Here is a 144,179-nt window from a genome sequence, read left to right as displayed (position 1 = left end):
TGGGTGACTGGAATTCATTGTACCCACCCCCAACCCCACATCCCAGCCACCTCCCATACTCCATCCCAAACCCTGAGGGCCAAGGGGGGGGGGGATGTGGGGTGGAATGGGGGCAAGGAGGAGGAGGATGGTGGCATGGCAATGAGAGAGAGAGAGAGCGCCCGTTTCAAAATAGCTCACAGAAAATCTACCCTCTTTCCAACCTCTCTCCCCCTTTCCCTCCTTCCCCTCCCTTCTTCCCCCAGCAGTAATGGAAACCACCACTTAACCAGGCCCTGGGACAAACTGGGGCGTTATTGTTGACGAGCAGAGCGACTGAACGGAAAAAAGGACACAAGAGGGGGGCCTGTATGGGGGGGGGGTGGAGCGCAGCCAGGAATAGAGGAACGCTAATGAAAAGTCCATATGTTCCCTGCCCGCCGCCGCGCTGTTGAACTGTTGACTCTGTCGGAAAAAAAACCCAGCAACACTGGAGAGGGAGAAGGAAGTTTCTTTAAGGTAACCTGAGGCGTGCGTTGGAGAACTGTGCACGTGCATCAATTTTTTTTCTACCACTCAAAACCTCAACTTTGATTTAGTGCACTGTTTATTCCCTGCTTGTTCACTTGGTAACAAGCATGATCTATTATCGTCACCCAGTATCATCCTTCAAAAATGCATGAAAGAGCATGAAAAGATAAAAACTTAAGCGCAATTCAAGAATATTGATAGTAGTTCATCAAACAACAAAAACAGAGGGGAAAACAGAGGGAGAAACCATGAACGCAAAAAAAGGCAGAAATAGGAGAGAGCAAAGGAGGGGGAGGAGAGGGAAAGAAAAACAAGGGGGTCTCCTGGGGGTCCTGCTCTGCTCCCGGAAAACATGCCACTGTTGATGAGCGGGAAGTGGATGACAGAGAGAGAGGAGGGAGAGAGAGAGAGAGAGGAGGGAGAGAGAGAGAGAGAGAGAGAGAGAGAGAGAGAAAGAAAGCGAGGGAAAGAGACACCGTACTGTTGACAAGCAGGAGGATGTGGGAGGACGTCTTCCCAAGAAACAACGACACGTAACTATGTCTGCCAAAGAAAAGAAAACAGCTAGAGACTGACAGACTGAGAGAGAGAAGGAGAGAGGGTGAGGACTGATAGAGATAGAGAGAGTATTTTCCCTACAAAAAGTCCCCAAGACCCTTGATATCCAAAGAGAGAGAGAAAGAGAGAACGAAAGAGTGGGGGGAGAGAGAGAGAGAGAACTTTTCCTCCAAATAGCCCCCAGGCCCTTTGACATCAAGGCCCCAACTCACAACGCTTGCATCATAAGAGGAGAAGAACAGAGAAGAAGAGAGAATGTAAGCCGGGTCAGTGAACTCCCAGGAGCAGACAGAGGAAAGAGACATTGGGAGGGGTTCAACAACTCAATGAATTAGCGTGTCATCCGCTTTCACTGTGAAAAACACAGACCGGTGTTCCTAGTGTGCCAGAGTTGACAAGGGAGGAAGGAAAAGAGCTCAGATGAACTGTTTGGACCTGGGTTCAAACACGATTTGACATACTTTCAAATATGTATTGGTGCTTGATTGAGCTTGCCTGGCATATAATGGACCAATGGAATAGCCACAAAACTGCAACCCTCTCTCATCTGGTACTCCAGACAGGCTAAAGCAAACGCTCAAAGTATTTGAAAGATTTTAAATAGTATTTAAACCCAGGACTGGAAGTGTTACTGCATTCTTGTGTGATGACTACAAAACAAAGTGAGTGAGTGAATAGAAGCGGAGGCCACTCTGCACACCTAATCATGGGCAAAGAATGTCTCGCATTGAGGGACAGTTTTCCTGTTTGAACAAAGCGTTTTATTTGACAGCTGCGATTTGTCAAGTTCAATTGTATTTTCTGAGCCCTCCCTAACAACTTAAACTCTTATCTGGGTGCAAGCGCGTGAATGTTTGCATTGTTATTGCAAATTCCTCAACAGATCTTCCCCTGAAAAAAGGGAAAGAAGACAGAATTATGTAAGATTAAACAAAACCGACGACGATCTGACTAGCTGTCGACAAACCTTGAGTATATGAACAGAAACGTTACATCCTCATATTCAAACAAACGTTTTTCAAAGCCTCATGTATTATCAGAGAGCATGAGAACAACTTGTAGCAGAGAGATATTTTTGACACAGCTGGCTCCCAGGGGCCGGGGAGCCGAGAGGTTGGTGGGGGGGGGGGGGGGATTGGGCTTTTCTATCTATATTCAGGAGGTGTAGCGTGAGATATGCGTTCGCATTCCAATCAGAACGAGGCCTTGCAAGCCAAGTAGCTGTCCTATCTAGCCGTCCGATTTTAATCTCCACGTCCTTGGCATATTGGCAGCCCACGCTGTGGGTGAGTGCAGGGTCACACGGCCCGGGAACGTCACTCATTTCAAAGGCCATCATCAAGTGCCCTCCCTCTCCAGACATCCTCCTCCAACAAGGCCCCTCATTCACATCGCCTATGGGGCTGGAGGTGATATGTGCCTTGAATTTCATTGGCAGGGCATTGCTTGTTAAGGCATAATAAGCAACACAGCGATTACATTTATGTTTGTTTTTTCGCACCTGCAGGCTAGTAGAGTTGAGTTGTTATGGAGTGTAAATGTGTGAAGTTACATGTGTAGAAAAGGTATTGATGTGTATGTCGGATTTGACAGGTGTCAGTTTCCGGAGCGCAGATATACAAACTGAATGCTTATGTGTGTGTGCGTGTGAGTGTGTGACACATTTCTATCTCCTAAAGTGCTTGGCCAGGCGCCAGGAGTGGAAACATACCACGGTTTTTATGGCCATCTGCCAATGTTATCCACTATCATTTTTTACTCACACCTCTAACTCTCACACCCACATAGTATGCAGTTCAGACACACACACAAACACGCACACACACACACACACACACATACATACACACACACACACACACACACACACACACAGAGGGTGCAGTTAAAGGTCACCATCTGATCCAACAAAGAAAGAAAAATATGTTGGGAGGAACACCAAAAAAAAATCACAATCAGTGTTTCATAACTTTATCAACAAAACCTCACAATAGTCAAAAGAGTGAAAAAACAAGGTCAGACAAAAACCAGAAAGAGGCGGGGAAGAAAACACTCTGACAGCATAATCGGTGGCCTTTGCTTGGTTAATTAAACATGTAAGAATCTCATTGGTCGCAGGACAATTTCTGAGAAAAGGGGGTGGAGCCAGTTAAGAGTTAAGATTGGCTCAATGCAAAGCATGCTTTGCTTTTAAACTATGGTGTAGAGGTGATGATGACAAAGCATATTCTCAGGAACCCTCTGGAATTGCAACATCAGGTTGAGTAACTTCTTTTGTTTCCTAACAACGAAATGCAGTTGAGTCAGTGCCTCGGGTCTCTAGCAGTTTCACTTGAATTATGTACACACTGTCTACTTGGCACAGAGACTGTGGGACTATATCAACACAAACACATTTTAAAAGTTGCAAGGCTACTGCGTCAAAAGTCAAAGTCATAATTCTTCTAGACAGACATTCCGTGTACAATTACAGATAACCATGTATTCACGAGTGGAGGCTCCTCAGAGAAGGAAGGGGAGGACCTTCCTCCTCAGTGAATTTCATAAAATAAAAATTGTGAAACATAAAAAAAATACAAATCTGTTTCAGATAAAACTTGACCAAATATATTCAAGTCACCAAATAATTGATTAAAACACATTGTTTTGCGATGAAGGTCTACAGAAGCACTCTGTAGGGTAACACCATGGTGTATCTGGAGGACAGCTAGCTTCCGTCCTCCTCTGGGTATATTGACTTCAATACAAAACCTAGGAGACTCATGGTTGTCACCCCCTTCCATAGACTTACACAGTAGTTATGACAATTTCCAGATGATGTCCCCCAACCTATGAGAGCTTTTGCAGCATTAACTGACATGTTGTCCACCCAATCAAAATATCGGAGAATGACTAGTACTGAACACATAAGCTACAGCTAGCTAGAACTGCATAAAATGTGGTGAGTAGTTGACTCACAGAGAGAGAAAAACAATAGCTGAACATGAAGGAGAATGAGAGGCAAGAGAGAGAGAGAGAAAGAGAGAGAGAGAGAGATATGCAGCTAGCTAATTTATGCTATTCAAACACTCAGCTCAAAAAGAGAAAGATGTTATGTTATGGCTATCCAAGGTAAACTTTTGGTTTTATTAACACGTTAGTTCTAGTAGCTATGTTGACTATGACATTACTAACATTGTTAGTTAATATGGTGACAACGATGTAGGCTGTGTGTAGTGGTTAGCGGTTATGATATAAAGGTTTAGCTTGGAAAGTTGTTTTTGCCTGGTCACTGACAACTGATGTGTTGTGCACTGAAGTCCACAAGCAAAGGGAAAAGGTGTGAGAATTAGCGAGCAAATTCGAGAAGGAATTATACAACGAGCAAAATGTTCATGCTGTTTGTATGTGGCTGCTATGTAAGTGAGCTGTTTTTGCATGTGATCAGGGGTGTATTCATTCCACCGATTCTGTTGAAAAATATTTCTTAAATGGAAGCAAACAGAACAAATCGAGGATAAACATACATAAACATAAACATTTGGACAATAGAAACTCTTGTTTGCAACTATTGGACTGATGATTACACCCTAGATCAGCAAGATGCAGGCAAGAGTGGCAAGGCGGTATTGAATGTGTCACTGTCTGTCACCTTGATTCCTTACATTTTTCTCTCAACCTGTGCACCTACGTTGTAAACCTTCATTCATAGGCTAGTTTTAGCAACCTCATAATGAGTATAGGGACAATTTGAGTATCATGTAGTAGCCTAAACCTATCAATGTCATTGAGCTGGTTGAATGGAATATGAATGACAGTCATCCAATATGCTGTAATAGAAATAAGGCCATGCTCATAAAAACAATTATTGTCCTCCCTCATCTTAAACGTCACCGACCACAGCTGGTATTCAAATATGGCCTATTACGAAATGTTGTCTCAGCAAGAAAAACTAAATGTCCAAAACGATTTGCCTACTTGAAAGAATTTGACCTACAGGTGTGTCTGTGTTGGTTAATATGGTACATAGCCAAAATGTAATATCTGACAGTGCTAACATTTTGCTCATTGGCTTCAGGGCATGTTAGAGCATGTTAGCTGTTTCAAGCTTTTGGGTATAGTTTTACAAGCAGTTCATTCCCCATTTCATCAAAGCAAGGCATCTACTCAAAATAGTAGCCTTTCAGAAAAGCACAAAAAGGTTGTTAGCCAAGGCCATAGTCGGTTACAGTTGCTCAAGCTCAGCTAGCTCAAGCTAGGTTACCAAGATGTAGCACATTAGCATATGGGAAGCACATGTCCTTAGCGTGTTCTCGTCCACTCACTAAGCATTGAGACAGAAGTGTCTGTTCACACCAGTAAATGTAGGCTAGGCTACACAGGAAAGAAGACAGAGACAAAAAAAAGGGTTTGTTGTCAATCCTCACTCCAACCCCCCCCTCTCTTGCCTGTGATTCCACTCACTCCAACCCCCCCCCCCCCCCTCTCTAGCCTGTCCTTTCGTTTTACTAGCAGGTGAATCCTCCTACCCCTACTCTCCACCCAATGACCTTCATGCACCCACGCACATAACCCAGCTGTTACCTGGCAACCCAGCTCCTGCATGGAACACCTCGTTGCCATGTCAACAGAACGCAATACACATGGAAGTGGGGTGTTTTGTGCTGGCAGTCATTGTCAAGGGGCGAGAAACAAACCTCCAACTGCGTTTTTGAACACTAGACGATCACCAGACAATCAGAGTGAACACCAGAAAATCACCCAGATGGCTAATATTTCCTAGGTCTCAGTGGAACAATCAGTGTTGATGACTAACAATTTGTCTAGGTCCATTTCTGACATTCATTGTCTTTTGTGTATTTTGTGTCTTGTGTATGTTAATGTAACAGGGTTGGTTATGTTTCCACTTGCCTCTAAAGAAATGTGTATTTAATGTTCAAGCATTCTTATTGGTTAGTTCAACTCTGATGACAATAAGGTGTGTTGTCATTGGCCCCGCTTGCAGATAGGGGGAGATCGCGAATGTCAGGTCTCCCCAGTATGAAAATGTGATGCAAGGGGTAGGTCACATTCTGAATACTGTTTTCTATTTTCTATTTTACAATGTGTACAATTTTGCTGTACATGACTGATTTATGCATGTGTGGGTATATGGTACCTGTTAGGGATTGAGGGGCTTTCCGGGATGTGCTTTGGCATATGATTGCTGTAAATAAGTGTGTTAGCTAGCATACACCAATGTAACAGTATCAATGTAACAGTATAACTTTAGACCGTCCCCTCGCCCATACCCGGGCGCGAACCAGGGACCATCTGCACACATCAACAACAGTCACCCACGAAGCATCGTTACCCATCGCCGTGGCCCTTGCAGAGCAAGTGAAGTCACCGATTGAAAGTGACGTCACCGATTGAAACGCTGTTTTAGCGCGCACCGCTAACTAAGCTAGCCGTTTCACATCCGTTACATTAGGACATTTTGGATTCTTGGTGTTTTACTTAAATTCCACATTTTGAGGATTAAAAACCACCTGTAGACATTAATTTGTGTGTAGTCTCATCTATTTCCCCTTTCCCTTCTACCTATGAAAGGCACTTGTTTCTCAATCCCTGCTGGGAAGAATTTCACTTCACTAAAACATGCCACAGAGCCTCTCGCTCAAAGGTCCTCAAAGGGTTGGTGGTTCTCTAACGGTTGTCCTGGTAACCTCCCTCCATTGGCTCTGTATTGGCATTACTCCCAGGGCACGTCTCAGAACTCTTTCCTACATAAATTAGCCCGTCTTCGTCAGAATGCAGGTCCACTTGGAGGATTGACCAAAAAAAACATCACCAACAGAAAACTAAACGGGACTAACTCTAGAAGGGTGAGGGTGAGGAGGTAACCTAGCACTCTCACGATCAAGCTATCAATGTTTATCCCTTCGCTAACTTCCAATGATAGTGTGATGGATGAGCAGGTAAACAAGGTATGCTATACTCCAAAAGTTTGCATTTGAAATCAAACAAAGACTATGGGGGTAGAGTGCAGACATTCAGCTTTAATTTGAGGGTATTTTCATTCATATTGGGTGAACCGTTTAGAAATTACAGCCCTTTTTGTGTATGGTATTAGGACAAATTCACTTACTGTGCATTTGGAAAGTATTCAGATCCCTTGACTTCATCCACATTTTGTTACGTTACAGCCTTGTTTTAAAAATGATTTAAACATGTTTTTTTCCCACTCAATCTATACACAATACCCCATAATGACAAAGCAAAAACAGGTTTCTAGACATTTTTGTTAATATATAAAAATTGTAAAAATGAAATATTACATTTACATAAGTATTCAGACCATTTACTCAGCACTTTGTTGAAGCACCTTTGGTAGTGATTACAGCATTGATTCTTCTTTGGTATGACGCTACAAACTTGGCACATCTGTATTTGGGGCGTTTCTCCCATTCTTCTCTGCAGATCCTCTCAAGCTCTATCATGTTGGATGGGGAGCGTTGCTGCACAGCTATTTTCAGGTCTCTCCAGAGATGTTCGATCAGGTTCAAGTCCGGGCTCTGGCTGGGCTACTCAAGGACATTCAGAGATTTGTCCCGAAGCCACTCCACTCTGCTCTTGGCTGTGTGCTTAGGGTCATTGTCCTGTTGGAAGGTGAACCTTCGTCCTGAGCGCTCTGGAGCAGGTTTTCATCAAGGATCTCTCTGTACTTTGCTCCTTCATTTTTGCCTCGATCCTCACTAGTCTCCCAGTCCATGCCGCTGAACAACATTCCCTCAGCATGATGCTGCCACCACCATGCTTCACCGTAGGGATGGTGCTAGGTTTCCTCCAGACGTGACGCTTGGCATGCAGGCCAAAGAGTTCAATCTTGGTTTCATCAGACCAGAGAATCTTGTTTCTGGTCTGAGAGTCTTTAGGTGCCCTTTAGCAAACTCCAAGCGGGCTGTCTTGTGCTTTTTACCGAAGAGTGGCTTCCGTCTGGCCACTCTACCATAAAGGCCTGATTGGTTGATTGCTGCGAAGATGGTTGTCATTCTGCAAGGTTGTCCCATCTTCACAGAGGAACTCTAGAGCTCTATCAAAGAGACCATTGGGTTCTTCTTCAACTCCCTGACCAAGGCCCATCTCCCCTGATTGCTTAGTTTGGCCGGGCGGACAGTTCTAGGAAGAGTCTTGATGGTTCCAAACTTCTTCAATTGAAGAATAATGGAAGCCACTGTGTTCTGAGCTCAATTTCGAGTCTCATAGCAAAGGGTCTGAATACTTATGTAAGTAAGATATTTCCGTTTTTTTATTTTTAATACATTTGCAAAATGCATTGTCACTATGGGGTATTGTGTGTAGATTGTGTGTATGTAATCCATTTTAGAATAAGGCTGTAACGTAACAAAATGTGGAAAAAGTCAAGGGGTGTGAATACTTTCCAAGGCATTGTATATTTATATAAAACTAATAAAAAGTTAAATATTTGGCCCCATATTCATAGCACACAACAACTACACCAAGCTTGTAACACATTTGTTGGATGCATTTGCTCTTTGTTTTGGTTGTGTTTCAGATGATTTTGTGCCCAATAGAAATGAATGGTAAATAATGTACTGTCATTTAGGAGTCACTTTTATTCTAAATAAGAATGGAATGTGTTTATAAACACTTCTACGTGAATGTGGATGCTTCCATGATTACAGATAATCCTGAAGAAACAGTGAATAATGATGAGTGATAAAGTTACAGACGCACAAATATCATACCCTGTGTTGTTATAATGGTGAGAGCATGTCTTGGGGGTATCATATTTGCGCACCTGTAAATTTCTCACTCATAATTATTCATGATTTATTCAGGAATTGGTTGTGGTGCTCTATGAAATTTCCCAAATGTGAGTCTGTCTTTAAGTGAGAGCCTACCTATTCTCCACAGCCAAATCAAGTCACAGAGTTTAATTGGGGATTGACCTTATAACTCTGAGGGATAACGCCATGGGGAAAAAAACTCTGAGGTAGCAGCTCACTGGCACATACTTTCCAAAGTTTTGTTTTTCCAGAGTGTTTACACAATTCAGTACCGAACAGGGAGATACTCACTGACAACTGATATTTGACAGCTAGGTTATAAAACAGGCCGAAATGGGGAGGCACTATCTGAAGTTGTCCAATAATGTTTTTGTTTTCTGTTGCACAACATTTTGAAACGTTTTGCTGCCCTAATGAATATGAGCCTGATACAGTAATCACTCCATCTTTGTACTGAATATATTGGACAACAGCCCACACAAACACAACTACAGTATCTGTCTGGTTATGTAGCTCGTAAATCAATGGGGTATGCTACATAACAAGGCTGTGGCCGACCCATGGCAACATCAGCTTGGGACAGCCTCACCATGCAACAGACAAACAAGACAGAGAGAGGGTGAAAGAGAGACAGAGTGAGAGTGAGAGAGAGAGAGAGAGAGAGAGTGAAAGAGAGAGGGTGAAAGAGAGAGAGAGAGAGAGAGAGAAGGAGGGCAGAGAGGGAAGCTCAAATAAGTCATTATCGAGACCCAAGTGTTGTTAAATAATTGATGTCATTCCGGGGACCTCTTGCCACTAGTCATTTCTCTGGGGTGTTACATCAGCCGCTATGCTGGGCCGGGGGGGGGAGATCAAACATCAATGCCAGGCTCGGGATAGAAAAAACAACAATGCATTAATTGATTTGTTAATCAGCTTTGTGTCAATTTAATTCAGGAGGGCTGCGAATTAGTGAAGACGGATTAGCTATGAGGAAGAGAGTGAGGGATGATGCACGAAGGAAAAGAGGGAGAGAGTGTGTCTTGCTTTTAATATTCGGCCCACTCGCGATTCGCTTCTGATCCCCACTTTCCTCATCCCATCTCCCCCGCCTCTCCCCCAACCATCACATTGGCAAAACAAACACGGTTACAGTCGGAAGCTTCAAAGCCCCCGCGCCTCAGATAAAGACATCAAAAGAGAGTTATTTTCTTTTCAGATGTAAATTGGGTCTTCGGTGGCGGGCGGAGGCGGCGCTTCTTTGCGCTTGTGTGCAAAAATAAACATGTTTCCACGGTGTCACAATTATTCATTGGCACACACACATCTCTCTACACCAGCTGAAGAGAGGATGTGAGGGGCTTTTTGTTTCCTTAGTTGGGGATGGGGTGAGGGGAGGTAGGTTGACAGACGGGGGTGGATTAGTCAAGCTTTCACAATGGGCTGATAGGATAATGGGGGGGTGCGTGGGGAAACAACACTTGTTTGCTGAAGTGGCAGTATCTAGTTCGTCTCATTTGTAACGGGAGCCAGGGGTGTGTGTGTGTGTGTGTGTGTGTGTGTGTGTGTATGTGTGTGTATGTGTGTGTATGTGTGTGTGTGTATGTGTGTGTATGTGAATGTGTGTGTGTGTGTGTGTGTGTGTGTGTGTGTGTGTGTGTGTGCAAATGCAAATGCAAAACCCACGTGCCCCAAAGAAGGCAGCGAGGGATTAGCCTGTAAACCAAAAGACATCCATAACCATCTGTGCTAGCATAGCATAACTGCTTTGATGGACTCAAAGGGTTTCCTAGCTTACTCTATTCAATTGTGTGCAAAAAAAAACTCCATAGGATGTTCATTTACACTATGCAATAATGTAGCACAGACTACTCCCAGTGAATAGTCGGAATAGTCACACCGAATTGTAATATAGGGTAGTCTCATAGAATAGTACGCCAGAATAGTGATGTATTGTCACATACTCATGCATCCTCACAACATAAGACAGTCAGGATAGTCACACAGAAGAGTAGTAAGCAATAGAGGATAATCATATAGAATTGTCGTTTAGAATAGTCAAAGTCGCAAATGTTAGTCCCACATAATAGTCTATAGTCATGTAGGCTTTCCGCGTGTAATAGTCAGACGGACTCAGGCCACAGCATCTGTCACTGCTCTTCTGTAACATGCTCTCCGCGGCCCTCTCTGATGACAATGTGGCGAGGCCATGGCAGGTCATGCTCCGATCCGTGTAACCCTGCCCACGTGAAAAGGGATATCAACTCATTTGTCCCCGCTGTCCCTCTTCCAGTGCATTCGCCCTCATTGGCAACAGAAACCCTGAAGAGGGTGGACTGTTGAACTATTTTTACATTGGGCTCATCTTTTTTTGGTGGGCAGCTTGGAGCCATTTTCAAAGGGCTGTTTGACAAACAGCGGCAGTGGACTGTGGGATCTGATACCAAGTCATGGAGGCTAGGAACATGGAGCCAATGAGAAGAGACAGCTGTGAGATACTCCATCAAAGGACTTGGACCTACTGTATAGTGTTACTGTTGATGCGCAACCAGTCCAATATCAAAATGTGCCAATTCCTCGGTTTCTCAGTATCACACACGCATACTTGCATGAAAATATATACATACGGTCTACCTCTAGGTTGGCTGCACCATCTGTGTTTGTGACACAACGAACCAGTCCTCAAATTAGCCTAATCTCACCAAGGAGATCAGGATATGGGTTAGTCTCAGGCTAACACTAATTGTGGTTCTCTACACAGCTGCGTATACCCCATTCTGGGAGAATATCCAAGACTGACTGGGACTCTAAGCACCGAAAACAATGAAAGAATTTCACATTTAGCTGAATATGAATGTTTAACTTTTGACTAAAGCGAGTAAGGCTGAATACCATGGCTCAAATTGTGGAGTCAGCGTTCTCAAAGAAGTATGTGGAAATGCAGCAACAGGGATATTGCTAAGTTGTTTTGAAAAGGAAAATAATGTTGCCACAAATGTTCACTCAGGAGAAGAAAGTTCAAATGCAACATTTGTATTGACTCACCCTTGGTCTTTTAGAGCAAGAAACTGCCTAGCAACAATCCATTTTAGGTTTATTTCTCAAAATCATTGCTCTAAATCTAGATAATTTGGTCAAAGTTAAATAGCCTAACTTGTCGAATACAAGGCAAGAAGAATGAATGTTTGAACAAATGTTGACCTTTGACCTCTTCTCACTACCTTACTTCTTCATCCTGTTACAATGCATTCAATTCAATGCACGGAACAGAAATGCAACCTATAGCATCGACACCAAATCCACACACTACACCACGCCATTAAAATCCCCATCAGATATGATTTTAACACACAAGTGGACCTTCTTACGCAATCTTCCATCCATTTTGGGAGAGAGGTGTGTGTGTGTTTGTGCGCGCGTGCACGTGTGTGTGTGTTCGAGGGGGGTGCAGTAGAGATGAACTCCGTAGAGATGAACTCCCGCAGATGTTTGAGCTTATTCAAGTCACAGAGAGAGAGTGGGTGGTGCTTTACACATGCCGAAAACTCAGTCAGCCGAGTCACACAACAAAGACAGAAGAACAAAAAAAGGGGAAGAGGAGGAAGAAAAACAGATTCCCCCCCCCCCCCCCCCCCCTTCTCTCGCTCTCTCTCTATTGGTGCTGTCGACATCAGACTAGGGAAGGAGGGAGGGAAAGGAGAAGAGGGCAGCGAGTGCAGATTGCATCATAAGAGGGCTCGTCTCTTTCATTCGGAGGTGCCGGCCCCCAGCCATGTAAACAGGAAACAGGAAAAGGGCTTGATGATGAATTTGAGAGGGATGGAGGGAGGGAAGAGAGGGAGAAAAAAAAGGAGAGTACCTTTCATCATCTCAGAACTTGGGAGGGAGGTATAGAGGGAAGGGAGGAGGAGGGAGTGAGGGTGGAGAGACAAAGTAGGTGCGGTTCAGAATGTTTCCAATACCTCCCGTTCCTGAGCATGCCCAGAAAACACCGCCCCGGGGCCCCATTACGAAGTATCCCTATCCTCCGTAACATGTAACAAAGACTTCAAAGCCTCCGAACACGATATCTACTTTACGTGCTCAGTTTTGTTTTAACACGATACTTGTGCATTTTATTGCCAAATACTGCATACATAATGTATCGGAAAGGAGTTTCACCCACCACCCAAGCCCTGTGTTTTCTGCCACACCTCAAGGCTATGAAATATGAGAATGCATTTTGATTTCAATTTGCCTCAATAGGGGGTTTGGTTACCTGAGGAAGTAAAGTGCGGTTAACATAGCAACAAGCCCTTAGCTTTGCCTTCACCCCCCCTCAAGGCTGTCTGTAACGATAGTTAGCATGTGTCTGGAGGATGAAAAGCCAGATGGGTTACATGGCAAGACAGCACAAACAGATTTCCGACCAGACTAGGATACATATGGATGTGGACACCAACAAGGCTGACCAATGCACTTGGTAGTGCTGTAGAAGACTACAGGGTTGCTTAAATAACATCAACATTTGTAGGAACATTTGATAAAAACTGATCTCAGATCATCATTTAGGGGCAACTTGTTTTTCCACCTCAGCTTCAGTTGCAAGAGTCTAGTGAAATTGGATATTGAGGATCTTAACTGTTGTTAAGGAGGAAGTGAAATGCTGGAGGAAACTTCTGATTTCCAGAGTGCACTTTTCAGCCTGGAGCAACACTGCCCCCTGGGCTGGTGTACGGTACTATCGTCTGACCTACAAGGGCCTCAAATCAAGTTTATAAGCAGCAATAATGAGTGAAACAATTTTGCGCCTAAAGATGGGTATACTTTCTGAACAATTACATGTTTATATAAATGTTTGCATGTGTATCTGTGTGCGCATGCAGGCAGAATTGGTGTGTGTGTGTGTGTGTGTGTGTGTGTGTGTGTGTGTGTGTGTGTGTGTGTGTGTGTGTGTGTGTGTGTGTGTGTGTGTGTGTGTGAGAGATTGAGGACTGGGATGGAGAGGGGTTCTTCATCTCTTCTTCCTCTCTTATTCCCTCTTCCCTTTGTTCTTCCAATCTATCAAGCCTCTCAGAAGACTATCCCTTACAAGGTCGTATTCATTAAGACACACCATGCAAAATGTGATATTCTCCTCAAATGACAAGATTGGAATCCTATGAAGGGCACAGCTGTGCAGTTTAGCACCCATAGGCATTCTCCACCCATATTATGAATGTATGGTGTCCCATATTAAGACAGCCTCAGACTGACATGTCCTGCTGAGACTGAGATTGTCCTTATATGGACATGCAAAGAAAATAGGAGTAAAGGACGTTGGTTAATGCGATTTTATGTCATTCCTGTATTTAACTTTTGTATTGTCCATGTTTTGTTTTAGCTGTGTTTTTGCCTCTTAGCTGTTATTGTTAATCAGCACTGGTTCTCGGGTGACTGGCCTGTTAAAGCAATGAATATAGTTCAATGTGACATACTGTATATATAACATTTCATAACTTTTGATTAGGAGGTAAAAAAAAAAAAAAAACTGCTTAATTTTCATGGTTTCTAGAGGTTAGAGTGTCAATATTTTACCAGGTAAGATGCTAATTATGTAATATCTTGACCATCCTTGGACTAACCCTTCACTGCCGCTGACACACTGTTGAAGTACAGGACTTCACGGTTACCATGATTGCATAAGATCCAGCTAATTGCACTATTTGCATTTGAGGCACGACATTATCAGTCGAAGACCTCCTTAAAGGAATATGAGGACCAGGTACGTGAGGTGTATCTTAATTTACAGTGCCTTCAGAAAGTATTCATACCCCTTGAATTATTCCACATTTTGTATTACAGCCTGCGTCTCACCCCATCTATACACAATACCCCATAATGACGAAGCGATGTTTAGATGTAGATTTGGTGTAGATTTGGCCTTGTGTTTTAGGTCATTGTCCTGCTGACAGGTGAGTTAATCTCCCGGTGTATGGTGGAATGTAGACTGAACCAGGTTTTCCTCTAGCATTTTGCCTGTGCTTAGCTCCATTATCTTTTTTTTATCCTGAAAAGCTCCCTTGTCTTTAATGATTACAAGCATACCCATAACATGACGCAGCCACCACTATGCTTGAAAATATAAAGTGGTACTCATTAATGTGCTGTATTGCATTTGCCACAAACATAACACTTTGTATTCAGGACAAAAGTGAATTGCTTTGCCACATTTTTTTCAGTATTACTTTAGTGCCTTGTTGCAAACAGGATGCATGTTTTGGAATATTTTTATTCTGTACAGGCTTTCTTCTTTTCACTCTGTCAATTAGGTTATGCGAGGGGTCAGCCAGATCAAGTGGTCCGACTGCGCCCTCTCCTGGAGGTGGGCTGCGGTACAGCCACTACTGATGAGCTCAACTGGGGCCAATTGACTGATTACTGTTTGTGCTCTCTTAAGGACCTGACTGAGTGGACAGAGGGGGGAGAGTGATTATGAGCTGGAGACTATGGTGAACTCCAGGACACACTGTTATAGGTTCGGCTCAAGCTGTTGGATTGGTGTTTGGTACCAACTGTTCGTTTTAATTTTTTGTATGGCCCCGGGGAGAGTTGAAGGAAGAACTCCCAATACAGTTTCCTTTTTGCTGAAGTCTTGTCTCCGCGTCTCATTTCGTGCTGTCTCACCTAGGATTTCATCAGTGAATAGGTACGGGCTTTCAAATTTAGTATTGTGGAGTAACTACAATGTTGTTGATCCATCTTCAGTTTTCTTCTATTCTATTTACAGCCATTGAACTCTGTAACTGTTTTAAATTCAGCGTTGGCCTCATGGTGAAATCCCTGAGCGGTTTCCTTCGTCTCTGGCAACTGAGTTAGGAAGGATGCCTGTGTCTTTGTAGTGACTGGGTGTATTGTTACACCATCCAAAGTGCAATAACGTCACCATCCTCAAAGGGATATTCAATGTCCGTTTTGTATTTTGTACCCATCTATCAATAGGTACCCTTCCTTGTAAGGCATTGGAAAACCTCCCTGGTCTTTCTGTGTTTGAAATGCACTGCTTGAATGAGGGATCTTACAGATAGTTGTATGTGTGGGGTACAGAGATCATTAAAAATCACGTTAAACACTATTATTGCACACAGAGTCCATGCAAGTTATGTGACTTGTTTAGCACATTTTTACTCCTGAATGTATTTATGCTTGCCATAACAAAGGGGTTGACTATTTATTGACCCAAGCTATTTCAGATTTTGCATTTTTAGTACATATAGAAAAGCACAATTCTATTTTGACATTATGGGGTATTTTATGTAGGCCAGAGACAAAATCTCTATTTAATCCATTTTAAATTCAGGCTGTAACACAACAAAATGTGGAACAAGTCAAGGGGTGTGAGTACTTTCTGAAGGCACTGTACATCCCTCTCCTCTGACACAAACATTGATATACTGTGTGTAAACACTCTTGCACGCACATGTGCAGGTACACACAAACACACACACACACACCACTTTAACATAGTGTTTTACAACCCAGGGGACACACCTGTCACTTTGGTTACAATAAAAATCTCTTCATTTACTTATCTTTCTTATATTGATCTCTTGGGACCCACAAATAATCGGAAACAACTGCACAAAACCTCAAGGGATAATTTGCTTACAGTGAGTGGCAGTGTAATGTGTTTTGTGTTGCGATGGGCTGATTTTCTGTTGTGCATTTGAAATATGTATTTGAATCACTTCTGAGTATTTTGTATTACACTGGGCAGAACTCTGTATTTTGTTACAAGATACTTTCGAGAGGTGTGATTTGTATTTACAAACTACTTTTCTATACCATTTGGTGTTTTTTTTTTATAGCGGTTCACATTTTGTGGACCCCTTTCACCCTGCATTGGAATCAGAAGTCTGATGGCACTATGGTGTGATAAGAGTGTCTGCTTAAATGAACTAAATATAAAGGTACACTGATTGTACAAAACACATTTGCCCTCAGAACAGCCTCAAATTGTCGGAGCATGAACTTCTACAGGTATGCTGGCCCATGTTGACTCTAATGCTTCCCATAGTTGTGTCAAGTTGGCTGGATGTCCTTTGGATGGTGGGCCATTCTTGATACACATGGGAAACTGTTGAGCGTTTAAAAACCCAGCAGCGTTGCAGTTCTTGACACAAACTGGTGTGCTTGGCACCTACTACCATACCCTGTTCAAAGGCATATTTTGTCTTGCCCATTCACCCTCAGAATGACACACATACACAATCCATGTCTCAAGGCTTAACAATCCTTCTTTAACATGTCTCCTCCCCTTCATCTACACTGATTGAAGTGGATTTAACAAATTACATCAGTGAGGGATCATCGCTTTCACCTGGTCAGTCTATATCTGGGGTGACAGGTAGCCTAGTGGTTAGAGCGTTGGACCAGTAACTGAAAGGTTGGTGCATCAAATCCCTGAGCTGAGATGGTCAAAATCTGTCGTTCTGCCCTAAACAAGGCAGTTAACCCACTGTTCCTAGGCCGTCATTGTAAATAAGAATTTGTTCTTAACTGACTTGCCTAGTTAAATAAAGGTTCAAATTAAAAAATATATAATGGAAAGAGCAGGTGTCCATAATGTTTTCTACGCTGCCCCGCCCCGAAACAAGGCCAACGATAATACCCAGTGTGCATTGCAGTTCATTTTGGTATGTTCATTTTGATACATTGTATCTGGTATATTTGTCATTTTTCCTGTCTGTGTGTGATGCCTCACTCTACCTTATTGCTATTCACCAAACATTTAGCCATGTGTCGATGAACCATTTATAGACAACAAAAACATTTGTTTAACCTGAGCTCTCATTACATTTTCATGTGTTCCTTTTACAGATCTCTGGGAATACATGGGTTGTGTCCCAAAATGGTACCCACACAAAAGTAGTAGTGCACTATATAGGGAATAGGGTGCGAATTGGGGTGCAGACACAGTTATGAAATATTTATCATGCTCTGAGAAAGATTCACACTAAAAAAAAATACAAATAAATGTAGATCTCCCTCTCTCGCTGCCCTTGTCTCTTTCCCTTGCTTCATTGCTCTCGCTCCTTTTCCCTCCCTCATTCACTATCTACTTACCTTTCTCCCTTGCTCTCTACTCCCATCTCCCTTTCTCTATCTCTCCCCTGTCTCTCATTCTCTCCCTCCTTCCTGAAGCCACAGCCACCACTCCCTCTGATGGGGGGCCAATAGCATTCTGGTAGAAGTGATGTCACAGTTAGCTGTCTAAGAGAGAGCGAGAGAGAGAGGTTGAAAAATGTATCACCCCGAAGCTCACCTCCATGGAGGCTTCAAGGCCCTCATCCTTTAAAAAAAAAAAAAAAGATGGCCACCCTCACACTGGGAATCATTAAGGGTCAAGGGTCAGGTGGTCAGGGTGAGATCAGATGGCAGTGTCTGTGGTTGATATTGAAGACACATATCGATAGGTGGAGTTTTATGAAGAGAGTTTAGGAAAGAATAGCCAAACTGATGCATTTGTATTCAGTGTCTGATGTTTCGGATATAAGAGAGAGGTATTGTATTGTTTTAAGTAATAATGTATGGCTAGAAGCAATGCAGCAGAGTTTAGGACTGCATCTCAACTGGCACCCTTTTCCTGAGATAGTGTATTACTTTTGACTAGGGCTCTGACCAAAAGTAGTGCACTATATAGGGAATAGGTTACTTAGGCTACTTAGTAGACAGTCTGTGGGAACATCTGGACTAAAATGGATGTCTACATAGCTTGGCTTTGGCAGAGACACTTATGATGAATGCACTCACTTTAGGACACCCCCGTGTGCACATTTATGCATAGACCCACACTCGCACGTACACACAATGTATAAATGTCAACAACTAAAGGCTGGGAATTCTACTGTGTACCACTGAGAATGCCAACCTGCCCTTGTTGACGTTCAAGTAGAGCAAATATTCCGATGCATATCATTTTAAAAAACTAAGCGTTTTGCAGAAAACACTCACAAACAGTCTCAATCAGTTCAAATGTTCACCGTTTGAAAAGGCAGAACATTAATAGTTCTAATAAGTTCATTTTGTGTCATTGAGTGAAGTCATAGAATTTTAATTAGTCTCAGCAAACAAATGTATTAACTAATAAATCTTATTCTGGGATTTGGACAGGTAATTTACACTTTTAGGGGGGGGGGGAATACTAACCTCACATTGATTTTGGAACTTTAATTTGGTGTTTTAGCAGTATTGCTCATACTTCATCATTGCCATATGGCCCTGTCGTCACTGAGTCAGTCTACATTGGGCCCCTATCCCCTCTTTGTAGCCCTAAGACTAAAACAACCACAAAAAATTAATTACGATGATGCATGGTCTATTTGGTCTTTGGCTTGATTACATTCATGAAGTGAAGTCAAGGCATTTCATGTTCCTGCCAATAAGTGGTCTAAGATCATACCTTGATGACACGTCAGGTTTTCCTGAAGCCAGATTATGATCGTGACAGCTTAGTAATTATTGAAGCACTTTGAGACCTTGTGAAACACTTTTTCATATAGCTAATTAAATTAGTATATTAATTAGCTTAGATTATATTGTGTTTGTGTTTTTTTTAAAGTGCTGGGTGCACTGTACATGAGTGATGCTATTTTAAAAAAATTATAGAATGACATTGGGCAAATATAAAGAAATGTTCCTGGAGTCCTCTCTCCCGAAGAACTGAATAGATTCCACTAGAGTATACAGTACATGGGTCTGGGTATAACCATATTTCTTACACCCACTGTTTCAAGGCTATTTAGATCTGTGATCAGACAAAAGAGGATAAAATGAAAATATTGACTGTTTTGTTACACCCTATAGATCTAGGATCTTAATCCTGCAGCAACAGAAAATTTGAATTATTATGTGGATTATAATTAATGGACATGTTTTTTCTAGGGGTTGATAAATTGTTTAACGGCAAATCAAGTCTGAAATGTTAAAGTGGAAATCACGAACTTAATACACTACAAGTTTGCATTTCCTGTTGTGCAGGACAATTCTTAGCAAAAAAAGAGTGATCAAATGAAGATCCTACATCTGTAAGTAATATGACACAATATGAGTTTGCACAACAACAGCCTAAAGAGGTAGAGGCAAAGCCCTGATCACAGTGTGCAAAATGTTTGCATGACTTTTCCGACCTTGAGAACCATTTTCTCTCCTCCAGATGCTACTTTGCCTACTTTCTCCACACACAGCAGGCTCCCTTTGTTCTGCTGGAGTGTCACTATTACTGCCATGGCAGCTTGTTAATTACAGTTTGGTATGTGTGTGTGTGTGTGTCAGGAGCTCCTGGTCAACCTGGCACTTAGGACAATTAAACACACACACACCAGCAGGATGCCTGTCACATTTCTCTCTATGACCTATCTGCTGTGCTAGATCATAACCAAACAGCTGTATAAAGGGTCTGAAGGACATGGGATAACTAATCCCAATATCCTGAAATCCTACCACGTTTCTAGATGATAAGACTAGTATTTTGTGCTGACATTACAGCCCTCTAACAACTCAAAAGATGACAGACAGACATACTGGGTGAGTGTATGTGGGCGCTCGTGCATGTGGCAATGTATGTAACGATCCTTTGACTGCTCTTAGTGAGGCACACTGCTTTTTATCTGATAAAACCGGAACACTTACGTTAAAACCTTTGCCAAAGCAATGGGCCTGGCCACTCCGACGAATGAGACTTTGTAAAGTTAGCATGGAACATTAAAGCTTTTCGGTTGAACAACAAGCCCCATGAACTTTCAGTATTGGCACTCCAAAGGCCTGTGGCTGCTTTCTTGCTGATTGCTATGGCACATTAAGCCGGGATCTTTATACCATTAAACAAATAGGTCTGAACGTCTCCCTCACCTCCGCCTTCAAAGTGGAAAAGGTTATACTCACTTCCCCAGTCACCGATAAAAAGGCATGCATTGGAGAAGGGGGTCTGTGACAGTGTGGGCGTGTGCGTGTGTGTGTTCATTGTCCACTAACGAACAAAGGTAATTTGATAATGTTAACAAAAGCACCACTTGAATCAACAATGAGAATTATAATATAGTGTGGTCCTGATTGCAGAGAATCAAGTGGTTCTCTCGCTTTCTCTCTCTATGCCCCCCTCCCTCTCTATCCGTCCACCATGGTTCTCTGACTCTCAAATATCTCACCCTGGTTCCTCGTTTCCTCTCTTCGACCTCAACACGCATTGGAGGAGAAGGCCTTAGGGAAGGAACCTTGGATCCTCTCTTCCAATGCGTTTTGAGAGGGAGGGCAGGAGAAAGGATATGAGGAAAGACAATTGAGAAAGTACAATTGTCTGTCTCTCCAACTACTGTATTTGTTTAATGCTCCACTTTTGAGTTATTTTAGATTATATTCCACAGAGCTTTGTCTCAATTTTTTTAATCACCGTCCTCTCAACACTTGGTAGCATCCATGGCTAAAAGTCACAAGATGTTTTTAATGTTGTAAAGAAAAGCCATTCAATACAGTCATGGACATGACTAGGCAAAATGAAAACAACCTGCTGTTTCCCAGTCAGGATGAGATGGTTGATATCTTTAGGACGTAATAAATCTGGTTAATCCCATTTCAGTTAATGGACCATAAAACTTTATGCCGCCGATCCAATGTACTGGACTTCGACAATGCAGCACTGGGAGGAGTGTTCTCCAGAGTCTTCAAAGGTGAAAGCAATAATGTAATGTAGTCTGACTCAAGTGTGAAAGCCAACAGGGCTGTACATTTAGAAAAATGTGAAAAACAATTCTTTACACATTTTGGGACTAAAATATCAGGTGTGCTGCAGTGCTGATGGATATTTTAGTTCTTCCACCATCACAACAGCTCAACATATTCTATGGATCTTGGGCTCCCCCTTGCGGCCAGTGATATAGTCACTAAATAAAAGTCTCCCCACAGAAGCACATCCGTTTCTGTATTGTCGAGCAGCCCCCGAATTGACTCTTATCAACTGTATGCAAGAATTTCCTCTGTGCTGTCATAGGAATTCAGCATTCTCAGTGTTGACGTCTCCAACCCCCATTGTCCAGAGTTTACATCACGTAGGTCTGATATCTGATCATGGGTTAACTTCAGTGATACTATTTTGAATCCAAACAACTCAGATGTTTATAAAAGGGGTCTTAAATTCATTGTTCTTTCTCTGTTCCTGAACTGCTGTGATGAGTTTTTCTACACCCCATGGACTTTTGGGGCATGGCTTTTCAGGGTATGATTTCTCACTGACCATGCCTAGGATAATGCCTTGTAACTTAAGCTTTATACCTTGTCATGTGAATCCATTCATTGTACAATGTTAATTAAATATCTGCCTTTTATAGACAATTCTCAGGCATTTTTTTTTTTATTGCCCATTACTGTACCAACTATGGTGTTCTTGCATATTGCTAACTAATCTTTTTGGAGTCAAACATTTCACAAATATCTACAGAACATTTTAATTGCTGCCTCTCAATCTTGAAACCAATATTCAGAAATATAAATGTACCTAAAATAAGCAGCTTTAAAAATAGCTTTATTCTTCAAGGAAATTTAACTTGTCACTGACCCTTTGACCATTTTGATGACCACTCTTGGATCACTTCACCCAAAATAAAAGTCAAACATTTTAGACTTACTGGACTTAAGGGCTGATTACAAATTCAGGAAGTGAGTCACATTTTTCTGGGTTAACCCATCTCCCTGCCCTGATAAGTAGTGTCCAGTCCCTTTCAGTGGAGACCTGTGACCACATGCAACAATTAGGCTGAGCTTAAGCTCAATAAGACCTGAGTCAGTGAAGGTGCTACTGGGTCCACACACAAAGAAAATCCTGTTTGAAATAGTCCAGTCAAATAGGCTAATTTACACTGCCAAAAGTTATGAGTTGGAATAGTTCTTGCTTCTATACATTTTGCAGCCTCTAAACTAAAAGAGCCTTCAAGTACTTCAGCCTTACAAGATCCAAAATATTCAGAGTCAAACCATTCTGTGCAGTCAGATTTTATGGTTGAACAATACTGCCACCTTCAGGAGGATTGTTCCTAGTCAGGAGTACCAATCAGCCCTCGGTTCAAATACTTTGTTGTATAGCCTGCCTGGAATGCCAGATAGAGGGTTGTGGTTTTGGGGCCATTATATTGGTTCATTAAGCCAAGCACACAGTTCAAGTAGTATTTAAACAGATCTGATCCCCAAAATGGCAAAAATGGACCCATATTGGATTGAATAGTTATGCATTGACACATGCAGCCATATTCTGATATTTTAACCAATCAGATATGTACAAGAACCTAGAGTATAGGAGTTGATTTGGAGGAATTGGGCAACAGGTCCTTCCTTGATAACTGATGCCTCAGAGTTCCTATTGAAGACAATGTCCAAGTCCACACATTTTGGGGAAATTAAATGAACGGGCACAAGTGACAAAAATAAGTGCAATAGCTGAAATTGCTGCACCATGTTTGCTAAAGTGCTAAGTTGTCAGACTGAAATTGGGCTCAAATATTGAATCAGTGTCCCGCTGGGAAATAACTCCTCAATAATTCAAATTTCTTAGCTGCTTTATGCTGGCATACAAACCCAAAAAGTTAAGACAACCTCTGAAATGACGCACAGAACAGATCTACGACTTCTTAAACATGTTTAACGAGAATGACAGACCGACACCTCCCATTTCTATGCAAATTTGTTTTTTTAGCCCAAAGGTACATATTGCCGCTTTAAGCAATCTAGCCAAAGTGACGTAATACAGAGCATGGTCCTCAAAAGTTTGAAACATTTATTACCTTAAAAACAATATACAAAAACATTGAGTAATATTAAATATCCATATATTGCATTTTATATCTATACACGAAGTTCAGTTATTGGGCCTGCCAAAAGCCGAGGCCTCACATTATCCAATCCTGTATTTATGTCTTCTCAAACATTTCCAGCAATTGGCAATGACTCTTCGTGGATTTCAACACAATTACCAAACATTTCTTGAGAAGCATAGGTCATGTAGAGAAAGCCATCGTCATCCTTGTGGTCCTTGTAGACTTGCGCCATGGTAAGAGACATGCTGGCCAGGCCACTATTATTGATAAGCAGGTAGAACGCTTGACTCTGCATCAGAGACATACGATTTCTGAAACGAGAACGTGCAGAGTATTGACAAGACGTACTCAAAATGTAGAAATTATCTTGCACAAAGTCAAGTAATTTAAAAGTAGTCACAGTCGCGCGCGGCACTCTAGGCTGATACATATCAGGTGATAACCAAGTTTGAAATTATGCACGAGTTCACAAACATTAAAATACATGATTTCAGTCATGTTAAGCCACGCTTGCCAAGTTAAATAAGCAATATTTCAGCTAAACGTTTCTCAAAGGAGACACACCTTATAATGGTGACAAACTGAGTCATGGAAAGTTCTTGGGGGACCAGGAATTTCGTTTTATCAAGAGGCGGCAAGTACTTCTCCCGTTGATACCTTTCAATGATAACCTGTGTGTGGGTGGAAAGGTCACTTTCAGAAGGTGCAAATTCAATGGAACGTAGAATACGGTTTTAGAAATAAGAAATAAGCGAACTTACCGGAATTTTTGTTGGAAACTTTGTTCGGATCCCCGCGACCTCCTGTTTTCTCGTGGCTGTTTGGGATGGAAAACGTGGATGAGATTATAAAGCAACGCATAGTCTACCACATGCGAAGCAACACATTCAATAATCACCAAAGCTTTTTCTCTGCTTGAAGGACTTGGGCTGCTGTGGTTTCTCAAATGGAGGCATCATGTGGGCAAGTGGCTCCTCTCTTCAATTGCTGCTGTCTGATCTAGGCTATAAAAAATGTAACCATGTGGATCAGCCAACAGAAATTAAATAGTGTGGTCGCAGTGACGTATCACCTCATTACCATGGGGTTGGGTCAGCACGCTTCATATGGCTAATGAATTGACCGTGCATAATGACTCGGCTGTGTGTAAAACCAATCCAAATGGTTAAGATCTAAATCTTGAAAATCTTAAATGTTTAATGTAATTGATGTTTGAAAAGAAGACTGTTTGAATTACCAAACATTATATAGAGGTAATTTAGTCATTAAAATATCTTACACACAAATCATACATAGAGGCCTTATAATATTCTCACACTAAAGTAGGCCCTACATCATGTGAGGGCAACATTTTGTTTAATGTATTTTCGTGGATTTCAAAGGACATGAAATTCAGTCGGGGTCGTGGATGATAGGCTTGGGTGTGTGTGCAATGTAAACAACTGGATTAATGGCTCAATGGAATGCATAGATACATTAATGGAATGTGCTATAATATATGAAATATGGCTACCACAGATACACTTCTGTAGCATACATTATGACATTTTCAATTTAAGTTACAAAAAAATCTACTCCGTAGGCCAATTAAAGAAAATGACAGTAAAAAAAGAGAGAACAAGCGAATTTTAGGTTGAAAATGCAGCTATATCTTCTTTGAACTTCAAATTCCATCATACGTAGGGTACAACAGTTGTCAACAGCGCATTTATATCCGATTGGCTTATTCCAGTGTGAATCGTGTAAATCGACCAATGGGTAAAGAAAACACTGGATGTGGGTGGGAGCTGAGTGTGAACGTCATCAATTGACAGCTGGCTGCTCCGACATGAATGTGCCTGCCCAGTAGAGAGAGCTGTAGGTAGCTATTTCCTTTCCATTTCATATCACAGGGGCGGTTAAAGGAAAACCCATCCGTCTGAGCACAGTCGTGCCAGCTTGTGCGAACTGAACCCACACACCTGGCCTGGGCATGGACGAACAGGCAGGGCCCGGCGTGTTCTTTAACAACAACAACAACTCGGGTTTGCCAGGCGCTGGCAAAGGACCGCAGCTGCCGGGCGACGTCGGTGGCGGAGAGGCGGCCAGGGCTCATTACAACATTCCGGGGATATTGCACTTTCTGCAACACGAATGGGCCCGCTTCGAGGTGGATAGAGCGCAATGGGAGGTGGAGCGAGCCGAATTGCAGGTAAACCACGTCAAAATGCCCTGCTTATTTTTGGTTGGGGGTTTACGGTGTTGAGTCCGCCCTAGGAAGATTGAAATTTGTGTCAGGAAGCTTACTCGCGCGCTACGGTCTTTGTGGCGAGAACTGCTCGAGCTACGTTGCTACTAGAGTAGTCTTGGTCGGATGACGTTAGGCACTATAGCCAACCTCGGTCCTGGGAAACCCTGTGCTAAGTCGGTTGAATAATATAAAATGATTCTGATGAACAGTGAAGTTGATTCATGCACTCAATAGGCATGAGTCTTTATTGTGCCTTATGACTTCTCTTAAATGCCATGTCGTAAATATATCAGGTAAGGCTATTAGCATAATGTGATGTGCAGGCCTTGTTTGAGTTGTAGCTCGCAGTGTAAAATTAAATATAAACGCAACAATTTCAAATAATTTACTGATTTACGGTTAATAAAAGGAAATCAGTCAATTGAAATACATTTATTAGCCACTAATCTTTGGATTTCACATGACTGGTAATACAGATATGCATATGTCGGTCACAGATACCTTAAAAACAACATACGGTCGTAGACGTCGATCCAGAGCATCCCACACATGCTCAATGGGTGACGTTTCTGGTGAGTGTGCAGGCCATGGAAGAACAGGGACATTTTATAGCTTCCAGGAATTGTGTACAGATCCTTTCGACATGGTCGTGCATTATCATGCTAAAACATGAGGTGATGGAGGCGGATAAATGGCATGACATTGGGCCTCAGGATCTTGTCACGGTATCTCTGTGCATTCCAATTGCCATTGATAAAATGCAGTTTGTCAGTAGCTTATGCCTGCCCATACCATAACCCCATCGCCACCATAGGACACTGTTCACAATGTTGACATCACCAAACCACTCGCCATCACGTTGTCTGCGGTTGTGAGGCCTGCCAAATTCTCTGAAATGACATTGGAGGAGGCTTATGGTAGATAAATGAACATTAAATTATCTGGCAACAGCTCTGGTGGATATTTCTGCAGTCAGCATGTCAATTGCATGCTCCCTCAACTTGAGACATCTGTGGCATTGTGTTGTGACAACTGCACATTTTAGAGTGGCCTTTTATTGTCCCCAGCACAAGGTGCACCTGTTTAATGATCATGCTGTTTAATCAGCTTCTTGATATGCCACTGTCAGGTGGATGGATTATATTGGCAAATGAGAAATGCTCACTAACAGGGAGGTAAACAATTTTGTGCACATTTTGAGAGAACATTTCTGGGATCTTTTATTTCAGCTCATGAAACATGGGACCAACACTTTTCGTGTTGCGTTTATATTTTTGTTCAGTGCACCTCCGAACATTGCTAACCAAGGCTAGTGCCAAGCTAAGTGCAAGCCTACGCAGCCAATCGTGCGTGGGCGCTAGATCTGCACAATTGTCTAGGCTTGATGTGCAGTCCCGATAATACACTTGTGTCCACTGTAGACCGGCTCGTACATAAGGCATCCTCTATTCAGGCCGCGAAGGCATAACTTTCCTATTTGACTAGCTTAAATGTAAAGAAGGTGGGGGGGAAATATGCATACTTTATTTATGAAACACAGTTTTCCACCAACATTTAGGATGTTGTGCACCGTGTTTAGCCAAGGGTGTGCAACATCCAAAATTGTCAAAAAATGGTGGTGGTAAATTTTTCATAAAGAAAGTATGCTTATTTTCCAGTTTTATTCTACCTTCTCGCCATTAAAGCTAGATGATAGTGCATTGGCGCTAGATCTGCACAATCGGCGGCCTAGGCTAGCTAATTGCGCTTTCTAGAAATGACTCAAGCTTTCTCTGCTGCTCTTATGAATTACATAATTTACAGCACAATTTATGGCTTTTATGACGGTGCATTCATACATTTCAATAGGCATTTTTTTCAATTTTAAAGGGCAATGCTTCATCAGATTCTAAATTATGTGTAACTGTACGTGGCATTTGTGCATCATTTACTTTGACAATGTTCTGCCTCAATCTAAGCAGGCTTTCATTTCTTTCCTTATTGTGCCTTAATGAAAAAGAGCGAATAGGCCATAGATGTCTAAGTTGTATTATCGGTATTGCAGATACCCTCCTGATTCCGGAGTAGGTTTTGAGAAAATTTCCTTCCCATTTACTTCAAGTGCTTATCAGTAGTAGAGGGAGCTCATTGGCAAGCGACAAATGTGTGTCAGAACTCCTCCACTGGCATTGAGCAGAAACCAATTTCCTATCTTAATGCATTTGTTCTGCTACCATGCCATTATATAGTGTAGTAGCAACCCTGCATTCCATTAGTCTTAGCTGAGCAAATGTAAAAATCTAATAGACAGGATATACAGTGCCTTTGGAAGGTATTCACACCCCTTGACCTTTTCTGCGTGTTGTTACAGCCTGAATTTAAAGTGGAATTTTGTTTTCAGACATTTTTACAAAAATGTCATTAATAAAAAATGAAACGCGGAATTGTCTTGAGTCAATAAGTATTCAACCCCTTTGTTATGGCAAGCCTAAATGCGTTCAGGTCAAAAGAAATGTGCTTAACAAGTACCCTAATAAGTTGCATGGACTCACTCTGCAATAATATACTGACCAAAAATGTAAACGTAACATGCAACCTTTACAAAGATTTTGCTGAGTTACAGCTCAGACAAGGAAATCAGTCATTTGAAATAAATTCATTAGGCCCTAATCTATGGATTTTACATGACTGGGTGGGCCTGGGAGGGCATAGGCCCACCCACTGGCTAAGCCTGGCTCCCCAATTAGAGTGAGTTTTCCCCCACAAAAGGGCTGAATTACAGACAGACTTCTCAGCACCAAATGCTCACTAACAGGAATGTAAACAAATGTGTGCACAACATTTGAGAGAAAAATGCTTTTAGTTCATATGGAACGTTTCTGGGATCTTTTATTTCCGCTCATGAACCATGGGACCAGCACTTTACATGTTTTTGTTCAGTGTAGTTCTTATTTGAATGATTATCCAATCTCTGGTTTTACCCAACACATACAATTATCTGCAAGGTCCCTCAGTTGAGTAGTGAATTTCAAGCACAGATTCAACCACAAAGACCAGGGAGCTTTTCCAATGCCTCGCAAAGAAGGGCACCTATTGGTAGATCAGTAACATAAAAAGCAGACACTGAATATCTCTTTCAGCATGGTGAAGATATACATTTGGATGGTGTCTCAATACACCCAGTCACTACAAAGATACAGGTGTACTTCCAGTTGCTGGAACCACTTAGGGATTTCACCATGAGGCCAATGGTGACTTTAAAACAGTTACAGAGTTTAATGGCTGTGATAGGAGAAAACTGAGAATGGATCAACAACATTGTAGTTACTGCACAATACTAACCTAAATGACAAAGTGAAAAGAAGGAAGTCGGTACAGAATAAAAAATATTCCAAAATATGTGTCCTTTTTGCAATAAAGCACTAAAGTAATACTGCAACAAATGTGGCAAAGAAACACTTTTTATTCCTGAATACAAAGCACTCGGTCATATTTTCAAGCATGGTGTTAGCTGCATCATGTTATGGATATACTCATCTGAAGGACTAGGGTGTTTATTTGGATAAAAAGAAACCCAATAGAGCTAAGCACAAAATCCTAGAGGAAAACCTGGTTCAGACTGCTTTCCTACAGACACTGGGTGACAAATTCACCTTTCAGCAGGATAATAACCTAAAACACAAGGCCAAATCTACACTGGAGTTACTTACAAAGAGGATATTGAATGTTCTTGAGTGGCCTAGTTACAGTTTTGATTTAAATCAGCTTGTAAATCTATGGCAAGTCTTGGTCAACAACCAATGACAGAGCAAGAGTTGACAAAAGAATAATTGGCAAATATTGTAAAATCCAGGTGTGTAAAGCTCATAGACCCAAAAAGACTCACCGCTGTAATCGCTGCCAAAAGGGATTCTACCATGTATTGACACAGTGTGGGGGAGGGGGGGGGGGGGGGGGGTTGAATACTTATCTAATCAAGATAATTAGTGTTCTATTTTTTTACTGGTCTTTAAATAATAAAAAAAAAAAGTTATTTCTCATTGACAGAGTATTTTGTGTAGACCGTAAATGTTTTATTTTTTATAATAAAAAAAGACAATGAAATTAGTCCCAATTTGTAACACAACTAAATATGGAAAAAGTTAAGGGGTGTGACGAAAGCGTTTTGCTTCTAGAAACTACTGGAGAAGCAGAGCAGATGGAGATGTTTCTGAACCTTCGTTAGGGCCCTACTCAACAAACTGACCTGGAAGTGCCAGCATTAAAACGTGGGCGGGGAATGCCCACCACAGAGCGCTCAACATTGACTGCACTGAGAGCTTTTAAAAAATGTTTTTCTAATGTTAGTTAGTCGCTAGTATGTGGACACCGGTGGTCACCCAACTCTCTGTTTCCATGTCCTTGTGCTGGAGTGTTGTGACACACCAACATTGTTCTATTATTCTGTAAGTAAATCCTAGACACAATATATATAGTATGATATGTTACGTTTGTATTATTTCGTTGATGTGAATCACCCATTTCATATGACACTACATGACCAAAAGTATATGTAAACACCTGCTTGCAGAACCCACCCCGCTCCTATAACAGCCGCTCTTCTGGGAAGGTTTTCCACTAGATGTTGGAACATTGCTGCGAGTACATGCTTCCATTCAGCCACAAGAGCATTAGTGAGGTCAGGCACTGGTGTTAGGAGATTAGGCCTGACTCACAGTAGGAGTTCCAATTCATCCCAAAGGTGTTCGATGGGGTTGAGGTCAGGGCTCTGTGCAGGCTATTCAAATTATTCTAGACAACCCAATTCTGTATGGACCTCAAGTTGTGCATGGCGGCATTGTCATGTTGAAACAGGAAAGGCTGTTCCCCAAACTGTTGCCACAAAGTTGGAAGCACAGAACAGACTAGAATGTCATTGTATGCTGTATCATTAAGATTTCCCTTCACTAAAACTAAGATGCCTAGCCCAAACCATGAAAAACAGCCCCAGACCATTATTCCTCCTCCACCAAACTTTACAGTTGGTACTATTCATTGAGGCAGGTAGCATTCTCCTGGCGTCCGCCAAAACCAGACTCGTCGTCAGTGTGCCAGATGGTGAAGCGTGATTCATCACTCCAGAGAACACGTTTCCACTGCTCCAGAGTCCAATGGTGGCGAGCTTTACACCACTCCAGCAAATGCTTGACATTGTGCATGCTGACTCCGTAGTGAGTGTTGTAACCTAGAACAGACCATTTTTACGTGCTTCAGCAATCGGTGGTCCCGTTCTGTGAGCTTGTGTGGCCTACCACTTCGGCTGAGCCGATGTTGCTCCTAGATGTTTCCACTTCACAATAACAGCATTTACAGTTGACCGGGGCAGCTCTAGCAGGGCAGAAATTTGACAAAATTACTTATTGGAAAGGTGCCATCCTATGACGGTGCCATTTTGAAAGTCACTGAGCTCTTCAGTAAGGCCATTCTACTGCTAATGTTTGTCTGTGGAGATTGCATGGCGGTGTGCTTGATTTGATATACCTGTCAGCAACGGGTGTTGCTGAAATAGCCAAAGCCACTCATTTGAAGGGGTGTCCACATACTTTTTCTTGCCACTGTATATATATATATATATATCACACACACAAAAGTATGTGAGCCCTTTGGAATTACATAGATTTCTGCATAAATTGATCATCAAATTTGATATGATCTTCATCTCAGTCACAACAATGGAAAAACATAGTGTGCTTAAACTAATAACTCACAAATTATTATATTTTTATTTTCTATATTGAATACATCATTTAAACATTCACAATGTAGGTTGGAAAAAGTGTGTGAACCCCTAGGCTAATGACTTCGCCAAAAGCTAATTGGAGTCAACTAACCTGGAGTCCAATCAATGAGACGAGATTGGAGATGTTGGTTAGAGCTGCCTTGCCCTATAAAAAACACTCACAAAATTAGAGTTTGCTATTCACAAGAAGCATTGCCTGATGTGAACCATGCCTTGAACAAAAGAGATCTCAGAAGACATAAGATTAAGAATAGTTTACTTGCATAAAGCTGGAAAGGGTTACGAAAGTATCTCTAAAAGCTTTGATGTTCATCAGTCCATGGTAAATCAAATCAAATGTATTTATATAGCCCTTCTTACATCAGCTGATATATCAAAGTGCTGTACAGAAACTCAGCCTAAAACCCCAAACAGCAAGCAATGCAGGTGTAGAAGCACGGTGGCTAGGAAAAACTCCCTAGAAAGGTCAAAACCTAGAGAGGAACCAGGCTATGAGGGGTGGCCAGTCCTCTTCTGGCTGTGCCGGGTGGAGATTAGAACAGAGCGTGGCCAAGATGTTCAAATGTTCATAAATGACGAGCATGGTCAAATAATAATCAAATTAGTTGTCGGGTGCAACAAGTCAGCACCTCAGGAGTAAATGTCAGTTGGCTTTTTATAACCATTGAGAGTATCTCTACCACTCCTTCTGTCTCTAGAGAGTTGAAAACAGCAGGTCTGAGACCGGTAGCACGTCCGGTGAACAGGTCAGGGTTCCATAGCCGCAGGCCAAACAGTTGAAACTGGAGCAGCAGTACGGCCAGGTGGACTGGGGACAGCAAGGAGTCATCATGCCAGGTAGTCCTGAGGCATGGTCCTAGGGCTCAGGTCCTCCGAAAGAGAGAATTCGAGAGGGCATACTTAAATTCACACAGCACACAGGACATCTGGAGAAATACTCCAGATATAACAGACAGACCCTAGCCCCTCGACACAAAAATACTGCAGCATAAATACTGGAGGCTGAGACAGGAGGGGTCAGGAGACACTGTGGCCACATCCGATGATACCCCCGGACAGGGCCAAACGGGCAGGATAGGGATATCTTCAACCATCAACTTACCATCTTGAGACCAGGCCGAGTATAGCCCACGAAAGAAGCCACTGCAGTCCAAAAAAAACATTGCTTGCACGTCTGAAGTTTTGCCAATGTGCACCTGGATGTTTTGCAGGAGAATGTAAGGCTATATGTCCGCCAATTGAAGCTCAACAGAAGTTGGGTGATGCAACAGGACAACGACTCAAAACACAGAAGTAAATCAACAACAGAATGGCTTCAACAGAAGAAAATACGGAGTTGCCAAGTCAGAGTCCTGACCTCAACCCGATTTGAGATGTTGTGGCATGACCTCGAGAGCAGTTCACACCAGACATCCCAAGAATATTGCTGAACTGAAACAGTTCCGCAACCACAGAAAACATTGAGTTTATTGCTGCAAAGGAGGATCAACCAGTTATTACATCTAAGGGTTCACATACTTTCCCCATCCTGCACTGTGAATGTTTACACAGTGTGTGTTCAATAAAGACATGAAAATGTATAATTGTTTGTGTGTTATTAGTTTAAGCAGACTGTGCTTGTCTATTGTTGTAAGCTAGATGGAGTAAGATAATTTTAGGACCAATTTATGCAGAAATCCTGGTATTTCCTAATGGTTCTTATATTTTTTATTGCCACTGTGTGTGTTTATCTCTGTCCTGGGTCCTATTCGAAATGGTTGCCTTTGTGACCTTTGTTGGAGTTGGACAATAGTATCCGACGATCACCGACAGGCGCTGGCCTAGCGTTTTGACCCTGAAGTACTGCTGTTGCACAACACTGGGAATCCATGACATCACATTGAGTGTGTGTGTGTATGAGTGGGTTAAAGAATCACGATGAGCTTCTCTCTGCCTCTGCTCCTCCTTTGCCCCAGAGGATGTCTGGCATCATCACCACTTTTCCTTCCCTATTCCCCACACTATAAAGACGTTGCAGAGAAGGTGAAGACGGGAGTTGGTGCAGAAAGAAACAACTAATGGGAGAAAGAACCGATCAATGCTCACCAGCTCCTGTTGGGAGATCACTGTGTTTTTTCTCTTTAAATATTTTTTCTTCTTCTACATAACCCACACTTAATGTAAGTGCTGGGTCTCTGAGGACGACTACATCGGCCTGTTCAGCCTATTTCTTTGACTTTGAGTGCACTAAGCAGCCCCCCACCCCCCCCCCCCCCCCCAATCTGAGATGCCTCAGCATTTGGTATTCAACTCCCTCAGATATAGTCCTTTTCCTCGTTCAGAGACGTTTGTTGCCGAGTGGGAGGCCCAGAGGCTGCCTGCGTTGTTGGGATCTTTCGGATGTCACAGCTTGTCGTCTTCCGCATGATCTTCTACGACCCATAACAACCAGTTTGAGTTTGTTTTTAAGTGACTCATGCCACAGAGCTGACACTACGAATGTCGTGGCTCCCTGCCCCATCGTTAAAACGGAGCCCTGTGTTTTTCACAGGAGCAAGCTCCCAACTGCCCAGGCTGAATCTCAGGCAGCTACTACCCAGTGCTGGTGAGGTGTGGGAGGAGAGGGGGTGCCATGCAGTCAGGCATTTCAAACACACAAATTCTTGAAATGCTGCCTCCCCAGCATTTTTTGTGTACGTACTCCACCACACTGACTGACTAGTATACTAATCGACGTGTTACGCCTTTTCTGGGTCATCACATTTTGTAATTTCCCCACAAGTGTTTATTCCAATGACTCCCTTCAACCGCCCTGGTACAGTATGTCCATTGAGAATGTGTGAGAAAGTCTTCTCTGGAGGAGCGTGTGCGTCTCCAATGGCACTCATTCACTATTTAGTGCACTACTTTTTACCAGATACCTATGGGTGCCGGTCAAAAGAATTGCACTTTAAAGGGAATAGGGTGCCATCTGGGATGTAGCCAAAGAGTGTTCTCTCAGGCAGTTGGGTTTACAGTAGCCCAGCACCTCCAGCCTATGAGTAATGATGTCTGGTATTCTAACGAGAGGCCCACCTACTAGCACTATGAACACCATCGGTGTGTTTTACAGGTGTTTATATTGGAAGGGTCTGTCTGGCACCGTGAACAGCTGCAGTATTCATACTTGTTTTGCTGTGTTATTTCTTTGCATTTTATTCCATAATGCATTGGCCTTCAGATGATTTAAAGATTGCACTTCATGAGTTGTTTCACAACATGAATAATTGTTTACTTTTTTTTACTTGGACATTCAGTTTTATATACTGTACACAACACAGTGCCAAAGCCAATGCTGGACCTCCCTCGGTGCAAATCGAGCCATTTATTCAAAATGGTAAGAGGTCACAGGCCAATAGTTTGCAGAGTTGGTTGATGCCACCTTTTCTATCTCAATTATAATTGTGCATAATGTACCTTTTCATTTTCCAAATAACACCTTCTACTGATGATTTGCAGACCACCGTGCTTTCAGTGTGTTTGCTGTCATATCATGCCACTTAACTTTGAATAATTTATGTAAATAGTGATGGGCTATGGGGGGAATAAGGCCTGCAGGCTACTATTAAAGTATCACTGCTTTGGCGTGTAATTCCAATGCCCCTTTATCTTTTAAGTATTATTTTTTCAGACTTTCATCTCACTAACTAAATGATTTCGTCAAGAGACCGCTGTGCAATAGCCGTTGCTGTGTGTAGACATAGTATGCCTAGGATTATGCATAACTGACTGCATGTCTAGGCACAATCGGGACCTTGCTGTCATAGCACACACTTCTTCAAATTCCAGAATGCTGGTTTTACAGCTTTCCATCCATTATCCCATGTAATGAGGTAGTATATTATAAGACCAGACTCTTATCTTTCTGCTGTCTGAGGTATGTTTATCTGCTCAGACTTTGCACATTTACCACCATGTTATGATGACATGATGACACAGGAGATCAGTTGACACCCAGGCAGCAATTTGTCCACTCTGGGGAGAAGGTGTGGAGACTGGGACTAGTGCATCTATAAGCAGTCTCTTGACCTCTGGATCGGTGGCGGAGGGGGTGAATTGAGACAGAGAGCGCCCCAGAGGCTGACGGCCTACTCCAGTGGAACTCATCTAGCAGCTCCAGAAATACTTTTGGCCCCGCCACAACATGTCAGGTGTAAATATATCTCATAAACCAATTAGAATTTGGAAATATATTCTCCTGCAATGTGTGTAGTAAAAGTGTGACAGTACGAAGGGTACCTCACCTCAAAGCATGAGAGAATAGAAATAATCCAAATTAGCTAGGTTTCCATCCAATTGGCGACAGATTTTCATGTGAATATGATCTGCATCAAACAAATATGCGATGGTTTTGTTACAAAAACAAATTTGATAAATAGCAAACTTGCCCAAAATGGTTTTGATGCATGCTCTCTAGACCAGTGGTTACCAAGCTGTACTTCATGTGGTCTGCAAATGTTGTTTTTTTTTCTTCTTAGAAACATAATAACAGTTGGGAATATTAATGGTATTAAAAGCAATTTTACATTACTTTTCACAATGCAAATTGTTTATTAATAGGCCTTTTAATTTGTTACATTCACTGCTATAATTGGCAAATCTTGACCGGCAAGATATTTTGTTTTAAAATGTGACTGCGAATGGTGGTCCTCGAGCTTTGAACAATGATTTGGTGGTCCCTGGAACGGTAAAAGGTTGGGAAGCACTGCTCTAGACAACAGTTTGCTGGTAAAGTGGACAAGGTATGTTGTATGATGAGACATGGATAAGATATTTATTTTATTTTATAGTAGTCAGCCAAGCACCGATCATCGTGTCATCAGCCAACAAATAATACCCTGGATATCTTTGAAATTTGCATTAATCATCACCATGCACTGAACCACCATGTGAAGTTCATCACAATGATCCAAGATGGCGTAGCAGTGTAGACGTGTTTTGTCGTTGTCCATTGTAAATCCTGTGTAAAAATAAAATAATAATTAATATTAACATCTTATTTTTCAATCTCTTTTTCCATTTTTTAAATTAAATATACCTTCCAGCAACCCGCCTCACCCAATGTGATATGGATCTGCAGTTTTTTTGACCTTATAGCTAGAATTTCCATCAGATGCTAATTAGCTACTAGCTATTCAGTCATTGTTAGCCACTGCTAGCGGCCTTTAGTAGCCTTAAGCCATACACTCATCCTACTTGTCCAAGCCTCCCCAGATTCTCCTTCACCCAAATCCAGATAGCAGATGTTCTGAAAGAGCTGAAAAACCTGGACCCATACAAATCAGCCAGGCTAGACAATCTGGACCCTCTCTTCCTAAAATTATCTGCTGCCATTGTTGCAATCCCTATTACTAGTCTGTTCAACCTCTTTCGTATCGTCCGAGATTCCTAAAGATTGGAAAGCTGCCCCGGTCAGCCCCCTCTTCAAAGGGGGTGACACCCGATACCCAAACTGTTATAGACCTATATCCATCCTGCCCTGCCTTTCTAAAGTCTTCGAAAGCCAAGTTAACAAACAGATCACTGACCATTTCGAATCCCACTGTACCTTCTTCGCTGTGTAATCCAGTTTCCGAGCTGGTCATTGGTGCACCTCAGCCACGCTCAAGGTACTAAACGATGTCATAACTGTCATTGATACAAGCCAGTACTGTGCAGCCGTCTTCATCAACCTGGCCAAGGCTTTCGATTCTGTCAATCATCGTATTCTTCTCGGCACAGTCAACAGCCTTGGTTTCTCAAATGACTGGCTCGTCTGGTTCACCAAATACTTAGCAGACAGAGTTCAGTGTGTCAAATCGGAGGGCCTGTTGTCTGGACTTCTGGCAGGTAACTTTGTCACTAAATTTGATTGCTTTTCTGATTTCCATCGTTTACCTTTGATGAGCTTCGGATGTTTTCACTCACGAGACTCCCAGTTAGATAGCCAATGTTCCTTTTTTCCCAAAATATTATTTTTGTAGGCGAAATAGCTCCGCTTGTTCTTCACTTTTGGCCGAGAAATCGCCCGGAAATTGCAGTCACGAAAATGCAGAAAAATATTCCAAATTAGCTCCATAATATCGACAGAAACATGGCAAATGTTGTATATAATCAATCCTCAAATGTGTTTTTCAAATATCTATACGATAATATATCAACCGGGACTGGTGACTTCTTAGTAGGATAGAGAGAAACAATGGCCGCATTTGTCCTTTACGCACCAAACACTCTGAGAGCTTCAGCTGACCACTGACGCAATGTTGACATTCAAGCTCATTTTTCAAAATAAAAGCCTAAAACTATGTATTGTGACACTAGACACATTAGGGAAGCCATAGAAAAGGTAATCTGGTTGATAGCCCATTCACTGCTCAATAGGGACGCATAGGAATGCAGAGCCTTCTAAATAAGAGTCCATTCCTGTTTGGATTTTTCTCAGGCTTTTGCCTGCAACATCAGTTCTGTTATACTCACAGACAATATTTTTACCGTTTTGGAAACTTTAGTGTTTTCTATCCTAAGCTGTCAATTATATGCATATTCATATTCCGTTTACTACGGGAACGTTATTTTTCCAAAAATGAAAATACTGCCCCCTAGTCACAAAAGGTTAAATGCCAGTAAAACCAAATGCATACTCTTCAACCGATCGCTGCCTGCCCGACTAGCATCACTACTCTGGACGGTTCTGACTTAGAATGTCTGAACTACAAATACCTAGGTATCTGGTTAGATTGTGAACTCTCCTTCCAGACTCATATTAAGCCTCCAATCCAAAATTCAATTTAGTATCGGCTTCCTGTTTTGCAACAAAGCCTCCTTCACTCACGCTGCCAAACACCCTCGTAAAATTGACTATCCTACCGATCCTAGACTTCGGCGATGTCAATTTTCAAAATAGCCTCCAACACTCTACTCAGCAAATTGGATGCGGTCTATCACAGTGTCATCCGTTTTGCCACCAAAGCCCCATATACCACCCACCACTGCGACCTGTATGCTCACGTCGGCTGGTCCTCGCTACATATTCGTCGCCAGACCCACTGGCTCCAGGTGATATGTCTTTGCTAGGTAAAGCTATGCCTTACCGCAGCTCACTGGTCACCATAACAACACCCACCCGTAGCACGCGGTCATCCCCAAAGCCAACACCTCCTTTGGCCGCCTTTCCTTACAGTTCTCTGCTGCCAATGACTGGAACGAGTTGCAGAAATCGCTGAAGTTGGAGACTCATATCTCCCTCACTAACTTTAAGCATCAGCTATCAGAGGAGCTTGCCGATCACTGCAGCTCTACACAGCCCATCTGTAAATAGCCCATCCAATTTCCTACCTCATCCCCATATTGTTTTTATGTACTTTTTTTTTGTTGCTCTTTTGCACACCAGTATTTCTACTTGCACATCGATCACTCCAGTGTTATTTTGTAATTACTTTGCTACTCTTGGCCTATTTATTGCCTTACCTCCTTACTCCATTTGCACACACTTTTTTTTCTATTGTGTTATTGGCTGTACTTTTGTTTATCCCATTCTTTCGTCGCACCGCTTTGCTTCATCTTGGCCAGGTCGCAGTTGTAAATGAGAACTTGTTCCAATTGGCCTCCCTTTTTAAATACAGGTGAAATAATCATATAAAATAACTCCTATTTCGTCTGTGCATAGGAACTTTACCTCTACCAACATGTACATTTTACCTCGACTAACCTGTGCCACCTAACATTGACTCTGTACCCTACCCCCTCTGTATATAGCCTCGCTACTATTATTTATTGTTGCTCTAATGATTTATTTTTGTATTTTCCTCTTTTTTCAATTTTTTTAAACATAAGTTTATTTTAGTAAATACTTTCTTAACACTTATTTTTCTTAACTGCAGTATTGGGTAAGGGCTTGTAAGTAATCATTTCACTGTAAGGGGGAACAATTCCTGTTGTATTCGGCGCATGTGACATACGATTTGATCTGCCTTATGCTTTTCCACGTCACGACAACACAACCTATGCTCTCGTGGCACCAAGTTCACCTCGACATGTTTATTATATCAATATTCGCTTTTTTTCAATACACTCAATTGTAGAATCTATTTCACCGGCCAGAAAGGTATCATGTGACATGGGAGAACTTTGGAAGGTTGAAAACCAGGCGGGCTGCAGCGTTCTGGAGTAAATTTATGTGTCAGGTAATTCATCCAAATTAATATGGTTGGATGGAAACCTGGTTAATGTCTAACATTTATTGGATAGGTTTCTAGCGTGCACAGGAGCCTTTCTGAGATGAGTTTCAGTTTGTCTTTAAATGTTTTTTTGTTTTTTTACCAGTAAACCTTTTGTTTAAAAAAATGTAAATCCCTCTTGCTCTTCTTGGAGAGTGCTGGTGGCTATTGTTTTTAACTCTTTCTTTGAAGATATGCCCACACCAAAAAGGCTTTTCTTGATCCACTTGCTGTTCTAATGGAGTATCTCTCTGACCTAATGTTCTCGCATCACCTTTGTGTCTTCGCTATAGCGGCGGAGCTGAAGTAATGACGATGTTGGGTATAATATTCCTGCACCAGTGTGATCACGGAAGAGCTCTGCCAGCAGTTAGTGTCACATTCCCATAGATGAGTCTCCAACATCTCTTGGAGATGGAGGGGGTGTGGGCTTCCTCACGTGTCTGGACAGGTGAGCGAATGTCGCGGGGAATGCACAGCACTCTCTTCATGTGGAAATCACAACAGACTCCATGCGTCATTTCACAATTGCCATTAGCAATACCACCCATTCTGTGGCAGTAATGCTGCTGGCTGGAGTTTAAGTTTTTGATTTATACCCCATGATGCGTTGTTTAAATAATGTAACTTATATTGTAGTCAATTTAGCAGAGTGACTTAAAGTAGTGAGTGTGTGCTTTTTTTGTACCGGTACCCTGTGGGCATCGAACCCATAACCCTGGCATTGCAAGCGCCTTGCCATACCAACTGAGCCACACAGCATCACTTGTTGGGGGTAATCTGGGTGGACACGTGGGATAGACACAATACATGCTTCTTAAGTAATGATGCGTCACTCCCATGCTTCTGCATCGGCAACACGGGCCAAAGCAAAGCCCAGGTTTATACCTCTTCCCTTTGACCTCATTCAGAGGCTCCCTTGTTAGGAATGGAATGCACACCTGCTTGTTTTGCCATGTAATGCAAACTACGGAGCCAAATGCACCACACCCTGGTTCACGCCTAAGCACCATAAAGCACTCGACCATTGTTGTCAACAACAGGAGGTGCCTGGCAGACATAACACCCTGGAGAGTGGCACTGAGGCATCCACCTCGTCCATCTTACAATGTGTTCCGGGTCAGTGCAAAATTGATTGTGCCTCCAAAATGTTCACCTTTTTGTGCTGTGAAATGACAACTCTGGGAACCATGAGTGTGTAAGAGTGACTTTGGGTGTGTGCACCAGCAGATGCGAGTCCTGGCATCCCTGTGCGGTGTAAACCTGATGTAGGCCTAATGAATATATACAGATGCAGTATTTATCTTACTGTAAACACTGTACTCCTTTTATATTTATCACATAGGAATTACAGGTCACCAGTCCAACTGATTTACCATGTAAGTATAGTAATGTTTCTGTCCCACAGTTTTTGACCACTACAATCAGTTGATTCTTATAACCTGGATCATGTGATGATGACACATTAGTGATGGATGCGATTGGACTGGTGACCTGATCAAGTTTCAGTTAGTACTAACTGATTGCTCAGTAGCAGTGTTGGACAAAATCATGCATACAGGTCCTGGGTGTTTCTGGCGGGCTTGCTGTTGCTTTAAGAAAGGGCCTTGGGAATAATGGGGGGTGTTTACAAAATACCACCACTGCAGTCCATAGCAAGGACAACTGACACGGTAGAAGAAAAGAATGTGGATGCAAGAGAGCGACTAAAATAAACTTTAGTCGTCAGTTCTTACTAGTCGGGCACTGTTAACTTCTTCTTTCTGGCCCTTGTGATGTTATCCACGGGTTACAACTCATGGCAGGTGTCATCTGGTCCTCAAGCATGTGGACCAGATGATGACAGGCTGAGAGCGAGGCGTAGAAGGAGACGAGGGTGAGATGTCGGCAGGCTCGCACCACAGAGCGAGATGGAAGAGAGGGCCCTGTGGCGTTCTCTAGAGAGAAACTACTTCCTTCCTTGCTCCCTTCTTCGTGCCCCTCAGGGGAAACCAAAAACCAGACGAGATTATGAATCCTGTAATTCACATTTTGATGTAAGCAAGAGGAATAAAAACAAATACCCGTGGCTTTCTTAGTCTCCAAAAATATCTCCTCAGTTTGTCAAGCCCCCGGTTGGTCCTTCTCCTTTGGAATTGTTTTGATCGATTTTGTTGTCTTTTTAAAGTGTCTACTGGTTTTATAAAGAAAATATTTACATAATTTCATAATTTCTAGAGACTGTTATGAAATGTAAAATGGATGTGTGTGTGTATTGAATTAACCATACACTTAACTCAAAAAGGAAACATTTGTTTAAGTAATCACACAGGCGTATGCATGCTCTGTTCTCCATGTCGGTTGCCAGATTAAAAGGAATCTGAGCAGACAACCTGTTTGTGCCTCAGAGAGACCACATACTCTTGTGGTCCTCACTCTCCACACACAGTGTGTGTGTGTGTGTGTGTGTGCGCTGCCATCAATTCAGACAGAGCCAGGGGACTGCTCCAGCCGTTTCGGTATTAAGGTTCAGCACTGGAGAGAGACCCTGCCGACGTCAATCTCGACAGTATGTTTTTACTAAAGTGTTGAACACCAGTATCCAGGATACCGCTTTGGCAAAACCCGTTGGGCCTGCTGTTAGCTGTCATGTTGTTTCTTGTTTCGTATTTGGAAAGTCTGTGCTCTCAACTTTTCTAGCAGGCTACCTATAAAGGGATTTTCACACTACTGAGCCAAACTGCACTGTGCTTACCTGGTTACGTATCCAGCATAGCTGCTGTAACCGTGCTTAAAAGGACAATGTGAAAATAAATTATCCGAGCCAGCACAGTTTGCTTCGGATCATCACGATAGTTCATAAACTAGCAACTACAGCCGGGAAGAACTATTGGATATTAGAGTGGCGGTAACTCACCAGAACTTCCAGGATTATGTCTTCCCTGGAGCAGATCCTTTGTTTGCTCTCTATCAACATATTGATTGTGGTACTCGCGCTGCTAAAACTCTTGTCCATTGTTATACTACCTTCCAGAATGCATATAAGGCCCTCCCTTGCCCTCCATTCGGCAAATATGACCACGAGTCCATCTTGCTCCTCCCCTCCTAATGGGCAGAAACTGAAACGGGAAGCACCCGTGGTAAGGACAGTTCAACGCTGGTCTGACCAATCGGAATCCACGATTCAAGATTGTTTTGATCACGCAGCCTGGGATATGTTTAGAGTAGCTTCAGAAAATAAGATCGACACACATACCGGTACGATGAAAGAGTTTATCAGTAAGTGCATAGGATATGTACCCACTGACTTATAAAACCTATCCCAACCAGAAAGTTTTGATAGATGAGAGTATTTGATCCCCTGCTGATTTTGTATGTTTACCCACTGACAAAGAAATGATCAGTCTATCATTTTAATGGTAGGTTTATTTGAACAGTGAGAGACAGAATAACAACAAAAAATCCAGGAAAACGCATGTCAAAAATGTTATAAATTGATTTGCATTTTAATGAGGGAAATAAGTATTTGAACCCTCTGCAAAACATGACTTAGTACTTGTTGGCAATCACAGAGGTCAGACGTTTCTTGTAGTTGGCCACCAGGTTTGTACACATCTCAGGAGGGATTTTGTCCCACTCCCCTTTGCAGATCTTCTCCAAGTCATGAAGGTTTCGAGGCTGACGTTTGGCAACTCGAACCTTCAGCTCCCTCCACAGATTTTCAATGGGATTAAGGTCTGGAGACTGGCTAGGCCACTCCAGGACCTTAACTTCTTGATGCACCCATCCCTTTAGCGGGATCATTTTCGTCAGTGCCAAATTCAAATTAAATTACTAAAAATATTACATTTTCATGAAATCACAAGTGCAGTATAGCAAAACACAAAGCTTTTCGGCGAAAGCATATCAAGCGTTTATGTAAGCACATCTCTCTCAGTAGACAAAATATTACAAACAGCTAGTAGCCAAGTAGATTGGTCACGAAAGTCAGAAAAGCAATAAATTAAATCGCTTACCTTTTGATCTTCAGAAGTTTGTACTCACAAGACTCCCAGTTACACAATAAATGTTCCTTTTGTTCCATAAAGATAATTTTTATATCCAAAATACCTCCATTTGTTTGGCCCGTTTATGTTCAGAAATCAACAGACTCGAGCGGTCACGACATCGCAGACGAATATTCCAAATAGTATCCGTAATGTTCGTAGAAACATTTCAAATGTTTTTTATAATCAATCCTCAGGTTGTTTTTACAATATATAATCGATAATATATCAACCGGGAATGTAGCTTCTTCAATAGGAGAGACAGAGAAAATGGCTGCTCCAAGCTGTTGCACATACAAAACACTGCCGGCACCCAGACATGGATCACATTGCGTCATTGTTTCTCGCTCATTTTTCAAAATAAAGGCCTGAAACTATGTCTAAAGACTGTTCACACCATGGGGAAGCCATAGGAAAAGGAATCTGGTTGATATCCCTTTAAATGGAGAGATGGCAGGCTATGGAACATGGAGCTTTCAAAATAGAGGCCACTTCCTGGTTTGATTTTACTCAGGTTGTCACCTGCAATATCAGTTCTGTTATACTCAGACAATATTTTGACAGTTTTGGAAACTTTAGTGTTTTCTAACCTAATCTGGCAATTATATGCATATTCTAGATTCTGGGTCTTAGAAATAGGCAGTTTAATTTTGGTATGTTTTACATCAAAATACTGCCCCCTACACTCGAGGTTACTGTGCTTCTTCTTGAGCCACTCTTTTGTTGCCTTGGCCGTGTGTTGTGGGTCATTGTCATGCTGGAATACCCATCCACGACCAATGTTCAATACCCTGGCTGAGGGAAGGAGGTTCTCACCCAAGATTTGACGGTACATGGACCCTTCCATCGTCCCTTTGATGCGGTGAAGTTGTCCTGTCCCCTTAGCAGAGAAACACCCCCAAAGCATAATGTTTCCACCTCCATGTTTGACAGTGGGGATGGTGTTCTTGGGGTCATAGGCAGCATTCCTCCTCCTCCAAACACGGCGAGTTCAATTGATGCAAAAGAGCTCCATTTTGGTCTCATCACAACACTTTCAGCCACCCTCTGAATCATTCCGATGTTCATTGGTAAACTTCAGACGGGCATGTATATGTGCTTTCTTGAGCAGGGGGACCTTGCGGGCTCTGCAGGATTTCAGTCCTTCACAGCGTAGTGTGTTACCAATTGTTTTCTTGGTGACTATGGTCCCACCTGCCTTGCGATCGTTGACAAGATCCTCCCGTGTAGTTCTGGGCTGATTCCTCACCGTTCTCATGATCATTGCAACTCCACGAGGTGAGATCTTGCATGGAGTCCCAGGCCGAGGGAGATTGACAGTTCTTTGGTGTTTCTCCCATTTGTGAATAATCTCACCAACTGTTGTCACCTTCTCACCAGAGCATGCGCAGACCAGCTGGCTGGTGTGTTTACAGATATATTCAATCTCTCCCTATTCCAGTCTGTTGTCCCCACATGATGGCCACCATTGTCTCTGTACCAAAAGTAATTGAACTAAATGACTATCCCCACGTAGCACTCACCTCTGTTATCATGAAGTGCTTTGAGAAACTAGTCAAGGATCATATCACCTCCACCTTACCTGCCACCCTAGACCTACTTCAATTTGCTTACCGTCCCAATAGATCCACAGACGACGCAATCGCCTGCACACTGCCCTTTCCCATCTGGACAAGAGGCATACCTATGTAAGAATGCTGTTCATTGCCTACAGCTCAGCATTCAACACCATAGTACTCTCCAAGCTCATCATCAAGCTCGAGACCCTGGGTCTGAAACCCGCCCTGTGCAACTGGGTCCTGGACTTCCTGACGGGTCACCTCCAGGTGGTGAAGGTAGGAAACAACATCTCCATCCTCACTGACCCTCAACACTGGTGCCCCACAACGGTGCGTTCTCAGCCCTCTCCTGTTCTGTTAGAGGCTTGAGTACCAACAATGACGAGACATCCTACAGGGAGGCAGTGAGGGCTCTGGGAGTGTGGCACCCGGAAAATAACCTCACTCAACATGAACAAAACTAAGGAGCTGATCGTGGACTTCAGGAACCAGCAGAGGGAGCACCCCCCCCTGTCCACATCGATGGGACTGCAGTGGAGAAGGTGGAAAGCTTCAAGTTCCTCGGCGTACACAATCACTGAAATGGTCCACCCACACAGATAGTGTGGTGAAGGCGCAACAGCGCCTCTTCAACCTCAGGAGGCTAAAGAAATGTTGGCTTAACACCTAAAACCCTCACAAACTTTTACAGATACACAATTGAGAGCATCCTGTTGGGCTGTTTCACTTCCCGGTACGGCAACTGCGAGGCTCTCCAGAGGGTGTCGCAATCTTCCCACCCTCCTGGACAGCTACAGCACCCACGTCACAGAAAGGCCAAAAAGATCATCAAGGACATCAACCGCCCGAGCCAATGCCTGTTCACCCCGCTATCACCAGTTGGGACCGAGAGACTGGAAAAATGTCTTCTATCTCAAGGCCATCAGACTGGTAAACAGCCATCACTAGCACATCAGAGGTGGCTGCCTATAGAATAGATTAGGAATCACTGGCCACTTTTGGAAATGGACCACTAGACACTTTAATGTTTCTGTATCTAGCATTACTCTTCTCATATTTATAAACTGCACTCCACACTTCTACGGTATCTTAAGTCACATTTTTTACATATTGCATCACCCATCTCATATGTGTATATACTGCATTGTATTATATACTACACCACTGACTGTTAAACAGCCATCTTCAGCACGTCAAAGGCTGCTGCCAGTAGACATAGATTAGGAATCACTGTCCACTTTAAGGAAATGAAACACTAGCCGCTTTAATAATGTTTCCATATTTTGCATTAGTCATCTCATATGTATATACTGTACTCTATACTATTCTATGGTATCTTAGTCACTTTAATTGTGGGTAAATATTGCATCACCCATCTCATATGTATGAACTGTATTCTATGCTATGCTGCTCTGATATATATGTATATATTGTTAATCCATTCCTTACTTATGTGTATTTTGAGTATATGTTGTGAAACTGTTCAAATCAAATGTATTTGTCACATACACATGGTTAGCAGATGTTAATGCAAGTGTAGTGAAATGCTTGTGCTTCTAATTCCGACAATGCAATAATAACCAACGAGTAATCTAAGCTAACAATTCCAAAACTACTACCTTATACACACACAAGTGGAAAGGGATAAAGAATATGTACATAAAGATATATGAATGAGTGATGGTACAGAACGGCATAGGCAAGATGCAGTAGATGGTATCGAGTACAGTATATACATATGAGAGTAATGTAGGGTATGTAAACATTATATTAAGTAGCATTGTTTAAAGTGGCTAGTGATATATTTTACATCAATTCCCATTATTAAAGTGGCTGGAGTTGAGTCAGTGTGTTGGCAGCAGCCACTCAATGTTAGTGGTGGCTGTTTAACAGTCTGATGGCCTTGAGATAGAAGCTGTTTTTCAGTCTCTCGGTCCCAGCTTTGATGCACCTGTACTGACCTCGCCTTCTGGATGATAGCGGGGTGAACAGGCAGTGGCTCGGGTGGTTGTTGTCCTTAATGATCTTTATGGCCTTCCTGTGACCATCGGGTGGTGTAGGTGTCCTGGAGGGCAGGTAGTTTGCCCCCGGTGATACGTTGTGCAGACCTCACTACCCTCTGGAGAGCCTTACGGTTGTGGGTGGAGCAGTTGCCGTACCAGGCGGTGATACAGCCCGACAGGATGCTCTCGATTGTGCATCTGTAGAAGTTTGTGAGTGCTTTTGGTGACAAGCCAAATTTCTTCCGCCTCCTGAGGTTGAAGAGGCGCTGCTGCGCCTTCTTCACGACGCTGTCTGTGTGGGTGGACCAATTCAGTTTGTCCGTGATGTGTACGCCGAGGAACTTAAAACGTACTACCCTCTCCACTACATCGATGTGGATAGGGGGGTGCTCCCTCTACTGTTTCCTGAAGTCCACAATCATCTACTTTGTTTTGTTGACGTTGAGGCTGAGGTTATTTTCCTGACACCACACTCCGAGGGCCCTCACCTCCTCCCTGTAGGCCGTCTCGTCGTTGTCGGTAATCAAGCCTACCACTGTAGTGTCGTCCGCAAACTTGATGATTGAGTTGGAGGCGTGCATGGCCATGCAGTCGTGGGTGAACAGGGAGTACAAGAGAGAGCTCAGAACGCACCCTTGTGGGGCCCCAGTGTTGAGGATCAGCGGGGTGGAGATGTTGTTACCTACCCTCACCACCTGGGGGCGGCCCGTCAGTAAGTCCAGTACCCAGTTGCACAGGGCGGGGTCGAGACCCAGGGTCTCGAGCTTGATGACGAGTTTGGAGGGTACAATGGTGTTAAATGCTGAGCTGTAGTCGATGAACAGCATTCTCGCATAGGTATTCCTCTTGTCCAGATGGGTTAGGGCAGTGTGGTTGAGATTGTGTCGTCTGTGAAACTATTTGGGCGGTAAGCAAATTGGAGTGGGTCTAGGGTGTCAGGTAGGGTGGAGGTGATATGGTTCTTGACTAGTCTCTCCTAGCACTTCATGATGACGGAAGTGAGTGCTACGGGGCGGTAGTCGTTTAGCTCAGTTACCTTAGCTTTCTTGGGAACAGTAACAATGGTGGCCCTCTTGAAGCATGTGGGAACAGCAGACTGGGATAAGAATTTATTGAATATGTCCGTAAACACACCAGCCAGCTGCTCTGAGGACGCGGCTGGGGATGCTGTCTGGGCCTGTAGCCTTGCGAGGGTTAACACGTTTAAATGTTTTACTTACGTTGGCTGCAGTGAAGGAGAGTCCGCAGGTTTTGGTTGCGGGCCATGTCAGTGGCACTGTATTGTCCTCAAAGCGGGCAAAAAAGTTATTTAGTCTGCCTGGGAGCAAGACATCCTGGTCCGTGACAGCGCTGGTTTTCTTTTTGTAATCCGTGATTGACTGTAGACCCTGCCACAAACCTCTTGTGTCTGAACCGTTGAATTGTGACTCTACTTTGTCTCTATACTGATGCTTAGCTTGTTTGATTGCCTTGCAGAGGGAATAGCTACACTGTTTGTATTCGGTCATGTTTCCGGTCACCTTGCCCTGTTTAAAAGCAGTGGTTTGCGCTTTCAGTTTCACGTGAATGCTGCCATCAATCCATGGTTTCTGGTTTGGGAATGTTTTAATCGTTGCTATGGGAACGACATGACATCGTCAATGCACTTTCTAATGAACTCGCTCACCGACTCAGCATATTCGTCAATGTTGTTGTTGGAAGCAATGCGGAACATATCCCAGTCCACGTGATGGAAGCAGTCTTGAAGCGTGGAATCAGATTGGTTGGACCAGCGTTGAACAGACCTGAGTGCGGGAGCTTCTTGTTTTAGTTTCTGTCTGTAGGCAGGGATCAACAAAATGGAGTCGTGGTCAGCTTTTCCGAAAGGAGGGCGGGGGAGGGCCTTATATGCTTCTACACCTGCATTGCTTGCTGTTTGGGGTTTTAGGCTGGGTTTCTGTACAGCACTTTGAGATATCAGCTGATGTACGAAGGGCTATATAAATAAATTTGATTTGATTTGATATGCATCGCGGAAGTTAGAATAGCAATGATCCAAGGTTTTACCAGCCTTGGTTGCGCAATCGATATGCTGATACAATTTAGGGAGTCTTGATTTCAGATTAGCCTTGTTAAACTCCCCAGCTACAATGAATGCAGCCTCAGGATATGTGGTTTCCAGTTTGCAAAGAGACAAAGTTCGTTCAGGGCCATCGATGTGTCTGCTTGGGGGGAATATATACGGCTGTGATTATAATCGAAGAGAATTCCCTTGGTAGATAATGCCAATGTTAGATATTTCTGCACTGTCAGAGCTAGAAGCACAATTATTTTGCTGCACCCGCAATAAGATCTGCAGAAACACATGTATGTGACCAATACATTTGATTTGAAATGACACATGACTACATTACAGTCGGCCACTGCAGACCGACCGATCTACAGGTCACACGGAGTAGTCATTTAGGATGCCAGGTTATTTGTAGATCAGTCAGTCTGCAGTTGCCAAATGCACTTTAACTACCCCCTTTAATCGTGCACTGTTAAGAGTGTGACTCCGTAAGGATCCCTGGCTATTACTCCTCGCCTTGTTTGCTCCAATTGTCGCTGCGTGGCACAGAAATGGCCCCCGGGATGCTCTTATCCAGGTTATTAAACCAAATCAATTGAGACACTGCGCCATGGCTGGTCAATTAGCGTCCACTTCGTTAAGCTGTGTTGAAGGACCAGAGAGGAGCATTCAGGATCGCCTTGAACCAGGGTGGTGAAATACAGTAACAGTAAAACCCTGTTCAGTTCCCATATGTATTAAGTGTCTCTGAGTAGGGGTGCTGATTTAAAATACATTTGGCCTTTTAGTCCACAAGATTGCATGGATGGGGCCAGCTGATCCTAGATCAGCACTCCTGTTCTGAGGCGCTTGATACATATGGCCCTTGGTATCTTTAAAGCTGTCTGGCTGTTTGTTAGTCATCTAAATACAGCCACTCTGAGTGACCGCTTTGTGTTTGCCTTACAGCACCTCTTATCTGTCAAAGGTGTGCGTGTGTCACACACCCTCTCCTGATCCCTAACCTCATTGCTCCCCGCTACTGTATTGTGATATGGAGGGCAATACTAATGTGGCACAGTGTAGCCATGGCGACTTTGGCCGGGCCTTCTATGTATATTCTCCCCAAGGCCCACGTTCTGTCAGTCATGTTGTCACATTCCGTATTCTGCAAAGATCTATCTTCGTTGAAATGGATCATTGTTTTGAATTAAGCCTATAGCTTGACAACTCCATAGTCATTATGTAGTATTATATTACTTCCAGATGAATTTAGCCTCTTACTGAAACCAAGAGTTACATTATACTAAGGATATATCAGTCAACATAATGTTGGTGTATTTGCTTGAACTAAGCAGCTCTGAAACCTTAAGGATGAAATACATTTTGTGGCTTGTGTACTGGAACGGTGTATGGGCCCGTGTACATAAATGTGGCACAAGTTAAACACAACAGTTTCCTTGGCCTCCTGTTTGACTGACACTAGAGAAGCTTTTTGGACTTCGCAATACCTCACCATTGATTGGCTGATGTTTTTGGCGGCATAATCGGACTGCTTCCACAAACGCCACCACTTTTATTTTATTTCAACACACCCTGTGCAAGACTTCACTGTAGAGCTAACCCCGGCTGGCTGTCTATGATCAGCTAACCACAGCTTTCATCTTCTCGTTCTTACTCACTTAACCACCTCGTAATGGTTGCTGGGTAGCTCAATGCCCACACTGTTGCCCCGTAATCCTTGGGAGTTGATTTTAGTCAGCCGCCGCGAATCAAAGGTATAGCGGGCACTTTGTGCCTATGTGACCCGCTATGAAACGCTGGTTAAGCTCCCACTTCCTGTCTTAGCATAGTAAGCTAGCATAGCAATGTTGCGTTCAATCTGTGAGTCCTGGCTGCTCTCTCAGGCAGAAAGACCACAGTGAGTTTTTGGTGCCTCAATCCAAGGTCAGCAGTAGCAATGTGTAATCTCAATTTTGGCTAGGGATAGCCTAGTGTATGAATGTATTATGGAGTCTGGAATCAGAATTGAGCAATTGCTTTGATTCTTCTGCCATGAGCTGCAGAGGTTACTGAACATAGAATAAAATGAAGTGGCAGTCAATATAAGGTAGTCCTTCAACACTTAATGTTGGGTGTTGTCGTTCTGTGTTAAGGTAACGGAAGAATAATGATCTGACAGTGTGTTGATTTCCTCCTTTTACTGCTGCACCATATGTTGTAACACCTTACATTCTTTGTAGGAGACTAAATCATAGGTTTTCTTCAAACTCTGTCTGCTCTATTGTAGTTAATGAATGTACTTAACAACATTGACTTATTTTGGAAATGCCAAAGACACCAATTTGAAGGCATAGCTCTTAAAAGCCCTACAGGATAGGCTAGATCAGCTACCTATATTAGGTGTGTGTGTGTGTGTGTGTGATTTTGTTTTTGTGCGTTTCAGGCATACACTCCACTGAGCTTCTCGAGCATCAAGGAGAAAAACGGAACGTACTGTTTTAACAAGCATTCAGTTCCTTACGTCAGCATAGCAGCTCCTTTTCCCAAGGGCCTTGTTGTTTTCGCTCATCGAAAAGGGGAGTATTTGAATACACGTGTTTTGCAAGTGCGGCCAGGCCCAATTTAATGCTAATATGGCGGTGCCTGCTAAGCTGAGCGAACTGGCCAGGGAGCGGGGGCTTTATTCCGCAAACATCATGGTCTCGCTGAGCCAGACCTTACGTCATGTCCCCCCCCGGCAGCTTAGTTGGACTGCGACGATCAGAAATGAAAGACCCTGACTTACATGTAATTGGGGCTACATAAACCCCACAACCCCCAGCCCACCTCGACCCCCTTGACATTGCCTCCATGCTCCATCCACAGCTTAGTGGAGCAGCGAGTATTTACAATTACAGACCTTCCCTGCTTTCCAAATTGTCTAGTAACTGTATACTCGTACACTCCTCCCCATGCATTTAAAAGCATTGGGTTGGTATCAGCATGGGCTAGAGGGAGTTTACACCGTATTTCTTCCACCTTTTTTAAATCTATGAAGGGAAGGAAGCATGTGCACACTTGGGCAGAAGCGTAGAGGATTGGGACGCAATCGACTTGTATGTAATGGGGTTACACACTTTCTACACATGATTATTGGTTCCCACTCGTCGGATGGTCCTTCTGTTCTGTGCAATACAGTACAATACAGCATCTCTCTTGTATAAGGCAGAGGGAACAAGCGACGCGTGAGCTTAAAAGGTCAGGCCATCAGTGGGCGCAGACTGTCTGGCATCAGTTTAGTGTAGTCAGTTCCTTCTTTCACTTGTCTACTTGCCTCCAGCTCAGATAGTCCACTCCAATAAAACTCTACAGCCAAAGAATGTCAGCAAACGAAAAGCTTCCTGGGTTTACTTCGTTTGTTCAGTGAGCGGCATGTAAGTTGTGCATATTTACATGTAGGCCTAGTCTTTGCTCTTTATACTCTTCCTAAGCTCAAACACACATCTGCAAGGGCTTTTCCTTTTCCTCCTCCTCTTTCTCCCCTTTTCTCCCTGCCCCGGTCTCTGAGAGTTTCGCTGTTCTAATTAAAGAGCTTATGCCCTCAGAAGTGTGCGCATGTCAGCGCTCACCCCCCTGTGGGGTGGGCCAGGGCCGCTGCATCACTCCGTTGTTCCTGCCATTCCAGAAGCATCGCTCTTGCCGAGCTAAACGCAAAAGGCCTCATTTGAGTTTACGCTCCACTCCTCCCTTCCTCCTCCTATCTAGTAGTAGCGGTTACTGTGGAGCTGAGGAATTTGGGTACATCACAATGCCAGTGCTGTGGGTATCCAACTGAAGGTAGTCCCCACAGGCACCTGTGTGTGTGTGTGTGTATGTGTGTGTGTGTGTGTGTGTGTTTGAGGAGAGAGAGAGAAGAAGAGAGTGAAAGATTGTTGAGAAAAGTCATTATTTGTAAGAGCCAAGTGATTTTTTTTAAATGTATTTTTCCCCCAGAAGGTTTCTGTGTCCTCTGATGCTCCAACATAGAGATACTTTGCATCACTCCGGTGTAACCACGTATGGTTTACAGGAATGCAGACCATCCACACTGTCTAGAGCAGAGATCTGGATCTAGTCAGGCAGATCTCATGAAACACATCTGTGATTACAAAACAAACCTGTACAGGAAAGTACTGAAGACATGCATTCCCTCCCCATTTGAGTTACCAGAGCTGATGAGGTTTTGGTGTCGGCATGTTAAGGTTTCCACGGTTACCTAGGTTTTGCATTTCTATCAAAGGACCCACAAGTACAAATGTGAAGTTCATTGGAGCATATCAATTTGGGTGTCAAATGAAAGCTAAGAGTCTATATTTTGGGGAAATAAAGCCATAGATACATTTATCTTAAAAATCAGGCATAAGTAAAGGATTTGATTTCTGGATAAACAGGAAAATGGGCCTTAGAAAACATCTACCAGAAAACGTATTAAGTATCAGAAATACATCAAAACATAATGTTGACGTAAAGACTTCTGATAACAACACTTATTTTTAGTTTTGGAGAATTTGTTTACCTTCTGTAAGTTTAAGAAATATTGTCTTGTGCCTAGTAATTCCGTTAACAAAAACCCACACATCTTTAAGATATTTTCAATGTTCTCTTCCTCATGAGGCGGGAGGATGTTGGTAATGGTAGACCTACCAATTAATTATAATGATTTTACTGATATCAATTTTGTTCATGAATTGTTAGGTGATTACAACTTGTAATTCCAATACCAAATTGGTAACAGAATTGACAAATCTGTAACGGAATTACTTAAACTGAGTTGTCTACAATGGGAAATCATAATGTTTTTTTTTTTTACTGCTATGTTCGGCTCGTAACTTTTTTCTTTGTCTTTCTGTTGTCTTTTGGTGAAACCAAGTGTGTTAAAACAATCTGAGTCTGGACAAGCCCTTCTTGTCTCTCTCTGCTTCTCTTTCTCACTCTCCAGTTAGTGTCACCACTTCCGGGTCTTACTGACGCCAACCTAAGAGCCCACTCTTTCCATTTACCTTAACAAACATCCTCACCCACTGAGCACCGACTGACACCGGACGTCCATGGATGTTGAAATTTGGTCAGTCCTCACTTGATGTTAATGTCTACAGACGGACTGGACTGGAACAAATCTGAACCTATCATAGACGTGTGTTTCACAAGTTTGGATAGTACAGTGAGTAGAGTAGAGTACAGTACTGAGTACTAGTGATGGGGGGGGGAATCAATACATTTACATATTATTTGTGACGATATATCATTTTCACAATACTGCAATATTATTTTGTGCTAGTTTGCTGTACCTGCACCAAAACTCCAGTATTTTTCCTTCATAGACTATTTGTTTTCTCATCTCTCTCTCGTCCCTCTGCAGCAGGCTGATGGTGAGCAATATGTTTGAAACGCAGTAAAATCACAGTATCGCAATACATATCGAATCGCAGTACATATTGGCCCCGATTATCGTTATTGTGAGGTCCCTGGCAATTCCCAGCCCTACAGTACAATATACTGTACTCTACTCAGTAGGGCTAGGACTTGCCAGGGACTTCACAATACGATACTATTACGATACTTCCGTGCCAATATACACTACCATTCAAAATTTTGGGGTCACTTAGAAATGTCCTTGTTTTTGAAAGAGAGCACATTTTTGTCCATTTAAAATAACATCAAATTGATCAGAAATACAGTGTAGATAGATACTTTTATTGTTGTAAATTACTATTGTAGCTGGAAACGGCTGATTTTTCTTTTTTAACTGTTTTTTTTTTTTTGTCTACATAGGCGTACAGAGGCCCATTATCAGCAACCATCACTCCTGTGTTACAATGGCTGATTCTGATCAGTGTTAGCTAATCCAAGTTTATCATTTTAAAAGGTGAATTGATCATTAGAAAACCATTTTGCAATTATGTTAGCACAGCTGAAAACAGTTGTCCTGATTTAAAGAAGCAATAAAACTGTCCTTCTTTAGACTAGTTGAGTATCTGGAGCACCAGCATTTGTGGGTTCGATTACAGGCTCAAAATAGCCAGAAACAAAGATTTCTTCTGAAACTCGTCAGTCTATTATTGTTCTGAGAAATGAAGGCTATTCCATGTGAGAAATTGCCAAGAAACTGAAGATCTCGTACAACGCTGTGTACTTCTCCCTTCACTGAACAGCGCAAACGGAATCTAACCAGAATAGAAAGAGTGGGAGGCCCCGGTGCACAACTGAGGAAGAGGACAAGTACGTTAGTGTCTAGTTTGAGAAATAGACACCTCACAAGTCCTCAACTGGCAGCTTCATTAAATAGTACCCGCAAAACACCAGTTTCAACTTCAACAGTGAAGAGGTGACTCCGGGATGCTGGCCTTTTAGGCAGAGTTGCGAAGAAAAAGCCATATCTCAGACTGGCCAATAAAAAGAAAAGATTAAGATGGGCAAAAGAACAGACACTGGTCAGAGGAACTCTGCCTAGAATGCCAGCATCCCAGAGTCTCCTCTTCAATGTTGTTGAGACTGGTGTTTTTGTATTTTTTGTATTATTTCTTGCCTTGTTAGCCCAGAAAAACTTAAGTGTTATTACATACAACTTACCAGCACTACGACCAGGAATACGGCTTTCCCAAAGTGGGTCCTTTGTCTGCACCTCCCAGGGCATTTGAACTGATTCCAGAGGCCGACCCAAAACTACGCCGTTGGAGGGTGCTGGAGCGGTCTTCTAGTGAGGCTTTGGATGTGTGCACATCACCCAAAGCTTCCAAATATATTACTTGCTAATGTCCAGTCCCAAGTTAACAAAGTCAACATAATTAGGGCAAGAGTTGCTTTCCAAAGAGATTTCTGGGATTGTAACATGCACTGTTTCACAGAGACATGGCTAGCTGGGGACATATGCTGTCGGAATCCGTACAGCCAACAGAATTTTCAGTGCATTGCGCCGACAGGAACAAACATCTCTCTGGTAAGAAGGGTTGTAATTGTAGCTGGGGATTTTAACAAAGCTAATCTGAGAACAAGGCTACCTAAATTCTATTAGTATTTCGATTGCAGTACACGAGCGAGTAACACTCGACCACTGCTACTCTAACGTCCTCGATGCATACAATGCCCTCTCCCGCCCTCCTTTTGGGAAATCTGACCATGACTCCATCTTGTTGCTCCCCTCCTATAGTCAGAAACTAAATCAGGAAGCGCATGTGCTTAGGTCTATCCAACGCTGGTCTTACCAATCAGATTCCTCACTTCAAGATTGCGTCGTATGACGCAAGACTGGAAGCTTCAAAAGGAGGGTGGTGCTTGGAATCATTGTTCTTCCTCTGTCAACCATGTTTACCTGGAAGAAAACACGTGCCATCATCATTGCTTTGCACAAAAAGGGCTTCACATGCAAGGATATTGCTGCCAGTAAGATTGCACCTAAATCAACCATTTGTCGGATCATCAAGAACTTCAAGGAGAGCTGTTCAATTGCTGTGAAGAAGGCTTAGGGGCGCCCAAGAAAGTCCAAGTGCCAGGACCGTCTCCTAAAGTTGATTCAGCTGCGGGATCGGGGCACCACCAGTACAGAGCTTGCACATTGAGGCAAAGAATTTTGGAGGATGGCTTGGTGTCAAGAAGGGCAGCAAAGAAGCCACTTCTCTCCAGGAAAAACAACAGGTACAGACTGATATTCTGCGAAAGGTACAGGGATTGGACTGCTGAGGACTGGGGTAAAGTCATTTTCTCTGAATCCCCTTTCCGATTGTTTGGGGCATCTGGGGAAAAAACTTATCCGGAGAAGACAAGGTGAGAGCTACCATAAGTCCTGTGTCATGCCAGCAGTAAAGCATCCTGAGACCATTCATGTGTGGGGTTGCTTCTCAGCCAAGGGTGTGGGCTCACTCACAATTTTGCCTAAGAACACAGCCATGAATAAAGAATGGTACCAACACATCCTCCGAGAGCAACCTCTCCCAACCATCCAGGAACAGTTTGGTGATGAACAATGCCTTTTCCAGCGTGATGGAGCACTTTGCCATAAGGCAAAATTGATAACTAAGTGGCTCGGGGAACAAAACATCGATATTTTGGGTCCATGGCCAGAACTCCCCAGACCTTAATCCCATTGAGAACTTGTGGTCAATCCTGAAGAGGCGGGTGGACAAACAAAAACCCACAAATTCTGACAAAATCCAAGCATTGATTATGCTCGAATGGGGTGCCATCAGTGGCCCAGAAGTTAATTGACAGCATGCCAGGGCGGATTGCAGAGGTCTTGAAAAAGAAGGGTCAACGCTGCATATATTGACTTTTTGCATCAACTTAGTGTAATTGTCAATACAAGCCTTTGACACTTATGAAATGCTTGTAATTATACTTCAGTATTCCATAGTAACATCTGACAAAAATATCTGAAGACACTGAAGCAGCAGACTTTGAGAAAATGTATGTGTCATTCTCAAAACTTTTGGCCACAACTGTAATTCCTTTACCAGGTGTAAATCCACTTCTCTTAATTTAGTTCAATAACCAAAATTATATATTTTTTCAAACTCAAGGTGCCTTGTCATTCGGCGCAGATATTTAAAAGTGTTAAGTTCTTCCGCTAAATTCGTTTTTGTAAATTCTTCAATTTAAGTTGTTAAAAGTAGTAATTTTGCATAGAGTTGTATGATTGGTTAACCTTTTTGAAATAAATGTTTTTTGTTTGGCATACATTTTAAAGTGATAAAACCGAGTCCAAGCGTATTTCCCTTACCATGGAATTGCCCTAAGGTTACTGGTCCTCAGCCCACTGCCAAATGGTTTAATTTAGTTTTAAACTAGTTTGGATTTATCACATGTAGGCCTATAGATATGACTTTGTATACCGGCTGTACAAATTTAGGCATGGTCTTTTTGGTGTAAGCTTTTTGTACCTGCTGCAATACTTACAACTGAATGTGATGGCTTTGCCTCCGAGCTAGAGCTGATGCTCTGAGTAAGCTACTGTTTGTCATGCACTGTTTCCTCTCTCACGCGGCACATCCTTTTGTTCCCCTCTAGTTCTCTCTCTTCTTCCCTCCTTCCCCACTCTCTCGATTTAATCATCTCCATCATCTGCTCCAGATTTTGATGAGGGGGACCCACCCCCCAAGGAATCTGTTACTGCTCACTTTATATCCTGAAAATTCCTGACTTTCTGGAATAGATATGTGGCGGAGGGGTTACTCATTGCCACCAGTTAGAAGTTTGGTTACAGAATAATTTTATGTTTGGATGATGTATGTCATGTTAGGCAAACAGCATTATAGGGCTGCCTTGCACTTCACCGGATTCAACCTAAAGTCTTGCACTCCACACACAGGAGGTGGGGCTGACATGCTGGTTATGACAGGTTACGACAGGTGCCCAGCTGGAAATGACCACAGGGATATTTCGTAACCCATACGGCAGCAGAAATGTCATGATTCTTCTGGGATTCATTCTGCTTGTCTGGTGATGATCATTAGAATGTCACTAGTCTGTGCCCATTTACTCTGTGTCCTTCGTCATCAACTATGCATCCAGCCCCAATCGAAGATCTACTATGCTTCCTATGCTTTGGGCTATTTTCCAATGCATGTAGGTCAGCTTTTAGACATGATCACAAATCTCCTTATGATGAATAACGTATAAAGAAGCACGTCAAGTAGAAACTTGAACACTGCTCTACGGAGTTGCAGCAGTCTATCAGTCTTTTCATTTAAATGAAATGTCAAAAGGCACAAAGACTGTTGGAAGGATATGAATCAGACTGTCATTCACATTTTTGCTACTTCCGTCCCTTCATGTAGAGCAGCAACAAGACGAAGGGAATTTTTAACAAGTGGGTTACCCAGTTTTCCTGCATGTAGGCGAAGGCACCTCCACATGAAGGCCCCACTGCCAGCATACTCTTTTTTTTATTTTTTAGGATGAGACAAAGCCTGTGCAAGTACCCTAGGGCCAATAGTTTTTTTCAGTAATCCATTTTCTTACTTTAAGAGCACAGCTATATGCTTTCACACATGGGTGTGGGGAGATGTGCCCCTTTCTGTCCAATGTGATAATTTATGGACAATATCTTTGTCCATTTAGGGGACCCTCTTTTGGTAGAGCCCCACAGGCAAATGTTTAATATAACACCTTTTAGGAGCAGTAAACCATGGTTCTTAATTTAAGTGTTATATAGGCCTAATTTAATCAAGAAGATGACTTTTGGATGGCTTTCTCTAGTCACTTTAAAATAACTAGAATACTAAGGCCTCAACAAAGGGGCTTCCTGAATCCATACAGAGCAGGAGCATGTGCCCAATGATTCTATTTTCTGGGTTACTGTTTTCTAGCAAAGTCGTCTAACTAGATCAGTGACTCAACTATGACATAATGAGATATTTTAGAATCTGTTGCTGTTTTGAGTTGTTCCTACAGCAGTGGTGATAGAGAGACGTGGCTTATCATTGGAAGACCTGCTCGTCTGCCTTGTGCCTCTGCCTCCACAAAAAAAACGTGTCAGTTGCCTTGGTAACCTTGCACATTAGATTGCCAGGGAGGCAGGCTTAGTATCATCATGTGGGTGAAGTTGAATGCTGGGACACTTTTCTATTAGTGGATGAAACATCATACACCAGGAACATTAGGAACACCTGCTCTTTCCATGACAGACTGAGCAGGTGATTGCAGGTGAAAGCTATGCTCCCTTACTGATGTCACTTGTTAAATCGGCTTCAATCAGTGTAGATGAAGGGGAGGAGACGGGTTAACGAAGGAGTTTTAAGCCTTGAGGCAATTGAGACATGGATTGTGTTTGTGTGTCATTCAGAGGGTGAATAAAATATGTAAGTGTAAGCAAGATAAAATATGTAAGTGCCTTTTTGAACGGGTATGGTAGTAGGTGCCAGGAGCACTGGTTTGAGTTTGTCAAGAACTGCAACCCTGCTGGGTTTTTCACTCAACAGTTTCCCTGTGTGTATCAAGAATGGTCTACCACCCAAAGGAAATCCAGCCAACTTGACACAACTGTGGTAATTGGAATCAACATGGGCCAGCGCATCCCTGTTGAATGCTTTTCATACGTTGTGGAGTCCATGCCCTGACGCAGTTCTGAGGGCGAAAGAGGGTGCAACCCAATATTTTTTTTATTTGACCTTTTATTTAACTAGGCAAGTCAGTTAAGAACAAATTCTTATTTTCAATGACGGCCTAGGAACAGTGGGTTAACTGCCTGTTCAGGGGCAGAACGACAGATTTGTACCTTGTCAGCTCGGGGCTATGAACTTGCAACCTTTCGGTTACTAGTCCAATGCTCTAACCACTAGGCTACCCTGCCGCCGCCATTAGGTGTATTCCTAATGTTTTGTACACTATGTATAAGAACATTTCTATATACTGGGGCATGATCAGAATTAGCTGTGCTGTATTTCCGAGCAGCCATGGTAACTGGCAAGAAGCGGCAACCTCACAAGACTCACAAACTGGATAATGGCTATAGGATATTGTTTTATTTCTCACAATAGTTGGTTAATACAATGTTGAGAGCTCAGTTTGCCTGAAAGTAATGTGCCTATTACTGTCTTTTTGACATCATTTGGAATTCTCTATGCCTAAATCATCTTTGGGCTACTTGTTATAAAGTTTGCCCCCAAATAATTTGTACACTTAGCGTTTTTTCAGTCGAAGCACGTAATTGCCTGGAAATGCACTTTGACAACGGATCAGTGTGCTCAAAGGCACAGCAGATTCCCTCTAGTTAAGTCACTTCTGGATAATCAGGGCACAAGCTTAGAATTAAGAAGTCTGAGCAAACACACATTTGCACTAGCACACACAAACATGTATGCATGCACACATGCACGCGCACACAGGCTCGCTTTCTCTCACTCACATACTCAAAACATGTCAGCTGGCAGTCATTTTCACCGTACACAAACAAGTACAAGAAGCCAAGTATAAGGAAAAGGGGGGAAATTATGAGAAATTAGCCTTAAGACAAGGCCTACTGTGACATCACTCCAGAGGCCTCTGCCTGGGTCAGCCTCCGACCTAACTGCGCTAACCGCTGTGGCTCTCATGCAGGCTCTCACTGAGCTGTTTGCCCTCGCTGTGTAGCTTCAAACCATGCGGAGGTAAACAAAACAAAACGATAAAGCTCCTGTCTTGAGTGATTATGGTTTGGGAAGAATTATCAAAATAAGAAGATGCGCTATCGTTAGAAGGGATGAATGTAACTCCTCCTACTGACTTCAACTGGGATGCTAACTACATAATAATTCATTAGAAGTTATTGGATTTATATAGTGCTTCTCCAGAGCTGAAAGCACTTTACATAGTACGGGGGGAAACTCTCATCCTCCACCACACAGAAAATAAATGAGTTTAGTTGAAACGTTGCCTTGAAATGAGAGTGGGTAATGCAGCTAAGTTAGGGTGGAGGGGCTAGGGCTGTGTCTTGAGTTGTTTTAAGAAGGGAAATTGACAGTGACTGCTTGGAGAGAGGAAAAGAGGGCATTGTTGAATTTTGGGCCGTATCCCCAGGGCTACGGAGGGAGGGTGGGTGGTGGGTTGGGGGTGGTGTTCCCCGCTGCGATTGTGTTTGGATGCGTGTGAGCTGGCCGCATCATACCGCTCCATTTGGAAACTGTGGTTGTCTCGCAAACAAAAACTGGCAGCAAGAGAGAGAAGCTTAAGGCAATGGAAGATGTGTACTCTTAAGCGGAGAGGAAACTGGGAAAGAGCAGATGTAGGAGCAGATGTTGGGGAAAGGGAGCAAGGCATTTGGGGGAAAAATTTCTACCAAAGCTGAATCACAATGCCTACCGCAGGTACTTTTACCCACCGGGGCACCTCAGTATGTCATGTTGACACTGTGTCATCACTTTGTAATGCGTTATTGGCCCATGTGCACCAACCAATCCAGCCTCTCCTTACCATCTGGTCCTGTGTGGCTCAGTTGGTAGAGAATGGTGCTTGCAATGTCAGGATTATGGATTCGATTCCCGGGGCCACCAATACATCAAATGTATGCACACACGTCTGAAAGTCGCTTTGGATGAAAGCGTCTGCTAAATGGCATATATTACTAGAATGTGTTCACTGGCGCATAATTGCATCACTTGAGCATCGGCACTTAAGAAGTCAATTTTAGCCTCTATATTAAGATTATTCACCTTTTTTTTCCCCCTCATTCCCACAGCTATGCTAGTATCGTACGTCAGATATCACAGTCAGTGAACACCATTTTGAAATGTCGCTTTTGGCATTAAATCGGATTAACAGATGGAGTATTTTAAGACGTCTCTCATTAACGAGTCACGAGTGCGCAGTCTGCGCACGTCCTCGATGAGGGGAGCCAGCCTGGGTTTTATATGCGTGGAATCCCCCCCCCTCCTTTTCCCAGGTGGCTTGTGCTATCTGGGATGCCTAGAATCAGGCCAGAAGGCTTAAAGCGAGAGATGGAGAGGCTGAGAGACTACAAAAGATCAAGAGAAAGAGATTGAGGGACAGAGTTAAGGAGAGATATGGGGAGAGACCGAGTGAGAGAGGCGGCTAGAGAAAGATAGAAACGGAAAGGCTAAAGAGTGTGAGACAGAGGGAAAGCGAGCAGGAGAGGGCGGCATCCAGAGACACACTGGGAGACCGAGAGAGAGATGGGGACAGAGAGTGACAGAGGGATAGAGAGAAAGAGGAAGGCCCAGCCTGGCTTGACACTGACCAGGGCAGACATTTATCACCTAATTAACAAGCGTCTCATCTGCATTCTCTCCACCATGCCAGCAAAGCCAGGGGTATGGGGGGACTCACCCCGCCCAGGCTAAATGTACACTAGCCACAGTGCTTTAGAGGCATGACCCTTAGAGCCTGCCACAAATGTTGCCTGTTCCCAAAACCGTTTGTTCCAAGTTGGCCAGACAACACAAACAAATATCTGGGATCAGGCTAGTCTGAACAGGCTCAGGATATGATTCATGGCATGTTACAACATAACATTGAGTTAAAGGTAAAATTAAGTTAGATTAAATGAAATGTTACTAACAAGTCCTTAACCAACAATGCAGTTCAAAAAATAGAGTTAAGAAAATATTTACTAAATATACTCAAATCAAATAAAGTAACAAGAAAATTACATAATAATAATAATAATAATGAGGCTATATACAGGGGGTACCGGTAGCAAGGCAATGTGTACGGGTACAGGATAGTCGAGGTAATTTGTAGCTGTGGGTAGGGGTGAAGTGACTATGGATAGATAATAAACAGCGAGTAGCAGCAGTGTAAAAACAAAGGGGGGGAGTGTATGTCAATAGTTTCACTACCTTCTAGCGCCTTACGGTCGGAGGCCGAGCAGTTGCCAAACCATGCTTAATGATGGTTTTGGAAACGTGGGTGAACGGGGAGTAGAGGGGGCTAAGCACGCACCCCAGATGGACCCCTGTGTTGAGTATCAGCGTGGCAGATGTGTTGTTGGCTGCTCTTAACACCTGGTGCCGGTTCTTCAGGAAGTCCAGGATCCAGTTGCAGATGGAGGTGTTTAGTCCCAGGGTCCTTAGCTTAGTGATGAGCTTTGAGGACACTATGGTGTTCAACGCTGAGCTGTAGTCAATGAACAGCATTCTCACATAGGTGTTCTGTTTATCCAGGTGGGAAAGAGCAGTGTGGCTTGCATTGAGATTTCGTGTTCTTTAGATTTGTTGGGGCGGAATGCGAATTGGAGTGGGTCTAGGGTTTCCGGGATGATGGTGTTGATGTAAGCCATGACCAGCCTTTCAAAGCACTTCATTGCTACCGACTGAGTGCTACAGGTTGGTAGTCTTTTAGGCATGTTACATTTGCTTTCTTGGGCACATGGACTACGGTGGTCTGCTTGAAAGATGTAGGTATTACAGACTCTGTAAGGGAGAGGTTGAAAATGTCACTTGCCAGTTGGTCCGCGCATGCTCGGAGTAAACGTAATCCGTCTGCGGTCTTGTGAATGTTGACCTGTTTAAAGGTCTGGCTCACATCGGCTACGGAGAGCGTGACCACACAGTCGTCTGGAAGAACTGGTGTTCTCATGCATGCTTCAGGGTTGCCTACTTTGAAGCTTGTATTGAAGGAATAAAGCTCATCTGGTAGGCTTGCGTCACTGGGCAGCTCGAGGCTGGGTTTCTCTTTTGTAGTCCATAATGGTTTGCAAGCCCTGCCACATCTGACGACCGTCAGAGACGGTGTAGTATGATTCAATCTTAGTCTTGTATTGACGCTTTGCCTGTTTGGTGGTTCGTCTTTGGGCATAGCGGGATTTCTTATAAGTGTCCGGATTAGTGTCCCGCTCCTTGAAAGCGGCAGCTCTCATATTCCAGTCTGTTCTAGCAAAACAGTCCTGTGGCATAGCTTCTGCGTCATCTGATCCCTTCCGAATTGAGCGAGTCACTGGTACTTAGGTCTTGATTACTAAACATTGGTTTATTGTATGCACACCCACACACAGGCTTTATTTGCCCTGTTAACTGAAGGTGTACCCAGCCCCCGGAGTCACGGCCATCTAGATGGTGGAAACAGTACAGGTGCATACAACTCTATTTCCAGGCCATCAGACTGTTAAACAGTCACCACTAGCCAGCCTCTGCCCAGTACCCTGCCCTGAACCTTAGTCATTTTTTCTAGCCGGCTACTGCCCGCTTACTCTACCCTGCACCTTAGAGACTGCTGCTCTATGTACATAGTCATTGAAGACTGGTCACTTTAATAATGTTTACACACTTTTACCCACTTTATATGTATAAATTATTTGCAAAGTATTCAGACCCCTTGACCTATTTCTACAACTTTGAGTCCATCTGTGGTAAATTCAATTGATTGGACATGATTTGGAAAGCACACACCTGTCTATATAACATCCCACAGTTGACAGTGCATGTCAGAGCAAAAACCAAGCTATGAGGTTGAAGGAATTGTTTGTAGAGCTCCAAGACAGGATTGTGTCGGGGAACAGATCTGGGGATGCGTACCAAAAATGTCTCCAGCATTGAAGGTCCCCAAAACCACATTGGCCTCCATCATTCTTAAATGGATGAAGTTTGGAACCACCAAGACTCTTCCTAGAGCTGGCTTCCCGGCCCAACTGGGCAATCGGGGGAGAAGGGCCTTGTTCAGGGAAGTGACCAAGCACCCAATGGTCACTCTGACAGAGTTCCTCTGTGGAGATGGGAGAACCTTCCAGAATGACGACCAGATCCGCAGCAATCTACCAATCAGACCTTTATGGTAGAGTGGCCAGATAGAAAGCAACTCCTCAGTAAAAGGCACGTGAAAGCCCACTTGGAGTTTGCCAAAAGGCACCTAAAGACTCTCAGACCATGAGAAACAAGATTCTCTGGTCTGATGGAACCAAGATTTTACTCTTTGGCCTGAATGCCCAAACATCTGGAAAAAACTGGCACCATCCCTACAGTGAAACATGGGGGGTGGCAGAATCATGCTGTGATGATGTTTTTCAGCGTCAGGGGCTGGGAGACTAGTCGGGATCGAGAGAAAGATGAATGAAGCAAAGTACAGAGAGATCATTGATGAAAACCTGCCCCAGAGTGCTCAGGACCTCAGACTGGGGTAAAGGTTCTCCTTTCAACAGGACAACGACCCTAAGCACGCCTCAACACAGGAGTCGCTTCAGAACTAGTCTCAATGTCCTTGAGTGGCCCAGCTAGAGCCCAGACTTGAACCCGATCAAACATCTCTGGAGAGACCTGTAAATAGCTGTGCTGCGATGCTCCCCATCCAACCTGACAGAGCTTGAGAGGATCTGCAGAGAAGAATGGGATGAACTCCACAAATACAGGTATGCCAAGCTTGTAGCATCATACCCAAGAAGAATTTAGGCTGTAATCGCTGCCAAAGGTGCTTCAACAAAGTACTGAGTAAAGGATCTGAATACTTATGTAAATCTTATTTTTAATACATTTGCAAAAATGTTGAAAAACCTGCTTTTGCTTTGTCATTATGTGTAGATTTGATCTGGGGGGAATTTTTTTTAAATTCAATTTTAGAATCAATCAGTCAATCAAATGTATTTATAAAGCCCTTCTTACATCAGCTGATGTCAAAGTGCTGTACAGAAACGCAGCCTAAAACCCCAAACAGCAAGCAATGTACGTGTAGAAGCACGGTGGCTAGGAAAAACTCCATTGAAAGGCCTGAAACTAGGATGAAACCTATAGAGGAATCCGGCAATGAGGGGTGGCCAGTCCTCTTCTGGCTGTGCCGGGTGGAGATTAGAACAGAACATGGCCAAGATGTTCATAGATGACCAGCAGGGTCAAATAATAATTATCAGTGGTTGTCGAGGGTGCAACAGGTTGGCACCTCGGGAGTAAATGTCAGTTGGCTTTTCATAGCCGATAATGGAGAGTATCTCTACCACTCCTGCTGTCTCTAGAGAGTTGAAAACAGCAGGTCTGGGACAGGTAGCACGTCCGGTGAATAGGTCAGGGTTCCATAGCCGCAGGCAGAACAGTTGAAACTGGAGCAGCAGCACGACCAGGTGGACTGGGGACAGCAAAGGGTCATCAGGCCAGGTAGTCCTGAGGCATGGTCCTAGGGCTGAGGTCCTCTGAGAAAAGGAGAAAGAGAGCGAATTAGAGAGAGCATAATTAAATTCACACAGGACACCGGATAAGACAGGAGAAATACTCCAGATATACAGACTGACCCAAGCCCCCCAACACAAACTATTGCAACATGAATACTGGAGGCTGAGACCGGAGGGGTCGTGAGACACTGTGGCCCCGTCTGACGATACCCCCGGACAGGGCAAAACAGGCAGGCTATAACCCCACCCACTTTGCCAAAGCACAACCCCCACAATTGGCCCAGCGTCATCCGGGTTTGGCCGGTGTCGGCCGTCATTGTAAATAAGAATTTGTTCTTAACGGACTTGCCTAGTTAAATGAAGGTAAAAAAATATATATATATATATATATATATGAGTGGCTAATTTGAAGAATCTAAAATATATTTTGCTACGTTTTTTTGGTTACGACATGATTCCGTATGTGTTATTTGATAGTTTTGATGTCTTCACTATTATTCTACAATGTAGAAAGTAGTACAAATAAAGAGAAATCCTGGAATGAGCAGGTGTCAACTTTGACTGGTACTGTACATAAAATAAATGCACATTCCATAAAAATAAAGAAATGTAAGAAATATATCAGAACTAGCAATGTCAGAGACCGGGAATATAAACAAACAAACATCTGCAAATCTGTTTTTGACCAATAAACATTGATTTGAATGTACAGCATAACATTTGAATTAGCTAAACTAATATGAGCCTGATGTCCGGTTAGGTATGTTTTAGTACACAAGTTCGCTAAATTTGCTCTATTAGCTGAACGTGTTTCTTGTTAGTGATTTTTAGCATGTTAACTCGTTTTGAGTACGTTTTTAAATCAGATCAGGCCATTGATGACACTGTGAAAGTCTGTTTACTGGGTACACAAGCTAGGCTTACATTTAGACTTCGCTAGTTAATGTTTTTAGCTAATATTCAGAGAATTGACTAGTAGTCCAGCCTGAGAACAAAGTTGCAAAACTCAACTATTCAGCCCCACAAAGTTTAGTTTAAATATTTTTGCTGTTATTCAAAATACATAAATTATGAGCTCTACAAAGTCCAAATGGCTTAGAATAGAAGGACGCGTAGTCTAAACCTGGGTTGAGTTTTTGGACCAAAAGGGGCTTGTTTTGGCTGAAGTGCTTGGTATGTCAGTGCATTCCGGTGTCAATTGGATATGTGGGGGTTGAAAGCCCTGTGGCTCTCTACAATGCACCAGGAATGTGTGGACAGCCAAATAAACGGCCATTTTGGAGATGAATAGCACAGATAATGGTCAACCCTCGCTATCAGCAACTGGAATTCGCTGTAAAGTTTGGAGTGGAAAGGTCCTTCTGATTTTGGTTTTTGTGAGGGTTTTACGAGATAGGGTTTGATCAGTGAGCGTGTGAAGTATACTGCGAGTGTGTTTTGTGGCCTATTATATACAGTCTCACTTCAACTGAAGTGTTTAAATAGGACTATTCTAATTAGACTACATTTTCTGCTAATTAAAAGTTATTATTAATTATTAACATTAAATACTTAAAGAAATATTAATTTTATTGCTCAGTTGTACAATATACCGAGAAGAAAAGAGCGTTTTAGGGTGTGCGTGCGTGGGTGGTATTGATTTATTTGGCTGGTTTAGCAAAATGTCTCATCTCTATACGGCCCGATACTAGTCCTAGAAAACTGTGTGTGTGTCTGTATGTGACTCACTGTGTGTGTGTGTGTGTGTGTGTTATTGGGGAGGAAAACAAATCCTTTTTGTGTTTATCCTTAATTGGATTAGTTATGATTAGAGTGCTGTCCCTGTGTGGCCTGGCACAATTAGCCCGTTCACCCCAACGACAGATCCGGGATCGGTTCTGCCTATACCAATCCTAACCTTAACTATTACAAGGTGATAAACAAGAATGGCCCGGATCTGTCCTTTTTTAAATGCGACTTTCACAAACACTCACTCGGTGAGTTCATCAGTCAACCATAGCATTATGTCATGAATCAGCTGACCAGCTAAGATGCCTGAAAGCAGTTAAAATAATCCAGATCAAAACAAACAACAGGAAATGTATCGCAGTTGAGTAGCCTTAGACTTTATAGAAAACAGGTTCCGGTACTGGTCTACTGTTAAAGGCATGAGTGCATCCCAAATCGCACCCTATTCACAAAATAGTGCACTTAAGCCCTATTCAGCTTTAAAGCCACAATCGGCACAACTAAATGAGCACCTAGCCAAATAATGTGCAGTTATTTATGTTCTTTTGCTGGCCTTTGTTTCACCCTGCTCCTGTGAAAGTTTGTTAGATGTGCATCCACTTTATTTTTACTGATGGCTTATTTATAGGGATGCACGATATATCGGAATCGGACGATATTACCTAAAAATGGCAATGTCGACGTTGGCCTGATGTCTAGTTTAACGCCGATATGCAAAACCGATGTCATAGCTGACGTGCATACCTAGATAACGTAGGTACAAGACTTAATGACGCCATGTAAAGATAGCGCTACACGTGCAACACAGCATTCCTAACCTAGCCCACAATGTCTGCTGTGTGGATCAAGCAGTCAACAAGTCGAGCAGTCATTTGAAAGAGTAAGACCAATTTCAGTGAAACAACTCAAAGGCAATCCATTAACGCCAAGATAATGGAATTCAGTGCCCTTGACATCAACCGTTCTCTGTTGTGGGTGATGTTGGCTTTCGCCGACCGGTTGAGCACCGGTACACACTACCACGTGTGCTATTTTTCAGATGTTGCCCTTCCGGAGTTGCACAGGAATATCATCACTGCTATTAGCTTCACGATTGACATGTGGACCAGCGATATCAGCCCCATGAGCATGCCGTTGTCTGACAGCACATTGGGTCGTCGAGGATTTTGTACTGAAAGTCGCATTGCATGCTCATGAATGTGCTGGTTCTCATACCGCTGCTGCCATTTCAATGGCATTTGAGAACATGTTTGAAACATGAACACACTAGCTAGCTCCATTCAAACAACTTACTGGAGAAATAAGCTCATCAACTGCACCTGCAGCAGATGTGATAGCCTCTGTCATGGCATTGAAACACCTGCTCAACTAAACTGCCAACACAGGCTGTGAACAAGCGATTTGGTGACATTCTCTCTTTACTGTATCTCCACTGTGCTCGATGCTATGTACAGACAAAAAAACAGGGTTTACGTTACATACACAGCTGGACAAGACGGAAATGGACACAGTAACAATGCGCACCACTTGAAGAGAGGCCACGGACAGACAGCTGAAACTTCACTGCTTGACATGTATGATGAAATCCTGGTTGAGAATGAAACGACTGAACAACGAAACAGCACAGCAAGTAAGTGAAATAAATGGGTTTTGATTGTTTTCCTGGTAATGGGGACATAGTGGTTCTTCCTTAAAGTTGCAAGCTTACACCGCGGGACTTAGAGGTCACCAGGCTTACCCAGCGTCACGGCTTCATTGCTCCAGACCACTGCACGGGGGAGAGTGCATTTGGGTCTCAAGGTTTTTATATGACAAATCATATCGAGTGGTTCCAATGACGAATTTGACTCGAGCCACCCATCTCTGGTAACTTTCTTCAGCAAAGATGGCTGACAAAGCATTACGGTGGAGGCAAATGTAAGTAGTTAAAACGTCATACCGAGTCAAGTAAAAATGTACATTTGAGAGGAATATGTTAGTTAATGAAGAGAGAATTGTTTGTGCATATTTCTTTGTCAAGGTCAATTTACGAAAATCGCGATTTAGTAAGTTATGTCATAACACCTGAGTATGAATTTGTAATTTGTGGTGTTTAATCTTTTAGGGACTCCTGAGAGAATATACCTAGCTAAAGCATTTACTGCAAATTGAATGTACAATTGTTTTGCCTTATTTGCCATACAATACAGCTGAAGTAACAAACTTAGCAAAAAAAGAAAGTCTTTCAAAGATAATTTGTAAAAATCCAAATAATTTCACAGATCTTCATTGTAAAGGGTTTAAACACTGTTTCCCATGCTTGTTCAATGAACCATAAATAATTAATGAACATGCACCTGTGGAACGGCTGACAGACGGTAGGCAATTAAGGTCACAGTTATGAAAACCTAGGACACTAAAGAGGCCTTTCTACTGACTCTGAAAACACCAAAAGAAAGATGCCCAGGGTCCCTGCTCATCTGCATGAACGTGCCTTAGGCATGCTGCAAGGAGGCATGAGGACTGTAGATGTGGCCAGGGCAATAAATTGCAATGCCCGTACTGTGAGACGCCTAAGACAGCGCTACAGGGAGACAGGACGGACAGCTGATCGTCCTCGCAGTAGCAGACCACATGTAACACCTGCACAGGATCGGTACATCCGAACATCACACCTGCGGGACAGGTACAGGATGGCAACAACAACTGCCCAGTTACACCAGAAACGCACAATCCCTCCATCAGTGCTCAGACTGTCCGCAATAGCGAGGCTGGACTGAGGGCTTGTAGGCCTGTTGTAAGGCAGGTCCTCACCAGACATCACCGGCAACAATGTCACCTATGGACACAAACCCACCTTCGCTGGACCAGACAGGACTGTTCTCTTCACTGACGAGTTGCGGTTTTGTCTCACCAGGGGTGATGGTTGGATTCGCGTTTATCGTCGAAGGAATGAGCGTTACACCGAGGCCTGTACTCCGGATCTCAATCCCATTGAGCAAGTCTGGGACCGGTTGGATCGTAGGGTTAGGGCTAGGGCCATTCCCCCCAGAAATGTCTGGCAACTTGAAGGTGCTTTTGGGGAAGAGTGGGGTAACATCTCACAGCAAGACCTGGCAAATCTGCTGCCATTTTGTTCAGGGACACATTATTCCATTTCGGTTAGTCACATGTCTGTTGTACTTGTTCAGTTTGTCTCACTTGTTGAATCTTATGTTCATACAAATATTTACACGTTTGCTGAAAATAAACGCAGTTGACAGTGAGAGGACGTTTCTTTTTTTGCTGCGTTTAGCTACCTAACTATTTATTTGCTTAATGTGTAGTGGAGGATAAAAATAACTGTATGCTTATGGATGTGTAGCTAGCTACAGTGTGAGGCTGATCTGTGTATGGACCCTAAAACTTTAGGTTCTGAACTAATATTCATACCAATCTATGAACCTCACCACTTCCTTACTTCATTTGCACACACTGTATACAGATTTTTCTATTCTGTTATTGACTATGTATGTTTATCCCATGTGTAACTGTGTTGTTTTTGTCGCACTGCTTTGCTTTATCTTGGCCAGGTCGCAGTTGTAAATGAGAACATTTTCTCAACTGGCCTACCTGGTGAAATAAAGAAAATATTTTTTTTAACTCAGCTGTCATAGTTGTTGTATTGACTTCAAGTCTGAATGGCATTAATGAAGCCTATGGATTGAGTAGAATGTAATAACTTTGTGCCAGGGATGCAAGTCCTATATACATGTACTGTAGTTATTACCACACATGAGATCCCCACATTGTAGCCTGTACATTGAATATATTCACTGATCATGTACTCTACCTTGGCAAATAAAGGTGCGGTTCAGGTACGAATCTCTGAGACATTCTTTTTTCAGTCATATTCAGCACCAAGTGTATCAAACTCCATTCTTTGAGTGATGCTCTGTCTGCATGTACAGTTGAATTCAGAAGTTTACATACACTTAGGTTGGAGTCATTATAACTTGTTTTTCAACCACTCCACAAATTTCTAGTTAACAAGCTATAGTTTTGGCAAGTTGGTTAGGACATCTACTTTGTGCATGACACAGGTAATTTTTCCAACAATTGTTTACAGACAGATTATTTCACTTATAATTCCCTGTATCACAATTCCAGTGGGTCAGAAGTTTACATACACTAAATTGACTGTAAAAAATCCAGAAAATGATGTCATTGCTTTAGGAGCTTCTGATTGACATCATTTGAGTCAATTGCAGGTGTACCTGTGGATGTATTTCAAGGCCTACCTTCAAACTCGGTGCCTCTTTGCTTGACATGATAAAAAACGAGGAAGGAAAAGGGAGAGGGGTGTAGAAGACAAAGGAAAATGGTAAAACAGAGGAGCAGGGAAGACAGCATATTATTAATGAATTACAGTGCTACCCTAATATTCTCTCAGTTCATCACAATTACATAGTGTCTTTTGCAGTGTCTCCTAACCAGACTTGGACTCCCAGTCGGTCCGAAGGTTATCTTAAGAGCGGGTGAGGTGGCGATGACGGGACTGGCTTCCTCTCTCACGTCAAAACATACCTGCAGATGAGAGACAGATGAATAGAGTGAGAGAATGATTAAGCTTTGTTTTTCTTTTGTTCTAACACAGTCAGTCATCATAATCATCAGGAGGTGAAATGCAGAACTGACCTTGGATCATTAACTCTGGGACTACTGCATCTCTCTATTTCAATGTAAAGCGTCTCTTTAATAATACTTCCCGTATAATATCCCTTATAACAAATCATGATAACATTGGCTAGATAGATGCATGTGACAATAGCAGGATCTTATCAAGGATAGCGTCACAAATGAATACATAAATACCACTTGAAGCTTGATGAGTTGATCATTTGAATCAGCTGTGTGGTGCTAAGGCAAAAACAAAAATGTGCACCTCTGAGTCCCCATTCCCAGGACTGAGAACCACTGCCCTTCGTTGGTACCTCTTAAACTGCAGACAGGCTTTCACAGCTCTCTGTATCTGAGAACAGAGAACCTCACACGAAATAGACTACACAAAAGTACATGCTCTATCCAGAATAGCCTACTCTCTCACTTTGACAGCTGGGCCTGCTATCATTTCACCCTCCTCCAAAAAATACAAATGTTTGCCATTATCAAGAGTGGCACTTTGGCTAAAACAATATCCTACGTAGTGTGGGAGGACTGCACCTAAAAACGATGGAGACTCATAATTAAATGAAGAGCGTGAATGTATATGTCCTTACCAAAAGACGAGGAGTCAGTGGTAGGGTTCACATGACGTTGCAGCACAGCAAGATTCTCAGTAGACGGGGCATGGGATGTCAGGAACAGTGACCCCATTGTCAGTGTTTCCAGATTATCCTCCTGATAATGCAGGTCCTCCACCTGCTGAATCTGGAATGCTCAAAATAAACATATGTATTAGTGATTATACATTTAGCAGCAACAGGGGCTTAATAGTCCAGTGAAAATGGCTGCGTGTTTGTGGTGTAAATCTTAAAATTAGCAGCTGACATCTTAAGTTAAAAAAAAAGAAAAAAGAATGCATGTTGAGACAGGTTCCATGTACAACAAGACAGGCAGAGAGGAAGACGGAAAAATAACACAACAGTTTAATTACCTCTGATTGTGGACATTTTTGCCAGCAATAAAGCTTCCACAGCCTGTTCCTTGTACAGTGAACATACATCTGGCAATATCTACATTTTAATAGCTGAACAATGGACTATTCAACCTTTACTAAAGAATAGTCTAATAGCCGAACTAGGTGTGAGGGGGAAAAAACGTCCTATCACCGACCGGATTTGCCCTAACGACCAAGCGGGAGTTAGAGCACTGATTGTGCTTTTGGGTCCCAATGCACTTCGGCGTCTCTAACTGGCAATGAATGGGCAATATAAACCAAATAATAAACTGATAATTGTGCACGACTTCAAATGAAACAAGCAGGGAGCAGGTTTCGAACCTGTTGAATATGGCCGGTGTCTGTAAACGTAAAAAAGAAAAGTGTAATTAAATTGTTTCCAGCAGCACAGTTTGTCACCAACGCTCTGGTTAACATGAAAACGACCTAACCATCTCTGCTAGGGTGAGTAAAATGGTCAGTCTCATTTGTGTCTGGAAGTAGCTAGCCAGTGTTCGCTTGTGTGCTTGACTGCCGTTGTAAGATCAGAACACTCAAATCAACCCTGCCCCTCGGCCTGAACATCTAGTGTGTGTGCTCCAAGAGTGAAACGGTCTGAATTTACTCAGAGGGTTTTTCGTTTGTGATAAAATAGATACACCATAATATTAATCTAATTAAGCAAGTACCAGTCAAAGGTTTGGACACACCTACTCATTCCAGGATTTTTCTTTATTTTTACTATTTTCTACATTGTAGAATAATAGTGAAGACATGGCAACTATGTAATCAGTAAAGAACAAATTATTATTTACAAGGACAGCCTACTCCTTCCTCCCCGTCTTGGAATGGAACCCCGGTCTCTCGTCAGGTCCGCACGACACAGGGATTCTTTAGCTAAATAGCCCAGTACTGTACTGCCAACCATCATGTTATCCAGCGCCATATTTTCCGTTCCATCCTAACAGAAACCCAGAGGGTTTTTCATTTTTCATGGAATAGAAACACCATAATAATTACCAGTCAAAAGTTTGGAGACACCTATTCATTCCAGGATTTTTCTATATTTTTACTTTTTTCTACATTGTAGAATAATAGTGAACTATTATTCATCACAACTATGAAATAACACATGGAATTGGTTAAGAATAAATTCTTATTTACAAGGACGGCCTACTCCTTCCTTCCCATCGGGTGATTTAAACCCCAGTCTCCCGCATCTCATAGATGCCCTCCGGTGGTCAAGCTAGCAATAACTTGCATTAACAGAATAAATGACTTGTCAATTAGATAACGTGCCACAGAATGCTGCAGCAGCCCGCAAGGTGTGCCGCAACTTTTAAAGGAGGAACCACTGTACATAAATGCCAACAAAATAACTTGTTTGTGTGGTGTAACCTTAACTAGGCAGTTAAGAACAAATTCTTATATACAGTGACGACCTACCCCGGCCAAACCGGGACGATGCTGGACCAATTGTGCGCCGCCCTATGGGACTCCCAATCACAGCCGGATGTGGTATAGCCTTGATTCGAACCAGGGACTGTAGTGACCCCTCTTGCACTGAGATGCAGTGCCTTAGACTGCTGTGTGTGTGTGCTAACTATTTAACTGTACTAGAATGCTTAAAAGGCTGCTAAAATTGCAAATATTGGTTATCGGTATTGTTTTTTTTTTGGCAAGGAAGATATTGTGTATCGGTGCACCACTACTTACATACATACCTTCTTTTGTCTCTCCTGGTCTAATGTTCACCTTGAATTAAACGCCTACAGTCACTGGTACTGATACTACTACTGGTACTATTGCAATCACTACTACCACTACAACTTACACTGCCATAAAAAGATAGCTCAGCTGAAGCAAAAACACGTTTTTCTTCAGGAAATTGACCTTTTCGCTCTTCTCTCCTCCAGGCCCAGATAGCCTTCCTGCAGGGTGAGAGGAAGGGCCAGGAGAACCTGAAGAAGGACCTGGTCAGAAGGATCAAGATGCTGGAGTATGCCCTCAAACAGGAGAGGTGAGGACCACATTACACTCAACTACACCACACCTTCAGTCTTTATGGTAGGGACGGGCAACTCGGGGGGGGGGGGGGGGGGTGCGCTGCGCTGCGTGAGTGTCTACTGGTTGATTTTTCTGTTTAGCGCATACATTTTTTCTGTTTTGCGCGTACCCTTCTCACACTGTCATGCTGAACCATACTGTGCTGGCTTGAGTATTTTCCTTTCAAACTGTCTTGCGCAGTACTGTTCTAGAACTACGGTGGATGCGTAGCCAGGCCAGCACAGAACAGGTCAATCTGGCTGGATTCAGGACGGGAGTGCCAGTTTCCCAGATCTAAATCAGACAAAAGCCAGCAGACACTCAGAAGGCCTCCAGGACTGGAGTCACCCATCCCTGCTAAATACTGTCCGGATTATGTCAACATAGCTATACATCATAATCTGCATGCCAAACATAACTGTAGGAGCTCTGTCATTTTTGAAGCATGTAGTATGCTAGCTATGATCAATACATTTTCATAGACCCAAAATCCCAAGGGGGACTCATCTCTCACTCAATATCTTTCCCCACAACAACAGGCTTGCTACAGTGGTTCTTCCTTTAAAAATTATGAGCTTATGCCGCGACCGTTAGTGGTAGATGTTGGTATTCCGTCATTGTAGCACACTATCACAAGGGGGAGTTATAACCCTGATCTATCGGTAGTCTAAACTGTGGCAATTAATGGAGCAGTTTTCAGTCTGAGAGTCTCTCCTCTTGCATTATCAGGCAACAAAAAAAAAATGTTGGTCCTGGAGTTAAGAGAGAACTTGGGTAAATACAATGGGGCAATTTCACGTAACATGTGGTCTGACAATTTTCGAAAAATAGACAGTGGGCTTTTGGTTTCTTTCCCTATAAAAACTGAAATAAAGTTAAGTAACAAACTGGCTTTATTTACAAATTAGTACGAATGTCTCATCCCATGTTCAAGCATGGCCTTTTTACCTGTATTCAGATTACAATTGCTCACTTTCGGTTATTTAAAATGAAATCATCTATATATATATATATATTGGTTTTGGTTGCGATTTCAGTATATATTTTTTTTTTAAGTAAGGAACTTGTCTGTCGGTCCTGCATTAAAGACCAAAATGGGTTAAAGAGAATTGTGATAAATAAAAATACCGGTTTCATTTAAGGACCAAATAATTGACAGCTGTGCCATATAGATTGCAAAATAATTAGGAAGAGATTTTTGATTTACCGATTCCATGGCACATGGTTTACGAATCAACACGCAATTTCCCGTTCCTCCTGAAAGCCCTAATATATTAAAAACAGTCAAATGCATTCTCTCTGTCGCCCACACGCACTTTAAACATTTGGATAATAAAGCAAAGCTGACATTGGTTGATTTGAATACTTCTGACAGCCAAAATTCTAACTCCACCCATAGCTTTTGGACTTTTAAACATTCCCAGAAGGCATGGATTATTATAACCTACTGCAGGCCTAAAACCTATGGGTGCAAACATCGTTTCCATTATGGGCTATCAGCAGGGCAATGGACTCTTCAACCTTTACTCAACAATGGACTCTTCAACCTCTTCATGCCTTCTGGGAATGTTTAAAAGTCCAAAAGCTATGGGTGGAGTTAGAATTTTGGCTGTCAGAAGTATTCAAATCAACCAATGTCAGCTTTGCTTCATTATAGCTTGGGCTACTTGTGAAAAATCCCCCCAACTAACAATGTATTAAGTACTCTAAAGTTTTACATTTCTAACTACAAACATCATGCAATCGCAAAATATCAGGTAAAGCATATACGGTACAGTATTTCTTCATCAACATCTTTATGCTTTTGTAAATAAAATAGTGGTAAAAATACTCTTTCAAAATGTAGATGTTTATTTCAACTATCAGCAGGACAATAGATTCTTGCCGAGTTTATGAACTTTAAATATATTAATGGACCCATAACGAATTACTATGGGAATAAATATCACTGAATGACAGCATGGGGACTGGTCTTGATAAATCAATCATAGGTGTATTTATATAATGAATAAGAATTCAGAGGGCAGAAATAATATTTTATCAAAGCATTAGACCGCTCACTAAAGGCGTCAGTCATACAAAAGTTGTACTTAAAGAACTGCAAAACCAGTTTGGATTTATTTGTAAGACGAATCATTGGGTCGAAACTGCTGAACAGTACAAAACAAGAGAACAAACATGGTTGATGTTCTGAAGAAGAAAATGTTATATATATAAATCTTACAGAGCCTTTACTTAAGTCCATTATATTAATTAAGATACATTTCTTAATCTATTCCATATACTATGTTCTTACAAAAAAGGTTTTAAATTCTCTAGTACAGCCTATATTAAAAACTGTCAAATGCTTCTCAAAGTTGCCCTCTGGTGGTCAAACTAGCTCTTACTAGCATTAATGGAGACAGTGGCTGACACTTAAATAATATGCCATAGAATTCTGCGGCAGACTGCAAGCTGTGCAGTCACACACACACACACACACTGTGGAAATATTAGCATTGAGACATTACTATTTTATCCCATCACATACTGTTCCTTCAGAAAGTATTCATACCCCTTGACCCATGCAGCCTGAATTCAAAATTGATTAAATTGGGACTGAGAACAATGAATGGAGCCAAATACAGGCAATACCTTGACGAGAACCTGCTTCAGAGTGCAAATGACCTTAGACTGGGGCGAAGATTTTACTTTCCAACAGGACAATGACCTCAAGCATACAGCCAAAGCAACACTGGAATGGCTACAGAACAAGAATGTGAAAGTCCTTGAGTGGCCCAGCCAAAGCCCAGACTTGAATCCCATTTGAAAAACTGGAAAGACTGGAAGATTGCTGTTCACCACCGCTCCCCGGTGCTTGAGAAAATCTGCAAGGAAGAATGGGAGGAAATCTCCAAATCCAGATCAGTTTTGCACATAGACTCAAGACGACTCAAAGTTGCTGCCAAAGGTGTTTCTACAAAGTATTGACTTGGGTGTGAATACTTATTTAAATTAGATATTTACGTTTTATTTTCAGTACATTCCTAAAAACATGTATTTTTTCATTTTGGGCTATTGTGTTTCGATGGGTAAGAAAAATATAGTTAATCAATTTTGAATTCAGGCTGTAACACAACAAAATATGGAATAAGTATCATAACCTCTTGTCCCCTACACAGAATTATGTCACATGTTAAACGCGCGCACACACACATTGTGGGAAAACGCAGCACCGAGGCGGCGCCGTGTCCCCTTTAACCACATTCCCACAGTCATGTGCTGCTCACACCTTGTCATGGGTAATGCAGCACGGCGTCACGTCCCTCTTCCACCATATAATTGCATAATGGACATCTAGAATAATTCAATAGGGTCTTTCTCTGCAACACACTACTAGGCAACCTGCGGATTAGACTAGACTGGCTACATGGGAGGCTTTGACTGGTCATGTGGTTTGGATAGTTAAAACTTACAGTTGAAGTCGGAAGTTTACATGCACTTAGGTTCGAGTCATTAACTTGTTTTTCAACCGCTCCGCAAATTTCTTGTTAACAAACTATAGTTTTGGCAAGTCTGTTAGGACATCTACTAAGTAATTTTTCTAACAATTGTTTACAGACAGATTATTTCACTTATAATTCACTGTATCACAGTTCCAGTGGGTCAGAAGTTTACATACACTAAGTTGACTGTGCCTTTAAACAGCTTGGAAAATCCCAGAAGATTATGTCATGGTTTTAGAAGTTTCTGATAGGCTAATTGACATCATTTGAGTCAATTGGAGGTGTACCTGTGGATGTATTTCAAGGCCTACCTTCAAACTCAGTGCCTCTTTGCTTGACATCATGGGAAAATAAAAAAATATCAGCCAAGACTTCAGGAAAAATATTGTAGACCTCCACAAGTCTGGTTCATCCTTGGGAGCAATTTACAAATGCCTGAAGGTACCACTTTCATGATGTACAAACAATAGTACGCAAATATAAACACCATGGGACCGTGTAGCCACCATACCGCTCAGGAAGGAGACGCATTCTGTCTCCTAGAGATGAACGTACTTTGGTGCGAAAAGTGCAAATCAATCCCAGAACAACAGCAAAGGACCTTGTGAAAATGCTGGAGGAAACGGGTACAAGAGTATCTATATCCACAGTAAAACGAGTCCTATATCGACATAACCTGAAAGGCCGGTCAGCAAGGAAGAAGCCACTGTTCCAAAACCGCCATAAAAAAGTCAGACTAGAGTTTGCGTCTGCACATGGGGACAAAGATTGTACTTTTTGGAGAAATGTCCTCTGGTCTGATGAACCAAAATATAACTGTTTGGCCATAATGACTATTGTTATGTTTGGGGGTGGGGGGGGGGCTTGCAAGCTGAAGAACACCATCCCAACCATGAAGCACGGGGGTGGCTGCATCATGTTGTGGGGGTGCTTTGCTACAGGAGGGACTGGTGCACTTCACAAAATAGATGGCATCATGAGGAAAGAAAATAATGTGTATATATTGAAGCAACATCTCAAGACATCAGTCAGGAAGTTAAAGCTTGGTTGCAAATGGGTCTTCCAAATGGACAATGACCCCAAGCATACTTCCAAAGTTGTGTAAAAATGGTTTAAGGACAACAAAGATTAGATCTATGGGCCAAAATTCACCCAACTTATTGTGGGAAGCTTGTGGAAGGCTACCTGAAACGTTTGACCCAAGTTAAACAATTTAAAGGCAATTCAACCAAATACTAATTGAGTGTATGAAAACTTCTGACCCACTGGGAATGTGATAAAATAAATAAAAGCTGAAATCATTCTCTCTGCTATTATTCTGACATTTCACATTATTAAAATAAAGTGGTGATCCTAACTAACCTAAAACGGAGAATTGTTACTCGGATTAAATGTCAGGAATTGTGAAAAACTGAGTTTAAATGTATTTGGCTAAGGTGTATGTTAACTTCCGACTTCAACTGTAGCCTGGAATCCAAACTCTATTATGCTCTGTTTCATTTTGAATTCCAGGCTAGGTAGGAATCACTGGTGAAACGGAATATGCCAGTTTGGTATCCAGGCTTTACAATGGTGAAACGGAGCGTACCAGTTTGGATTCCAAGCTTTAGCCATCCCAACCACATGTCCAGTCTCCTATTATCGGTTTGGATTCCAGGCTAGCTAGAGCCTCACTCTGTCTTAAACCTACGGAGTCTGGTAGGGTGGATGAAGAAATTTAAGAGAACCTGAACGGCATGGTCTTTCTGAGAACCTCCGCCACTCGCCCGCCATGTGATTATAGCCTCGGAACTTAATTTTCCCGACTACTCCACGTCACTCACCCACCCTTTTCTTGCTCTCTCGTTCACGGTCTTGTTCTCTCTTGTTCTCCTTTGCCCTCTTGTTCTCATTCTGTTTCTCTTTCTCTCTGTCGTCACTCTTTCTGTCCTTATCACACTCTCCTTATCCATCCTTCCCCCTCTCTTTGACCCTGCCCGTCTCCCATCTGTTTAACTTTTTCTGCCCTCATCGCCTCGCCTTTCTGTTCTCCGTCTCTTCCCTTTTGCACACTTTCCTTTTCTCTCCCTTGCTCCCACTCTCTTTCTCTCCTTTGCTCCCACTCAATTGAGCATGAGTCATTCTGCATCATTCGGAGTTTTGACTGGTCTTATACGTTTCTCCCTCTGCCTTTCCATGTAGGAGAAACCTTGAGCATCCAACCTACAGTTTATTTCAAATCGGTCTGTACAGATGCACAAATGCAAGCTAACATTGCATTCTGTATCTGCATAAGGTTGCACCTACTGTAAGTAGTGTTGCCATATTTTGATTTATGCCGAAGTACTTCTTCAGTTCCTTCATCTGCGTTCTGCACTAAAATGAAAGAACTAGAGAGTAAACATATTGACTAGTTTGAGAGAAGCATCCACAATATTACGTTCACCTGTTCCCTGTGTACAAATCATTGCAGATGAATGAGAAGAGATGATTCGAGGAAACTACATTAGACTACTAAGATCCACCCCTGTAGCCCAGTCCAAGCTCTGTTTGTGCTGTCTTGCCAACTCCTATGGTCTCTGTCATGTCGAGCTCCCGGGTGGTGCAGCGGTTTAAAGCACTGCATCTCAGTGCTAGAGGTGTCACTACAGACCCTGGATCGATTCCAGGCTGTATCACAACCGGCCATGATTGGGAGTCACCTAGGGCAGCGTACACTTGGCCCAGCGTCGTCCGGTTTTGGAAATCGGGGAGAGGACTGTGGATGTGTGTCTGTCCATTAGTCACATGCGATATCTCAGATAGCACTAACCCGATTTTGACGAAACGGTGTAATGATCCGTCTTGCCATAGAGATTCAGCATTTACAAAATTACACTGATTGGCCAGATGGTGGCACTATAAGATATTGAAAATGCTAAATTTAAAAGGTCACGCCCCTCAGCCCGTTTGACAGAAAGTCATGAAATTCAGTACATTGGTCCCTCTCCTTACAAGGAACAAATTTGCCACGATGTTCCACTATTTTTAATTTTGTGATAAACACTTAAAACGCTACTCTTCTGGCACGATCTGTATGAAACTTGATATGTGGCATCGATGGACACAGGCTTCTCAATGCATTGAATATACGTTTTGTAGTGCTTAGGTTATGAGTGTACTGATATAAAGTTTTTTTTTTTATCGCCGCTGTACCTGTTGTTCACACGCGTATCTGCCCTCTCATTGGCTAGAATGGTCCCACACCTGATCTTGCCTCTTCCCGACTCTCTTCTAGTCTGAATACCAGTCTCTTTAGCTAACGTTCCACTTCATACCACTCCTTGTCATTGCCAAAAAGACTGCCCATTCTGCCATCTCAACGTTCAATATGTGCTGGATTTACAGCGGAGTCGCTCATTGGTTGTTGTTCACTCCACATGTTGTCATTTGCCATGACAACATGTGGAGCCTCAAATAGCAGAATTTGAATTTATAACAAAAACAAACATTTTGCTGTTAGCTGGACAAGTTGTTGTATAAGATGTTTTTGTGGTTGGAATTGTAATCTCTGGGACATGACGACAGGGAGTGGATTCGCTAAAGAGCCGGGTACCCAGGTTAACTGCCTTCCAATTTAAGACGTTTATTTTCATTGTTAGAGTGGCCACTTAAGTATCTGGTCAATTTAATGGATAATCTGTGGTCGCGCACGATAATTGGAAGAAAAAAAAAACAGATGCAACATCGCGAGACCTCCGGGAACGCTTGCGAAGCAGACTAGGTAGACCAGGCCGGGGTTTGAGAAGTCAATGAGAGAAGTGAAATTTTTTTCCTTTTAGTTGTTCATTTTATTGAAATCTAAAGGCACAACCTAGATTCGAACCAATGTCCTAAATTATTTGAACATGTTATTACTCTAACTTTGTGAAAGTGACAAACTGACAAGCTTTTGTTTTTGTCAAAAACGACTTTATATCGAGTGAGTGCGTTTTGATTTGGCAGCCTGCACATGCGCAGTTTGGCACGAGATGACCTTTACACCCGATGACGTGTTTCTGTGCATGAGCTCAGCTAGCTAACATCGCCATGACATCACCTACAAGTGTGATCGAGGATTTATTTTGGAGAAAGTTTTTTCCTGTCTTCATAGTGTAGTCTTTGACTACTTTTTTGACCTCTGGTACTCTCCAGGGTGAAGTTTCTCCGAGGTAAAGATCTAGGTTAAGCTTCCCCTCCCCCAATCCGTACCTTAACCACTAGTGGGGGAAGTGCAAAAGTGATCCAAGATTGTTTTGAATGACCTCTCCTGGTAATACTGTTCTTGACAAAAAGATACATTTTTAGTTTTTTGGGCTGTAAATAAGTGATGATGATGGTAATGAGGATAATGATGCAAAGAATCACTGAAAATTTGCATAAGATGGTGCAATGCACTTAACTGTTTTACAAAATCAAATCAAATGTATTTGTCACATACACATGGTTAGCAGATGTTAATGCGAGTGTAGCGAAATACTTGTGCTTCTAGTTCCGACCATGCAGTAATATCTAACAACTAATATAACCTAACAATTTCACAACAACTACCTTATCCACACAAGTGTAAAGGAACGAAAACATACATAAAAATATATGAATGAGTGATGCCCGAACAGCATAGGCAAGATGCAGTAGATGGCATAGAGTACAGTATATACATATGAGAAGAGTAATGTAGGGTATGTAAGCATTATATAAAGTGCCATTGTTTAAAGTGGCTAGAGATACATTTAATTACATCAAGATGCAGTAGATGGTATAGCGTACAGTATATACATATGAGATGAGTAATGTAGGGTATGTAAGCATTATATAAAGTGGTTAGTGATACATTGATTACATCAATTTTTCCATTTCCATTCGATGTGTCAATGTTTTGATTTAAATCAAATCAAATTTTATTTGTCACATACACATGGTTAGCAAATCAAATTTTATGTCACATACACATGGTTAGCAGATGTTAATGCGAGTGTAGCGAAATACTTGTGCTTCTAGTTCCGACAATGCAGTAATAACCAACAAGTAATCTAGCTAACAATTCCAAAACTACTACCTTATAGACACAAGTGTAAGGGGATAAAGAATATGTACATAAAGATATATGAATGAGTGATGGTACAGAGCGGCATAGGCAAGATACAGTAGATGGTATTGATTGCAGTATATACATATGAGATGAGTATGTAAACAAAGTGCCATAGTTAAAGTGGCTAGTGATACATGTATTACATAAAGATGCAGTAGATGATATAGAGTACAGTATATACGTATACATATGAGATGAATAATGTAGGCTATGTAAACATTATATTAGGTAGCATTGTTTAAAGTGATATATTTTACATTTCCCATCAATTCCCATTATTAAAGTGGCTGGAGTTGAGTCAGTGTGTTGGCAGCAGCCACTCAATGTTAGTGGTGGCTGTTTAACAGTCTGATGGCCTTGAGATAGAAGCTGTTTTTCAGTCTCTCGGTCCCAGCTTTGATGCACCTGTACTGACCTCGCCTTCTGGATGATAGCGGGGTGAACAGGCAGTGGCTCGGGTGGTTGTTGTCCTTGATGATCTTTATGGCCTTCCTGTGACATTGGGTGGTGTAGGTGTCCTGGAGGGCAGGTAGTTTGCCCCCCGGTGATGCGTTGTGCAGACCTCACTACCCTCCGGAGAGCCTTACGGTTGTGGGTGGAGCAGTTGCCATACCAGGCGGTGATACAGCCCGACAGGATGCTCTCGATTGTGCATCTGTAGAAGTTTGAGTGCTTTTGGTGACAAGCCAAATTTCTTCAGCCTCCTGAGGTTGAAGACGCGCTGCTGCGCCTTCTTCACAATGCTGTCTGTGTGGGTGGACCAATTCAGTGTGTCTGTGATGTGTACGCCGTGGAACTTAACTTACTACCCTCTCCACTACTGTTCCATCGATGTGGATAGGGGGGTGTTCCCTCTGCTGTTTCCTGAAGTCCACAATCATCTCCTTCGTTTTGTTGACGTTGAGTGTGAGGTTATTTATAAATCCCTTTTGTAAACGATTTGAAAAACAAATGAGTTAAATTACCATGATATTGATTAAGACAATGATGGTGGTGATGGTATTTTAAAGTAATCCATCATCCCCTCAGTGTCTTATCCTCTTATAGAATTACCAGCACTCCACTCACCTAATCCTCTCACCTCATGGCTTTTGTTTGTAGGGATTCAATGTTTGAGTGACACCAAGTCAAGTCGCAGTCTAGCTAACCAAGTAGAAGTTCTCATATAAGCGCATCTTCACAAGACGGCACCCATCCAGGGCCTGTATTCATAAAGCCTGTCTTAGTGCTGATCTGGGATCAGTTTTCTTTTAGATTATAAGGCATGGACAGGGGGACCTCATCCTAGATCAGCACTCATACTCTGAAACTTTTTTGCCCACACTGTATGTGTATGTATGTATATATGTATACATATACATACACACACAGTGTGGGCAAAAAAAGTCTCGAGTATGAGTGCTGATCTAGGATGAGGTCCCCCCCATTCCATTCCTTATAATCTAATCTACATATGTGTGTTTGTGTATGTATGTATGTATGTATGTATGTATGTATGTATGTATGTATGTATGTATGTATGTATGTATGTATGTATGTATGTATGTATGTATGTATGTATGTATGTATGTATGTATGTGTGTGTGTGTGTGTATGTGTGTGTGTGTGTGTGTGTGTGTATATACACACACATATACATATATACACATACACACACGTATATATATATATGTATGTATATATATGTATACGTATATACATACATATATATACATATATATATTATATATACACATATACAGTCGTATGAAGAAGTTTGGGCACCCCTCTGAAGCTGCATAATAATTTACTCTGTCGTCACAGAAAATGATCACAGTGGCATGCCATTCATTTTCTAATAAAAGCTGAATACTGGGGTATTGTCCAGACAAAGATTTTTAGTTTAGCAATATTAAGTTGTATTAAATCAGATGTGAAAAATAGGCTATGCAAAAATGTGGGCACCATTGTCATTCTGTTGATTTGAATACCTGTAACTACTTAGCATTGATTAATTGGAACACACAATTGGTTTGGTGAGCTCATTAAGCCTGGAACTTTAGACAAGTGCATCCAATCATGAGAAACGGTATTTGTGGCCAATTGACTCTCCTCTGAAGAGTGGCAACATGGGGGCCTCAAAACAACTCTCAAATGACCTGAAAACAAAGATTGTTCAACATTATGGTTTAGAGGAAGGCTGCAAAAAGCTATCGCAGAGATTTAAGCTGTCAGTGTCCACTGTGAGGAACATAGTGAGGAAATGGAAGACCACGGGCACAGTTCTTGTTAAGTGGCAGGCCAAGTAAAATATCGGAGAGGCAAAGGCGAAGGATGGTGAGAACGGTCAAAAACAGCCCACAGACCACCTCCAAAGACCTACAACATCATCTTGCTGCAGATGGTGTCACTGTGCATCGTTCAACAATTCAGCACACTTTGCACAAGGAGAAGCTGTATGGGAGAGTGATGCGGAAGAAGCCTTTTCTGCACACACACCACAAACCGAGTCGCTTGAGGTATGCAAACGACATTTGGACAAGCCAGCTTCATTTTGGAATACGGTGCTGTGGACTGATGAAACAAAGATTGAGGTATTTGGTCATAACAAGGGACGTTATGCACGGCGGCAAAAGAACACCGTGTTCCAAGAAAAACACTTGCTACCCACAGTAAAATTTGGTGGAGGTTCCATCATGCTGTCGGGCTGTGTGGCCAGTGCCGGTACTGGGAATCTTGTTAAAGTTGAGGGTCGCAATGGATTCCACTCAATATCAGCAGATTCTTGGGAATAATATTGAAGAATGAGTCACAAAGTTGAAGTTACGCCGGGGCTGGACATTTCAACAAGACAACAACCCAAAACACTGCTCAAAATCTACCCGGGCATTTATGCAGAGGAACAGTACAATGTTCTGGAACGGCCATCCCAGTCCCCAGACCTGAATATCATTGAGAATCTGTGGGATGATTTGAAGCGGGCTGTCCATGCTTGGCAACCATCAAACCTAACTGAACTGGAGATGTTTTGTAAGGAGGAATGGTCCAAAATACCTTAATCCAGAATCCAGACACTCAGAGGCTATGGGAAGCATCTAGAGGCTGTTATTTTAGCAAAAGGAGGCTCTACTAAATATTGATGTGATTTTTCTATTGGGGTGCCCAAATTTATGCACCCCAATAGAAAAATTTGATGCATATTGTACATTTTCTGTTAATCCAATAAACCTCATTTTACTACTGAAATATTACTGTGTCCATCAGTTATTTGATAGATCAAAATGAAATTGCTGATACAAACACTCATGGAAATTGTCAGGGGTGCCCTAATGTTTTCATACTATATATATATATAGTATGAAAAAGTTAGGGCACCCCTGAGTGTTATATATATATAAAATAATATAAAATTATTTTTACCTTTATTTAAATATGTAGTATAGTTTGCGTGCTATCTGGGCATGGGCAATCTTATGCAAAAAAATAAAACCTATTGGCTTAATATCCCCCATTAAGTTTAGATTAATTTCAACCCAGTGAATTAACAAATTAATTTATTCCCCCCGCGTAGCATCCCTCCCACCTGTTCTTAATATAATAATATATGCCATTACAAGACAGTTCTTCAAATATATGTGTGAAGCCAGTTAATTTACAGATAACCATCTCACTGTTGACTGTATCTTCTGTTAGATAATTAATGAGCTGTTAAATCACTGTGGCTGCCTTATCATTAAAGCTTTTTATTTATTTCTCCTCTATCGTTCTTTCTCTATCCCTCTCTTTTTCTCTCTTCCTTCCTCTCTTTTCCTTTTACCCTCAGGTCAAAATACCACAAGCTCAAATATGGAACAGAGTTGAACCAAGGAGACATGAAACCTCCCAGCTACGATGATTCCGGTAAGTCCCCGAGTGGCGCAGCGGTCTAAGGCACTGCATGCGTCACTACAGGCACAAGCTGTATCACAAACGGCAGCGATTGGGAGTCTCATAGGGCTGCGCACAATTGCGTTAGGAGATGAACAGTAAGCTATATCTTGCAATGAAAATGACTTTCTGACAGTTAGAAACGTATAATATCTGAAAATGAAGTTAGACTCTTACCCGAATACATGGATGAACGCTTCACGGCAGACTGAAACCATTTAACGCTGTTTTGTTTGTAGCTATATTTTGTTTGGCCAGCGTTGTCAGCTCACTCCGGTTCACATTGACCGTGGCGTGTGCAGAAAGTAGCCCATCACTTTTTCCAACTGATCTGTCGATAGCGCCTGCTAAATTCAGGGCACCAATGTTGTTGAGAAAAGTAGCAAAACTTTTGTAGTTCTCGATGGCTAACGTTATATCTTTCAAAAATAGCGCTGTAGAAATGACTATCAACACATACTGAGCAGTTCATGTTATAGACAGAAGCATGCTACATGGCAGACCAATCCAAACTCGGCATGTCCAGCCCATGCATTATCATGCATTATGTTATTTATGTATTGCTGGTAATGGTTTTTGAAAATGAAAGTTTTTGTGCTGTTAGGGGAATAACCTGTGTGTAAATGTATTCTGCTGTTGTATTTTTTTGTGTTATCTTTGATCGTTTTGTTTGTCATGTTTAGTTTCTTAATCATTGTACCTAAACTGTATGTGTAAACATGTTTACGCAGGGCCCAGCTGTAAAAGCGACCTTGGTCTCAGTCTGTGTTCCTTGTTGAAATAAAGGTAGAATAAGAATGATAATCTCAGTCATAATCCCAATCATGTCTTGCGGGAAGGTTCCTGTCATTTTCTGTGGCAAAACCAACTGGGCTCATAATTTAACAATTTTATTCGTATTTACAGATGGAATACAAGTTTGTTATTAAAGCACATGAAAGTTAATGTTCCAGAAGGCATTTCTGCCAAAAATAAATCATTTAGATTTTCAAACATTTTTTAAATGATGATGTTCAAATGCCTCCTGTGAAGTACACCTAGTTTCCTGAAACAAGTAACATTTGTGCATGTCAAATGCCACAATACTGACATGTTTCATTCAGATGTACTGTATGCATTCTGACAATCTAACCTGGATTGCACCATGTGTCCAATTTCAAGTTTGGATTGAAATTGAATGCAGCACAAATACTGTAAGTATTTAAGTCCATGCTTCAAGATTGTGAGTGAAGCCTTAAATAACAATGTGCGTCTGTCTGTCTCATTCTTGTCTCCCCTCTCTCTCCATCAGATGAAGGGAATGAAAACGAGGTCCCGAGCCCCCCCAACAGTAGTCAGCTGGGTTGGAAACAGGGACGGCAGCTGCTCAGACAGTGAGTGCAACACACACACATTTTTTTTGTTTTAATGGTGCCCTATGGCTGTACACTTTTAAGTGCTTTAAGACCTGGTGACCTTCTGATCAGAAGGTTTGCGAGGGTGGGAGTTTCGGCTTTCCACGGTGACATCACCATGTGGAATATTGGTTAATAGACCAATAACAAAGAGCGTTCTAAACCACTCTGTCAAAAACACCGTTTTCCCAGACAGTCCTAGCAAAATTCTACTGCAATCTACTACAGGTACTTACACTGAAAATATAAACGCAACATGTCAAGTGTTGGTCCCATTTTTCATGAGCTGAAATAAAAGATTTCAAACATTTTACATACACAGAAAAGGCATATTTTGCAAAAATGTTGTGAACAAATTTGCCAAGATAATCCATCCACCTGACAGGAGTGGCATATCAAGAAGCTTATTTAAACGGCATGATCATTACACACATGCATCTTGTGCTGGAGACAATAAAAAAGGCCACTTTAAAATGTGCACTTTTGTCACACAACACAATGCCACAGATGTCTCAAGTTTTGAGGGTGCATGCAATTGTCATGCTGATTGCAGGACTGTCCACCAGAGCTGTTACCAGATAATTTAATGTTCATTTCTCTACAACGTTGTTTTAAAGAATATGGCAGTACGTCCAACCGGCCTTACAACTGCAGACCACGTGTATAATGTCAACGTTGTGAACAGAGTGCCCCATGGTGGCTGTGGGTTATGGTATGGGCAGGCATAACAACAAACACAATTGCGTTTTATCGTTGCCAATTTGAATGCACAGAGATACCGTGACGAGATCCTGAGGCCCATTGTCGTGCAATTCATCTGCCGCCATGACTTGATGTGTCAGCATGATAATGCATGGCCCTATGTTGCGAGCATCTGTACACAATTTCTGAATGCTGAAAATGTCCCAGTTCTTCCATGGTCTGCATAATTCACCAGACATGTCACCTGTTTGAGCATGTTTGGTATGCTCTGGATTGACGTGTATGACAGGGTGTTCCTGATCCTGCCAAGATCCAGCAACTTCGCATAGCCATTGAAGAGGGGTGGGACAACATTCCACAGGCCACAATGAACTCTATGCGAAGAAGATGTGTTGCGCTGCATGAGGAAAATAGTGGTCGCGTTGCTGCATGTTGCGTTTTACATTTTTGTTCAGTTTATTTGTTACCCAGCAACAATTTGATATTGATATAGAAATGGTTGCATTGGGCCTTTTTAAATGCAATCCTTTATAATCTATTTAGCAGTGTGTTTTTATCTCTGTGCAGCTGTGAGAAACTATCCCATCACCCAATTTCTGTCTGGAAGATGTGTGGCGATGTGGACAACCAATATTATCCTGCATCTGGGTTGTTACAACAACCACTGACTCATTAGGGAAGGCCTCTTGGAGTTGGTGACTGTACGTCACCGGACTGTCTGTGTGCTTGTGTGTGTGTGTGTGGCTGTAGCCATAGGGCACCACCATCAGCTGCAAGTGTCTGTCTTAAGACAAAAAGCCATCAAAGGGAGGAAAATCTTCTTAATGGAGATTAAGAGCCTCGGTATGAATAGAGTAGTGGAGTAATCCCCCTGAGACTGGTGGGACGTGTGGATTGTTAGACACACGCGCACACACACACACACACACACACACACACACACACACACACACACTGAGACATATATAGAGCAACGTACACACAGAGTAAAATACGCACACACTTAGACACATGCTCACACACACAGTCTGAGACACATACATACACTAAGACAGACTGAGACACACACGCACACAGAGAGAGCGATATACACATTTTGAGAGACACACACACACACACACACACACACTGTGTTACTCCTAGCATGTGAGTGCAAAGGTGTGTGAAAGTTCTTAAAAGGTTTGTACTTTGGTGCCCTCTGGGTGTCAAAAGTTGTCAGGACATAGAATGAGCGGTAGGGGATACTGAGAGAGTGTGTGTGCGTGCGTATGCTTGCGTAGGTATGAGACCTATAGAGAAAAAGGAATAGACAGAGAATACTGTGATGGAGCAATGAGAAAAGTGTGTCTCATCCAGTGCCCAGCCACCCACACACAGTACAATCTATGGAAGTACAGACTAGGGTTAACACTGCAACTCCCAACACAGAGTGAATACACACACACACACAATCTTTCGCTCTCTCTGCTATGCATTCTCATGATCCACACAACTCCTAGAGTACTCCGACATCAGCACACATGGCATGGCCACATCTCAATTCCAGAGAGTGGTCATTGATTTCACATGTCAGAGTACAGTTACACACACACACACAGCACAGTAGATTGTCCACATATCCCCAACCCTAATTTCATCTCGCCAGCCTACACTATGGAACAAGGTTCTTCTTGTCGATATTACTCCAGTCAGCGTGTGATTAAAATAAAGTACGTGTGTGTGATAGTGTTTCAAAATGGCACCCAAGCCTTCAAATGTGATAAGAGAGAGGGTGTGTGTGTGTGTGTGTGTGTGTGTGTGTGTGTGTGTGTGTGTGTGTGTGTGTGTGTGTGTGTGTATATATATTTGTGTGTATGTTGTATCTGTCTACTTGTGTGTAGTGGCAGCTACAGGCAGGCACTGAACCACTCAAGGGAAAGGGTCCCTCCCCCCATCAGAACCATGAACTCACTGAACCGGATCTGACAAAGAGAGAGAGAGAGGAAAAGTGAAAGAGAAGGGGGGGGGTAGAGAAGAGGGAGATGGGAAGAGAGCAGAGCAGAGAATCATGGAATGCAGCTAGTCTAAAGACAGTTTGAAAAGAAAAACCTGAAAAGTTCAACAGACACTTGATCAGAATCCAACATTCATACTTACCCCTATTCTTGACTTCTAAAATACTTGTCTTTTTTTATCAACAATTGAAGTTAAACTTGTTTTATATATCAATATTAGGTATTGGCTAATTTGTGCACGTTATGAGCAGTTTTGCCCATTGACGTTAAGAACTCAACATTTTAATGTTGCACGTAGCTCCAATACCCACAGCATACAGGGCCTTATGTTATGCAGAATATGTACTTGTTGGCAAAATAGATCAAGCAATAAATCTGGGCACTAAATTGTATTATCCTTGGATGACGTCCTTGGATGAAGGAATGCGAATGCAGCATCTCATTGAGAGGAAGTGTGTGTATGTGTGTGTGTATTGTCTCTGGTGTGTGTGTGTATTGTCTCTGGTGTGTGTGTCTGTGTAACGAAGAACAGACTTTAAGATGGTGTTAGCCCATGAATGGAGGATTGTGTCTGGGCATTCAGGGCTCCTGCGACTGGAGAGGCTGGTACAGCAAGAGACGGAGAGGAACTTTTTTTCTATATATATATTTTTCTCCCTTCCCTCGTCTGTTAAAGCTGATGCTGTTTTATCAAAACCTCCGACCTTGGAGCATCAGCATCAGAACTTAAGCGCGTCTTGAAGGAATAAGGATAGGATCATTTTGGTTTTGCCTACCGAGTGAGGTATGTTGGGGGTTTTGGAGGGCTTTAGCGAAATTTTGCATTCGATCTCGTTAAGTAGTTTGTAAATCAGCATAAGATTGGTTTTAATTGGTTCAGTTATGCAATACTGTATAGATAGTTTGTTGTTTCATTCCCTTGTGCAGTGACTGAAAACTGATGTTTTCCGCTCTGAGGGAAATAGTTTTTCACACAATTGCTTTCTTTGGACCCTATGGTATATAAAGGAACATGTTTGTTTCCTTCAGAAACTGTATCCTATATAGAGTAGGCCATATTTAATATTTATAGCTTTGATAGGACTTTGTCTTTGGTATCTAATCTTGCTCCTGAAATGGTCAACGTCCTGCTCTATCCTGTCAGACTAACACACCAGGAACTCCACTTAAATACTCCAAAGAACTCTGTTTAAATATAAATGGCAATGGTTTTAGAATAACTTTCAAGTGTAATTTTAACCTTGACTCCAATTGTCTCTTTTGAAACCTAATTTACACAGTGATTTAGCGTGACACCAAATATAGACCCCCCCCCCCGTCCCCCTTATGGTTACGGTTAGGATTGGGGGATTAGGATAGGATTTAAAGACACTTCTCACTCTACGTACAAAATCTTGAAATTATTAGGCGATCGTTCCCGTAACTTTCAATCGGGCCTTACTTTCCAGGTACCTTCAGGAGGTGGGCTACACAGACACCATCTTGGATGTAAAGTCCCAGAGGGTCAGGGCGCTGCTGGGCCTGGCTGGAGACTCTGGAGAGAGGCCGTCGGTCAGGAAACCGGAACCCATGGTCAACGGCACCGAGCCATCTTTTCAGAAGGACAGCGGCATGATCAGGTGAGCTACCGCTAACTGCTAAGGACTATTGCTGCTGTTATGGTTATTGCTGTGCTAAATTCTGTTGTTGTGGTTGGCGCTAAAGCTATTGCTATGGTTAAGGCTAAATCCTATTGTTATTGCGATCATTAATGCTGTTGCTAATGCTGCTGTTGTAGCTAATGCTATTGTTGTAGCTAACGCTATTGCTCTAGCTATTGCTAATGCTATTGAATTTTGCCATCGCTAATGCTATTATTGTAGCCATTGCTAATGCTATCACTAATGGATAACTAGCATTCGTCAAGGAAGTCCAGTGACAAACAGTGTAGGGTTGCATGTGTAGGAGCCCTGCATTGGTTTTGTGTTGTCACTAACCATCTGTCTCATTTTCTCTCTCTTCTGTTCGTCAGTAAACCTGACATGTCTGACTCGGCCACTGTCCTTGAGGCCTTCAAGTTCATAGAAAGCGCCGCCGCCGAGTTTAGCGACGAAGATGACGATGAAGACAGCGACGGGAGGGACAAGACCATTATGAACTTGGCCACTGTAAGCAAGGACACACACACACACATTCATGATCTGACTTGGGCTTCTTCATTGCTTCAATGGCTACATCAATAGAGTAACAACAGTAACAGATTGAATTAGCGACAGGCATCAATAACACTCAAGGAGAACCAGTACCAGTCACAAGCCATGTTACCGAATTCCTCATACTTCATTCTAGGGTGGTGATAAGTGAAATTGTGTAACTAAATTTTATAAGACAAATATGATTATTCATGTTCTGAATCATTCAGTGGGGTCTTTCTGTAACATATCATTAACATTGTATCTAAAAAGTCAGATTTTGTAACCGAGTGCATCCAATAGTAAGCACCAATCGGTGTTGACGTGGTGATGCAGGTTTCTCTTAACTTTTGAGGATTTTACCTTTTGTGGTCGTTGTTTCCGTGGGTCACAAAAAGCTACATTTGCATTGACACGAGCTGAATTAAATGTAAAAGGCTTTTAAAATAAAATGCTCAGTGCTCTATTGACATTTCAGAGAAGTTTGTTTTTGTGAGAAATCTTTGAAAAAGAACAGGAATTTTGAATTATTGTGAAAAGCGTATAATACAATATACGAAAATACTACATGTCATGACTCACAATCAATATCCATCTTACCTATATATTGTTTTATGTCCTGTGGATTCAAGAAGAAAGATGACAAGTTCAGCGGGAAAGTGAGCCTGTCAGGTAGCAGGTAGCCTTCATTCTTGCACAGAATCCAGCCTAGTTTACGCAATGCAATTTTCCCTATTTATTTAACCACGTTTTTGATTGGACCACCCTACTCATTCAGACCTACAGTTTAACACTCAATTCATTCAGTCACTCAGACCCCCTCTCTGTCTCTTCAACCCTCTCTGTCTTCCACAGATGGTGAGGAAGAAGACGTCGTCTTCTTCCCCCTCCTCATCCTCGGACATGAGTGACGACCCGGACACAGAGGAGGCCCTGAAGGGCTTTGACTTCCTGGCCAGCCCAGATGAGATGGAAGGATCGCCCGATGTCCGGAGTGTCGAAGACAGCGGTGACTGGGGTGAGGGAGGGAGGGGCGTTGGTTGGTGAACACTCAAACTAGAATAGTAAAAGTTTACATGTGGACCAAAGTGGGTCGACTAGTAGGCCTAGTCAACAGTGAAGGGAAAATTTTGACCGCGGATCATAATTAGGACAGTGGCCAAGTAAGTGGGGACAGTCATGTATTCTCAGGACACTAGAGCATAAAAAGGACAGGAGGGCCATAGAAAGAGGACAGTAGACCACAGGGAGGACCAGTGGGCCATAGCAGGAACATTGAGTGTAACTCGGTTTCCAGCTCTAGGGCCACAGAACAGTCTCCACTGAGGGGACCTACCCTTTCCTCAGTCGCCCACTCACACAGGACCCTGTATTCTCTAACCTAGTCTTCACACAAAGACACAGCTGGCCACCTGCCTACTACTGTAGCTCCCTTATCCCCTTCAGCTAACAGAGAACCCCCTTCACTCCCGTCACCTAGCAACGCCATGTGTTTATCTCGACTCTATGACAAAGGGCATTCCCACGCAATCAGTGAGTCAGCGTGTCACAGGTCAGGCAGCAGTCAGTTTTCAGCGAAAGAGGAAGGATGCTGTGGCGTCACTGGTTGTGTGACAGAGGAAGCCAGAGGGATCCAGTTGAAGACAGCCTATTTTCAAAGTAAATACTAAATATTGTGCTAGTGTAGACATTAGATCACAGCAAATGACAAATTGTCTGATGCATTGACAATCCAGTTATTTTTATAAATACTTTAATTCAATAGTAGTTCATATAAATAATGGTGACTATAAAAAATAAAAAAGACATCTTGTATTATTGGGACAATTAGGTCAACTTGCGTGGGAAACTGAGTTGTTCGCATTTCTTTGTTAACAATAATAGAAGAAGCCATGAGCTGAACACACAGTGATGGATGGATGGATGGTATTAAAGGTCCAGATGCAGCGAGGCGCTTAGCTGATCAGTTATGAAACGGCGTTGTCATCAGCAGCTCTGTGTTAACCACCTCCTCTTAATCCCACACTGCCGCTACAGACCAATGATGTGTCCCAAATGGCACCAAAAGTAGTGGCACCAAAAGTAGTGCACTATATAGGGAATAGCGTGCCATTTTGGATAGAACCAGAAACATCTGTTGCTGAGGGCTGCAATGGGGAAAATAGAATATCCGTTCTGTTTACCATATATTACATGATCATGCCTGCATCTGAAATTAGAAAGATTAATATGCTTATAGGTATAGATACAGATAACTCCGCACATTATTAGACTTTTTTGTTGTTGAAATTTCTTATTTGGGGTATTTTTTTTGTTCTTTAGCCAGCTTACGCTATAAAACCTACATGGTTGCTGCTTTTGATATATAGAACATTTCAAAACATGACAGAGTTATTGAATGACATTGCATTTTGGAGGGGTATTGAATGTTATTTGCATTATTTTAACATTAGCATGTCGTTGGTATGCTGTTTGCTGCTATTGATGTTGCGGCACAAAGGACAAAGCCTTGCAGAGACTGAGTGAGGCATGGCGGCTGTTCCACCATATGCTTTGTTGTCACCTAATTTGGCAGGACACAGCTTTCTTTGACATGTAATATTTTTTGAATACATTAACGCAAACATTTTCAGGATTGCTGCCAGCCATCAAATTAAACATTTGATGTCAGCTGTAATTCTTTTTGTCGGAAGCCAATCTGGCTTTTTACAACAACAAAAAATTACCCCCAAACCCTTTTGTTTAATGGCAATTTTTGTGTTTTGTACGTTTGTGTTTTTATGTTTCCATGTCGAGTGGTGCAAAAACTGTAACCCTCAGGCATGACTCAATTCTCCCTTTCCATCCCTGTCTGTTGTCGTATGAGAAGAGAATTTGACCGGTTCTCTTCCTGACTGACCCCAATGTGTTGACATCATCAAACCCCTTATAGTTGCTTTGAGAGAGGCCCAAATGCCTGTAGAAAACATGAACTTGGGGCTCTCGGTGGGAGAAAAAAAGTGCACCAGGAAGAATTTCCATCACACACTTTTTTTATACATACCGCAGCAAAATGCCGATAATGCAACATACTGTACATTGCGGGTCTCAAACCAAGATCTCCCAGCCCATAGGCAAACTTGCTAACCACTGCTCCGATAGGGGTAACACACTTGGAGGGGGGGGGGGGGGGATCTTAGGCAAGTGTCTCTGCAATACATTTTACAGGCGATATTAGGATTAAAGAAGCCATCTTCACTTGAACCACCTTTGATTTCATTACACTTTGGATTTGAGTTTCGTTTGGTCTGGTTCAGAAGAAAGTTCTGGACACTGACCGGCTTCTCGGGTTTCTGTCCCCCCTCCCTTCCCCCCCCAACCCCTTCCCTCGGGTGTAGAGAAGGAAGAGCAGTGCCCCATGCCTGAGGCCTGGGACGTGGACCAGGGCCTCATAGCCCAACTCAAGGAGCAGTACAGGAAGGAGCGCAAGGGCAAAAAGGGGGTGAAGAGTAAGTCTATCAGGCCTTCCCTTCTCTTTCTTTCTCTCCATTGCGTTCTATCTTTCATTCTTTCTCCTTGTTCTGGCGATAAGAGCTCTTCTCTCAGGTTGAGGTGAACTATGTCATGCAAAAATGATAGTTAACAGACACGTTAAGCACGTTAGAGACACTCTCTTCCTCCCATCGCTTCGTTTTGGCGCACCTTTTCGGCCATCTAGTACCCCTTCTCCATGTTTGTCTTTGCTTGTGTGTGGCTCTGTGCGTACATGTTTGTGTTTTAACATTTCAATGGGATTGCAATACACTGCCTCCCCTCACAGTGATCAGACCGGTGCAGGATAATTTGATCACTATTGTAAGTGGTCGATCACTATAACCACATTCACTATAAGAAAAGTGCACTGTACTGCATTCCTAACCATCTCACTGTGTCGACATTACCCATTGCTGTTTTAAGTTGCACCCATAGAAATATAATTACTAAAAAGAGCATAGCCCATCAGACCACAGCAATTTGACTGCACCCGCGTGGGTACACTCCGTATAGGTGACATGGCTCACCCATTATGGCCTCGTTTTCTAGGAATGGGCGCTCCCCTTCTAGTAATTCTATGTCTATGATTGCACCATTCAACTTTTGAGACATTCCATCCCCGCTTCGTCATGTTTGTACCTGTCTTTATTATGTCATAGGTTATCAGCTGCACCTGTGTCTTTGTATGTGTGCTGGTTCCTTTTTTATTTCTCTGTATTTTTCAACCATTCCAACTTCTTATTTTCTGTGAAAGTATGTCAGTGTCAGTGACTTAACTCTCCTTTCCTCCCAACTTCAATTGCCTTCATTTTTCTATTAGTTATTTCTATGTTCTAGCTACGAAGTCCTCCTTCACCAAGCATCAGCCATGGACCTGCTGTTCAATCTGCTTTTAACGTCAGATCGGATTTAAGCGCTGATCTGGAGATTGCCTGGCTGGATATCTGCCTTCCCAAAACCAAGACGATTTTGTTGGGGGTGTGTTATAGGCCGCCCAAGAAGAATGCATTCTATGAAGGTCTTGAAATTGTGTTGTCAAATTGTAATGATAATTTTGTTAGGGGATTTCAATACTGATGTCTGCAAAAAGAATAGCCCAACCCACAATATATTTATGCACTTTTGTAGATCACTTGCTCTGACCCAAATGATAAAAGATCCCACCAGGATATGTGAAACAGTGCAAAGTATGATTGACTTAATATTGGTGTCTGATATATCTAAAATATCGCAGAGTGGAGTAATAGTATATGGAATCAGTGATCATGTTATTACATTTTGCACAAGGAGGATTTTTAAAGATATAATTAAGTGTCACAAAAACATTAGAATCAGAGGTCTCAAAAAATACTCTGTTGAAAAGTTTAGGAAGGAAGTGGGTAAAATTGACTGGTCACCTGTGCTAGATAGCGTAGGGGTAGACATTGCCTGGGAAGTCTTTAAATGTAGATTCCTTGATGTGGTGAATGTGATGGCTCCCATTAGACAGGTCAGGGTAAAGCAGAGATCTAGCCCTTGGTTTAATCATGAGATTCTAGAATCTATCCAAGCAAGGAATAAGGCCTTTAAAAAAATTAAGAACTCTCAAGAGCAGCATGATTTTGTCTAATATAAATGTCACAGAAATGAAGCACAGAGCAGGATGGATGAAGCTAAGAGGGGTTACTTTGCTGAGAAAATAATTGAGAACAAAAATGACCCTAAAAAGCTTTGGAAATCATTTAAGGAACTAGGCTATAGTAGTACTACCATAAACAAATTAAACAGTATTGGACTGAACGTCAGGAGGAAGATGGTATATGAAAAAGCACAGGTTGCCAATGAATTCCACTTTTTCTTTTTTTTCCTTTTTTTTTTTTACTTCTGCAAGCTGGTTAGCAAGCTGCCCACCGGTTCTGGTTTGTATGGAAGCAACCAAGTCCAGAAGTATTATGTAGAGTTAGGGGTTCAGCCAAACTCTTTTTATTTTGCAAAGGTAGCAACAGCCAACATTGTCAGTATGCTGGCAGAGCTTAAATGCTCCAAAGCCACAGGCCTGGATAATATTCCTGCAAGGTTTCTTATAGATTCTGCTGAGCAAATTGGCCCTTGTATTACGTATATCGTTAATCTCTCTCTTGAACACTGTACCTTTCCCAGGGACATGAAACAAGCTAAAGTTATACCTCTGTATAAGAAGGGGATAAAGTCTGACCCTGGGAATTATAGGCCTGTATCTATCCTCTGTGTAACATCAACGTTCCTGGAGAGAGTTGTACATGAGCAAATGTATGAATATGTTAACAAACAGGGTCTAATGTATGATTTTCAGTCGGGTTTTAGAAAGACATACTCCACTAATTCATGTCTACTTTACTTGACTGACTTCATCAGGAAAGAGATGAGGGATATTTCTGTGGAATGGTACTGCTTGACCTACAGAATGCCTTTGATACAGTTAACCACTGTCTCCTAATCTCCAAACTAGAAGCACTGGGGTTAAGCAGTATCCCTCTAGGCTGGGTAAAGTCCTATTTATCAGGAAGGGAGCAAGTAGTAGAGGTTAATGGTTCACTGTCTAATGCAAGTTGTGGCGTTCCACAGGGGAGCGTGCTTGGGCCTCTGCTGTTTTTATTGTATATTAACAATATGAAAGATGCTTGTTCTTGCTGTCTTTTTCTTTATGCGAATGACTGGTGTCTCACAAAAGTAATACTATGTTGGAGAGCGTACTTAGCACAGAGCTTACTAACATTAGCAAATGGCTTGGAGATAATAAGTTATCTCTGCACTTAGGGAAAACTGAAGTAATTATTATTTCATCCAGACCTAAATTGAGTAGGTCCTCTGACATTGTCTGAAAGTGTGGAATTAGGGGGTGAGGTGCTGACTACTAAAACCTCTGTTAGCTACTTGGGATGTATCCTTGATGGAAGCTTGGGAGGTGTGAGCATGGCCAATAAAGTGCTAGGGAAGGTTAATGCCAAGACTACATTTTTGGCTAGAAAGTCAAAGTTGCTTGATAAGGACTCCATGAAAGTGCTAGCTACTTCCCTCATTCAATGCCATTTTGACTATGCTAGCACTTCCTGGTTTGGGGGCTTATCTAAACTTATGAAGGGGTAGCTCCAGATAGCCCAGAATAAGCTGATCGGGGTAGTATTGAAGGTGAGTCCACGTACTCACATAGGCAGGAGCTGCTTTCAGGAACTAAACTGGCTGCCTGTTGAGACTAGGGTGTCCCAGATTAGACTAGGTTTGGTTTACAGGAGTATTTATGGTCCTGCGCCCAGATATCTAAGTGATTACTTTCCCTGTGTTAGGGATGCACATAATCACAGCACCAGATCAGGTGTTGCTGATGTGTGCTTATACAGGTTCAGGAGTAATGCTGGGAAAGGTACTTTCTTGTATACTGGAGCCTCAGAATGGAATGAGTTGCCTCTGCACATAAAAACAACGTCCTCTCTGGGCAGCTTTAAAAATATGTTTGATGTCTTCTGTGCCTGTATGAATAACCCCTATGATGTAACTGTAATGATGAGAGAGATCTTCTTCTCTGTTTTTGTTTTATTATTTCACTGCCATACTGTGTTTGATCTTGTCTAGCCATCTTGTCTCGAGGACCACAATGGAAACCATTTTTTTTAAATGGTTGAATTAATAAACTAAACTAAACTTCAATCTTATAAAGTTTCTCAGTTTCTTCCTGATCCTCTCTGTACACTACTACTTCTCCTCTTCCTCCCTCTCCTTTCCTTCTTTGTCTCTACTCCTTTTCCATGATCCTCTTCTCATCTTCCTCATTCTCATCCCAGGGCCTAATCGGTCCAAACTGCAGGATATGCTGGCCAACCTGCGAGACGCCGAGGATCTCCCCTCCATGCAGCCCCCCGTGACACCGCCATCCCGGCCCAGCGTCCCCAGGCTCAACGAGCACGAAGTGGGCCACCCCGAAGAAGGTAAGACGAGAGCTTAATTGTCCCCAAAGGGTTTGAATTTACAGAATGCACAGTTTCCAAATATATATAATTGACAAATTGACAGAACAATATCTAATAGGCCCAAATACCAATGATGGTTATGTTTCAGTAGAAGTCGTTTAGTGTTTTGACTTCTCTGTTTGTCCGTCTGTAAATGTTTCCCTACTTACTTGTCTCTGGTATATTTGCCTGTTTAATTTGTTTGTCTGGCTCTGTCCCTCTGCCTGGTCGGTCTGTCCATCTGTCCGTCTATCTCACTGTCCATCCATCCATCCCAGTGGAGGCCATGACGTTTCCGCCCACGTCAGGGAAGTCGTTCATCATGGGGCCGGACGAGGCGGCGGAGAGCGAGCTAGGCCTGGGCGAGCTGGCCGGCCTCACTGTGGCCAATGAGGCGGACAGCCTGGCCTACGACGTAAGCACCTCTGGGGGGATTATGGGAGGATGGGGAGGTCAACCTGGGGAGGTATGGGGGAGAGTGAGCTGAGTCTGGGCAAGCTGGCGGACCTCACTGTGACCAACGAGGCAGACAGCCTGGCCTACGACATGATTACCTACCTCTGCGGGGAACGGAGGATGAGGAAGGAAGGGGAGGGTAAGGGGGGCGAGCTGGCAGCATGACCGTGGCCAACAAAGCCGACAGCCTGGTCTACCATGTGTGGCATCAGTCCTTCCTTACAAGGGCCAACAAACACTGCCAGATGCAATGGCAAGGCAGCTAGTAATGAATAAAAACCTTTATTATGACAAAAACAACACACATTTTTGCCCCAAAGGGAATTTTATTTTCATATCATGACCACAGCAATCATTAAAAAATTAAGTAAAATGGACATGGCAATCAACAACATTCAGCTAATCACATCAAAGTGCACCACCACCAAACAGTGGGCAGAAGCATTCACATATTAAATTTTCGTGTGTGTGTGTACAGTGGGCATCAGCATTCACATATCACATTTTCTGCTGTGTGTGTTGTGGAGTAGAGGTCGACCGATTATGATTTTTCAACGCCGATACCGATTATTGGAGGACCAAAAAGGCCGATGCCGATTTAAAAAGAAAAATAAACCAAATATTTGTAATAATGACAATAACAACAATACTGAATGAACACTTATTTTAACTTAATATAATACATCAATAAAATCAATTTAGCCTCAAATAAATAATGAAACATGTTCAATTAGGTTTAAATATTGCAAAAACGAAGTGTTGGAGAAGTAAACGTGCAATATGTGCGATGTTAAAATGCTAACGTTTTAAGTTCCTTGCTCAGAACATGAGAACATATGAAAGTTGGTGGTTCCTTTTAACATGAGACTTCAATATTCCAAGGTAAGAGGTTTTAGGTTGTAGTCAATATAGTATTTATAGGACTATTTCTCTATACCATTTGTATTTCATATAACTTTGACTATTGGATGTTCTTATAGGCACTATAGTATTGCCAGTGTAACAGTATAGCTTCTGTCCCTCTCCTCGTCCCTACCTGGGCTCGAACCAGGAACACATCGACAACTGCCACACTCAAAGCAGCGTTACCCATCACTCCACAAAAGCCGCGGCCCTTGCAGAGCAAGGGGAATAACTACTCCAAGTCTCAGAGCGAGTGATGTTTGAAACGCTATTAGCGCACACCCAGCTAACTAGCTAGCCATTTCACATCGGTTACACCAGCCATTAGGCTGATAGGCTTGAAGTCATAAACAGCGCTGTGCTTGCGAAGAGCTGCTGGTAAAACACACAAAAGTGCTGTTTGAATGAATGCTTACGAGCTTGCTGCTGCCTACCATCGCTCAGTCAGACTGCTCTATCATATCATAGACTTAATTATAACATAACACACAGAAATACGAGCCTTTGGTCATTAATATGGTCGAATCCGGAAACTATCATTTCGAAAACATTTATTATTTCGGTGAAATACGGAGCCATTCGGTTTTTTTATCTAATGGGTGGCATCCCTAAGTCTAAATATTCTTGTTACATTGCACAATCTTCAATGTTATGTCATAATTCCGTAAAATTCTGGCAAATTAGTTCGCAATGAGCCAGGCTGCCCAAACTGTTTGCATATACCCTGACTCTGCGTGATTGTTTTTTATAAGATAAGTTTAATGCTAGCTAGCAACTTACCTTGACTTCTACTGCATTCGCAGGCAGGCTCCTCGTGGAGTGCAATGAGAGGCAGGTGGTTAGAGCGTTGGACTAGTTAACTGTAAGATTGCAACTGACTTGCCTAGTAAAGGTATACAAATAAATATTTTAAAAATCGGCGCCCAAAAATACCGATTTCCGATTGTTATGAAAACTTGAAATCGGCCCGAATTAATCGTCCGTTCTGATTAATTGGTCGACCTCTAGTGTGTAGCCCCATGGACAACTCTTTCAGCACTTAGGTCCCTCGGGGCAGCAAACATCTACTGCTTTACATTGCCGTGTAGCAGAAGATCGATTGATTAGCTAGATTTAGAAACTTTGAGCTTCCAAACTGGAACACAAAGTAGAAAGCCATATACAGTGCATTCTGAAAGTATTCAGACACCTTGACTTTTTACACATTTTGTTACGTTACAGCCTTTTTCTAATATGGATTAAATAACTTGTTAATTTAATAACTTGTCCTCATCAATCTACACAGTACCCCATAATGACAAAGCATTATTGCATCATGTGGCAGGGACTGGGAGACTATTCAGGATCAAGGGAAAGATGAACGGAGCAAAGTACAAAGAGATCCTTGATGAAAACCTGCTCCAGAGTGCTCAGGTTCACCTTCCAACAGAACAACGACCTTAAGCACACAGCCAAGACAATGCAGGAGTGGCTTCGAGACAAGTCTCAATGTCCTTGAGAGGCCCATCCAGAGCCCGGACTTAAACCCGATCAAACATCTCTGGAGAGACCTGAAAATAGCTGTGCAGCGATGCTCCCCATCCAACTTGACAGAGCTAAAGAGGATCTGCAGAGAAGAATGGGAGAAACCCCACAAATACAGGTGTACCAAGCTTGTAGCGTCATACCCAAGAAGACTCAAGGCTGTAATCGCTGTCGAAGGTGCTTCAAGTAAAGGGTTTGAATGCTTCTGTAAATGTATATTTAGTTTTTTTATTTTATACATTTGCTGAAATTTGCTTTGTCATCATGGGCTATTGTGTGTAGATTGATGGAATTATATATATATATATATTTAGAATAAGGTTGTAACGTAACAATATGTGGACAAGTCAAGAGGTCTGAATGCACTGTATTTATCTAAAGATCCAACCTATTTTTCAAAGCCTGAGCCAGTTGTTGACAGATAAGACTTGTACGAAGTGTACACTGTGAGAAAACCCTAGGTTTACTGTATTGTATGAACCCCATGAGTGAGTAGGAGAGTGAAGTTTATACTGATCTTGGTTCAGTTTATAATTTTCCCTGGTCATGATGAAGGTTAGGGTTGGAGGAAGAGAAACTGATCCTAGGGAACTTCACCCCGGAGTGCTGGAATATGCGTAAAAATTGGGATCAAGCTGATTGGTAGTGTAGGTTTATGAGCAGAATAAATGTTCCTACTTTATTAACTCTGTGCTTATATACATAGGCTTTGAGCTAATGAGTGTAACTGCAAACAGAAGCCTTGAAGTCAATAATAATCCACAGAATTGAACCAAGCTTATGTAAGAGGCTGGTCCCCAGCTTTCAAAATGTCAATATTTAAACAGGCTAGTCTGATTAGCAAGTGCATTGACTTTCGCTTTTATTGACACACACACACATACGCGCCTAGACGCATACACATTAATGCAAGAGTGCACACACAGAGGCACATGCGTGCACATACACACACTCCAGATCAATTGAATGCGAAATGAACTCTGCTGTTGTATTGCTGTAGAGAGCTAGCATGCAGAATGAGGTTGGGATTGAAGAGACTGTTATATTGCTCAGTTGGACCCTGTGTGGGAGGACACCATAATGTTCTAATTATATTTCTAGGATGGACACTCATCTCAAAATAGGCAGGGATTTGTGTGCATTAGATAACATTAAAGTTTGTATGGTAACTTTCATACTAAGATATTGCAGCTCTAACAAGCAGAAAATGAAATGGATATGCAGTGACTATCTACTGTGGTCAAGCACAAGGGGCACTTTGCGTACATACAGTTGAAGTCGGAATTTACTTACACTTAGGTTGGAGTCATTAAAACTTGTTTTTCAACCACTCCACAAATTTCTTGTTAACAAACTAGTTTTGGCAAGTCTGTTAGGACATCTACTCTGTGCATGACACAAGTAATTTTTCCAACAATTGTTTACAGACAGATTATTTCACTTATAATTCACTGTATCACAATTGCAGTGGGTCAGAAGTTTGCATACGCTAGGTTGACTGGCACAGTCAACCTTTAAACAGCTTGAAAATTCCCAAAAATGATGGCTTTAGAAGCTTCTGATAGGCTAATTGACATCATTTGAGTCAATTGGAGGTGTACCTGTGGATGTATTCCAAGGCCTACCTTCAAACTCAGTGCCTCTTTGCTTGACATCATGGGAAAATCAAAAGAAATCAGCCAAGAAATTGTAGTTCTCCACAAGTCTGGTTCATCCTTGGGAGCAATTTCAAAACGCTTGAAGGTACCATGTTCATCTGTACAAACAATAGTACGCAAGTATAAACACCATGGGACCACGCAGCCGTCATACCTCTCAGGAAGGAGACACGTTCTGTCTCCTAGAGATGAACGTACTTTGGTGCGAAAAGTGCAAATCAATCCCAGAACGACAGCAAAGGACATTGTGAAGATGCTGGAGGAAACCAGTACAAATGTATCTATATCCACAGTAAAACAAGTCCTATATCGGCATAACCTGAAAGGCCGCTCAGCAAGGAAAAAGCCACTGCTCCAAAACCGCCATAAAAAAGCCAGACTACAGTTTGCAAATGCACATGGGGACAAAGATTGTACTTTTTGGAGAAATGTTCTCTGGTCTGATGAAACAAAAATAGCTGTTTGGCTATAATGACCATCGTTATGTTTGGAGGAAAAGGGGGAGGCTTGCAAGCTGAAGAACACCATCCCAACCGTGAAGCATGGGGGTGGCAGCATCATGTTGTGACGGTACTTTGCTGCAGGAGGGACTGGTGTACTTCACAACATAGATGGCATCATAAGGCAGGAAAATAATGTGTATATATTGAAGCAACATTTCACATCAGTCAGGAAGTTAAAGCTTGGTCGCAAATGGGTCTTCCAAATGGACAATGACCACAAGCATACTTCCAAAGTTGTGGCAAAATGACTTAAGGACAACAAAGTCAAGGTATTGGAGTGGCCAGAACTGAAAAAGTGTACACAAGCAAGGAGGTCTAGAAACCTGTCTGTTACACCAGCTCTGTTTGGAGGAATGGGCCAAAATTCACCCACTGTTTTGTGGGAAGCTTGTGGAAGGCTACCTGAATTGTTTGACCCAAGGTAAACATTTTAAAGGCAATACTACCAAATACTAATTGAGTGTATGTAAACTTCTGACCCACTGGGAATGTGATGAAAGAAATAAAAGCTTAAATAAATCATTATCTCTACTATTATTCTGACATTTCACATTCTTAAAATGTGGTGATCCTAACTTACCTAAGACTGTTTACTAAGATGAAATGTCAGGAATTGTGAAAAACTGGGTTTAAATGTATTTGGCTAAGGTGAATGTAAACTTCCGACTTCAACTGTATTTAGAGGCTTGGTAAAGAGCATAGCACCACTGAACTTGCATAACAAACAGGAACCAACCTTAAGTCAGCTGTGACTACGTAAGTGTCTTTTTGTAAATTGAAATAAATAAGACAAAACTAGTGTCTCCTAGCTTGCTATACCTTCTGAAACATTATTGTACTGGACTAAGGCTTGAATCCTATACTAATAATAATATTTTTCAGATCTTCTATATTGCTTGCTTGAAAAAGCTAAACAAAAACAATCAAATAACAGCTATATGACAGAGTAGGTCTGGACTGTGATTTTGAGGCTTTCAAGCATCCAACAGATGGAGCGACAATCAAGAGGGAACCACATGGCTTGAGCAGAGGGAGGAGTTTGTCATATGGGGGACATCTGTCTGCAAATCTCCAACTGACATCAATACTCTTTGCCATTTTACTCAGGTGACCAGTAGTCAGGATGCGCTGCGGAAGACGTGGAACCCCAAGTTCACGCTGCGGAGCCACTTTGACTCCATCCGGGGCCTGGCCTTCCACCCCGTGGAGCCCGTCCTGGTCACTGCCTCCGAGGACCACACCCTCAAACTGTGGAACCTCCAGAAGACCGCCCCCGCCAAGAAGTAAGAGTTCACATAGGCCTACCCTGCTGTCAGTCAAACACCTGGATCATATTTACTAGACCCCAAACAATTAAAATGTTTGCCTTCATTTAACCAGGTAAGTAATTGAGAACACATTCTCTTTTACAATAACGACCTGACCAAGATGAGAGCGATACATAGTAATAAAGAAACTCTCGTGTGCACTAATGAATATGACCCAGTCAAAGACCATTATGCTTTTAAGCAGGTACTTAAGTAGTGAAAGTGGATAACTTGGTCACTTTCAATGGGGTAAGAGTCATGTGGAATTGTTAAGAGCACTATAGTAAAAAGGCAATCGATAGCTAATTTATGCCTTTTTCTTATACATTTCTGATGGCTGTTATGGGCCATTTGGTTTTAGTTTGTGTATGCTCGTTGGATATGTACATCAATGATAGTTATGTCCCCTGTCTGTCTTCCTAGGTGTGCTGCCCTAGATGTGGAACCCATCTATACTTTCAGGGCCCATCGGTGAGTAATCTTCCTTATCCACTATGACCCAACCTTTTTAATAACTGGACAGCTGGACTGATACTCTTGTATACATGAATAATTTGTTCTATCAAATGTATTCCATACAAACCATCAAATGTACATATTCACATACTTTGTATCTTTGCATAAGTAAAACACTACTGAAGTGCAATGACAAAAAAGTGTTGAATTTTGTATTAACAGGTATTGCCACTTTCTTCTGTAGGAGTGCGGTGTTGTGTTTTGTCTTCCCAAAACAAGTTGAAGTTAATAATGAGATGAGTTTTCCTGTCTTCTGCAGGGGTGCGGTGTTGTGTGTGACCATGAGCTCCACAGGAGAGCAGTGCTTCAGTGGGGGGGTGGATGGAACCATTCAGAGCTGGAACACCCCTAACCCCAATATTGACCCCTATGACTCATATGGTATTCCCCCAGTTGCCTTAGCTACACCCCTGATTATTAGTACATCTCTCTTCTTTCTCTTTTTTCATATTCTCTTCATCTCTTCATTTCTTCACTGTTCTCATCACTTTACTCTTCCTCTCCACCTCTATTTTCCCTTTCACTACTTCGCTCTTCTAACTCTCTGACATTCCTTTCATCCTCCTCTTTCACTCTTTTTTTTCCTCTCCACATGATCTTTCGTTCTCTACCATTCCCTCTCTCCTTTTCCCCTCCCTCCTTTTAACTCTCCCCACCTCTTAATTCTCCACCTCTTCCTCTTCATAACTCTCCTTCCTTCTCTCTCTTAACTCTCCCTCTCTCTTTCCTGCAATAGAGCCCTCGGTGCTGCGGGGTGCGCTGCTGGGTCACACTGACTCAGTGTGGGGAGTGGTCTACAGCTCGGCCCACCAGCGCCTGCTCTCCTGCTCCGGAGATGGCACTGTGCGCCTGTGGAACGCTGCCAACACCTCCCCCGCACTCGCCATCTTCAACGAGAAAGGAGGTGAGGTGCTGATCGCAGATCAGATCGACAACATGATCCCCCAATAGACTTACATTGGCTGTCCCACACAAACACTGCACTAAGATCAGTTCATAAAACAGATATGACTTAATGTTCCACAACGTCTGCTCTAGGGTCAGCTTACAAAACACCAAATTCACCCTCTTACATGGACTGTCCCACATAACCACTGCTCTAGGATCAGCTCATAAAATATATTTGTCATTTCACGCTATACAATGACCTAAAATCTGCCCCATAGAGTTACTCCAGGGTTTCCCAAACTAGGGGTCGCGACACCATGATGAAGATGGCACCGGAGGGGGATGGCTGCCGTTTTATGGGCTCTTAACCAGCCGTGCTATTTAAAAAAAATATATATTTCACATTGTTTAACTTATTTTGTACCCAATGTTGCTGCTACCAACTCTTATGACTGGAAAGAGCTTCTGGACATCAGAACAGTGATTACTCACCTTGAACTGGACAAATCATTTTTCTTGAATGAGTCGGACGAGAGGGATTTACTCCAGACACCCGACAAGGCCCTCATCCCCGTCATTCACAGGAGAAAGAGACGGAGATAACGCAGAAGGAGATCAGGGTGCCTTGTAAGGATCCGGCGACGAGTAGCTAATCTGCCTTTGCCATTGGTACTATTGGCCAGATAATAAAGAGGATGAACTACAAGCATGTATATCCTACCAACGGGACATTAAAAACTGTAATATCTTATGTTTCATCGAGTCGTGGCTGAATGACGACATGAATAACATATAGCTGGCGGGTTATACAGTGTATCGGCAGGATAGAACAGCAGCCTCTGGTAAGACGAGGGGTGGCGGTCTATGTATATTTGTAAACACCTGGTGCATGATATTGCAAGGTTTTGCGCGCCTGAGGTAGAGTATCTCATGATAAGCTGTAGACCACACTATCTACCAAGAGAGTTTACATCTATATTCTTCGTAGCTATCTATTTACCACCACAAACCGATGCTGGCACTAAGACCGCACTCATTGAGCTGCATACGGCCATAAGCAAACAGGAAAATGCTCATTCAGAGGCGCCGCTCCTAGTGGCAGGGGACTTTAATGCAGGGAAACTTAAATCCATTTTACCTCATTTCTATCAGCATGTTAAATGTGCAACCAGAGGGGGGAAAACTCTAGACCACCTTTACTCCACACTAAGAGATGCGTACAAAGCTCTCCCTCACCCTCCAATTGACACATCTGACCATAATTCTATCCTTCTGATTCATGCTTACAAGCAAAAACTAAAGCAGGAAGCACCAGTGACCCGGTCCGTAAGAAAGTGGTCAGATGAAGCAGATGCTAAGCTACAGGACTGTTTTGCTTGCACAGACTGGAATATGTTCCGGGATTCTTCCGATGGCATTGAGGAGTACACCACATCAGTCACTGGCTTCATCAATCAGTGCATAGATGTCGTCGTCCCCACAGTGACTGTACAGTGCCTTGCGAAAGTATTCGGCCCCCTTGAACTTTGCAACCTTTTGCCACATTTCAGGCTTCAAACATAAAGATATAAAACTGTATTTTTTTGTGAAGAATCAACAACAAGTGGGACACAATCATGAAGTGGAACGACATTTATTGGATATTTCTAACTTTTTTAACAAATCAAAAACTGAAAAATTGGGCGTGCAAAATTATTCAGCCCCTTTACTTTCAATGCAGCAAACTCTCTCCAGAAGTTCAGTGAGGATCTCTGAATGATCCAATGTTGACCTAAATGACTAATGATGATAAATACAATCCACCTGTGTGTAATCAAGTCTCCGTATAAATGCAGCTGCACTGTGATAGTCTCAGAGGTCCGTTAAAAGCGCAGAGAGCATCATGAAGAACAAAGAACACACCAGGCAGGTCCGAGATACTGTTGTGAAGAAATTTAAAGCCGGATTTGGATACAAAAAGATTTCCCAAGCTTTAAACATCCCAAGGAGCACTGTGCAAGCGATAATATTGAAATGGAAGGAGTATCAGACCACTGCAAATCTACCAAGACCTGGCCGTCCCTCTAAACTTTCAGCTCATACAAGGAGAAGACTGATCAGAGATGCAGCCAAGAGGCCCATGATCACTCTGGATTAACTGCAGAGATCTACAGCTGAGGTGGGAGACTCTGTCCATAGGACAACAATCAGTCGTATATTGCACAAATCTGGCCTTTATGGAAGAGTGGCAAGAAGAAAGCCATTTCTTAAAGATATCCATAAAAAGTGTTTAAAGTTTGCCACAAGCCACCTGGGAGACACACCAAACATGTTGAAGAAGGTGCTCTGGTCAGATGAAACCAAAATTGAACTTTTTGGCAACAATGCAAAATGTTATGTTTGGTATAAAAGCAACACAGCTCATCACCCTGAACACCCCATCCCCACTGTCAAACATGGTGGTGGCAGCATCATGGTTTGGGCCTGCTTTTCTTCAGCAGGGACAGGGAAGATGGTTCAAATTGATGGGAAGATGGATGGAGCCAAATACAGGACCATTCTGGAAGAAAACCTGATGGAGTCTACAAAAGACCTGAGACTGGGACGGAGATTTGTCTTCCAACAAGACAATGATCCAAAACATAAAGCAAAATCTACAATGGAATGGTTCAAAAATAAACATATCCAGGTGTTAGAATGGCCAAGTCAAAGTCCAGACCTGAATCCAATCGAGAATCTGTGGAAAGAACTGAAAACTGCTGTTCAGAAATGCTCTCCATCCAACCTCACTGAGCTCGAGCTGTTTTGCAAGGAGGAATGGGAAAAAATGTCAGTCTCTCGATGTGCAAAACTGATAGAGACATACCCCAAGCGACTTACAGCTGTAATCGTAGCAAAAGGTGGCGCTACAAAGAATTAACTTAAGGGGGCTGAATAATTTTGCATGCCCAATTTTTCAGTTTTTGATTTGTTAAAAAAGTTTGAAATATCCAATAAATTTCGTTCCACTTCATGATTGCGTCCCACTTGTTGTTGATTCTTCACAAAAAAATACAGTTTTATATCTTTATGTTTGAAGCCTGAAATGTGGCAAAAGGTCGCAAAGTTCAAGGGGGCCGAATACTTTCGCACGGCACTGTACGTACATACCCCAACCAGAAGCCGTAGCTTACAGGCAACATTCGCAATGAGCTAAATGGTAGAGCAGCCGCTTTCAAGGAGCGGGACTCTAACCCGAAAGTTTTATAAGAACTCCCGCTATGCCCTCCGACGAACCATCAAACAGGCAAAGCGTCAATGCAGGACTAAGATCGAATCATACTACACCGGCTCCGATACTCGTCGGATGTGGCAGGGCTTGCGAACTATTACAGACTACAAACGGAAGCACAGCCGCGAACTGTCCAATGACACGAGCCTACCAGACAAGCTAAATTACTTCTACTCTTGCTTCGAGGAAAGTAACATTGAAACGTGCATGAGAGCATCAGCTGTTCTGGACGACTATGATCACGCACACCGTAGCCGATGTAAGACCTTTAAACAGGTCAGCATTCACAAGGCCGCAGGTCCAGACGGATTTCCAGGACTCCGAGCATGCGCTGACCAACTGGCAAGTGTCTTCACTAACATTTTCAACCTCTCCCTGACTGAGTCTGTAAAACCAACATGTTTCAAGCAGACCACCATAGTCCCTGTACCCAAGAACACTAAGGTAACCTGCCTAAATGACTACCGACCTGTAGCACTCACGTCTGTACCCATGAAGTGCTTTGAAAGGCTGCTCACATCAACACCATTATCCCTAGACTCACTCCAATTTGCATACCGCCCCAACAGATCCACAGATGATGCAATCTCTATTTCCCTCCACACTGCCCTTTCACACCTGGACAAAAGGAACATCTATGCGAGAATGCTATTCATTGACTACAGCTCACCGTTCAACACCATAATGCACTTAAAGTTCATCACTAAGCTAAGGACCCTGGGACCATACACCCCCATCTGCAACTAGATCCTGGACTTCCTGACGGGTCGCCCCCAGGTGGTAAGGGTAGGTAACAACACATCCTCCACGCTGATCCTCAACACCCCAGTGGTGCATGCTCAGTCCCCTCCTGTACTCCCTGTTCAGTCATGACTGCATGGCCAGGCACGACTCCAACACCATCATTTGCCGAAGACACAACAGTGGTAGGCCTAAACCACTGACAACGATGAGACAGCCTATAGGGAGGTCAGAGACCTTTCTACACTGAAGATCATACAACATTATTGCTTGATGGTCTTCTGATCTTCCCAATACCTTTCTGGTGCATTTCAGTTACGTCAAACCATACCATCTTCATATTGAAATACTGTCAAAAATACTGTGACTGATTTGTAATTAGACTGTCATAGTCCCAATTTTTTAAAGTAAGCATTGGCCGTTGATTGCATAACTTTTTTTTACATGGTGGGGGTCGCAAAACATTTTTGATATCAATATGGGGTCGTGGGTCAATAAAGTTTGGGAACCTCTGAGTCAATTCAGAACACTACCTGCCCCAAAAAGAGGTCTGACCTAGGACAAACCAGGCCCCCACAGCCAAACCCTAACCTCTCCACCTCTACCTTTATCGGATTCAGAGGGAAATCTGATCAAGAATTAGCTCCACAAAGAGTTACTTAATGCAAAAGAAGGTCTGACCTAGGACCGTGGTCACCACAAGCAAATCCTGCCCCCTACAGCAGAACCACTGCTCTAGGATTAGCTCATAACCTTTTCAACTCTGTCTGTTTCAGAACTGGGCGTCCCCACGTCAGTGGACCTGGTGTGCAGTGAGTCGGCCCACATGGTGACGTCGTTCAGCACGGGGGAGATCGGGCTCTTCAACATGGAAACGCGGCAGCTGATCCTCAAGCTGGACCAGACTGGAGAGCCCGGTAAATTCCGCTGCCATTTCTACACAGTGACTATATGGATTTGTAACTCGAAAGAGAGTATTTGAGTGCAATATGCGCTCACTACCTATTTTCTTGCGTTCTCCCTGTCAACTCCCTTTACCCCTCTTGTCACAACATAAATGTTTTATGTTTATGCATTAAAAGTCATACTCTTATTTTGTTGGTGTACTCGCTTCAGAAAGTTTCCTTAGCATATTTCTTTGTTTTATTAGCAACAGGGCAGAGCAGCTGGTATATCAGCACAGTCTGCAATATAACCCTAGTACCCACCAATTATATTATAGCTCTGTGGATGTTCAACTCCCTACTTTTGAATCATTTTGTCTTGAGTTATAACTCTCATTTATCCTGTTCTTCTGACAAATGACATGTAAATGAGAAAGGCTAATTGGCAATGTTCAGTTGAGTTTCCTGTCTTTTCACATCCACCCCGAACACACAGAAGCCCCGTGCAAGATAAACAAGGTGCTGAGTCACCCCACTCTGCCCATCACCATCACGGCCCAGGAGGACCGACACATCCAGTTCTTCGACAACAACACAGGTGAGATAGACAGCGGACAGTTTGAACCGACATTCCAGCTAGAATGAAAATGAAATGTACACATAGTAAGACAAACACATTTTGTCACAGTATAAAGTGTACTTATAACAGTTGGTATAAATACAACATTGAGGACATTGATTTTGTACTCATTCTGGGTTCCTATTACAGGGAAATGTATTCACTCCATGGTAGCCCACCTGGACGCAGTCACCAGTTTAGCTGTGGATCCCAATGGCTTGTACCTGATGTCTGGCAGTAAGTATTTATCTGGAAACGGAGAAGTACTAGTGTTTTGTTGGTTAGCGTTTCATGTAATTACAGCAATATTGTTCCTTGCATAACTGGAGATACAAACTGACAGTGTGGCAAATATAATATCTGAGTACAGAAACGGAAGCCCCCTTGGATCTTTCTTGTGGAAACTTTCACTAAAAGGCAGTTGTATAATTGTAACATCTTTCTCTCTGTCTCCCTCTCACTCTACCTCCCTATTTCTTTACATTTTTATTCTCGCCATCCTCCACCATGTTAGGCCACGACTGCTCCATCCGCCTGTGGAACATGGAGAGCAAGACGTGCATCCAGGAGTTCACAGCGCACCGCAAGAAGTCGGACGAGGCCATCCACGACGTGGCGTTCCACCCCACCAAGTGCTACATCGGCAGCGCCGGGGCCGACGCACTTGCCAAGGTCTTCGTATGACTGCAAATCCCAATGGCTAACAGCTGCGTCCGGCTCGAAGGACCATAAAAAAGGGGATTAGGTGTGGTGTAACTGAAGGGAGAGATGGAAGTTGGAGCCCAACTCAAAGGCATTGTGGAAGGAAATGTAGTGAGGTGAATGGGTAACTAGCCACTGGTGTCTGAGTCTCAACCAGTGGCAGTCTAGAGTGAAGGTTAGACACCTGATGGTTTGAAGGCTGAAAGGGGTGAACGTTTTGAGAGAAGGCGGCTACTATCCTTCCACCGTATACTTCCTGTCCTACACACACACTCCCCAGCTAACCCGGGCGGGCCTGGGTGCTACAGCCAAACCAGGAGGAGACCAGTGGTCAAAGACCAAGTGGATATCCAGGAAATTCTCAAGACCTGTACTCTCATTTAGAAACATTGCATTTGTTTCCTAACTAACAGAAACACGAGACTCGTATTCTGCACCCCCACCCCACCCCAGCCACCCCTAAAGACTGCCTGTGTCTTCAATGTCGTCATTTTCAAAGATTTCATGAAAATGTGCCTTTTTCGTCAGTCTTGCAAACAACGTTATTTTACAGTTTGTGTGCAACGTAGGAGATTTTACAGTTTGTGTGCAGTGTAGGAGTGGGCAGGGTGTTCAACAAGTTATAATTTATCATCCAACATAGCACTGGGCATTGTCTATTCCATTTGATCCATTAAACTAAGTTTGAAAAGAATTATTTTCATTGGATGTACACAGCATATGTATGGCTAGTGGTCAATGTCACAGTACTGTTTCAATTATTGAACGAGGGAGTTGGGATCCACAATGCCCTCCAATCCACTGAAATATACAGTAGTGTGCAGAACTGGAGTCCCCCTAAAAAAGAAAAATTTAAAAGGAGTTTAAAGTAACCTGAAAGTCAGTTTGAAGTTGAAGTAAAGGCCAAGAAGAGGCTGCATTTCCTTGATGTGTGATTTATTATAGCCTTTTTTTATGTCAATATGGTTTTGTATGTAATCACAACAAATTGGAAATGACTCCATTATTTCATCTCTTAAACAAGTACAAATGTAGCTTTTTAAGTAGTGCCTATTGTCCACATACTTGTTTTGCATTATCTTGAAAAGCCAACCCCATAAAAATAATTGAATTGTTTAATGAAAATTTGCTAACAAAATTCCTCCATTATTAGCCCATATGAATCTGTCACCTAAGTGAGAAGCCATCCTTGTATTCCAGCTTGCTTTGCTTCGGTGTTGAATCAGTGTCCAGATCTAAATTGCCTGTACACAGCCAAAACACTGACTTAGCCAGGCCACATCCTTTCTTAAACTTTATTTAGTTTCCAATTCAATTGTAAATGCTTTTATGCTTCAGTTCTCCTAGGTACAAGGAGTGCCTATTTGGTGTTTGGATGTTCCATTCTTTACGTAAATAGGACAGAAACATTGTAATATACTGTAGCAATATAAGTAGAAGCGTTAACTCTTAACAAGAACTGTCCTGTGACAATTTGCTAGCAGTAGATCAATTTCTCAAACTTTGTTTCACAATTTAACAGAATTGATTGATCAATGTTGTGGTTTGACCTAATTTGAATACATGCTGCTTTATCATGCATTTATAGTTGAACCAGACAAACTGCACTGAAAATGGTTTGCAGTGAAACAATTATTCATTTGATTGTTTTTTTCATTTGAGCTGTGTATTTATGCCTCTGTGTCATTTAAGCCAAAATAACCAACCAAGTATTGTCTTACAATGACAAGATGCTTCACAGAGAGCCTGCAGATGTGAAGTTTCCTGCAACTGCTAAATTGGCTCTTTTCAGCTTATAATGCTAAGTTAGCTCTTTTGCTAATGCTAAGTTAATGCTAATGCCAAGTTAGCTATTACTGCTAAGGTAGATTCTTCATAGATATCCTGCTTGCCACTGTGCTGAGTTAGCCCCTTGGCTCCCATTTTGACTGCAGAACTGAGGTCTCTTAGTACTCAACTGTGTTTAGGCGATATGACCAGCACTGGTCAGAAAGCAGGGTAAATGCTTTATGTGATAACTGTTTGAAAATAGAATTTTGTCTAATTATTTTGAGCAATTACTCGTTTTTTTATTTACTATACATGGTTGGTGAAAAAGGTAAATCCTTGTTAAATACAGGTAGATATTTTTTTAAAGAATATTTTCTGTTTTACTTGAACATTTAGTAGTTATTCCTTGGGGGATTTGTGTACTTTGTTTTTTTTTGTAGTTCAATGGTTGGAGATTTGCCGGTCTTATCAAAAGTTATGCCTTTGGTTGTGAGCACTACAAAACAAGACAGATTTTGTCATTTATTCTCCAAGTTGTCTCATCTGCAGTTGAACCGTGAGAGATTAGGATTTCGCTATCTACCAAATGCTTTGGTCTAAAATAAGGACTGTTGAATGACGAGGATGGATCAAAATCTGTGGGGAATTTGGTGTGCTTGCGTTGTACAATGATCTTTTTTTATTTACTTTGGTGTCAGGTAATTTTAGACAATGTAAGGGAGAGAACAAAAACATGTACAGTTTTAAAGTATAAAAAAAATATTTATTAACACAGTATATTGAGTGGCTAAACATGGTGATGTGAAATGGAGTCAGTATGTATGGTGCCCTTGTCGTGGTAAACGTACAATAGTCTCATCACAACACTGAGTAGTTGAACAAAAGAGGAATTGGTATAGGGCCCCCTGCTGCTCACAATGTGGAAGAACCATATTTCAGTAGGTTGGTTCTCATTTCATGTCTTTTAATGGGTATGTCCATGACAGAATAATGAGGGCTGACCATAGGCTAGTGTTTTGTTTGTGTGTTTTTGGTCATAGAGAACAACTTTAAATACTAGTCTTCTCCAAATCAGTTTGATTGAGCTGTCGTTTTTGAGACAGTTAGTGTGTCTATCATGACTGCATACTGTCGTCAATTGGAATAATAATAATAACCAAGCAAACAGTGGTCCTCCAGAACCAGGAGTCGGACAAGAACTAGGATTTGAACAAATAATTATTGTACTGTGATAGGCAGTGTTAAAGCAAAATGCTCTAGTCTAAATATAGTGACTCATATATGCGTCAAATTCACTTGTCCATTCTGAGCAGCAGAGGGTGTTGCTTACGAGCAATACAAAGTGAATGAGAAGAGATCACACAAAACAAAGACCCTATTAATAACCAATGGGAAAATAAACAAGTCCTGGGCGAAACCAAGTTTGCCAATTGTAAATCAAAAGTAATTCCCCTTTTAACCTCCAGTTGTATAGAGAATTCTTTTAAGATGTGAATTTGATAAATATGCTAATTGGACTGTACATACAGTACATATAATTATTGTCATTATAGTTTATTCTTTTTTCATGATGTATTGTATTTTTTCTCAGATGGGAGATTGACAGATTTATCAATAACAACAATAAAGGAATATGTTGTATATCATACTGGTAATGTAGTATTTGTTTCCCACCTTTTAGAATAATGCATTTCATTGATTCAACATGATCACACATTTTCCATTCAAGTGTATTACCTACCTATAGGAAAATATATTTGTATTTGATTAATATTTTAAGTACCCCATATTACATATTAATTGTAATCCAATTGCAATGTTTATACCTTGCAAAAGTCCTAACAATATTTTTTTAAACATACAGTATTTTATAAATAAATCTAAGATGTATATTTTTTAAATACAAACTGTTATGTGCATAAGTATCATTTGTTGACAATGTAGTACTTCTCCCAGTGTGTAAGAGACCACACACTCCATCAATTACTTTTGCCGTGGGGTATGTCATAGGGAGCAGTGCCTGTTTTCTAAGAAAATTAACATGTAGAGTCGTTAGAAGATGACCAGAAAATGCTACCTGATATTCTGGTCTGATATTCTGGTCAGAGGCACTCAGCTGACTGTTGTTTTTGTGTGTTCTATTTAAGGGTTCAGTTTTGAGGCTGTGAGTTGAACTCTTAACAGATGTTGTGTACGATATTGGGCACCAGCTTATGGAGGTCATCAAAGTCCTCCATGAAGAACAAGTGCTCCTTGACTGGCTCGCTGGCTATGTCTTCTAGCTGCTCCTGGGAAGCACAAGCAAAACCAATGGAGTAGGCAATTACACCTGTTCACACACCATATATCAGTTTCTTTCTCCATTCAAGTACTTCCATTCAAATGAATCCATTCTCCGTCAGGTAGTCCCTGACCTGATTTAAATAGATGAAAGCAATAATGTGGAAAGTGAAACCTTGCTATCATTCACTCAAGTCACCCAAATGGGACCTTAAAAATGAAGGAGAGGTGTATTTTCAAAATCTTTAAATAGGGCCTCTGCCCTGCTACAATTATTTTCCACCCCCCATTGTTCCCTCTTAGCCAATCCCCTCTTGACCCTCCCTCCCCACCTTGCTTACCTAACTGTTGAGTGGCCAGAGCAGGGGACCTGACGTTGTCATATGAATGCCGTCAGTGATAACTACCATGACCTTCTGCTTACTCCCGTTCAATTGTCTGGAAACTTCCCATGTGATGAACGCTGGTCCCCCCCGCACCAGTAGCTTATCCCCAAAATGGTGTCCAACAGCTCCTCCTTTCCACCATATGCCCCAAGGCCTATCTCCAACCTCTGCTCATATGTATACTGCACTAACGCCACACGTGTGTCCATGGTAGATGTCGAACGTCGACATAACATTGGTGACAAACTTGAGTAGGGTGTCGAAGTGGGCGGTGCCCATACTGCTGGAGTCATCCAATAGGAGATGAGGTCGTGGGCATTGAGGCTGGTGTGGCTGCTCACCAGGCAAGGTGTGGAACACGCATTCCACTAGGGGCAGCGCGGTGGAGGCTAAGGATAACCAACTGAGAACGGGCAGGGAGAAGACGCCGGGCCGACACCACCTGAGGATGGGAAAAAATACAAAGGAGGATAAAGGAGAACACGGAGGTTGTCAGTTAAAGTGTGTTTAACTGATGTTTGAAATCATAAACTGAAAGATTCCTCATCAAAAAGAATGGATAATTGTGTAGAGATTAATGGAGTGCACAGTTGGATTGGTGAAAGCAATGACACTGTTGCCTTGCTTCATTGACCCAACCCTATATAGATCAGTGGCAACCTCAAAAAGGTTTAGGAAGGAGAATAAACTGGATGATCTCCATTCGAGACTATCCTACCGATGGAGCATTAAAAACTGTAATGTCGTATGTTTCCCCCTTAGTCGTGGCTGAACGATGACACGGAATATATACATTGGCAGGACAGAACAACTACGTCTGGTAAAACAAGGGCTGGGGTGTGTCTTTGTAAATAACAACTGGTACGCAATGTCTAATATTAAGGAAGTCTTGAGGTATTGCTCACCTAAGGTAGAGTACTTCATGGTAAGCTGTAATCCACACTATCTACCAAGAGAGTTTTCATCTATACTTTTCGTAGCCGTCTATTTACCACCACAAACCGATGCTGGCACTAAGACCACACTCAATGAGCTGTATAAGGCCAAAAGCAAACAAGAAAATGCACATCCAGAAGTGGCGCTCCTAGTGGCATGGGACTTTGATGCAGGAAAAATTTAATCCGTCTTACCTCATTTCTACCAGCCTGTCACGTGCAACCAGAGGGAAACATTTTTTAACCACCTTTACTCTACACACAGAGACACATAAAAAGCTCTCCCTCACCCTCCATTTGGCAAATCTGACCATAATTATATTCTCCAGATTCCTGCTTACAAGCTAAAACTAAACCAGAAAGAACAAGTAAGTCCCTCAATACGGAAGTGGTCAGATGACGAGGATGCTATGCTACAAGACTATTTTGCTAGCGCAGACTGGAGTGTGTTCTGGGATTCATCCAATGATATTGAGTAGTATACCACCTCAGTCACCTGCTTCATCAATAAGTGCACTGAGCTAAAGGCTAGAGCTGCCGCTTTCAAGGAGCGGGACACTAATCCAGACACTTATAAGAAATCCCGCTATGTCTTCAGATGAACCATCAAACAGGCAAAGTGTCAATACAAGACTAAGTTTGAAACCTACTACATCGGCTCTGATGCTCGTCGGATGTGGCAAGTCTTGAAAACTATTACGGATTACAAAGGGAAACCCACCGAGCCGCCCAGTGACACAAGCCTACCAGACGAGCTAAATGCCTTTGATGCTCACTTTGAGGAAAGCAACACAGAAGCATACATGAGAGCACCAGCTGTTCCGGAAGACTGTGATCACACTCTCCGTAGCTGATGTGAGCAAGACCTTTAAACAGGTCAACATTCACAAGGCAGCGCGGCCAGACGAATTACCAGGACATGTACTCCGAGCATGCGCGGACCAACTGGCAAGTGTCTTCACTGACATTTTCAACCTCTTCCTGACCGAGTCTGTAATACCTACATGTTTCAAGCAGATCACCATAGTTCCTGTGCCCATTAAAGCAAAGATAACCTGCCTAAATCACTACCACCCCGTAGCATTCACGTCGGTAGCCATGAAGTGCTTTGAAAGGCTGGTCGTAGCTCATATCAACACCATCATCCTGGAAACCCTAGACCCACTCCAATTCGCATACCGCCCCAACAGATCCACAGATGACGCAATCCACACTGCCCTTTCCCACCTGGACAAAAGGAAGACCTATTTGAGAATGCTGTTAATTGACTACAGCTCAGCGTTCAACACCATAGTGCTCACAAAGCTTATCACTAAGCTAAGGACCCTGGGACTAAACACCTCCCTCTGCAACTGGATCCTGGACTTCCTGACGGGCCGCCCCAGTTGGTAAGGGTAGGCAACAACACATCTGCCAAGCTGATCCTCAACACGGGAGCCCCTCAGTGATGCGTGCTTAGTACCCTTCTGTACTCTCTGTTCACCCACGACTGCGTGGCCAAGCACGACTCGAACACCAACATTAAGTTTGCTGTTGACACAACAGTGGTACACCTGATCACCGACAACGATGATGCAGCCTATAAAGACGAGGTCAGAGACCTGGCATTGTGGTGCCAGGACAACAACCTCTCCCTCAACGTGTGCAAGACAAAGAATTTGATCATGAACTACAGGAAAAGGAGGCAGGAACACGCCGCCATTCACACTGACAGAGCTGTAGTGGGTCAAGAGTTTCACGTTCCTTGGTGTCCACATCACCAACAATCTATCATGGTCCAAACAAACCAAGAAAGTAGTGAAGAGGGCACGACAACACCTTTTCCCCCTCAGGAGACTGAAAAGATTTGGCATAGGTCCCCAGATCCTCAAACAGTTCTACAGCTGCACCCATCAAGAGCGTCCTGACCGGTTGCATAACGGCTTGTATGGCAACTGCTTGGTATCCGACTGTAAGGGGCTACAGAGGGTAGTGCGTGTGCAGCCTGGGGCCAAGCTTCCTGACATCTGGGACCTATGTACTAGGCGGTTTCAGAGAAATGCCCAATAAATTGTCAAATACTCCAGTCACCCATAGATTGTTCTCTCTGCTACCACATGGCAAGCAGTACAGGAGCACCAAGTCTTTTTGCTCCAATTTTCAATTTAATGCGGCTGCTTATCTTGGAAGGAATCTTATTTCAGTCATTAGCTAAAACAGCAGGGAATGTTGGAGAGGCAACAAAAATGTAAACGCAGTACTGTGAAGGGATGAGCTTGAAGACAATTCAACTCCCCCAGCTCCCGGCTTGGTGTCACTCATGGATCTTAATGAGTAAATGTGTATTATATGATTTTTATGTAGATCTACAATAGTGTTATGTACATTCCTTTTGATTGTCATTTTTCAATGTTTTGTTGTCAATATGTTTTTAAGCGATTCTCATGTGTTTTTTTTCGGTAAGTGCAGATGAAGGAGGCCTCTTTGTTAAGATTAAGGCTGCTATTTAATCAAAGGTTTCTCTGGTAAGTCAACCATCTCTGTTTCACAAAGTAAACAACGTTTGGAGGATTACACAAATCTTACAAGGCATTCTTGCAAGAAACATATGGTGTCTAATCCCTGGAAAGTCATCCCACCCAAACCATACTATTTATGTTGTTGTTTTTCTAAATTGCAATGAGTGTCAACCTTGCCAGCCTGCCATCCTGTTGCACACAAGGAAAATATGCCTTTCAGCTTTATCAAGGTTATCTTCGATCATTTTTATGCATGTATTGTTGTCTCTGCCTGGAGCAGCTTTATATATTTTAATTGTCAAATAAGTCCTGTATGTATAAAATCCTGTATGTGGCAACTCACCTACATTGGAGTGACCCCCTTTTTGGATGATACGCTCTATAGCGCCTTTACATTTTTTAAATTTGTATTTATTTAACCTTTATTTAACCTTTTAACTAAGTCAGTTAAGAACAAATTCTTATTTACAATAACGGCCTACACCGGCCAAACCCGGACGCTGCTTGGCCAATTGTGCGCCACCCTATGGGACTCCCAATCACGGCCAGTTGTGATGCAGCCTGGATTCAAACCAGGGTGTCTGTAGTGACGCCTCAAGCACTGAGATGCAGTGCCTTAGACCGCTGCGTCACTCGGGAGCCCGATTTCGGATCCCTGGGGTTGAGATGTGCCTTCAGTCCAAACTGACACTGGGAAAAACACACCTGTACTGTATTTGAACCGAGTTAATAACGCCTACCTATAATAATGAATCAATTAAAATATTGTGTCTTACATTGCAAGATGGCTGAGTAGGTTAGACCATGGTGCTGGCAACACCAGGGTGTTATTGAAAAAAATTGATCACTGTCAGTTTTGACATTTACATTTTTCATACTGGTCCCCCGTGGGAATCAAACCCACAACCCTGGCGTTGCAAGCGCCATGCTCTACCAACTGAGCCACACAGGACTACAGATGGGTAAGTTACGTTGTTTACATGAACGCATGTCCTAATGACCACGTCAACCAATATCTTGTTCTTACATTTCTCTTGTTCTCTTCTAAGTTGAGGGGAAAAGGGAGGCAGCGCAGTAGGTCTGGTGGTGATAACAAAAGATCATTTATCTCTCCCCCCTCTCTCTCCATCATTATCCATCACTACATCTGTCAAAAATTTCTCTCTCTCAGGATGTTCATTAAACATGACTGTGAAGGAGGAGGCCCAGAGTGTGTCCCAAATGGCACCCTATTCCTATTGTAGTGCTCTAATTTTGACCAGGGCCCATATGGGTCTGTTTGAAATCTGTTTGACAGCCCTAAGGGGAGTAGTGCTGTAGTGATTACGAGAAGTTTGTAGACTACATGGGAACACCTCACCTTAGTCCATTTTCAGTTAGCTTTGACACGTTGACACCCAATCAAAGCCTAGGAGAGGGATGAGTGGCCTAGTGTGCTTCCCAAAAGGCACCCTATCCACTACGTAGTGCACTACTTTTGACCAGGGCACATAGGGCTCTGGTCAAAAGCAGTGCACTAATGTTATGTAAAGAATAAGGTGCCATTTGGGATGCATTAGTAGTGCCTGTCTGTCAGCTGCAAACCAGCACTACCTCTTTTAGTCTTTCTTCTGCCCCATCTTATTCTGTTCTTTTCCTGTCCTCCTTTCTCCAACCACTTTCCAACCAGCAATCCCCCCTCTTGCCTTCTATCCCAGTATTTTGTCCAATTCCTTTTTCTTCCCTCCATTTCTCTCTCTTATACCTCATTAAGGTAATAGGTTTACACTGTACTTATAACAGTGGCTAGTCAGATATATCCATTTAGAGTTCAAAATACTGTTTGTAAATCAGCCCAGTGGGTGGGGGGGCAAAGAATATTTTGAGATACTTAACATTTCTCTCTATATTTTCCTGTATAGATGCCTACAGACTAATACTGTAGTAATTATAGTGATTGCAGCCCTGTAAAATCGAGTTCAGTTGCGCGAAGCTGGGTATTTCAGTTACCCGTACTGAACGACGCCCATTATGGCTCAGGACACGCCCACATTGATAACCCGTAACACCTCGACCAGCAAGTATTTCTGGATCTGAAGCATCGCCCACCCACGTTCCTGCTGCCGTCAATCAGAAAGGCGAAGTCCACCATGCAGCCTGGAGACAACCCAAGGCCAAATAATTTTACCAATAAACAGATGATGACATAACATTTGAGACAATGGCCCCGTTCCTTCCTATCAACAGCTGATTTTTTTATGGAATATCTACGTAGGCGTGCAGACGCCCATCACTCAGCAACCATCACTCCTGTGTTCCAATGGCACGTTGTGTTAGCTAATCCAAGTTTATAATTTTAAAAGGCGAATTGATCATTAGAAAACCATTTTGCAATTATGTTAGCACAGCTAAAAACTGTTGTCCTGATTAAAGAAGCAATAAAACTGGCTTTCTTTAGACTAGTTGAGTATCTGGAGCATCAGCATTTGCGGGTTCGATTACAGGCTTAAAAATGCCAGAAACAAAGAACTTCCTTCTGAAACTAGTCAATCTATTCTGAGAAATGAAGGCTATTCCATGCAAGAAATTGCCAAGAAACTGAAGATCTCGTACAACGCTGTGTACTACTCCCTTCACAGAACAGCGCAAACTGACTCTAACCAGAATAGAAAGAGGAGTGGGAGGCCCCCGGTGCACAACTGAGGAAGAGGACAAGTATATTAGAGTATATTACAGTCTGACGTGACACACAACCATTAGTTGAGGCAATGCAATGCCTGCCCATCTAATCAGGCAGGAACTGGACCACAGAATGGGCCATAGAGCAAGTCTCTCTCTCTCTCCCCTCACCTGTCAATGGCTGCAGTGCAGACACTGGCGATGGAGGCATAGATTCTTGAGTCGTACACATTCTGCTTGGACTGCCTGCACTAAGGCGGACATTGGGCAATGAATTCCGGGCAGTCCACATTCCTGGCATGCAAGTCACAACTGGCGACTAAATTACAGATTGAAATAGAGAGTGAAAGATAGAGAGAAGGCAAACACTGATGAAAAACAGAGACACGGTGTGAGAGAAATCAGCATGTGAGAAAGAGAGAGTGACATAGAAGGAGAGAGAGTTAGAGAGAGGGTAAAGGACTGCCTAAATGACCGCATTAGCGTTGTAGAACTGTCGCATAACCTGAGTATTCTGATCCACTGAGTTATAATTCCGCCTTACCTCTGCAATGTAACATTTTACATAGTTTTGTCCTCTTTGTCCCATGGGGTTTGGCCCAAGCACTACACATCAGCAGCAGAGCTGTAAAGGCAATTGTTTTAGAATTAACCTGTTTTCAATCAAATAACATGGTAATAATTGAAGGTTGCTTAATCCTAGCTTGAGATACAGTGGGGCAAAAAAGTATTTAGTCAGCCACCAATTGTGCAAGTTCTCCCACTTATAAAGATGAGAGAGGCCTGTAATTTTCATCATAGGTACACTTCAACTATGACAGACAAAATGAGAAGAAGAAAAATCCAGGAAATCATTTTGTAGGATTTTTATGAATTTATTTGCAAATTATGGTGGAAATTAAGTATTTGGTCACCTACAAACTAGCAAGATTTCTGGCTCTCACAGACCTGTAACTTCTTCTTTAAGAGGCTCCTCTGTCCTCCACTCATTACCTGTATTAATGGCACCTGTTTGAACCCCTGAAATGTCTGGGAACTTGCAGGTGCCTTGGTGGAAGAGTGGCTTCTTAACACAGCGCACATCCAACCCGGAAGCCAGCCGCACCAATGTGTCGGAGGAAACACCGTGCACCTAGCAACCTGGTTAGCACGCACTGTGCCCGGCCCGCCACAGGAGTCGCTAGTGCGCGATTAGACAAGGATATCCCTACCGGGCAAACCCTCCCTAACCCGGACGATGCTAGGCCAATTGTGCGTCGCCCCATGGACCTCCCGGTCGAGGCCGACTGGGCTTGAACCCAGAGTCTCTGGTGGCACAGCTAGCACTGCGATGCAGTGCCCTAGACCACTGCGCCACCCGGGAGGCCTTTGAAATGTTCTTACTCTTTCAAATGACTGCTCGACAGTCCAAACACTTAAAATACATACCCTATCCCTTCAGCCCTCAAATTAAGTGGACAGTTCTGATGATGTATCATGACGTCTTGCAAGGCGAGGGAGGAAGGAATGATGGACCGCCCCTTGCCCGGAAATTCGTCACTCGTTCATCCCGCGAGAATTGTGTTTTCAGCCACCAATGCTTTATATGCGCTACAGTCAATTATGATTGCATGTATACTTATATTAACTATATAAGTATTAATATACACCTACTGTATGATAGCGAGCAAATTAATCTGCTAACTAATGTTAGCCTGCCTAGCTGGAATTTCTGTTTTATTTCTACAATTTCCAAAAGCTAACCAAACAGAAACATCATTATTTTTACGAGTTGTTTTTGTGCCGTCATGTGCATTAATAGCACAATTTCTAAACTTATTACATTCATTTTTACTTTCACCTGTATGTTGACTTCTCCATTGATGTTGTTTGTAAGGTTTGGTTGACTTCTCTTAGTGGATGTACAATCCTTGCTAATTGAATTATGGGGAGTTTCAGGCCCCGAAGTGAACATAATTGTACATTTGCAAACTCGACTAAAAACGAGGGCTGAGGGGCTTACGTTGCAAACTTCCTTTGCTTGGCTAATCATTTGGACCACCCTCCAAGATGTGCATAAGGCGAGGGTTTGAACCGCAGCCCTTTTGTGGGCTAGGTTAGGAATGCTGTGTTGCATGTGTAGCATTATATTTTCCGTGGAGTCATTACGTCATCTACCTACGTTATATAGGTATGCACGTCAGCTTTGAAATTGGTTTTGCACATCGGCGTTAAACTAGATATCGGGCCGATGCCAATGTTGGCATTTTAGCTAATATCGGCCGATTCCGATATGCTTACCGATATATCGTGCATCCCTAGTTGTAATGCAACAAAATTGAGCAAAATGCATAGCGCATTGAATTAAAAAGGTATTGTCGGATATTATTCATCCTAATCAAACAGGTTTTTTACATGAATGAAAAAGTGGAGATAATATACGACAAGTACTAAAAACAAGTACTGAAAACAATAGAACACTATGAAAGATCTGGGAAACCAGGTCTGGTATTTATAGCTTACTTTGAAAAGGCTTTAGATAAAGTACGACTGGAATTTATATATAAATACCTGGAATATTTTGATTTTGGAGAATCTCTTATAAAATAGTAGGTTAAAGTTATTTTACAGTAACCCTAACTGTAAAATAGTAAATAATGGTTACTTCTCAGAAAGAGTTCAACTGTCAAGAGGAAAAAAACAAGGTTATCCACTGTGGGCATATGAATTTATTATGGTCATCAAAATGTTAGCTATTAAAATCAGATCCAACAATAATATCAAGGTGTTCAAATCCAGGGCTTAAAAACAAAAGGTGTCATTGTACGCTGATGATTGTTTTCTTTTGAATCCACAACTTGGATACCTCCACAGGTTTATATAGGAACTAGATACTTTTTCTAACTTCTCTGGATTACAACCAAAATATGGTAATTGTACGATATTACGCATTGGATCTAAAAAAAAATATTGTACTTTTACATTACCGTGTAGATTACCAGTAAAATGGTCTAACGGTGATGTGGACACACTCGGTATACATTTCCCGAGAGAAAGAAATGATCTCACTACAATACATGTTAATAGAAAGTTAGCAAAAATAGATAAGATCTTGCTACCATGGAAAGGAAAATACGTCTATTTGTGGAAAAATTTCCCTGAATTACTCTTTAGCCATATCCTACTTTACCTATTTGCGTATGGTCTCTAAATGATATGAGCAAAAAATATTCCATTTTATTTGGAACAGCAAGGCAGGCAAAATTAAATGGATCAATTTATATAATGTATATGAATTTGGAGGGCAGAAATGATTAAATATTAAAGCATTAGACCTCTCACTAAAGTCGTCAGTCATACAAAAGTTATACTTAAATCCGAACTATGAATGTCTCACCCCATGTTCAAGAATGACTTTTTCCCTTTATTCAGATTACAACCTCTCACTTTTGGTTATTTGAAAATTAAATCCTCTCCAAAATATCGCTATTTTTAAAACAAGCCATAGAAGTTGGTGGCAAATTTCAGTTTAATCAACCAATGTCAAAAGTGGAGTGGCAGCGACACTTCACCCAAAATGCTAAGTGACAGCTGGTTAATGTACAACCCTTCAATATAAGCTCTATTTTTCTTCTCTCTAATATAAGTTTAAACAGGTTGATCACCTGCTTCAACTCCCACTGAATCCCCAACAGATCAGGCTAAATTCAATTCAACCGGCCGCATTTGGTTCAAAGCTTTCTGTGTGTGGTCCGGTAATCTGTAATGTATGGTGATGGAGGAGATTAAATGGGTAATGTGATTTCCGAAAGGAAACCGACAGACACAAACAGAGCTGAGGACTGTCCTGTACATCACCACTGCAGAGTTGGAACAGGTCCAAGGCGGTTTGGAACCTCTTCAGTTGAACCAATATGTGAGAGAAAGAACATGTCACGACTACTCACGACGCAAGTGATGTAATATCCTCACAGAAAGAAACAATCTTAATTTAACCGTGGTCTAGACTAGTAAACTGTTTGTTGCAGACATTACAGCAAGCTCCAATATCAGGCTAAATAATCCTTGAAGACCTGAGGTGTACTGGAGTCTGTTTGCATTCTACTGAATTATGGCATAAAGAGTATACAGGTTTACGTACATTGCGTGTATTAACAATTGGAAGGTTTTGAAGAATTGTAGTAATGACTCTCTTCTTTACCCATTTGAGGAATCACAGAAAGCAGGAACAGTCTAGTGTGTCTGCTGTGTGAGCCCACAGTTTTTTTAGCACACAAGAAATGGTATATTTAAACCCTGGTATAGGGGAGTTTGTTCAAATGTATGACCCCAGCCAGACTATTCACTTTAGCATCCATCCTACAGAAGAATATTCATGTCCAATGGAGGATAAGTACACAAATTGTTGATAACACTGACTGTTATTCTAGGTGGCAGGTACTATTTGTCACTACTGTGACATACAGTTGAATTCAGAAGTTTACATACACGTAGGTTGGAGTCATGAAAACTCATTTTTCAACCACTCCACAAATTTCTTGTTAACAAACTATAGTTTTGGCAAGTCGGTTAGGACATCTACTTTGTGAATGACACAAGTAATTTCTCCAACAATTGTTTACAGACAGATTATTTCACTTATACAGTGGGGCAAAAAAGTATTTAGTCAGCCACCAATTGTGCAAGTTCTCCCACTTAAAAAGATGAGAGAGGCCTGTAATTTTCATCATAGATACAGTGCCTTACGAAAGTATTCGGCCCCCTTGAACTTTGCGACCTTTTGCCACATTTCAGGCTTCAAACATAAAGATATAAAACTGTATTTTTTTGTGAAGATTCAACAACAAGTGGGACACAATCATGAAGTGTAACGACATTTATTGGATATTTCAAACTTTTTTAACAAATCAAAAACTGAAAAATTGGGCGTGCAAAATTATTTGCAAAAATGCAAAATTATTTTTTCCCATTCCTCCTTGCAAAACAGCTCGAGCTCAGTGAGGTTGGATGGAGACCATTTCTGAACAGCAGTTTTCAGTTCTTTCCACAGATTCTCGATTGGATTCAGGTCTGGACTTTGACTTGGCCATTCTAACACCTGGATATGTTTATTTTTGAACCATTCCATTGTAGATTTTGCTTTATGTTTTGGATCATTGTCTTGTTGGAAGACAAATATCCGTCCCAGTCTCAGGTCTTTTGCAGACTCCATCAGGTTTTCTTCCAGAATGGTCCTGTATTTGGCTCCATCCATCTTCCCATCAATTTTAACCATCTTCCCTGTCCCTGCTGAAGAAAAGCAGGCCCAAACCATGATGCTGCCACCACCATGTTTGACAGTGGGGATGATGTGTTCAGGGTGATGGGCTGTGTTGCTTTTACGCCAAACATAACGTTTTGCATTGTTGCCAAAAAGTTCAATTTTGGTTTCATCTGACCAGAGCACCTTCTTCCACATGTTTGGTGTGTCTCCCAGGTGGCTTGTGGCAAACTTTAAACAACACTTTTTATGGATATCTTTAAGAAATGGCTTTCTTCTTGCCACTCTTCCATAAAGGCCAGATTTGTGCAATATACGACTGATTGTTGTCCCATGGACAGAGTCTCCCACCTCAGCTGTAGATCTCTGCCGTTCATCCAGAGGGATCATGGGCCTCTTGGCTGCATCTCTGATCAGTCTTCTCCTTGTATGAGCTGAAAGTTTAGAGGGACGGCCAGGTCTTGGTAGATTTGCAGTGGTCTGATACTCCTTCCATTTCAATATTATCGCTTGCACAGTGCTCCTTGGGATGTTTAAAGCTTGGGAAATCTTTTTGTATCCAAATCCGGCTTTAAACTTCTTCACAACAGTATCTCGGACCTGCCTGGTGTGTTCCTTGTTCTTCATGATGCTCTCTGCGCTTTTAACGGACCTCTGAGACTATCACAGTGCAGGTGCATTTATATGGAGACTTGATTACACACAGGTGGATTGTATTTATCATCATTAGTCATTTAAGTCAACATTGGATCATTCAGAGATCCTCACTGAACTTCTGGAGAGAGTTTGCTGCACTGAAAGTAAAGGGGCTGAATAATTTTGCACACCCAATTTTTCAGTTTTTGATTTGTTAAAAAAGTTTGAAATATCCAATAAATGTCGTTCCACTTCATGATTGTGTCCCACTTGTTGTTGAATCTTCACAAAAAAATACAGTTTTATATCTTTATGTTTGAAGCCTGAAATGTGGCAAAAGGTCGCAAAGTTCAAGGGGGCCGAATACTTTCGCAAGGCACTGTACACTTCAACTATGACAGACAAAATGAGAGAAACAAATCCAGAAAATCACATTGTAGGATTTTTAATGAATTTATTTGCAAAATATGGTGGAAAATAAGTATTTGGTCACCTACAAACAAGCAAGATTTCTGGCTCTCACAGACCTGTAACTTCTTCTTTAAGAGGCTCCTCTGTCCTCCACTCGTTACCTGTATTGATGGCACCTGTTTGAACTTGTTATCAGTATAAAAGACACCTGTCCACAACCTCAAACAGTCACACTCCAAACTCCACTATGGCCAAGACCAAAGAGCTGTCAAAGGACACCAGAAACAAAATTGTAAACCTGCACCCGGCTGGGAAGACTGAATCTGAAGACTAAATCAACTGTGGGAGCAATTATTAGGAAATGGAAGACATACAAGACCACTGATAATCTCCCTCGATCTGGGGCTCCATGCAAGATCTCACCCCGTGGGGTCAAAATGATCACAAGAACGGTGAGCAAAAATCCCAGAACCACATGGGGGGATCTAGTGAATGACCTGCAGAGAGCTGGGACCAAAGTAACAAAGCCTACCATCAGTAACACACTACGCCACCAGGGACTCAAATCCTGCAGTGCCAGACGTGTCCCCCTGCTTAAGCCAGTACATGTCCAGGCCCATCTGAAGTTTGCTTGAGAGCATTTGGATGATCCAGAAGAAGATTGGGAGAATGTCATATGGTCAGATGAAACCAAAATATAACTTTTTGGTAAAAACTCAACTCGTCGTGTTTGGAGGACAAAGAATGCTGAGTTGCATCCAAAGAACACCATACCTACTGTGACGCATGGGGGTGGAAACATCATGCTTTGGGGCTGTTTTTCTGCAAAGGGACCAGGACGACTGATCCGTGTAAAGGAAAGAATGAATGGGGCCATGTATCGTGAGATTTTGAGTGAAAACCTCCTTCCATCAGCAAGGGCATTGAAGATTAAACGTGGCTGGGGTCTTTCAGCATGACAATGATCCCAAACACCCCCGCCCGGGCAACGAAGGAGTGTCTTCGTAAGAAGTATTTCAAGGTCCTGGAGTGGCCTAGCCAGTCTCCAGATCTCAACCCCATAGAAACTCTTTGGTGTTGCCCAGCAACAGCCCCAAAACATCACTGCTCTATAGGAGATCTGCATGGAGGAATGGGCCGAAATACCAGCAGCAGTGTGTGAAAACCTTGTGAAGACTTACAGAAAACGTTTGACCTCTGTCATTGCCAACAAAGGGTAGATAACAAAGTATTGAGATAAACTTTTGTTATTGACCAAATACTTATTTTCCACCATAATTTGCAAATAAATTCATGAAAAATCCTACAATGTGATATTCTGGATTTCTTTCCCTCATTTTTTCTGTCATAGTTGAAGTGTACCTATGATGAAAATTACAGGCCTCTCTCATCTTTTTAAGTGGGAGAACTTGCACAATTGGTGGCTGACTAAATACTTTTATGCCCCACTGTAATTCACTGTATCACAATTCCAGTGGTTCAGGAGTTTACATACACTATGTTGACTGTGCCTTTAAACAGCTTGGAAAATTCCATAAAATTATGTCATGGCTTTAGATGCTTCTGATAGGCAAATTGACATCGTTTGAGTCAATTGGAGGTGTACCTGTGGATGTATTTCAAGACCTACCTTCAAACTCAGTGCCTCTTTGCTTGACATCATGGGAAAATCAAAAGAATTCAGCCAAGACCTCAGAAAAAAAATTGTAGACCTCCACAAGTCTGGTTCATCCTCGGGAGCAAATTTCCAAACGCCATGTTCCTCTGTACAAACAATAGTAGGCAAGTATAAACACCACGGGAACACACAGCCATCACACCGCTCAGGAAGGAGACATGTGCTGTCTCCTAGAGATGAACGTACCTTGATGCGAAAAGTGCAAATCAATCCCAGAACAACATCAAAGGACCCTGTGAAGATGCTGGAGGAAACAAGTTCAAAAGTATCTAAATCCACAGTAAAACGAGTCCTATATCGACATAACCTGAAAGGCCGCTCAGCAAGGAAGAAGCCACTGCTCTTAACCTCCATAAAAAGCCAGACTACGGTTTGCAAATGCACATGGGGACAAAGATTGTACTTTTTGGAGAAATGTCCTCTGGTCTGATAAAACAAAAATAGAACTGTTTGGCCATAATGACCATTGTTATGTTTGGAGGAAAAAGGGGGAGGCTTGCAACCTGAAGAACACCATCCCAACCTTGAAGCACGGGGGTGGCAGCATCATGTTGTGGGGGTGCTTTGCTGCAGGAGGGACTGGTGCACTTCACAAAATAGATAGCATCATGAGGAGGAACATTATGTGGATATACTGAGGCAACATCTGAAGACATCAGTCAGGAAGTTAAAGCTTGGTCGCAAATGGGTCTTCCAAATGGACCCCAAGTAGGTGGCTGTATCGACTCTGATAATGTATCCCAAGTGAGCCATGTTTCCGTGAAACAGAGATTAGTAAACTCGTGAGCGATGTGCCCATCTTCTGAGCCTGATCAGAAGACCGCTCCGTCTGCCCCTTCTGCAGCGACGTTGTTTTGGGTCGCCTACTGGGATCCGAACCATTGTCCTGGGTGGTGGTCCAAACAGAGGATCCGGAAAGTCATATTCCTGGTCGTAATGTTGGTAAGTTGACGTTGCTCTTATATCTAATAGTTCTTCCCGGCTGTATGTAATAAGATTTCCTGGGGTAACAGTGTAAGAAATAATATATTAAAAAAAGCAAAATACTGCATAGTTTCCTAAGAACGCGAAGCGAGGTGACCATCTCTGTCGGCGCCATGTTGGAAACAACATGGAAAAACAGGAAAAGCACTTAGTGCTTTTAGTCGGCAATGCAATGCTTTCTTAGTCCGCACTTGTCTTACATGACTTTGATCATGACTCACAGTTCCATTTCATTACACATAAGAGTCATTGGACGGGGGAGTATGTATGGGGGAGTTTTGTTAACAGGCATCGCTTGCAGTAAGGTTTTGGAAACATAAGGACCGTATCTTTCAAACAAAAGGATACATTGATACACACCTTTATAGGGTTAGACTTATTAATCCCACACGCCATACTGTATATCCATGTTACAGCGCGTGATTACGGAAGACAGACGGCAGACAGAGGTACCACCTGTACTAATTAGCTATCTAGAATGCGCCGAACACCTATGTGTAAAGGATGAAGGTTACCAGAAACGTGTGGTCATTGAAAAATACTAACGGCTTCAACTGTGATAAAGCCTGTTAAAACAGTATACAGTTACTGTATATTTTGCATTTAGATGTGATATGAAAGTAAAGGGTTTTATGTTCCTAGAACCGTATCGCAATTTAAATCGATTCATGTTTAGAAGGAGTATTTTGACTGTTTTGGCTGCCAGAACCTACCTCTGAAGATATCGTAAACCGAACAAAAATATAAACTCCACATGTAAAATGTTGGTCCCATGTTCCATGAGTTGAAATAAAAGATCCTAGAAATGTTCCATAAGCACAAAAATGTTGCACACAAACATGTTTACATCCCTGTTACTGAGTATTTCTCCTTTGCCAAGATTATCCATCCACAAGACAGGTGTGAAATATAAAGAAGCTGATGAAACAGCATGGTCATTACACAGGTGCACCTTGTGCTGGGGACAATAAAAGGCCACTCTAAAATGTGCAGTTTTGTCACACAACACAATGCCACAGATGTCTCAAGTTTTGAGTGAGCGTGCAATTGGCATGCTGACTGTAGGAATGTCCACGAGAGCTGTTGGCAGAGAATTGAATGCCTCAAACGTTGTTTTAGAGAAATTGGCAGTCTGTCCAACCAGGCTCACAACTGCAAACCAAGTATATGGCGTCGTGTGGGCGAGTGGTTTGCCGATGTCAACATTGTGAACAGAGAGCCCCATGGTGGCGGTGGAGTTATGGTATGGGCAGGCATAAGCTACGCACAACAAACACAATTTAATTTTATTGATGGAAATTTGAACGCACTGGGATACCGTGATGTAATCCTGAGGTCCATTGTCGAGCCATTCATCTGCCACCATCACCTCATGTTTCAGCATGATAATGCACGGCCCCATGTCGCAAGGCCCCATGTTGTACACAATTCCTGGAAGTTAAAAAGTCCCCGTTCCTCCATGGCCTACATACTCACCAGACATGTCACCTATTGAGTGTTCCAGTTCCCGCCAATATCCAGCAACTTCGCACAGCCATTGAAGAGGGGTGGGACAACATTCCACAGGCCACAGTCAACAGCCTGATCAACTCTATGAGAAGGAAATGTGTTGCATGAGGCAAATGGTGGTCACACCAGATACTGACTGGTTTTCTGATCCACACCCCTACCTTTTTTAAAGTTATCTGTGACCAACAGATGCATATCTGTATTCCCAGTCACGTGAAATCAATAGATTAAGGCATCATTTATTAATTTCAATAGACTGATTTCCTTATATGAACTGTAACTCAGTATAATCGTATAAATTGTTGTATGAAATGTTTATATTTTAGTTTAGTGTACAAGGTCCTTGGACCTTAAGGAGTAACGGTAGGCTCCTTAAAGGAAAATACAGAAATCATCCCCATCATGAAATAAGTTGAAGGAAGCATTAAGATAAAGAAAACAAAAATTCAATCTGCCAACCTGTTGTCCTGTGGAGTATCAAAGACCCTTTTTTTTCTATTAGTACAGTTCTCTTTGGGTATTGTAGCTTATTATTGTAGCCTATCAAAGTTTAATGGCACTTTAATTCACTTCAACTGTTTCTTATGGTACATGTCCTATCTGAGGTAAAGTTGGTTTGTGTGGAGTTCTTTGGAATGAGGGGGAAGAGAAAGATCAAGTCAGCCCATGAAGACGTGCCTGCCTCAAGTAAAGTCGCCTATGTGTGAGCTGAGCATCTCAGAGCATTTTCATAAGAAATTCACTTACATTTCTGTAATGTCTTCTCCTATGTTTGCTAATGGGGATGAATTATTATGTTGGACAGGAATTTATTTGAAGAGTGACAGAATGAGTATTGATTGATATTGCAAACATCTTTCAACTTGTTCCCTTTGAATAGAAAGTTTTATTCACAAGTATAAACACAATTAATTAAGAAAAACAGGTGTACATCAACAGGTGTACATACTTACACGAATCAAAGTATATTGGATTTGTGTAAGTAAATTCCCATGTGTTTTTAAATAAAAAAGTAACACAAAAAAACAACCGTATTGTTCTTAGAGTCTGTCGCATTCCCACTCTGGCCCATCAGACAGATGGGGCACTTCGATAAAGAACATCTCCTTGTTGGCGGGAGGAGGAGGAGTACAGGGGTGGCTCCCCACTCCCGAATCTGGGCTTGAGGACGCCTTAATCGCCGTGAGCGGATACGGATTTCCAGGGGCATACTTCATCTCCTTCGGGTGATGAGGAGGTGCTTTGAGTCCATTGCCTCTTCCAGAGCCCTGGTGAGCATCGCCTTTCGGCTTAAAACGCTTGAGCTTGACCGTGTCCTTGCCATCGCCAGTGCAGGGCAGCAAGATGGCGACGTCCTTGCGGAACTTGGAGCTGAGGCCGAAGTAGATGAGCGGGTTGTAGAAGCTGGCCGACTTGGCAAAGAGGCGGGTGAAGATGCTGGTGAGGCTGGGTACGTGGAAGCCACAGGCCGACCACATGGAGACCACGGCGTACGGCGACCACGCCAGGATGAATGCTGTGCAGATGACAATGGATACCTGGGAGAAAACAAAAGTTAGGATGACCGTTAAATCATAACCCATCGTTTAACGCTTGGTCTATATGTAGTATTGTTTGTACATCTGCAATTTTCTGGGACTCTGCTCACTCACACATGCTCACTCTAATATAATATCTACTCTGGATTGTTTATTGGACTCACTCTGTCATTTCTTGATTTCTTGTTTAGATTTTTGAATTGTATCTGCGAGACATTCTTTTAAATGTATTTTTAATATATTTCTTTTACACCTTTTTCCTCCCCAATTGCGTTGTACCCAGTTGATAGTTACAGTCTTGTCCCATCGCTGCAACTCCCGTACGGACTCAGGAGAGGCAAAGGTTGAGAGCCATACATCCTCCGAAACACAACCCAGCCAAGCTGCACTGCTTCTTGACACAATGACTGCGTTGACCACTTAACCCGGAAGCACCAATGAGGAAACACTGCATTGCGTCCAGCCCGCCACAGGAGTCGCTAGTGCACGAAGGGACAAGAACATCCCTGTCGGCCAAACACTCCCTTATCCCAGACGACGCTGGGCCAATTGTGCGCCGCCCCATGGGTCTCGTGGTCGCGGCCTACTGCGACAGAGCCTGAACTCAAACCAGGATCTCTAGTGGCACAGCTAGCACTGCAATGCAGTGCCTAGGGCCACTGCTCCACTCGGGAGGCCATTTGTGAGACATTCTACTGCACTCTTGGAGCTAGTAACATAAGCATTTCGCTGCACCTGCTGATAACACCTGCAAATCTTTGTACATGACCAATAAATGTTGATTTGATTTGAATCCTACTCACAATAGTGACGTCCCTTTCAATCTTTCTCTGCCTTTCGGTCAGGTCTCCCTCAGTGGCCATGGCGTTGCCTCTCTTCACTGTGTTGATGATGGACACGTAGGTGAAGAGCATGACCAGCACGGGGATGAAGAAGCAGAAGATGAGGATGGAGATGATGTAGGACTTGTAGACGGTGGAGTAGTTGGCTTTGGCCCAGTTGATTTCACATGTTCCATAACCACGATCTAAAAGAAGGAGGAGTTTAACCTTCATGTGTTTCTTTGTTGGCATTTTTTAAATATTTGTTCAGGTGAAGATAGTTTAAAATGTAAGAATTTCCTCTATTTTGTCCCTTAAAAACTCAGGGTAAGTGTTAAAAAAGGTCCACATATGTCAAAATGTGGTCAGTTCTTGTTTAAAGATTGTCTTCTACTAATATTTTAGATAGCAACTTGCTTTAGTGCTATTCTTTTTTTGTCGTCATTGTGCACATACAAATCTTGAAAATGTTGCCCAACCAGAATGTTACAAGAACCTAACACAAGTAAGTGCCCCTGTATCAAATAGTATGTCACATGATTACTAGCCATGTTTATCTCACCTGTGTAACTCCCCCAGCCCAGAAGGGGCGCTCCCGACCAGAACACAGCCCCCATCCAGATGAATATTAGGCACATGCCTATGGTTGTGTTGGTTATGCAGTGAGCTAGGTAAAGGAAAATAGTTAAAAGTTAAAAGAAAGGCTCCCACAAGAACATTGTATCTGACCAGAACATCTAGCCATTTTTCTTCCAACTTTATTGGAATTATTGAGATGACCATTAAAAGGTTAAGGTCATGTCACAGTGTCTTACCTTTACTCGGATGGCATCCCTTGATGTATCTTGTGACACTGATGACAGTCAAAGTATTGATGCTGCTGAGGCCGAAGACCAAGGTGAAGAAGCCGTCCACCTGGGAAAGACCAACAATACTGTTAGGGAAGCTTAGAGGGGGAAGGTGTAGGGAAGCTTAGAGGGGGAAGGTGTAGGGAAGAGAATCTCAAAACAAATACAGTAGAAAAAAACAGACATCCACTTGCAAAAGTTGAAGGACTCCAATCACTCAGAAAATCAAGTTGAAAACAAGTATCCTGCTGTTGAATACTTGTTTGGGTTCACGTACTTAACAAATCCATCATTAACCAATTACGGATTTTGTGTGAATAGGGCTCCTATCTACTTCGCCAAATCCTTCTCCTGGTTGTTCAGTTTTCAGTTCACCAGGATAAACACTTGCTGATCTAGCTACATTGAATGGAGTTAAAGATCCGTCCATCACAGCTATGGTCAGCAGTGGTGAGTATGTCTGATCAAGATCAACAGCTTCTACCAAATTAACTTCAATTTATCTTCCTAGTAGAGACAGGAGCCAATGTACTTTGACTGATCAGATTACTTAATCTAATCTAATATATTTACATCCAAGCCCCATTCACTTTTGCCTCACGGTCAGATACACTTTGAAGGACCATGCATATGTCTATTGGAGGAAAAATCTTGGACCATAATTTAAAAAACCCCTGGTGGGATGCTTCAAGCAACATAGCATTTTCTGCAAATGGGGTTTCTTCATAATTGGAAACAAACCTAGGTTCAAATGCTATTTCAAATATCTAAATTCCTTTTACAAACATTTTAAGTAAGTATTCAGATATATTTTATTTGAAAAGGCAAGTAGTTTAATATTTTAATGTATTTGGAAATACACTTGGAAAGTATTTGAAAATACTCTCAAATAGAATTTGGTAGATTTGGCTTTTACAAATAACAATTCAAATACTTCAATAAAAGTACTTGTTTTGGGCTGTGTATTTTTTTTAAAACTAAAATACTTTTTCCTGTGTATTTTAAATACCAAATACTCAAATACACATGTATTTGAACCCAGGTCTGGTTGGAAAGTAGTTACATGCCAGAGTTCATGTCCTATCATGCATTTTACTTATTCCTTATTAGGGTAAGCAAACCCATTAAGCTCACATACCCATTAAACCCACTTCCAATTTTGGATTAAAAAATATATATATACATTTCCTGGTTTTTAATGTTTCAACCAATTCATCTGATTGTTATTTCCATACCAGTTTTATTCTAAGACAATCAGACAATTATTATTAGGTTATTGATAATGTTAAGGGTGTGTACTGGAGGTGCAGGAGCAGAGTGTAGTGAACAGGCACACTTTTTATTCCGGTCCAATGAAAGCACAAAAGTACATAAATGTGCCCAAACACTGAACATAGACAAAAAGTATGGCGCGTAACAATACCCACATAACATAAATACAAGTTTACACAAAGACATGGAGGGGAACAGAGGACTAAATACATGCAGTGTGGTTAGGGAATGAAAACCAGGTGTGTATGGAACAAGACAAAACAAATGGAAATATGAAAAATGGAGCGGCGATGGCTAGAAAGCCGGTGACGTCGAACGCCACCCGAACTAGGAGAGGAGCAGACTTCGGCGGAAGTCGTGACAGACAGCTACATGTATGTGTAAGTTCTTACTAGTTGTCCATTTCAAAACTGCAAAAAAACTTTGGTGTGGGGTGACTGATACACATGTTTTTGTTACATTTTCTGTACCTTCTCAGATCAGTGATCACACTTAATGTAAAATTAAGATATTAATGTGTTGATATATGATAGAATACTACATAGGTATTAATGACTATTTGTTGCCAATTGAAAATATGTTTTTTTCATGCAACCAGTCGTACCACATGTCAGTCAATACAGTAGCAACACAACTTGGTGAACCACAACAATATAATAGATCTTAAGCACTCACAGCTCACATTTTTTTTAACTGCATTTAGTCTTGTTTTACTGTTAAATAAACCTTGCATTGTTATACATGGTTGCCTTATTTGTAAATTTGACATTTATCTCAGGTGGGCTTGAAGGGTACAGTAGCACAACAATCACTCGCTCTATACAGAATGTAATAATATTATCGTTCAATATGATCAATACTAACGTCACATATTATTGTAGTCTAAAGTGTATATTTATACCCCAAACCATTGGTTTCCAAATATTTTATGACTGAACTTTGCTATTCTGTCTTAAAAAAAATAAAAAAATAACCATACATCACTGTTGTTCCAATTAAGCCCAGTAGCCTGGTTTGCATTGAAACACATGGAGATTGTGTGTTGATATCCCTAATAGCCTGAGTTTCGCTTTGTCTTTCGTGGGTGATTGTTCCTGTCTCTGTGTAGTTTCACCAGATAGGCTGTAATTAGGTTTCACGTTCCGTTTGTTTTCTGTATTTATAAGTTAGTTCATGTATCGTTCCGTCATTTGTTTCATTAAAGATCATGATTAACCACCACGCTGCATTTCGGTCCTCTCTTTCAACAAACGAAGAACGCCGTTACAGAATCACCCACCACATACGGACCGAGCAGCGTGTTAACAGGCAGCAGCGAAAGGAGGACGTTATGGACAGCAATGGCACGGAGTATACGACGTGGGAAGAAATCGACAGGTGGGTGGCCGACCCAGAGAGAGTGCAGGAGCCCGCCTGGGATTCGCTAGTTCAGTGCGAAGAAGGCTATAGGCGAATGGAGTTGGAGAAAAGAAAGACACGGCGGCGCAGAACGAAGCCCGAAAAGCAGCCCCAAAAATGTATTGGGGGGGGCTCAGAGGGAGAGTGGCTGAGTCAGGAGATAGACCTGAGCCAACTCTCCCTGTTTATCGTGAGGAGCCAAGGAGGAGACCAGAACCAGAGCCGGTGTTGGAGGTGAGCGAAACAGAGACTGTGAAGGAGTTAATGGGGAAATTGGAGGAGAGAGAAATGAGGGAGTTGCTGTGTTGGTGCTTTTTGCATAGAATTCGCCAGACGGAACGTGTTGGGGATTTGATGGCACCTGAGTTAGCACTCCATACTCGTCCTGAGGTGCGTGTTAGTCGGCTGGTGAAGTTGGTGCCAGCCTCACGCACCAGGCCTCCTGTGCACATCCCTAGCCTTGCACGTCCTGTGCCAACACTGCTCTCAAGATCTCCAGTACGCCTTCACGGTCTAGCCCATCCTGTGCCACCTCCACACTCCAGTCCTCCGGTAGCAGCTCCCCGCACCAGGCTTCCTGTGCGTGTCCTCGATCCAGTACCACCAGTTCCAGCACCACGCATCAGGCCTACAGTGCGCCTCGCCTCTTCTGCGCTGCCGGAGTCTCCCGCCTGTTTAGCGCAGCTAGAGCCTTTCTCCTCTCCTGCGCTGCCGAAGTCTCCCGCCTGTTCAGCGCAGCTAGCGCTTTTCTCCTCTCCTGCGCTGC

At 42.4% G+C, this 144,179-nt stretch overlaps 3 protein-coding genes across 4 annotated transcripts in view; 1 reads left to right on the top strand and 2 right to left on the bottom strand.

Annotated features, from left to right (window-relative positions):
• Window positions 1-23,573: 23,573 nt before the first annotated feature.
• LOC109865846 (microtubule-associated proteins 1A/1B light chain 3C) lies at window positions 23,574-24,672 on the bottom strand. The gene is made up of 4 exons (XM_020454315.2): window positions 24,537-24,672; window positions 24,400-24,455; window positions 24,203-24,309; window positions 23,574-23,949 (listed from the first exon to the last, which is right to left on the bottom strand). The coding sequence occupies exons 1-4, from the start codon at window positions 24,595-24,597 to the stop codon at window positions 23,742-23,744; spliced, it is 432 nt and encodes a 143-aa protein (XP_020309904.1). The 5' UTR covers window positions 24,598-24,672; the 3' UTR covers window positions 23,574-23,741.
• Window positions 24,673-25,443: 771 nt separating this feature from the next.
• On the top strand, window positions 25,444-119,970 carry LOC109865652 (striatin-like). Of its 2 annotated transcripts, XM_020453982.2 has the most exons (18): window positions 25,444-25,829; window positions 76,256-76,359; window positions 88,762-88,838; window positions 90,157-90,238; window positions 94,404-94,574; window positions 94,967-95,102; window positions 95,982-96,144; window positions 98,504-98,614; window positions 102,437-102,580; window positions 102,880-103,016; window positions 108,753-108,928; window positions 109,376-109,423; window positions 109,728-109,849; window positions 110,205-110,372; window positions 115,124-115,264; window positions 115,728-115,829; window positions 116,001-116,087; window positions 116,365-119,970. In XM_020453982.2, the coding sequence occupies exons 1-18, from the start codon at window positions 25,611-25,613 to the stop codon at window positions 116,532-116,534; spliced, it is 2,358 nt and encodes a 785-aa protein (XP_020309571.1). In that variant the 5' UTR covers window positions 25,444-25,610; the 3' UTR covers window positions 116,535-119,970. The 2 variants fall into 2 exon arrangements, with proteins under 2 accessions (XP_020309571.1, XP_020309572.1); XM_020453983.2 differs by lacking the exon at window positions 98,504-98,614.
• An 18,432-nt stretch (window positions 119,971-138,402) lies between these two features.
• LOC109865263 (opsin-5-like) overlaps window positions 138,403-144,179 on the bottom strand; it is an 11,413-nt gene continuing 5,636 nt past the window's right edge. Inside the window, exons 3-6 of the mRNA XM_020453367.2 lie at window positions 140,711-140,810; window positions 140,458-140,562; window positions 139,878-140,101; window positions 138,403-139,074 (exon numbers count right to left, since the gene is read on the bottom strand). Of these exons, the coding sequence (XP_020308956.2) occupies window positions 138,577-139,074; window positions 139,878-140,101; window positions 140,458-140,562; window positions 140,711-140,810 (927 nt within the window). The 3' untranslated portion in view covers window positions 138,403-138,576. The remainder of the gene's footprint in view (window positions 139,075-139,877; window positions 140,102-140,457; window positions 140,563-140,710; window positions 140,811-144,179) is intronic.

The sequence above is a fragment of the Oncorhynchus kisutch genome, linkage group LG20 (genome assembly GCF_002021735.2).
Source record: "Oncorhynchus kisutch isolate 150728-3 linkage group LG20, Okis_V2, whole genome shotgun sequence".
Classification (NCBI taxonomy): Eukaryota; Metazoa; Chordata; class Actinopteri; order Salmoniformes; family Salmonidae; genus Oncorhynchus; species Oncorhynchus kisutch.
Note: the sequence above shows the minus strand (reverse complement) of the source record. Positions and strands in the feature narration are given on the sequence as shown.

Coding starts and splice junctions, on each gene's coding strand:
- LOC109865652 (XM_020453982.2), top strand. CDS start 25,611: ATGGACGAACAGGCAGGGCCCGGCGTGTTCTTTAACAACAACAACAAC. Junction 96,145..98,503: donor CGAAGACAGCGGTGACTGGG/GTGAGGGAGGGA, acceptor CCTCGGGTGTAG/AGAAGGAAGAGCAGTGCCCC. Junction 98,615..102,436: donor GGGCAAAAAGGGGGTGAAGA/GTAAGTCTATCA, acceptor TTCTCATCCCAG/GGCCTAATCGGTCCAAACTG.
- LOC109865846 (XM_020454315.2), bottom strand. CDS start 24,597: ATGATGCCTCCATTTGAGAAACCACAGCAGCCCAAGTCCTTCAAGCAG. Junction 24,310..24,399: donor AGTTTCCAACAAAAATTCCG/GTAAGTTCGCTT, acceptor ACCCACACACAG/GTTATCATTGAAAGGTATCA. Junction 23,950..24,202: donor CAGTTTGTCACCATTATAAG/GTGTGTCTCCTT, acceptor TTCTCGTTTCAG/AAATCGTATGTCTCTGATGC.